General features: G+C 43.2%; 1 protein-coding gene and 1 long non-coding RNA gene across 6 annotated transcripts; one reads left to right on the top strand and one right to left on the bottom strand.

Moving 5' to 3' along the window:
* Positions 1 to 1,665: 1,665 nt before the first annotated feature.
* LOC141114225 (uncharacterized) lies at positions 1,666 to 3,913 on the top strand. Its single transcript, XR_012236889.1, has 2 exons — positions 1,666 to 2,493; positions 3,193 to 3,913. It is a non-coding gene; the product is annotated as an uncharacterized lncRNA (long non-coding RNA).
* Positions 3,914 to 11,982: 8,069 nt separating this feature from the next.
* CBFA2T2 (CBFA2/RUNX1 partner transcriptional co-repressor 2) lies at positions 11,983 to 90,168 on the bottom strand. Of its 5 annotated transcripts, none has more exons than XM_073606344.1 (11): positions 90,016 to 90,168; positions 42,419 to 42,562; positions 32,003 to 32,244; positions 30,751 to 30,840; positions 30,485 to 30,666; positions 28,474 to 28,733; positions 27,224 to 27,321; positions 23,673 to 23,865; positions 23,336 to 23,404; positions 20,010 to 20,197; positions 11,983 to 12,828 (listed from the first exon to the last, which is right to left on the bottom strand). In XM_073606344.1, exons 1-11 carry the CDS (start codon positions 90,041 to 90,043, stop codon positions 12,553 to 12,555), a joined length of 1,770 nt encoding a protein of 589 aa, XP_073462445.1. In that variant the 5' UTR covers positions 90,044 to 90,168; the 3' UTR covers positions 11,983 to 12,552. The 5 variants fall into 5 exon arrangements, with proteins under 5 accessions (XP_073462445.1, XP_073462444.1, XP_073462446.1 ...); XM_073606343.1 differs by having other exon boundaries at positions 20,010 to 20,200; positions 90,016 to 90,165; XM_073606345.1 differs by lacking the exon at positions 90,016 to 90,168 and adding an exon at positions 54,127 to 54,341 and having other exon boundaries at positions 20,010 to 20,200.
* Between the last annotated feature and the right edge of the window lie 41,614 nt (positions 90,169 to 131,782).

Here is a 131,782-nt window from a genome sequence, read left to right as displayed (position 1 = left end):
AAAGAAAGAAAGAAAGAAAGAAAGATGGAAGGAAAGAAAGAAGGAAAGAAAGAAAGACAGATGGAAGGAAAGAAAGAAGGAGAGATGGAAGGAAAGAAAGAAAGAAAGAAAGAAAGAAATAAAGAAAGATGGACAGTTAAGAAAGAGAAAAAAAGAAAGAAAGAAAGAAAGAAAGAAAGAAAGAAAGAAAGAAAGAAAGAAAGAAAGAAAGAAAGAAAGAAAGAAAGAAAGATGGACAGGAAAGAAAGAGAAAGAAAAAAAAAGAAAGATGGACAGGAAAGAAAGAAAGAAAGAAAGACAGATGGACAGGAAAGAAAGAAAGAAAGAAAGAAAGAAAGAAAGAAAGAAAGAAAGAAAGAAAGAAAGAAAGAAAGAAAGAAAGAAAGAAAGAAAGACAGATGGAAGGAAAGAAAGAAAGAAAGAAAGACAGATGGAAGGAAATAAAGAGAAAGAAAGACAGATGGAAGGAAAGAAAGAAAGAAAGAAAGAAAGAAAGAAAGAAAGAAAGAAAGAAAGAAAGAAAGAAAGAAAGAAAGAAAGAAAGAAAGAAAGAAAGAAAGAAAGAAAGAAAGAAAGAAAAAGAAAGAAAGAAAGAAAGAAAGAAAGAAAGAAAGAAAGAAAGAAAGAAAGAAAGAAAGAGAAAAAAGAAAGATGGACAGGAAAGAAAGAAAGAAAGAAAGAAAGACAGATGGAAGGTCCTATTCTGGTAGGCTGTCACAAAGAGAGAAATAAAGGGGGATGGGTGGAGAAAGAAAGAAAGAAAGAAAGAAAGAAAGAAAGAAAGAAAGAAAGAAAGAAAGAAAGAAAGAAAGAAAGAAAGAAAGAAAAACAGATGGACAGGAAAGAAAGAGAAAGAGAAAGAAAGACAGATGGAAGGAAAGAAAGAAGGAAAGAAAGAAAGAAAGAAAGAAAGAAAGAAAGAAAGAAAGAAAGAAAGAAAGAAAGAAAGAAAGAAAGAAAGAAAGATGGAAGGAAGAAAGAAGGAAAGAAAGAAAGACAGATGGAAGGAAAGAAAGAAAGAAAGAAAGACAGATGGAAGGAAATAAAGAGAAAGAAAGACAGATGGAAGGAAAGAAAGAAAGAAAGAAAGAAAGAAAGAAAGAAAGAAAGAAAGAAAGAAAGAAAGAAAGAAAGAAAGAAAGAAAGAAAGAAAGAAAGAGAAAAAGAAAGATGGACAGGAAAGAAAGAAAGAAAGAAAGAAAGAAAGACAGATGGAAGGTCCTATTCTGGTAGGCTGTCACAAAGAGAGAAATAAAGGGGGATGGGTGGAGAAAGAAAGAAAGAAAGAAAGAAAGAAAGAAAGAAAGAAAGAAAGAAAGAAAGAAAGAAAGAAAGAAAGAAAGAAAGAAAGAAAAACAGATGGACAGGAAAGAAAGAGAAAGAGAAAGAGAAAGAAAGACAGATGGAAGGAAAGAAGAGAAGGAAAGAAAGAAAGAAAGAAAGAAAGAAAGAAGAAAGAAGAAGAAAGAAAGAAAGAAAGAAAGAAAGAAAGAAAGATGGACAGGAAAGAAAGAAAGAAAGAAAGACAGATGGACAGGAAAGAAAGAAAGAAAGAAAGAAAGAAAGAAAGAAAGAAAGAAAGAAAGAAAGAAAGAAAGAAAGACAGATGGACAGGAAAGAAAGACAGATGGACAGGAAAGAAAGAAAGAAAGAAAGAAAGAAAGAAAGAAAGAAAGACAGATGGAAGGAAAGAAAGAAAGAAAGAAAGAAAGAAAGAAGAAAGAAAGAAAGAAAGAAAGAAAAAGAAAGAAAGAAAGAAAGAAAGAAAGAAAGAAAGAAAGAAAGAAAGAAAGAAAGAAAGAAAGAAAGAAAGAGAAAAAAGAAAGATGGACAGGAAAGAAAGAAAGAAAGAAAGAAAGACAGATGGAAGGTCCTATTCTGGTAGGCTGTCACAAAGAGAGAAATAAAGGGGGATGGGCGGAGAAAGAAAGAAAGAAAGAAAGAAAGAAAGAAAGAAAGAAAGAAAGAAAGAAAGAAAGAAAGAAAGAAAGAAAGAAAGAAAGAAAGAAAGAAAGAAAGAAAGAAAAACAGATGGACAGGAAAGAAAGAGAAAGAGAAAGAGAGACAGATGGAAGGAAAGAAAGAAGGAAAGAAAGAAAGAAAGAAAGAAGAAAGAAAGAAAGAAAGAAAGAAAGAAAGAAAGAAAGAAAGAAAGAAAGAAAGAAAGAAAGAAAGAAAGAAAGAAAGAAAGAAAGATGGAAGGAAAGAAAGAAGGAAAGAAAGAAAGAGACAGATGGAAGGAAAGAAAGAAAGAAAGAAAGACAGATGGAAGGAAATAAAGAGAAAGAAAGACAGATGGAAGGAAAGAAAGAAAGAAAGAAAGAAAGAAAGAAAGAAAGAAAGAAAGAAAGAAAGAAAGAAAGAAAGAAAGAAAGAAAGAAAGAAAAAGAAAGAAGAAAGAAAGAAAGAAAGAGAAAAAAGAAAGATGGACAGGAAAGAAAGAAAGAAAGAAAGAAAGAAAGAAAGAAAGAAAGAAAGAAAGACAGATGGAAGGTCCTATTCTGGTAGGCTGTCACAAAGAGAGAAATAAAGGGGGATGGGTGGAGAAAGAAAGAAAGAAAGAAAGAAAGAAAGAAAGAAAGAAAGAAAGAAAGAAAGAAAGAAAGAAAGAAAGAAAGAAAGAAAGAAAGAAAGAAAGAAAGAAAGAAAAACAGATGGACAGGAAAGAAAGAGAAAGAGAAAGAAAGACAGATGGAAGGAAAGAAAGAAGGAAAGAAAGAAAGAAAGAAGAAGAAAGAAAGAAAGAAAGAAAGAAAGAAAGAAAGAAAGAAAGATGGAAGGAAAGAAAGAAGGAAAGAAAGAAAGACAGATGGAAGGAAAGAAAGAAGGAGAGATGGAAGGAAAGAAAGAAAGAAAGAAAGAAAGAAAGAAAGAAAGAAAGAAGGACAGTTAAGAAAGAGAAAGAAAAAAAAAAAAAGGAAAGATGGACAGGAAAGAAAGAGAAAGAAAGAAAGAAAGAAAGAAAGAAAGAAAGAAAGAAAGAAAGAAAGAAAGAAAGAAAGAAAGAAAGAAAGAAAGATGGACAGGAAAGAAAGAGAAAGAAAAAAAAAGAAAGATGGACAGGAAAGAAAGAAAGAAAGAAAGACAGATGGACAGGAAAGAAAGAAAGAAAGAAAGAAAGAAAGAAAGAAAGAAAGAAAGAAAGAAAGACAGATGGAAGGAAAGAAAGAAAGAAAGAAAGACAGATGGAAGGAAAGAAAGAGAAAGAAAGACAGATGGAAGGAAATAAAGAGAAAGAAAGACAGATGGAAGGAAAGAAAGAAAGAAAGAAGAAAGAAAGAAAGAAAGAAAGAAAGAAAAAGAAAGAAAGAAAGAAAGAAAGAAAGAAAGAAAGAAAGAAAGAAAGAAAGAAAGAAAGAAAGAAAGAAAGAGAAAAAAGAAAGATGGACAGGAAAGAAAGAAAGAAAGAAAGAAAGAAAGAAAGAAAGACAGATGGAAGGAAAGAAAGAGAAAGAAAGACAGATGGAAGGAAATAAAGAGAAAGAAAGACAGATGGAAGGAAAGAAAGAAGGAAAGAAAGAAAGAAAGAAAGAAAGAGAAAGAAAGAAAGAAAGAAAGAAAGAAAGAGAAAAAAGAAAGATGGACAGGAAAGAAAGAAAGAAAGAAAGAAAGAAAGAAAGAAAGAAAGAAAGAAAGAAAGAAAGAAAGAAAGAAAGAAAGATGGACAGGAAAGAAAGAGAAAGAAAGAGAAAGAGAGAGAGGGGGATGGAGGAAGAAGGAAGGAAAGAGAAAAAGAAAGAATGACAAAAAGAATGGAAATAAAGGAAAAAAGAAAGAAAGAGAGGGGGATGGAGAAAGAAAGAAAGAAAGAAAAAAGAAAGAAAGAAAAAGAAAGAAAGAAAGAAAGAAAAAGAAAGAAAGAAAGAAAGAAAGAAAGAAAGAAAGAAAGAAAGAAAGAAAGAAAGAAGGAGAGGGGGATGGGGAAAGAATGAAGGAAAGAAAAAGAAAGAGACAAAAAGAATGGAAAGAAAGAGAGGGGAATGGAGGAAGAAGGGAAGGAAGAACATCCCCTACATCAGTGTACTCACTGGGAGGCAGGAGGGACTGGATGGATGGATCAGACTCCCCTTTTCCTGGGCTCCAGCTTGAATCTTCCCGTCCACACATCCCCTTCTCTGAGGCAGAACAGAGAACACTGCCGAGGAGAGTGGGCGGGGCAGACACAGGAGGAGAGGGCGGGAGGAGGAGGAGCATAAGCTCTCTCTCCTCTTCTGTCTGGCTGTGCGGGCAGCAGGGGGAGGGGGGAGATCTGTCAGAGCTCTACTGAGCGGCTCTCCCTCCCTGTCTGTGATCCAGAGCTCCGATCACACATCTCACTCACAGCCTGTTATCTCTCCCTGTAGCAGAGCGAGGGGACTCGGGACGGAGATCTCTGCTGCTGAATGAGGTAAACTAGCCAGCTGTGCGAGGCCCCTATGACTGCGAGGCCTGAGGCCACCGCCTATTTCGCCTAATTAGAGAGCCGCCTCTGATAAAGGTAAAGAGAGAAAACTTTTGAAACAGCTTCAGTGTTTGCTGAATAACAAAGTGAAGCTATATTTACCATTGCATATTTTTTAAAAATAAAATAAGTATTCCGGTTTTAAAAATCAGCCTGCTCAGTTCAGGCACAGTAAGAGAAATTGCTCTCATAGGTAATGTTTATTCAGAACTTAAGCTCAACTCCAATGGGGAAAACATCTATGAATCTATACAAGTCTATTGGATTTGTTTTAATAAAGGCAGTAGATGAAAAGGACAAGAGCTCCATCTTGTGGTGTAAAATTATACTGAGGCTTGTCTTGTGAACCTTGAGATAAGAATGATGAGGCAGTGCAGTAATCAATGCTGGACTCACCCCCAGTAAGCTTCTCCATAACACACTTTTCTTTTGGTCTGTAAGTTCCATTTAGGAAAATAAGTTATTTATTATATAGTGCAGCCACTGCAGCAGAGAGACTCATAGATCTCGATAGAGCACAAGTGTGGTGACAGCTCTGCACTTGTAGTCCATTGATTCCTCCTCCAGCTGCAGGTCTGTACCCTCAACAGCTACATATAAAAGCTGTAAAGGGAGGGGTGGAGGAGCTAGGCCAGCACAGACAGTAATCAGACACTTCCATAAGAGGAGAGGGCTTTAATGTGCAAGAAGAGAGGGGGCTTTGTTAGGGAACAGATTCTTCTTAAAATAATCAAAATTTATGACAAGGTCAGAGGAGCATTTCAAGTTAACAGAAAATCATTTCAGCACATAGCAGGTAATTGATAGCCTCAGTTGTGCACGTTTCTCTATGAAATTGTGTAGAGGGGGGGTCTTTTCTCTCCACTCAGGTCTCAGATTACACTCAACTCCCTGCTCTATGCTGTGCAGTGTGTGATATCAGATCCCTGCCCTTTGCCTTCTGGAGTGGAGAAATAATTCTTTGATCTGTGTGTTTTAGAAGGCTGTAGAGGAGAGAGGGCAGCAGATAAACAGACACAACTTATTTAGGAGGATTAGTTTCATCTCTGTGTATCATCTGAGGTCAGTCACTTTAATTGGTATATAAGGGTTTACAACCACTATAATGCTGTTGACAGACTGCATCAAATATGTCATTGTTTTTACAGTGTCTATAGTTATACTTTAAAGAACACATTTTATTTTACATTTGGATGGCGTTTAGAAGCTTTAGAACCTCTGTACAATTTTTTCTCCTTTGTATCTCCCTGTCGAGGAGACCCCTCCTCAAAAGTGATTGGATATCTGACAATTTAAAGTTGTCACAACTTTAAACTGGTGCATGCTGGGTCGGTGACATCCTAAGAGGTTGTGCCACCAGGTGACATCACTAGGTGGCCCTGCCCCTTACCTATTTAAGAACTTTCAAACGGCAGAACAGGCAATCGGTGGTTAGGCTTCGTCATGGCTTTTTGTTCCCTTTTTTTTTTTTTAGGTGCGGCGTTGTGGCGGGCGTTGTGTTTGACAGTGGATCTACATTGGGGGACATTGCTTTTTTATTATTTTAATAAAGGAACTGCCTCCTGTCTTTATTTATTTTTGACACTTTTTTTGGCGAATGGGTAGGGGTACAATGTACCCCATACGCATTCACATAGGGGGGCTGGGATCTGGGGACCCCCTTGTTAAAGGGGGCTTCCAGATCCGGATAAGCCCCCTGCCCGCAGACCCCCCCAACCACCACCCAGGGTTTATGGGAAGAGGCCCTTGTCCCTAATAACATGGGGACAAGGTGCTTTGGGGTGGGGGGGCAGAGCCCTCCCCTTTTCTGTCCTGCCAGACTGCATGCTCGGATAAAGGCATGGTATGGATTGGGGGGACCCCCACACCGTTTTTTTCACTTTTCTCTATTGCCGGCAATTTTTTTTTCTTCATCCAGCTGTCAGCGGGGAAGTCTATTGACAGCTGATGACTAATCCGTTTGTTAAGGACACAACTTTCTGGGCTGGTACTTAACCGCTTGCCGACCGCCACATGCACATTTACGTTGGCAGAATGGCACAGCAGTGCAAATGGGCGTACCTGTACGTCCCTTTAAATTTGCCGCCGTGCTGGCGCGTACTCCATGATCGCACCCGCGGACTCGATGTCCACCGGTCTCCCAGCAATCGTGTCACAGAGCGGCAGAACGGGGAGATGCCTATGTAAACAAGGCATTTGCCTGTTCCGCCTTGTGACAGGACAGAGATCTACTGCTCCCTGTCATCGGGACTGTTGTGTGACTTGTAGCCCAGCCCCCCCCATAGTTAGAATCACTCCCTAGGAGGACACACTTAACGCCTTCATCGCCCCCCCCCCCCCCAGTTGTCAACTCCTTCATTGCCAGTGTCATTTACACAGTAAGCAGTGCATTTTTATAGCACTGATCGCTGCAAAAATGACAGTGGTCCCAAAATAGTGTCAAAAGTGTCTGATCTGTCCGCCATAATGTCGCAGTCACGATAAAAATCGCAGATCGCCACCATTACTAATAAAAAAAAATAATAATAAAAATGCCATAAAACTATCCCCTACTTTGCAGATGCTATAACTTTTGCACAAGCCAATCAATATAAACTTATTGCGATTTTTTTTTACCAAAAATTTGTAGAAGAATACATATCCGCCTAAACTGAGGAAAAAAATTGTTTTTTATATATTTTTAGGGGATATTTATTATAGCAAAAAGTAAAAAATATTGCTTTTTTTTTTTTCAAAATTGTGGCTCTTTTTTTGTTTATTGTGCAAAAAATAAAAATCGCAGAGGTGATCAAATACCACCAAAAGAAAGCTCTATTTGTGAGAAAAAAAGGACATCAATTTTGTTTGGGTACAACGTCGCATGTCCGCGCAATTGTCAGTTAAAGCAATGCAGTGCCGAATCGCAAAAAATGGCCTGGTCATTCAGCAGCCAAATCTTCCGGGGCTGAAGTGGTTAACAATCAGCTATTTACAAAGCTTTGCCCAATCACGGCTTAGAATGCACTCAGTAGCGTGCAGTGCATTGTGGGGTGTTTTGCAGGTAAACATCCCACCGAGCTTCCCGCAAATTCGTGTGTTCACCGAACGGGCGAAAAGCGTTGTTCGGGCCAAACGTTTGCTTGGCTCAAACTGTTCGCCCAACTCTATAGATAACAAGGCAAGTACTGTACTTGTTGGTTATAGTGCTGCCACATCCATCCATGCTGGATATCTGCCTGGCATTGATATCAGGGGGGTAAGGAGGACCAACGTCACCTTCCACATTTGTGACATAGGTGTGAAGCTGGGCACCCAGGGCACGTGCCCTGCTTCTCTTTAGTGTCCCGTGTTCCAATGCTGACAATGTTTCTCTGTTGCCAAACATATTGCTCCAAGTAGCCACATTTTTTCTATACAGGCATGAGGAGAGCAGTCTTAAGTCAGTCTGAAGCCACCCCTCTTCAGCATTGCCATCCCTGTTCTTACCTGTGGGATGTAGCAGCTAAAGGGACAGCCAGCCATGTCATCAAAAGAATAAACGATTGTGTGTAGTACATGTATACAGTGTGTATATGGGTATACAGTATGTGTGCATGGGTGGTACTGCTAGGAAATGCATAAGGGGTTGGTGGCGAAATGAAAATTTGAGGAAAGAAAAAAAGGAAAAAAGAAAACAAATGCAGCCACCACATCTAAGGGTCACTAAGCTGCAATATATTACATTTTTCTTTTTGTGTTTAAATGAATAAAGGGTCCGACCACCCAAAAGTGATATTTTAGTTACAGGTTGAACCTCGTGGGTGAGTCAGCCCCTCGCTTCTTATGTGCAAGATCTCCCTGACAGTTTCTGTCCACTTAGGAGTTTTGGGTGTTCCTGGGCTTCAAATATGGCAGTTAATTTATCTTTATTTACAATAATATACAATGGAAATATAAGGCAGAGTGAAATTAGCAGCCCATTTATTTAGATAAAGAATATATCCAAAGGTGACTTATTTTGATATGGCCAAGAGCCCAGCGTGTGTTGTATTTGACCGAGTTGAGAAGTAAGGTTTTGGGTAACTGGATTATTCACCATTGCATTCTTATGTTATCAAAGTTGAAGCTGGTTCATAAACCTTACTGGCTCTGGTTAGGCTTCCCTGAAAGGCCAGGAACTCCAAATTTGCCACCATGGGTAAAGCCCAAGAGTTGAGCAAGTAGAAACAGCACCACACCAATGGTAGTAGAGTCGAAAAATGATTGATTGATTTACCTTATATTGGAGCAGTAGCCTTAAAACTGCAGCTCGGTAGCTGGATTCAGCCATTTGCTTACCTTTATCTGCCCATTGGGGCACTTTATCTAACACTAACATCAATGATGGGACACCATTCCTCCCAATGACATCAATGATGGGGCACCATTCCTTCCACTGACATCAATGATGGGGCACCATTCATTCCACTGACATCAATGATGGGGCACCATTCATTCCACTGACATCAATGATGGGGCACCATTCCTCCAACTGACATCAGTGGTGGAGCACCATTCCTTCCACTGACATAAATGATGGGGCACTATTTCTTCCACTGATATCAAGGATGGGGCACCATTCCTCCAACTGACATCAGTGGTGGAGCACCATTCCTCCCACTGACATAAATGATGGGGCACTACTTCTTCCATTGATATCAAGGATGGGGCACAATTCCTCCCACTGACATTATTGATGGGGCATGATTCCTTCCATTGATATCAATGATGGGGCACCATCCCTCACACTGACACAAATGATGGGGCACTATTCCTCCCACTGGCATCAATGATGGGGTACCATTCCTCCTACTGGTACCAATGATGGGACACAATTCCTCCTACTGCCAACAATGATGGGGCATTATACCTCCCATTGACACCAGTAATGAGGCACCCTTCCTTCCACTGACATCAATGTCGGGGCACATTTTCTCCCACTGACATTAATGATGGGACACCATTCCTCCTACTGACATCAATGATGAGGCACCTTTCTTCCCACTGGCACCAATGATAGGGTACCATTCCTCCCACTGGTACCAATGATGGGGCACCATTCCTCCTACTGACAACAATGATGGGGTACTATACCTCCCACTGACACCAGTGATGGGGCACCATTTCTCCCACTGACATCAATGATGGGGCACCATTTCTCCCATTGACATCAAAATGATGATGCACTGTTACTCCCATTGACATTAATGATAGGACACCATTCCTCCCACTGACAACAATGATGGGACACTATTCCTCCCACTGACATCAATGATGGGACACCATTCCTCCCACTGACATCAATGATGGGACACCATTCCTCCCACTGACATCAATGATGGGACACCATTCCTCCCACTGACGTCAATGATGAGGCACCTTTCCTCCCATTGAAGTCAATGATGGGGCACCATTCCTCCCACTGGCAAAACAGAAAGATAGTTCATGCTGATAAAAGCTAAACAGACTGATTTAAGCAGCTAGCATTCAGTATTGATATAGAAACTGATCATCCACTGATCATCATAAGTAATACATTTACTGCAGGATTCCCACAGTATTAGCACAAATAGTATAAGAACAGGTTATTCAAACTTATAAAAGTCCAAGCTCATGTAGCTTATCTAGTGAAGACCAAGTGTAACACCCATGTGCTTCAATGAAATGCAGCAGTGATCTTCATGTGCAAACCCATCACGGACAATTAAAAGGCTTACCAGAACAAAAACATCACACGCAGAGGTATATTGCACTCAGCATACATCAGCCTGTGGCTGTATTATATCACTTTTCCTTTCCTTCTACCAGAGAGGACACAAATGGAGGAATAGCATTTGATGTGTGAATCTCTTAAACACCAGTAGATCTTGGCTGCAATACTCCTGATCCTCTCATCCCAATCCGTATCAGGAATCCCACTGATGCCAACAATGGGGCACTATTCCTCCAAATAAACCAACAATGAGGCACATTATTCCTATCACCAAACCAATGATGGGACACTATTCCTCCCACTGATGTTTGGGGCTATTTCTTCTTTCACTGGCCACAGTCTAAGCCTGCTAAAGCCTGAAGGACAGTAAACTGCCCCTTTGTTTAGAAATTTTGGAGAGCAACATTGGGTAAAACAGCCAACATGTTTCCTGGAAACCAACACTCTCCCCTTCTTCAGGGCTTTGAAACTGTATGAATTGGGATTTTTGGACTTCAGGGTTCAGCAACAGGAGATGTTGAGACACAGGCGTCCACCCTGGTTAAGCTCAATGGCTAGAGATCAAGTACACCTGATCAGGTGTAAATGTGACCTTGATCTATGGCCATGACTCAAGGTCCCAAAGCAAAATAAGCATCTATCCTAGCCTACTGTCTGCATGCCATCTTTTATGTCAGAAGACTTCTTGTAAACCTCTTAGGGCTTGTTCATGCCTGCAGCTATTATTGACGGCCCTCGGGAAAGCAATCCGTTGTGGATCACTCTTCAGAGTGCGTTTGGCAGACGGTGAGGAGGCGATATGTCGCCTCCTCGCCACCTGTTTTAACCGTAAAAATGTTGACCCATTGTGTCACTGCCCTAGGTAATGTCCATATGTGATGCTGCCCCTCCTTGATTGAAAGAACTGAAATCCTGAAACTGAATGAAAGGGGTGGACCAGGGACAGCCAGGCAGAGAAGAAAGGTCAAGATCAGCCTTTCTCAACCTTTTTACCCCAGAGGTAAACCATTTTTACCCCAGAGGAACCCTGTAAATAATTTTCAGGTCTCATGGAACCTCTTCTAAAGCCAATTTATTGGGGGTCAGTGGGAAAAATGCCCCTTACCTTAGTGGCTAGTGGGAAGAAAGCCCCCCTTAAAGTGGTGGTCCAAATGCCACCCTTGCAGATAGCTAAAAAGATAATTTAGTGTCATGCCACTGACTCGTCAAGTGGTGTTGGCCCTGGAACTATGCAGGGAGGCCAACTATAAAATGGGAGGCCAATCAGCCACAGCTCAAGGAACCCTTAGCAACCTCTTGAGCAACTCTGGTTGAGAATGGCTGGTCTAGATGATGCTTGATGTCCCCTAGCTAGGAAATGAGGCTCTATCTGACTTGCTGCACCTTCTAATGCAAACCGTGAGAAGCTCACAGTATGAAGTGAAATCAAACTAAGGATTTTCAGTACAGGAATGGAGTCTGTACAACTGTGCAAGACTGAAGGGAAAGCTAGAGTCCAGATTTAAGCCCTGGTTCTATATCAAGGCTTTGCCCACTCTTAAGCCCTTGCCCAATGAGACCACCTTAACCAGTTACAGAGGAACTGTCACTGGAGAGAATCGGGAAGGTGTGTAGCTTAGAAGGTGGGGTAATCGAGCTCTTATTAAAAAGAAGGAGTTTTTTTGGTTACTGAATGTGATACCAGGAACTTTTTAAAGTTTCAAATTTTACTAAATTTCAAATGGTGTTCACTTGCTCTCACTAGCTTCCTTTTTGATCAGCTATACTGTATGTAATGTTTCAGATTCTGTATAGTCAGCAATATTTGAAAGAATACCTTGTTTTAAAAGTCTTTTTGTCTCTTTGCTTTTAATAGTACACATTTAAAAAGTTAACTACAAAGGTAAGCATATACAACAACAAGGGAAGACTTTCAGAAATAAAAAATAAAAACATGCAATTTTTCGTAATGCTATATACTGCCATTTTGGTATAGCTGTTTTTAGAGTAAAATAATTTAAATATACAATAGTCTTTATATCCTAAGCTGGAAGCAGTGGAAGAATCAGGCCAATGATGACAAAAGGGCAATCTGCACAAGCAGAGAAATTATCCTACTGGTTGCTCTCTGCCAGAGAATGACAAAATTAGCGACGTTCAACAATTTTCACTATGCTTTGTGCCTCTTTAGTGTGTTCACAGTCCAGGGTGCTGTACAGGGTCCTACAAGTTAAATATTTTGGTCCATTAGGTCTCCTTTAAAAATAAAAGTGTGTTTGAAATTTATAGATAGCTTAAATGGGTTCAATGGAAAGGTTTGACTTTTGTAATGTGACCAGTTTTTTCCTTTTTTTTTTCATCCAAATCTACAAATGGCAGGTAAAAAATGGTAGATGGGACATTTGGGATGGAAGTTCAGTATTCACAAGCTGTCCACAGCGGTCACAGATGCAGGAGTGGAAGAACGAGAGGTGGCGCTGGATGAGCGTTCAACAGCTGGGCTAAGCAATATAGGGTCGGCGGGTTTCGGCAGTAGGGAGCGGACTGAGGTTAGGGCCTTGGCTGGGCCATGAAGGGTTTGTCCGCAGATCCGATGATGCTTCTCCCAGTCTTTGTGTTGACAAAATGATCCACAGTATCGAGCGATATTGCATCCGCTGCAAGTCTCGCTTGCTTTACGGCCACAGTTCCAACAAGTCTGCAGAGATAAATAGTGAGGTCTTGTAAGAGATTCAGTTAGATGCAGAATGCTACAGGTACAAAGGCATTCATTCATCTTCATGTACCATCTAATGCTTCTTGGTGCAACAGTCCATGCATGTATATTGTTTAAAGTACAACTACACTTTTGAAAAAAAAAACCTCTCTCTAGCTCCCTAAGCTGATCCAACCTGGAACAACCCCACCCCAGTATATAAGTACCCCAGCGGCAGCCTTCTGAGGTGTTTACATCCTCCATTCAGAAATCTAATCTGATGCTGCCTGTGCTTGCAGCAGTAATATCCTGTAGGGTTGAATGGAGTCATTCTATTGGCATCTCCTCTGTGGGAGTATAGCTCCATTCATGAGAAAGAGAGAAAAAGAGAAAGAAAGAGAGAGAGAGAGCGAGAGAGAGGCGCCACTCGGAGTGCAGTATGTCAGTAACAATTCAATGTTTAATAAAAGTAAGATCAACTCACATTTTGGTGAGATATAATGTGCATGGCATAAGTAGCTTGGGCTCCTGTAGTCCAGCTGGCCAGTGGTGGTGGTCAGCAGTTCCCTGTGGCTCCGAACCACTGGAGCTGCCGGGAACTGCTGACCACCATCGCTGCCCAGCTGGACTACAGGAGCCCAAGCTACTTATGCCATGCACATTATATCTCACCAAATGGTGAGTTGATCTTACTTTTATTAAACATTGAATCTTAACTTACATGCTGCACTCAGAGTGGCGCTGCTCCTCTCTCTCACCCATACCCACAGAGTCACTTCTGCTGTCTACAGCTGGCTGTCCACACTGATACAGACCAGAACCCTTAAATGCTGGTCTGGTCTCTGCAGTGAATGAACTTTGGATAGTATTTTAAATAAATAAAATAGTGGCGCTATAAATGACATGAATCATTTAGATTATAGTGAATCACATAAACTGTAGTGATAGCTGGTGATACAAAGTACAACAATAATATTTAGTGCTATTGCTATACCAAAAAGATATCCGTGATATTCCTAGTACCTCTACCTTTCCTTTGGTGACCAAAAGAATATAACAAATAATAAATCTAAAATGAATATCAATATGCAATTCGTGCAATATTAAAAGTAAACTAATGAAACAAAGTCTATACAGGATGATGTGCATCAAAAAGGTGAATCTAAGACAACAATCTTACTGTGCCGTAAAATTTTCCTCCACCACACTGGTTGAGATTGAGATCCACGCTCATGGAGCCGCACTCACCAGAAAATATTGCCTTGCACTCTCATGCTCGGTGTGTAGGCAATATTGAAGCCCCCCAGGGGGCTGCTCAGGATAAGTGGAGTTGAAAAGAAAAAATGCCTCCAATAGTGTGATAACGTTTAAGAGCATTTATTGAAATACACAAACAAGGTCTTCTACTATTGTACTCATTCTAATTCCCCGTACACACGGTCGGATTTTCCGACGGAAAATGTGTGATAGACCTTGTTGTTGGAAATTCCGACCATGTGTAGGCTCCATCACACATTTTCCATCGGATTTTCCGACACACAAAGTTTGAGAGCAGGCTATAAAATTTTCCGACACCAAAATCCGTTGTCGGAATTTCCGATCGTGTGTACACAAATCCGACGCACAAAGTGCCACACATGCTCAGAATAAATAAAGAGATGTAAGCTATTGGCTATTGCCCCGTTTATAGTCCTGACGTACGTGTTTTACGTCACCGCGTTCAGAATGATCGGATTTTCCGACAACTTTGTGTGACCGTGTGTATGCAAGACAAGTTTGAGCCAACATCCGTCGGAAAAAAATCCTAGGATTTTGTTGTCGGAATGTCCAATCAATGTCCGACCGCGTGTACGGGGCATAAAAGAGTAAAAACGGCATAAAAAGTGAACTCCTTGTGACTGATAATGGCAATGTACTATGGTCACGGCGGACCCGGGATGCAGCATTCGAATCTCACCCCTCCCCTCGTTGGGTCCTCAGCACTACGAAGTAGTCACAGCCGACCAGTGCAGAGCGCGATACGTCACACGTTACGAACAGATGCTGGGTTGCCGTACAGCCACGCCACCAACATATTTCGTCACATCGACTTCTTCAATGTGACGAAACATGTCAGAGGCGTGGCTGTATGGCAATCCAGCATCTGTTCGTAACGTGTGACGCATCGCGCTCTGCACTGGTCGGCTGTGACTACTTCGAAGTGCTGAGGACCCAACGAGGGGAGGGGTGAGATTCGAATGCTGCATCCCGGGTCCGCCGTGACCATAGTACATTGCCATTAGCAGTCACAAGGGGTTCACTTTTTATGCCGTTTTTACTCTTTTAGAATGTGAGTACAATAGTAGAAGACCTTGTTTGTGTATTTCAATAAATGCTCTTAAACGTTATCACACTATTGGAGGCATTATTTCTTTTCATGGTGACATACCTTTTCCTGATGATTGCTGCTAATTAAAGAGCCCCATCTGCTGTGGACGCAACTCCATTTATCCTGAGCAGCCCCCTGGCGGGCTTCAATATTGCCTACACGCCGAGCATGAGAGTGCAAGGCAATATTTTCTGGTGAGTGCGGCTCCATAAGAGTGGATCACAATCACAACCGGTGTGGTGGAGGAAAATTTTTACGGCACAGGAAGATTGTTGTCTTAGATTCACCTTTTTGATGCACATCATCCTGTATGGACTTTGTTTCATCAGTTTACTTTTAATATTGCACGAATTGCATATTGATATTCATTTTAGATTTATTATTTGTTATATTCTTTTGGTCACCAAAGGAAAGGTAGAGGTACTAGGAATATCACGGATATCTTTTTGGTATAGCAATAGCACTAAATATTATTGTTGTACTTTGTATCACCAGCTATCACTACAGTTTATGTGATTCACTATAATCTAAATGATTCATGCCATTTATAGCGCCACTATTTTATTTATTTAAAATACTATCTCATGTTATCTTTTTTAAGTTGGCAGCTACAGTTATTGTTTGGCTTGCAGTGCACTAGAGTGCAGTGGTGGTTTATCAAGTTTTCTTTTGCGCGACACTTGATCACCGTTTTTTCAACAGTGAATGAACTTTGCCTACTGGCACACCTGGAACTTGGAACTATTTCCATATCGCACTAGCTACGTTTCTAGCGCTCCATCTTTTTTAATTTTATTAGCTCCATTTGTGTCTTTTCAAAGTTACTGACCAGGCAAAGCCAGAGGAGATTTTGGCATGGGGAATATAAACACTATGGTTGGCTGCCACTACCCCTGCCACTGAGAAGTACAGTGGGAAAAATAATTATTTGATCCCCTGCATAGTTTGCCCACTTACAAAAAAATGAACGGTCTATAACTTTTATCATATGTGCATTTTAAATGATAGAGACAGAATATTAACCAAAAATCCATGATACAAATGTTGACTATAATAAATTGAGTTGCAGTTCAGTGAGTAAAATAAGTATTTGATCCCCAAGCAAAACATGAACTAGCACTTGGTGGAGAAACCCTTTTTGGCAAGCACAGAGGTAAGATGTTTCTTGTATTTGGTTACCAGGTTTTCACACATCTCAGGAGGGATTTTGGTCCACTCTTCTCTACAGATCTTCTCTAAATCATTAAGGGTTCTTGGCTGTCGTTTGGCAATTTGAAGTTTCAGCTCCCTCCATATATTTTCTATCATATGTGCATTTTAAATGATAGAGACTGAATATTAACCAAAAATTCATGATACAAATGTTGAATGTAATAAATTGAGTTGCAGTTCAGTGAGTAAAATAAGTATTTGATCCCCAAGCAAAACATGACTTAGTACTTGGTGGAGAAACTCTTGTTGGCAAGCACAGAGGAAAGACGTTTCTTGTAGTTAGTGACTAGATTTACGCACATTCTTTACAGATCTTCTCTAAATCCTTATGGTTTCTTGGCTGTCGCTTGGCAATTGGGAGTTTCAGCTCCCTCCATACATTTTCTATAGGATTAAGGTCTAGAGACTGGCTAGGCCACTCCATGACCTTAATGTGCTTCTTCTTGAGCCACTTCTTTGTTGCCTTGGGGGTATGTTTTGGGTCATTGTCATGCTGAAAGACCCATCCATGACCCATCTTCAGTGTTCTGGCTGAAGGAAGAAGGCTCTCATTCAATATTTTACAATACATGGCACTGTCGATTGGCCCCTCAATGCAGCACTGAGTCGGCCTGTACCTTTAGCAGAGAAAGGGCCCCAAAGCATAATGTTTCCACCCCCATGCTTGACTGTAGGGATGTGTTCTTAGGGTCATAGTCAGCATTTTTATTCCTCCAAACACAGCGAGTCCCCCTCCTCAAGAAAGCACATGTACACTCATGCCAATGAACGTCTTAATGATTCAGAGAAGTATTGGGAGAAAGAGCTGTGAACAGATGAGACCAAAATTGAGCTATTTGACATTAACTCGACTCGCCGTGTTTGAAGGAAGAAAAATGCTGATTATGACCCTAAGAACACAGTCAAGCACGGAGGTGGAAACATTATGTTTTGGGTCTGTTTCTCTGCTAAAGGTATAGGCCGACTTTGCCGCATTGAAGGGCCAATGGACGGGGCCATGTATTGTAAAATCTTGGATGAGAACCTTCTTCCCTCAGTCAGAACACTGAAGATGGTTCGTGGATGGGTCTTCCAGCATGACAATGACCCAAAACATGCTGCTAAGTCAACAAAGGAGTGGCTCAAGAAGAAGCACATTAAGGTCATGGAGTGGTCTAGTCAGTCACCAGACCTAAATCCTATAGAACATTTATGGAAGGAGCTGAAGCTTCGAGTTGCCAAGAGACAACCAAGAAACCTTAAGGATTTAGAGAAGATCTGTAAAGAATAGCGGACCAAAATCCCTCCTGAGATGTGTGCAAACCTGGTAACCAACTAAAAGAAACATCTTACCTGTTGTGCTTGCCAACAAGGGTTTCTCCACCAAGTACTAAGTCATGTTTTGCTTGGGGATCAAATACTTATTTTACTCACTGAACTGCAACTTAATTTATTGCATTTGTTTTATGTGTTTTTTTCTGGATTTTTGATTGATATTGTTTATCATTTAAAATACACCTGATATGATAATAATTATAGACCCTTTATTTTTTTGTAAGTGGGCAAACTTTTAAAATGTGCAGGGGATCAAATAATTAATTTTCCCACTGTAAGTATGCACCAGGGTGGAAGGGTTATAGCTTAGATTAACTTAGAGGGCTATACAACTGGGGTTGGATCAAAAGTTTAGCTGCTCTTTAAAGCCCAACTCCAGGGAAGGGAAACATTATCCTATGCAGTGTGGATGCTCAAGGGTTCATTGCTCATTTAAGTCTAGGTGACTTGTTAAGGAAGATTTGCTAACTTAATCCTCTGTGGGGCTAGACTGTTCTCCACAACGTCTTCTCTCTGATGCTCTAGCAGTCTAAGGTCCTGACATCATCAATACCTGTGTAGGGTCTATTGCCCTGCATTGGACGTAATGATGATGTAATGATGCCAAGGGACAGTCTACTGCCAGAGTATGGGGGGGCGGACGGTCAGGTAAGTGTTTATACTCTTCCCTAGTCTAAATTAGCATTTAACCCTGGGGAATTTTCACAATTCCTGAAGTTGGGCTTTAAGGAAAACCTGTAGAGAGTGAGGACAACAATGGCATGCAACATACATGTTCCCTTAGCACAGATTTTCTTTAAAGTACCCAATGCAGGGAAAAGCAACAAGTCCTCTTTAGAGTGGAACCTTAAAAAAAAAAAAGTCCTGCCAGATCACTTCAGGCAGGCCCCTTTTGCAGGTATAGCTATGTAAAACATTAAAAATAGGTGCCTATAATGTGTAAAATCCAGTAATACACCCTTTCACCCTGCTTTGTACATGCTCAGTTGCTCTCTATTTTTAGGCACTGCTGAGTTTGTAGAGGCCGACCTGCTGTCAGCTTTAACGCCAAATTTAACCCTCTTATCTTTTACAGCCAAGGAAGCAGCTTCTGTTTGATCTGCAACTGCCATGGTGCTGCACATGTGATCACTTATAACTCCAGCCATTTGATGGTTTGACAATTTGGTTGAGGACAAATGCAAATGTGACAGTTAGCAAACCTAGCATTCCAGGAATGGAATTGTTTTTTAAAACTGTTAAATGAATGGGTTTAGTTCCGCTTTATGATTTACTGCTGTTCAGGGGCTTCAGCAAAATGGCATTCCCCGGCAAGAAGAAACAGGAGCACTGCTGGAGGCAATTTACAGCAAACACTAATTTTGGTAGCATAATTATTAACGTGGAATGCATGTTCCTTGATAAAGAATGTTATTTCTTATCAAGTTGTTAAGGGTAAAGTTCCGCTTTAATGCAGGTCTCCCCAGCAGCACATTCATACCTACGCTCTACTTTTCTATTCAGCCACCAGGATTGAAAGGCTATGGACTCCTCATATGAAGAAAATGTAAGTATTTGCTGCTGGGGATAGGGGAAAAAAACAAACTTGTCGCTATGCCTTGAATAGGTAAAAGACAGTGTGCTATAAAAGTGAGTTTTTCGCCTTTTTTTATAATTATTATAGTAAAGCCTAAAATATAAGATAAAAACATTTTTCTTTTTTTTCAATCAGGTTAATGAACATGAAATTCATATTGCATGTTAAAATGCTATATTCTCATACCCAGCCATTGTGTGAAGCTTTGAAATCATTTTTACATGTTTTCCAGGCTTTTCTTGGCTCGTCTATTTAAAAAAAAAAAAAAAAAAAAAAAAAAAGGCCCAGTGTTTACACAGCACATTAGCTGAAGCTGTCTCACCTCCTCACCTCTCCCTTTCGAACCCTTCAGGCAGCTCGATGTAATGTATTAAACATGTGAGAGAGCCTGAAGGTAAACAGCTTTTTCTGGGCTCTCTATCTAGAAAACCCATAATGTGCTGGGAATCTGGAGTATTATCACTCTTTCCCTTTTGTATCTCCAAGACAGTAAGTAAGGAAATATTTCCCTGAACAGGACACACAGGGTTTTAACCATTGCCTAATCTTATCCAAAAACTAAATATTACAAAAAAATTGCTTTAGATATACTTTAAGATCTCTGGAAGAACTGTATACCAATACTATGATGCTAACAAACACATTACAGCAAGTTAATGGCTCACAAACATGTCAATGTGATAAAAGTGTAGAATAGGGCTGTTTGGCTCATACCTCAGTTGATTCCTCCTGCTCATTCACTACAAGGAATGCATCCTCAGTTGCTCTCCTCTTTGTATCTGCAATAGTCTGTTCCATCCTGGCCCTCTCGGATGCAATCATCTCAAATGCTTTCTGTTCGGCCTCGGATACGGCCTTCTGTACTTCGGACATGGCTTGCCTCTTCACCTCATTTACGGCCTCTTCTGGAAAAGATGAGCAGGGAGTTACAGAACATTGCAAATTACAATAAAGCTATGATGGATGATGGATATGTCAAAACATCTTACTACGGTATTCTCCCTTTGTAAGCTTTCAACATTTTATTTAATTGGTACAAAAGCAAATTACACATGGATTGGCAGGAGCTACACATTGCATATGTTCTTACTTTCAAGGGAATGTCCAAATTCTCAGAATGCCAAAAGGCTGGGGCTTACTTAAAAAAGTATGGGGATGGGGTAGATTGGTCATGTCCAAATAGAGGCCCACAACCAATTGCAGAATTTCTATTACTTCCATGTGGCCCTCAACCAATTTTCAGATATACTGTTACTACTTCCATGGGGCACACAACCAATTCCAGAATTACTGTTACGCCTTCCATGTGGTCCACAAACAATTCCAGAATATCAGTTACTTATTCCATGTGGCCCTCAACCAATTCCAGAATTTCTGTTACTACCTCAACATGGCCCGCAACCAATTCCAGAATTTCTGTTACTACTTCCATGTGGCCCTCAACCAATTTTTAGATATACTGTTACTACTTCCATGTGGCCCTCAACCAATTTTCAGATATACTGTTACTACTTCCATGTGGTCCTCAACCAATTCCAGAATTTCTGTTACTCCTTCCATGTGGTCTACAAACAATTCCAGAATATCTGTTACTCCTTCCATGTGGCCCTCAACCAATTCCAGAATTTCTGTTACTACCTCCACGTAGCCCTCAACCAATTCCAGAATTACTGTTACTCCTTCCATGTAGCCCTCAGCCAATTCCAGAATTTTTGTCACTACTTGTTACGCCTTTCTATAGTGGCCTAACATGCCCCATTTGAGTCACAGCTAGGAGTCCATATCAGCAAGGAGTGTGAGCTTTTGGATTACCGAGCTGGGATTCAGTGGAGGGAGGGTCAGAACGCTGCAGAGAGACCTCTGCTTACACACAGAAGCAGCCCTTAACTGCTGCCTAAAGTGGGGGCTCTGGACAATAACCATCCCTATCTCCCTAGCGTACACATCCCCATCACCCCACATGGCAGCGATTCCCCCTGCTGCCCAGCTCCCCACCCCCCCTTGTTCCACCCCGCAGCACTGCCAGCTTCCCTCCTCTCCTGCTGACTGCTGCTGCAGGTACACAAGGGGATGTTTCAGGATAAAGAGCGGGGGAAGGGACTGGTAATAATGTAATTTACTAGCGCCTTCCTTTTCTGAATGAACACAGTAAATGATCGGTACTGATCACTTGCTGTGTTCATTCATAATGGAAGCATAGTAAACCGTGTTTACGTTGCTTCAGTTTGTGAATGAACAGAAAGCTGCTCAGCACAGAGCACTTCCCATTCATACAGGCTGGGTTCACACTATGTGCAGCGCGAGGCACAGCAGGGATCCAGTGCACCGTTTCAGGTCCGAATGTTTGTCTGAATTCGGACCTGACATGGAGCCAAAGACGCACAGGACCCTGCTGCTGTGCATTCAGTGGCCGCCCTAGAGATGTGTGAACTGGCTCCATTGAGAGCCAGTCACACTCACCTGTCATGCAACTTGGATGCCAGGAAACTCAGCCTTACTGTCTAGTGCAGCTGAGGCTGCGAAGAAAAAAACTGGGGAATCCCTGTCCTCAGTCCCTTTCTTAAAAGTGAGACATCAGGGGTCTATTTAGACCCCTGATATTTCACCAAAGTTCCACAACTGGGCGCCTAAAAAAAAATTGTAAAAAAATTATGAGAAATAATATTGTACAAAATGATACAAATAAAAACATTGTACAAAATAATAGAAAATAAAATAATAAAAATAAAAAACTGCCATCTACCACTGTCCTACTGACACCATCCACTGTCCTACAGACTGACACCATCCACTGTCCTACAGACTGACACCATCCACTGTCCTACAGACTGACACCATCCACTGTCCTACAGACACCAACCTCTGCTCTGCTGACACTGTCCACTGCTCTACAGACTGACACTATCCACTGTCCTACTGACACCAACCTCTGCCCTACTGAAACCGTCCACTGCTCTACTGCCACCATCCACTGTTCTACTGCCTGACACTATCCACTGTCCTACTGACACTGTCCACTTCTCTACAGACTAACACTATCCACTGTCCTACTGACACCAACCTCTGCCCTACTGACACCATCTACTGCTCTACTGACACCGTCCACTGCTCTACAGACTGACACTATCCACTGTCCTACTGATACCAACCTTTGCCCTACTGACACCGTCCACTGCTCTACTGACTAACACTATCCACTGTCCTACTGACACCAACCTCTACCCTACTGCCACTGTCCACTGCTCTACTGCCACCGTCCACTGCTCTACAGACTGAAACTATCCACTGTCCTACTGACACCAACCTCTGCCCTACTGACACCGTCCACTGCTCTACAGACTAACACTATCCACTGTCCTACTGACACCAACCTCTGCCCTACTGACACGGTCTACTGCTCTACTGACACCGTCCACTGCTCTACTGACTAACACTATCCACTGTCCTACTGACACCAACCTCTGCCCTACTGACACCGTCCACTGCTCTACAGACTAACACTATCCACTGTCCTACTGACACCAACCTCTGCCCTACTGACACCGTCCACTGCTCTACAGACTAACACTATCCACTGTCCTACTGACACCAACCTCTGCCCTACTGACACCATCTACTGCTCTACTGACTAACACTATCCACTGTCCTACTGACACCAACCTCTGCCCTACTGACACCGTCCACTGCTCTACTGACTAACACTATCCACTGTCCTACTGACACCAACCTCTGCCCTACTGACACCGTCTACTGCTCTACTGACTAACACTATCCACTGCCCTACTGACACCAACCTCTGCTCTACTGACACTGTCCACTGCTCTACAGATTGACACTATCCACTGTCACCGTCCATACTTTAAAACACCCTAAAATGTTTGTTTACATTTATTTATAAGTGTGTGTGTGTATATATACATATATATTGTAACTGAATCTTCAGTTGAGTGTTCACTTACACCAAAACATACACACCCAATGTGAACAACCCAACCCACCCGTCACTCTCCCCCTAAATGATCACAGCTGAGAACATGTACCTGCTTTCCTCCAGATCTCATCAGTAACATAGCTTCCTCCTGTTCTGCTACTAAAGTCCCTCTGAAGATCTGAAAGTAGAAAATAAAATCTAAGTAAACTTAAAAATCCCAACACATAATAATGATATAAAAAAACATACTTCACAGATCAAGGCATCATAAAAATTTGGGGTCTGTTGATACTAAGTGGGGTCAGTGGCTCAAAAGCCTATTCAGAATATAGCAAATAAAATCTCTAAAGCAGCCATTCTCAATCTCTTTAATACAGATGAACCCTTGAAATAAGTTTCATGTCTCGGGGGAAACCAACTAGTGATGTAACCAGAGGCGTTCTCACCATTGGTACCAGATTCAGTACTGGTTGGACTGTGTTGCCTGCTTGAGTGCTCGCTTCCTTTCCGGAGTTCTGAGGATTCATTGTACCGTCTTTTCCAGTAATTCAGCTCCTCTCTGTCCACTTCTTGACACCTACGTAACACGGCCATAGAACGCCTTGTCTTTTCCACCATTTCCATTATACAGTTCAAGGCCTGTGGAAAAGAATAATGTAAGATGATGTGGTTTACGAACGAAAAGGAACTAGCCGACAATAAAATAGAAAATTTGGATTTTCAGGGCTTGCTCACACACTTTGAAAAGTGATCTGCAGTGGATTGCTTTTCAGAGGGTGGTTGGCAGGTGTCTGGGAGGCGATCTGTTGCCTTCTCGCCACCTGATTTAACCATGAAAAGCCACAACACCACTCTGCGAGCATTACCAAAGCTCCAAGAAGGTCCCATTCACTTAAAGTGGTTGTAAACCCTTACCTATACCCAGTGAAGTGACTGGCCTCAGGTGATACACAGATACATAGATGTGCGCACAGGGTGTGCCAGGTGTGCCTGGGCACACCCTAATCACCCTTTGTGGTGCAGATTCCCCCTGTTTAGACACCTGATATCTCACCAAAGCCCCCTCTTTTTTGGGAGGGGGGGGTGGCTCCTAACAAAAATGTAAAAAAATAATCAATAAAAAAGATGAAATTGTAAAAAAATAATAAGATATAAAAATAAAAACTACTGACCACATCCACTGCCCTACTGACACCATCAGTATATATTCACATGCACGCACACGCATATGTGTTTGAGCTTTGGAGTGCACACCCTAATGCAATAGGCTGTGCACACCTATGCACAGATATGAAACAAATCCTCCTCCATAAGTTGTGCCTGTGTAACTACAGCCATATTTCCCCTACATCCATTCAACATGCACAATTTACACATAATGTCTCAGCTCTGGAAAAAAGCAGGGGGTGAAGAGCTGTTACATTAAGTTACATTAGTGAGGAGAACTCTGAGAGCTGATTGGGGGGAAGGAACTCCCCCCCCCCTCCCTCTCCTCACACAGCTCACAGGAACAGAGCTGAAGCTGTCAATCAGCTGGAGCTCCCTCCCCTGTCACCTTCTTTTTCTTGGTGTCAGGAAAACTTGTCAGAAATGACTAACACTGTTAGCAGATGAATGAAGCAGCATACAAAAATGATACTTAGTGCTCTGGGTAGAGAAAAGTACACACCATAGAGGGATATGCTTTGTTCATATTTCATTTCTAAGGTTTACAACCATTTTAAATTAAATGCATTTGGTAACAGTACTGCCTGCCAAATATAACAGGAAGCATCATTTTTGTGTGTACAGCCCAGAGTAGCTGCATGTTCTTCTTTTTGTGGGGGATCATGGGGTGGTAAAATTGCAGCTCAATCACCTGTTTTTTTTACCACCCCCTGGACACCCATGTGAACGAGGCTTTAACCTGCCAAACTTTGTACAGTATCCTTTAAGAGGAGTATACCTGTTACAGTCTGATTATACAAGTTCCTTTAGATCTTACATCAACTATGTTGTACAAGTACTTTCCTAGATGGGTGCAAACTGAATAAATAGGTAAGATACAGTGGGTATAGAAAAGAATCCCCCCCCCCTTTTTTTTAATAATTACATTTTGTTGCTTTGCAGCCTGAAAAAGACAGACACAGTTTTTGTTTTATTTACTCAGTGCAACTTATAACACCCAAGTTAAAGATATAATACCAACATGTCATTAAAAAAAAAAATTAAAGAACAGAATTAGTGAATTGGAAAAAGGACCTCCCCTCCTAAAAATGACCCATAAACTCAATCAGGTGTAACTAATTACCTTCTCAGTGGCACACAAAGCTACTTTCAACTGTGATCAGCTGTGGTCATTTTGATTAGCTCAGCATGAAAAGAGCTTTCCTGGAACATTTCAGTCCCTGGCAGTGCAACTGAAGCAAACAATCAACTATGGGTGGTAAGGCACTGTCACCGGGATCTGTTGTAGACAGGCACAACTCTACAGTGAAGTCTATTATTAAGAAATGGAAGGTATTTGGTACAACACAGACCCTCCCTGGATCAGGACGTCACTCCAAACTGAATGAAAGAGCCAGGAGGAAACTGGTCAGAGAGGCTACCAAGAGGCCATCAGCAACTCTGAAGCAGTTGCAGGAATTTATGACAAAGAGTGGTCATTGTGTGCATGTGACAACAATATCACAAATTCTCCAAAATGTGGCTTGTAAAAATCTGCTGCCCTCTGCCAGAAAGTTATAAATAGGCAGAAGGTTTGCCTTCCAACATGACAATGACCCAAAGCACACAGCAAAAATTACCATACAGTGGTTGAAGGAGAAAAAAGGCGAATTCCCTTTTATGGCCTAGTCAGAGCCCAGACTTAAACCCCATTGAAAATCTGTGGAATGATTTATAGACTGCAGTCCACAAATGGTCACCATCAAATTCAACTGAACTTGAGCAGTTCTGCAAAGATGAGTGGGCAAATATTGCAAAGTCTAGATGTACAAAGTTAGTAGAGACAAATCCCAACAGACTAAAGGCTGTAATTAAAGCAAAAGGTGGTTCAACAAAATACTGACACAAGGGGGTGATCCTTTTTCCAACTCAGTGATTCTGTTTTTGATTTTTTTTTAACATGTTGGTGTTATATCTTTCACTTGGATGTTATAAGTTGCAATGAGTAAATACAGCTGGATAAAACAAAAACTGTGTCTGTCTTTATTTCAAGCTGCAAAGCAACAAAATGTAATTATTTTAAAGGGGGGTGATTCTTTTCAATACCCACTGTAAGTCCTCAAATGTGTATGGTCAGCTTCAGATTTACCTAGCTATATAGCTTTAGGGTCTACCTTAAAATTCCAAGCAGGCCACTGCACTATATAGTCATTGGTAAATCTACAGGATATTGTACTATACTTGTCAGCTTTAAGGATAATAAAAGTGCATCCCAGACACTCTAGCCAAAGCTACCGGTATGTATGTTTTTTTTCCAGAATAAAACAAACCACTGGATGGCGCCAGACAAGTGTATGGAAAAGCAAGATAAAGGTTTTGTCCAATTGCCCAATATTATCCTAAACTGAGCTCAACAATGATAAAAAAAGAATAATCCATGACCATAAATCTGTGAAAAAAGTCCATATGGACTGGTGCTGCTAGAACATGTACCAAAGAGCCCTGGAAATGTAAACACCAAAAAAGGTCCTCAATGCACATAGCTCTGTGAGACAATTAACAATAAATTTGGATGTATGGTGCAAGTCTCTGGTAATGCAAAAGCAACCAGCTGGACTAAGGTAATGTAGGTGCAATAATCCAATATTTTTTTTTTTCCAGAAGTACTTCAAATCGGGAAACAAACACATTACAGCCACTAGATAGAGCTGATGATGTATGAACTATATGTATTAGAGAAAATATGTAAATTTTTGTTCTCAATGTGCCTGATATTTGTCACTTTTACGCAGTGAATGTTTTATACAAACATCAACACAAGTGTCATCTGATAATGAAAAGACAGTCTTACGTGGTCTAGATGCTTCCACTCATCTGCCCATTCTCTCTCAGTTAGCCTGTGATCCACCAACTCTTCTTGGTAGCCATTGGTCACATTGCCGTTAATCCCTGAAGCCAAACATATAGCGCTATATTATAATTAATCTGTGCCAATCACACCAAACCCAACAACATACCAGAAAATGCAATATGCTTCCTAATCCTTTCCTTTTAACTCCTTAAAGTGGGGTTCCACCCAAAAAAAACAAAAATACCTGAAAAATTCTAAAAAAAAAAATAAAAAAACATTTGGATATTTTTTTTTTTCTTTACTTACCTCTAAATGCCTGTTGCTAGGTGGTCCCTCGTAGTCTGCCTCTTCCTTTGCCTGGGCTGGTGATATCACTTCCCCCTCGGCACAGGAAGGGCTCCGCTCTGCTCCCTCCCTCCTGTCAATCATCTGGGACCCATTACAGGTCCCAGGTGATTGAGCGGCCAATCACGGCACGCGGCGCCGCTCGCACATGCGCAGCGGGTGCCAGGCTGTGAAGCCACAGCCCGGCGCCCACAGTTGAAATGCCGGCGCTGAGGAGCGGAGGGGGGGACGGGCGGGGCTTCGATCCCCCGCATCGCTGGACCCAGGGACAGGTAAGTGTCCAATTAAAAGTCATCAGCTGCAGTATTTGTAGCTGCTTACTTTTAATTTTTTTTTTTTAATGGACCTCCTGGGTGGAACTCCTCTTTAAAATGAAGCTTCAGCTCATTTTTTTTTAAATTTGGCCAGAGCAAAAAGATTAAAACTTTCAGACACTTTTTATTTCCGCCTGTAACCCCATTGAGGAGATTTCCTGTCCTTGTAACACCCATATAACAAATTAGGATGACAGTTGTCAAATGGACTGAAAGGAAGAGCAATAAAAATGTTGTTAAATGTCCAACCTCTACTCCACTAAAACCTAAAAAGGAGGAGTGCTGTAATGTTAATTATATTTACTCAATTTTGTATATATAGGGATGCTTCCCAATTTTTGGGCAAGAAGCTAGGTGAGAACATTGTCTCATTCCGCCTCTAGAGGGTGCTATAAGTCAAGATTTCTCACTCTGCTCTACTGATGGAATGACACACAGGACTCACATAGAGCCCACCGTGTTGTTGGCATCACCCAGAATGTCTGTTTTCCTACAGCACGATATCAAATGGTGCTTGATTGGTTGCTTTGGCCACAATACACTTTATGTTCCTCTACTTTGTATAGATCAGCTGACATGGCCTTTACTTACCGCCCACCGGATGATGGCGCTCTCTAACTTCTCTGTGTTCACTCATCTTGCACAGTGGATCTCTGTACATCTGTGGTCCTGGGATGTCATCCAATGAGTAGTGTTGTAGAGGAGGTGGGGTGGGGTGATACTGGTTAGAAGAATTCAGGATAGGCAAGGACAGGGCCGGGCTGTGACGAGGAGCTGGGCTAATAGTGCACACCCTTTTCACGGGTGGTTCAGGAGGTAGAGGCTCCCTTTCAAACACGTTATCTTCTCTTCTGCAAACAACACAGAACATTTCAGTAAGATATTTATATTTTGACATGGAGGAACCCTTGAAACCACTTTCTGTTCTCATGGAACCCCTGCTAATAATGACCATATCTACAGCTCACAGTACATTAGCATGATAGTCAGTGGGAAGAAAGCCCTCTTACAGATAGCTAAAAAGAGTATTGGTATCAGCGGGTACTTATCTAGGAGGCAGAAGCTGCTCATTTCGCAAGGAGCCCCTAGCAACATCTGGAGGAACCCTAGGGTTCTGCAAAACCCTGGTTGAGAAAGGCAGAGGTAGAGGGAAAGTGGGCAGCAAATCACAACTTTAAGGTGGAGTTGATGTTGAAACCACCATGACAATGTGCTCCTGCCAGAATGGGGGTTCTCCAGGCACACATAAGAGAATTTTACCAATAAGAACATTTCTGGCAGGCACACTGTATCGGCTCTTGCTGTGTAATGTTAGCCATGACATGTCAACTTTTAAACACTTTTTGCTTACCCATGGGTTGGATTTGGTGAATGTCTCTATGTGGATGTCACCAGCTCTCCAACATTGCTCAAGCATGGTCTTTAAAATGCAGATGCAATGGGCTCTGCTGGCATCCACATATGGCCCGATTTGTGATTTATGGTACAATCCATTATCAATATTACTGCAGCTACCCACTAGTACATAAAGCTTGTTATGGGTGATTGGCTCTTACACAGACCTTAGCTTGTTACCTTCCATAAGGATTGTCTTAAACCTGTGCCGTTTCAGGCATGGAGTTAAAAAGATTGTAGAACCCTACACACTCATCTTCATCATCATCCTTCATCTGCTTAATGACTACTTCAACTTTATACATTGATACCTTAGGTGTAGGGATACTCCCAATACATAAATGATGGTAAATTGCAGTTGCTTCTGCCTCCGAGGGGGGCAGCTCAATGACTGTTCTCAAGGAAATTATTTGGACTGCAATTGTACAATGCAATTGTACAATGCTGTCACATTGTATGCCTAAAATCTACACTAAAAAAATATTGAAAATAAAAAGATTGTAAGATGAAGAGCTGCTAAAGATACTCAACAGATCGATTGGCATTACCAGAGAGCTGCTCAAAAAATCTTCTTTATTGAAAACTCCACAGGAGTACAGCCTTACACACAGAGAAAGTTGATGTGTTTAAGCCCTGGTAGGCTTTAATCAGATACTTTCAGTACTAAGCAAGTATCTGCAACAGCATCTTGCCTTACAACCAGTCCCTCCTGGTACATTTCTAATAAGGGCTTGTCGCTCCTCGAACCCCTGGCTGCAAGTTACTTAATAATGGCTCTAACAGAGAGCCTATACAGAGAAATTTGGAGACAGTCATTACTACCCTCTCCTAAACCTGCTAGTTGGTTGGCTGTCACACTGATCTAATGTCTTCAGTACTTTCTTGGCTATGGATTGACAACTATGCAGCCAAGAAATTCTGACTTTGTTTCCTCCAGAACTTTGACTTAGAAAATATGAAAGACAAAGATAGCCAGCGACTAGCATTATCAAAAAATGCTCAGCAATGAAAACTTCCATATTTATCTAACTGCAGGTTTCCTATATTTCTTTTTTGGAGGTCCTCTTTAAAGGGATGCTATGTAAAACGAACTTGATATAAATACCTTATATCGGTATACTGTATGTTAATTTGTAAAATTCATAACTCTATGTATAGTTTTTTATTTTTTAATGTATATGAAAATGGCCATCTTCTTGCGCTTTACCTTTCCGGGCTGTATCTTTTCCCATTGCCATTGACCTCCATGAGCAGCTCAGAGGAATCAGATGGGGATGATGTGTTGGTGTTGAGTAGCAGGTGTTCATGTTGTGCCAAGTACTGAGATGGAGTCTGTTTGGCCACGCGGGCACAGTGCAGTAATTCCCTCTGGAGGAGCGGCAAGTTGGCCTAGAGATAAAACCAAAAATGGCATTAATTAAACCCAAGAGTTACCACAAAGCAACCAGCTCAGGATGTGGTTGAAACACCCACCTTGAGGAATGGGATGACAAAGGGTCGGAGAGGAAAATTGGTGGCTTCCTGGAGCTTGCAATGAAATTCTTCTATGGTTATAGTTGAGTTCTGGGTTATGGAAAGAAGAAATAATTATCAGTCAAGAGAATTTTTAACAGGAGAGGCCGAGGGGGTGTTTGTTAAAATTACACTGGGCTTATCTTTTTTCTATTTTAAAATTCCAGTCAAAAGTTCAAGGTATGGATAGAGTTGGAAAGGGTGGTGACCAATATCACCAGGACAGGAGATGAGGGAAAATCCAAAAATTAGAAGTTTTTATTGACAAAGAAGAGGGGACAACAGCTCCTAGCTATTCCTTACTCTTTACAACACAATCCAACAGATAGTGTCAACAGTTTGCACAGTACTTTATATTCTAAGGAAAGACAGTACAGTTACAATACAACTTAAGACAAGAGGATTAGAAGGCCCTGCTCATGGGAGCTTACAATCTAAAAGAGAAGGGCAGGTGACAAAAATTGAAGATGAGTCGATGAAGAATGTAAAAGTTCAGTTGAAGAGATGAGTTTTCAGGAATCTCTTAAAGGCAGATAAAATAGGAGATAGCCAGACAGATTGGGTTAGAGAGTTCTAGAGGATAGGATAGGTAAAATCCTAAAAGGAGGCTCTAGAGAAGTCCTGGAGGTGACTGAGGGAACCAGTGAAAAGAGAGCTTCAGTCTTGGGAGAAGTGAGTAGTATGGTTTGGTTGATATTTTGAGACAGTCGGTGATGTACATTGGGGCAAAGTCGTTGATGGCTTTGTATTTTGTTGAATTTTGTTGTTGAATTTGTTGCACAATATGTAGGCAGTAGAGGAATTGGCAGAGATGAGTGGGGGACACTGTGCAGTTGGTAAGTTGGTTGAGTCTTGCAGCAGCATTCATGATAGACTGAAGGGGGATATCATGTGTAGAGGTAGGAGGAGAGAGTTGGACTAGTCAAGCCAAAATAAGATTGTTATGAAGGGGCATGCTTTGGATGGAAATGTTAAGGAGGCAAAGGTAACAAGATTTTGACAGTGTTTTTATGTGGGTTGAAAGAAGGGGTCAGAGTCCAGAATTACACCTAGCACCCTGGCCTGAGGGTAGGGATAGCTATTTGTGCTAACGGTAGTGATGCTGCCCTCACAGCCTCTATAAAATAACTTCCCATGGTATTTTGCACTATGTATTCTGTATTTCCCCAACCATGCCTCTGAGATTTCATGCCTTGCTTTCAAGCACACTTACCACCAGAGCAAGGACAAGGGTCCGGACCTTCTCTCCAATCTCAGGGGAGATATCATTGCCAAACTGCTGCAGAGTGGTGAGGAACCTCTTGAGTTTGCTGAGCTGTCTCACCCCACAGGTGGCCGGCAGCTGCTGATTGGCCAGAGAAGATGAAGACGAGGAAGAAGGGCCATTGCTGGAACGCTGCGGAGGGGACGGAGCTCCGTTCAGTAAAGAAGGAGAATGATTCATGCCATTCGAAACTGAGGAATAATGAGAGAGATACTGATTAGTTTTGTGCGCAGAGTATTCATCAAATTAGCAGGGCAGAAAAAGCTGACAAAAAGATGGATTGAAGATATCACAAGTAAGAATAAATTAGCATTGGACTGTGGCAGTTGCATCCAGTGTAGTTCAAATTCTGATTCAGATGTCCATTAAGAAATAGCACTCATTTCCAGGATTTCTAACTAGAGTTGGAACTATAGAGGTTGCAGAGGATGCAGCAACGTTGGAGCCGAGTTAAGAGGGCTCATGTACTAGAACTGCTTTACCAGCTACAAAGTACATCCTTCCATAGTACATCCATAGTTAAAATGGTTTTCTGACACTTTATGAAAATTATTACATTTGTAAACCGTTTTTACATATTTTTCACTATTATAACATTTTTGTTTTATAAATATAAAATTTAAAACACCCATGCAATAGGATTCACAGGTCATGGGTTTTTAAAGAGATAGCCCAGCAGAAGCTGATTACTTTCTGTCTCTCTTTTTCTCAGTGTAAAACAAGCACAGAGATGGAGAGGGAAGGGAAGAGGAGTCATTCATTTGTGTGTGTTAGGGCTCATGCACACAGCCAATTAGAATCATATACTGCCCAGATCAGTGTATTGAGGTGGGTACAGCCAGGTGTTCCTGGTTCAGCAGCTGATAGGAAGCCTGTACAAATGAATGACAGGCTGACACTATTCAGGGCTCTCCACAGCTGTTAGGGATAGATGTGCATCCCTAGATGCAGATAAGTTTGCTTCCCGGAGCACCCATCCATTCCTAATGGCCCATGTACGAATAGTTGTAGGCCAATTAGGATTATATACTGCCCAGATCAGCATATTTCTGAGGCGGGTACGGTCAGGTGTTCCTGAATGGGATGCTGATAAGAAGGGTCCACAAACCGACAGGCTGACACTCTCCAGGGCTGTCCACAGCTGTTAGGGATGGATATGCACCCCTTGATGCAGACATTTTGCATCCAGGAGCATCCATCCATCCCTAACGGCCCATGTGCAAACAGCTGCGGGCAGTGCCAGCCTGTCATTAATTTCAACAGACTTCCTGCCTGCAGTTATTTAGAAACACCTGATTGTACCCACTGCAGAAGTTTGCTGACCTTAACAGTGTGCGGTTCCAACTGGCCATGTGCACAAGTCTATCTGACACTTGCCACCCTGCTGCAGGCAACAACTCAACAAAAGGTCACTACATAGGGCAGAGAAACTACTTTTCTCTAGTGTTACTCCCTTGCTGACTGGACCAGCATTGCATTGCTTCCTTGCTTTCAGAAATGCTGCAGAATTTCCCTAACCAGTAAAAGAATGATGCCTCAGGATTGGGAGTGACGGTGTGGAAATGAGTAGCTTTTCTTTCTTCTATACCATTCCTGTTGGTGGCAGGTTGTTACCAACGACAGGATCACCAGTAAATATTAGCTTGAGATACTGAGCTCTGTAAACATGTTGCTATTTTTCAGCATAGCAATGATAGTCTGCAAAATACATGGAAATGGGGCAAGAGCGCCATCTGTTGACTTGAATTGAAAATTTTATGCAAAGCATTACTATTGACAAGAATATGGAAGATTTTTTCTCTCCCTTGGGGGTGTGTTTGTGTGCCCATTCTCTCCGTGGGGCTCCATCCCCACAGCTCCCAGGACAGACTTTTTTGGCAGCCCTGGAGTTGTAGTACCGCACTTAGCAGTAACCGTTATGTAAGTACTCAAGGTGAATATTTTTTTTCCTTCTGCCCTTAGTTTTTTTTTGCCATGTAGGTAAAATATTAGATTATATTGGTACTTTTTGTTTTTTGCAGATATGCTATGCATCTGCTCCTGAAGAAGTGGAATCTATCTACGAAACGCATTGAAATTATTGGATGCTACCATGTCTTTAATATATAGTTCAACTTCTATCCTGACCTATTTTATTTTATTTTATTATTGATCATTATGTTTCAGTACCATTGGCTTACACTTACTGCAATGGGTTCCTTATGTGATCTATGTGTGTATATATATATGAATTGCTCCTATGTCATTGTCATCATCAATACTGAGTCATGCACTAACTGCAATGTGTCATGTTATGTTATTTATGAAAACATGCAAAACATTTTTTGTTCTTACCATTAGCCCCCATTCACATTGGAGCAACTTGTAAAGTCGCATCCTATTGCTGGAAATGGCATTGTTCTAATCGGTGCAACACCGACTTTGCCGTGCTGCACCAGTTTGAAAAAGTAGCACATGCACTACTTTTGGCAATTTTGGATGCGACTTGAATAGACATCTGTGCATTAAGCTGCACAGATGTCTTCAAAGTCGCACTTGAAGTCGCACTGAGATGCGGCTTTGAAATAATGCATCGTAAGATTTCAGTCAATGTGAACTGGGCTTAGAAATAAAACAGAAAAAATTATAAAACATTATACAGTTCCTTTAAAAATGTATAATGCCATACCACTAACTGCCCAAAGGTGTCACCAAAAGCCTCATCACAGACACTGCTAATCACACCATCCCAGAAATATTTACAATATCTGAAATTAATGTTGTTTACTTACTATACAATTGGAAGTGCCCTGTTGCCATTAATTAAAGCCAATTTAAAAGACATAGTCCACCTTTTGTAAAAATTTAATAAATGACCCACATCAATATCTATTAAACTTTTGCACTGATGCCTGCAGACCAGTGCATCATGGATGCAACTCAAAGGGGTTGATTTACTAAAGGCAAAAAGACTGTACACTTTGCAAAGTGCCGTTGTACTATAGGTGCAGTTGCTCCAGAGCTTAGTAAATGAGCAGAAGCTCTGCTGACTTCCATCATCCAATCATGTACAAGCAAAAATACAATTTTTTTTTTTTAATTTTCCTTGCACGTGATTGGGTACTTACCTCATTTACTAAGCTCTGGAGCAACTGCACTTGCAGAGGGCAACTGCACTTTGCAAAGTGCACAGTCTATTTGCCTTTAGTAAATCAACCCTATAGGCACTTGCATTATTCACATCTCAGCCCCAAGTCCATATGGATCTCCGGTTATAGAGACAGAGGAAGTTAACAGTGAACAACAAGGACACACTTGTGCTGGCGCAATTTTTGAATCCCTCTGCCGAGGTGAATGGATGGCCTGGTTGTGCAGGAGAAGCTACTCTAAGTTCAAACAATAAGACCTAGGGAGAAGAACCTTGCAAAGTAAGTGGGGGGGGCGGGGGTTTAGAGTGGGGGGAGGGCGGTTTGGGGAATGCAATTAAAAAGAAAAAATTTCCCATGCTGTATGTCTGTCGTCAATGACGTTGTCTAGTGACCCGCTGAAAGAATAAGCACGCCCCACTTTACACGATACTCGGGAACACAGAGTTCATTCCCAGATCCTGTTTTCTGCTCCTTGAGGAAATCTGGTTACTTCCAAGCATCTCATTTCCTGACCCATGGCAAATGGCCATCCCCATTTGAACTCACAAACCCAGAAGGCCCGTTTCGACTGGACCACTGGAGGGCCCTTCAAATCAACCACTTCCTCAAGTCAGTACCATTGTTATGGCTTTTGGCTGGTTATCACGCTGTTATGGCCCATGGCTGGTTGCCATGCTGTTATGGCTTATGACTGGTTGCCACACTGTTATGGCTTATGACTGGTTGCCACGCTGTTATGGCTTATGACTGGTTGCCACGCTGTTATGGCTTATGACTGGTTACCACGCTGTTAAGGCTTATGACTGGTTGCCATGCTGTTATGGCTTACAACTGGTTGTCACGCTGTTATGGCCCACGGCTGGTTGCCATGCTGTTATGGCTTATGGCTAGTTGTCATGCTGTTATGGCTCGCGGCTGGTTGCCATGCTGTTATGGCTTATGGCTGGTTGTCATGCTGTTATGGCCCATGGCTGGTTGCCATGCTGTTGTTATGGCTTATGTCTGGTTGTCACTCTGTTATGGTCCACGGCTGGTTGCCATGCTGTTATGGCTTATGGCTGGTTGTCACGCTGTTATGGCCCACGGCTGGTTGCCATGCTGTTATGGCTCATGACTGGTTGCCATGCTGTTATGGCTTGTGACTGGTTGCCACATTGTTATGACCTACGGCTGGTTGCCATGCTGTTATGGCTTATGACTGGTTGCTACAAAGCATGCATCTTCTGTGTGGTTTGCCATACGTTTGGAAACACACAGATGTGAATGGAGCCTCATTGTTCTTATGTAAAAGCATCAATTTCACTTTCAGGCCCCATTCACACCTAGAGTAGTGGAAGCACATGTTTTTTTGGCTCATTTTTCCAGTGACACTTATAGGGCAGCCTGTTAACTTCAACGGGCTGCTCTACATTTGGCAAAGTAGCTCATGGGACATTTTTGCATGTTTTTAACTGCATTTGTCACCTGTGTGCTTGCTTCTGTGTTTGGTGTGACGTTAACAATTAACCACTTGCCGACCGCCTACTGCAGATGTGCTGCGGCAGGTCGGCTCTATTGTCGTAAACGACGTACCTGTATGTCGTTTCCTGCAATAGACACTGGGGAGCACGCGCGCACTGCCGGTGGAGCGATCAAGCACTGATTGGACATAGGGGACACCAATCAGTTGGTCCGGCAGACCCGATGTCCACCAGCCATCTACGATCATTCCCTGGAGAGGCAGAACAGTGATCTGCCTATGTAAACAAGGCAGATCGCTGTTCTGACAGGGAAAAAGATGGAGATCTTATGTTCCTGCTAAGCATGAACAACGATCTGTCTTCACCCAGCCAATCTGCCCACAGTTAGCAAGCACCCCCTAGGGACACACTTAACCCTTTGGTCAGCCCAGTACAGTAACAGTGCATTCTTTTAGCACTGATCACTGTAATAATGTCACTGGTCCTCAAAAAAGTGTCAAAAATGTCAGTTAGGTGTCCGATTTGTCTGTCGAAATGTCACAGTCCCGCTAAAAATCGCTGATCACCGCCATTACTAGTAAAACAATACAAAATAAAAATTACATAAACATATCCCATGCTTGTAGACGCGATAACTTTTGTGCAAACCAATCAATATAAGCTTATTGGGATTTATTTTACCAAAAATATGTAACTGAATACATTTTGGCCTAAATTTATGAAGAAATTAAATTTATTAATTTTTTTTTATTAGATATGTATTATAGCAAAAATTAAAAATTTTAGGTGTATGTGGCCATGCACTATAGAATCTGATTGTACAATCTCTGTACAATCTCCTATAGATTTACCAAAACTATATAATAGGAGGACACACCATCAATCCAATCACTCTGTATCCAATCAAGCAGGCTCTTGCACTACATCATGGGTTTCCTGTGGGCAGCATGTGGCCCCAGGGAGTTTAGCATGCAGCCGGAGCCTGGGGTGCTGTAAAAACTTAGTTGATGGGTGAGGGTGTGCTAATGAGGTCAGCTGGTAAACTCCTTCCTGTGACTTACTGGCTAATCTGTCTATGTCTGTATACCAGGGAGTTTGTGAAGCCTTCTGAAAAATATAGCCATGGCTGAGGTAAGGTCTTGTTTTCAAACTCAAAGAAAGCTTATATTTTTGTGCAACTGAAGTACATCAATGGTATATTAGTACATAGGGGAGCTGGATTTAAAAAAAAAAAGTGAAGCCTTTAAGTAACTGACCCCGAACAAGTAAGCTGGATCAGCACCCAGTACAAGGTTTCAGATCTATACCTTCTGCCTTCTTGGCCAAAAAGACCCAGAAGGTACTGGAATCTGGGGCTCAATATAACAGCCATGCAACTATTATTTTTGGAAAGATTTCAGCAGTAGCAGCCCACATATTCCCTTCATCACAGGTTTCCTATAAAAAAAAAAAATCTCTGGTGTTGCTGGGTTTAAAAAAAGCACCAACCAGGCTAGTAAAATTAGGAAGTTTATTATTTTAAAATGTCTCCATTCATGAGTCATGATACAGTAAGGTTAACATTGAATCATCCACAGAACGCAAACATAAAGCCAAATAAAACAGTGTGTAATCGGGGTGTTTTAACAATCATGGAGTAGGTGTTCGATGTCTCCTAAAAGCCAAGAACGGTCCACACAAACACGATTTTTAGGCTTTGGGTGGAGCCCAGCAAATTAAATGAACCATCTACTAGTTTCAGCTACCGAGGACACGTGTGGGGAACTTCTAGTCTTTGCCTTTACTATGCAGACATTATTTATGGAAGGGTCATATACCTCGGGTATATTCATCAAGGAGCAACAACGATAATACAGCCGCAGAGTAAAGCTGCCCATAGATGGTTCATTTTTTGTTTTGTCAGCCAGCAATTTCTCCTTCCACATAGATAAAGTGAATGTAGCAATCCCCCCATTGGGACATTGTATTCTGATAGCAGGACTCACCATTGTCAGAATACACTGATCAGCAGCTGAAGCCAACTGGGAGGACTACAAATGTACCCAGCACATCTCAACTCACAAAACATCCCCTTATAGCTTTGCAACATGTAGCAAGGTCCCGGGGGCCCTAGAGGCCTAATGGTGACCTCAAGGGTTAGGGAGAGCAGACATCCTTCCTTGTAGAGTGGGTTACCAGGCATGGTGGGTGTGATGCAAGAAGAAATGATGGGCGCCAGTCACTTTTTAAATGCGAACAAGAGCTTTAATGTCTCTTAACAGAACTGTGGGAGAGAGGGTTAGGGCCAGGACACCCTTGAGTAGATGCAATGCTAATTGGCAGACTCCGAAACTTCTATAGGCAGACAGCTATACAGTGGAAGGCCTCCAGCCGGATAACACTTCTGTATAGGTAGGACCACTCTCTCCTATGGCAACTAATCCTGCAACAGTCACTAAAGGTAGTTGTACATAACTCTTGATAACACAGAACAGTCCTTTACTTATCTCACAGTATCCCACTGTAGATCTTCATTAACTGAGCTCCCAGTCTCTCACTAGACTTCCAGATCCCAGTCGTCACTGGATCCCGAGCTTTTCCACAGCTATCCTGCTGTATACTCAAGCGTCACCTCCGCTATCCTGCTGGGTCCCTGGCTTGGCACTTGCTGATGCTTTCCCACTTCTTCACCGTCCCCGGCTGGTAAGAATACTGCTCAGGTACTTGCTTCAGCTTACTCACAGTAGTCTCTGGTAACAAGGTGGATGGTCCCTTAGTAGTGACAGTTTCCCCTCTACCTCCGACCACAACTGGTTCCCCGTCTGGCTGAACTCACACAACTCGGTTGGACTCAAATCCTGCAGTCCCAACCATACGTTGCTTCTCCTGCTCCTGGATTAGCCTCAGGCAGCCTAGCAGCCAGGTGTCCCCGGGATAGGCCTCAGGCTTCCAGCCTAGTAGCCCGGGGCGACATAACACACGTCCACCCAGACAGCCGTCCAGGTGGCACAGAACCCCGATCACCTGACTTCACCCAAATAAATAGGTTCTCCCAGTAGGCCAAGGGACTAAAAGAAACCCCCGCCAATTGGCTGAGACACCCCATCTATTCATGATCTGACCTTGCTAAGCCCCTGTTAATCTAATGTCACCAGCTACACTGCCACCTAGTGACAGAAGAGAAAAGGTGCAGCAATTCCAGAATTTAGGGAGGAATCAGTGGATCTTCTATCAATCAGCCAGGACAGCTACTACCTGGCAAACAAAATTTGTTAGCAACCCTGTCTAAACACCAGGGTGCTACAAACGGTTTTGGCAGAACTTAGCCTTTACAAGGGAAGGCATGGATCATTTTTTTAATTATTTTTCTTTACATTTACAAGTCCTTAAAATGGTAATAAACCCAAAAGCGAACATTTAATATATTGCAGCTTACCAATTCTTAAATGTAATGACTTCATTCTTTTCCTTTTTAGGCTTTCGTTCTTCTGTTTTCACCTGGTGATCTGGCCAGTAAGTCTGTTGTTTTTCAAAAGAACAAGCTATCCTGCAGATGTGTATTAGTTTACATGGATGAGACAAACCATTTAACACTGGCAGGGATGCTTACAATGATCACCTTTTATTTATTCATGTAAAACCTTTCATTCTGAAAAGGAAAAAAAAACTGTTTGCTGTAACTGCTTATAAAGTGTGAGCTGGAGTTTGGCTTCAATTTGTTAGTGTAGTTAAATCTGCTAGTAGATCTAACACTCCCCTCCCCCCAGATTGACAATTCTGCTTTCCAAAGGTGCCCCCTGTGCTCCTTTATTTAGAGTGGGGGCACTTTAATACAGAAAGTGTGTTACTGGCCAGATCACTAGGTGAAAACGGAAGGAAAAATACCTAAAAAAAAATAATGAATGTAACCATCACATCTAATGATTGTAAGCTGCGATATATTACTTTTTTGGTTTTGGGTTTAATACCGCTTTAACCTCTTTCCACCACCACCCAGGGGCCCTTTAAGTGCATCTGAATGCTTGGACGTGGGCTGTCACAGTGGTCACATGATTGAGAGCTCCTGATCGTAAACAATAACCAGGAACTGCGCTGACAGCATGCGGGGCGGAGGCTGAGTGTTAAAGGAGAAGTCCAGCCTGAGCTTTTTAGGCTGGGCTTCTCCTCTGGGTCACAGGCGTGCAATTCGTTTTGCACTCCTGTGATCAGTTTTCAGTGGAGAGCGGTCTGAAGTCCGATCTCTGCTGATGTCGCTGCCATCAGTCAAGGCAGCTCGTCATCCCGACTTCCGAAGTCTGGATCTGCCAGCTGCCTTGACTGATGGCAGTCTCAGCAAGACGCTGAGACGCTGTGACGGCCACTACCCGCCCCCCCCACAGCTCATTGCTCCAATGAGCGCAGAGAAGGAGAGCATCTCCTCGGGGAGGAGTGAGAACCGAGCCATTGGCGGTGTTCGGTGGCTTGGTTCTCAGTGCAAAGACGCCGGGGGACAGCTGCACCATCGGTCTGATGCTGCATCTACCTAGGTAAGTATGATTAGCAGAAAAAAAAAAACATACTTTAAGGCCCACCCCTCCTCATGCATTTGACCATCAGGAACAATTTTTTTTTAACAAATAATCTTATGATACATGGTACTTAAATTGCACCCTGCAGTGCATGCTAGGCTTTTAGGTAAGAAAGCCCAGCACTGACTGCTAATTGTTTTACTGCCCCAGGTTGAGAATCCATCCCGGTCCATATGAACCAGTATGAACCCATCCAACGTCCTCCTGCCCTGCTGCTACAGCATGCTGTAAGCATTACAGTGGTAAGAAAAGAACTCGGAATGGGACCCTGATGTAAGGAGGACTCTGATGCGGGACCTGATGTTAGGGGAAACTCTGATAGAGACCCTGGTGTAGGAGGGGACCCCGATGATGGGGACCCTGATGTGAGGAAAAACTTGGATAGAGACCCTGATGGGGGCACTGAACCCTGACTTAGGGGGGGGGCTCTGTTGGAGACGCTGATGTAAGGGGGGAACTCTGATAGGGATTTTGATGTGGGGGGGGGTAAACTCTGATGGGAGACACTGATGTAGTGGGGCTCTGATGGGGAACCTGATAGAGACCCTGGTAGGGGACACTTATGTGGGGGGGCTTTGATGGGGACCCAGATGGAGGGTGAGGCTTTGATGGGGACCATGATGTGGGGGGGCTCTGATGGGGACCCTGATGTAGAGGGAAACTCTGATAGAGACCCTGATGTAGCAGGGGACCCTGCTGTAGGGGGATGAGGGGGCTCTGATGGGGAACCTGATATAAGGGGGAACTCTGATAGAGACCCTGGCAGGGAACCCTGATGTGGGGGGGAAACTCTGATAGAGACCCTGATGTAGCAGGGGACCCTGGTGTAGGGGGGGCTCTGATGTGGACCCTGATATAAGGGGGGGGTAACAATTCACTAATCATTTTTTTGGCCTCAAGTATTTATAAAATTTTCAATGTAGCCCCCATAATGAGAAGTTTTGAGACCCCGGGCTTAGAGGTTAGCATAGCTGATCTGTAACACTGGGGTCTTGGGTTCAATTCCTACATGAAGTGCTATCTTCATGGTGTTTGCATGTGATTCTCCCATGTGCTCCAGTTTGTTCCCACAGCCACTCAAACTGATCCGAGATGTGTAGATACCCAACTAAACTAGAGACTGTGAGGTCACTTTAGGACAGGGACGGAAGTGAATGGTGCAAAGTATTCTATTACAATATATACAGTAAATGCAGCAACAAAAAAGTACTCAAAGTACAATATACGTACGTGAGGAGGGTGGAAACGATACAGGCCTTGGGCCAGATGGATTCACTGGTGGCAGAGGTGCCATGGTGGGAGGGGAGGATCTAGAATGAATCTTCACTTCCATGGGGGACCCGGGCATTGCTGGCACCCTCTTGTCTCCAAGAACTACAAAGTGACAGAGAGGGTACAGTATGAATACAGAGACTGCTAGAAACACACACTCTATTAAAGGTGATGTTTATTCTACATTTTGCCTTTCCTGGTCCCCCGTATCATCAACATGATGAAATAATTAAATAAAAGTTTTCCATTGTGAGAAGCTCAAAGTGTGCGATGAAATCTCAGTAAGCTATTTCAAAGAAGCCTATACAACTGTACAAGACTGAAGGGAAGTCTGGAGTTCGACCTTAATGTTCTACATTTACTGTGCCAAAAAGACCAGCATATACCATTTCCTATTTTAAATGATGTACTGTAAACGAGTATACTATATTGATAACTCATTGTTATAGACATTAAATATATTTGCAGCTTGACCTGCCTATACGCAAGAAGATCAGGTCGCACAAGCCTTCTAAATCAGCTACAGACAACCAGATCTGAAACAGAGATTTGGCTATCCACAGCCATTGATTGATCTCATGTGACAGCCGTATTGTGTGGAGGACAGTTGAAGTTGTATGAGTACCAGATGGCTGCATCTTGTACCCAGACCTGGATGCCTGCATAGACAACATAGGTCATAGCCTCGGGTGGCAGGGCTGTTGGGGTGGCACTGAGCCACACACACATCATGTTGCTGAATGTCAGCACCGTCCAATATACTGTATATCAAAAGGTTATAGACTGTTATTCTGCTTGTCAGTGCTATCCTGATTGTTGCTACCCCTTTCCTTGCTTTTTTCCCACCAATCTCGGTCTGTACACCTAAAATTATACTGCTATAGAATACAGCATGGTCTGTCTACTCTTCCATTCTTGGTTTTAGGTGTACTGCCATGGAATGTAGCAAACAGTTTCCTTTACATCAATGGTCCCAACCTTGATGTCTCTTGTGTGGATATGACATTGGCTTTTGTTATGAAGTCGATCAATGGATCAACTTCAATACAACCAACCTACCGATAGATGGATCGAATCTTAGCTGGTCCCTGATGAACTAATGGAGATTCCATCCATTTTAGTATGATATGAAGTCCAATCACTGGGGTAAAAGGGTAAGAACGAGACAGTAGGCCTAATGGTAAGAAGTTTAAATACACCTCGTCTTCCACCTGTATCCAAGTGGTTATCTCTTGCCTCCAATATGGGGGCACTGCCAACACTGGCTGACTGCCAATAAATAAGGTCCTCCTTTTTGGGCCAAAAACTAGTCCGTCCATAAAGCTTTATCTTGTATTGTTATTTTCTGCTTTTCCAACACAGTCATCGGGAATATTGAATGCTTTCAAATGAGGATTGGGTTGACCTAGGTCAACCCAACCATATCAATGTCAAAGCACATTATTCAAAACTTTCTAATAGTTCTTCCAACTTTCTTGACCAGAAATTGGCTCTTCCATAGACACCATTATATTATGTATTCTTTTAGGTACTTTTCTAAACATTAGGGAACCAAACAGATTACATTTAATATAGAACTGCCAGAAACAGATTTTTTTTACTTGAAGAAAGCATACACAAACAAGTTCAACCAAAATGAAAAAAAAAAAAAATCAAAATCTGTGAAGGTTACGCCTATCGCAAGGCCACAAGTTGCAATAAAATTTCTATGTAGCCAATCAGAATCCATTTTGACATTTTGTCAAACTTTTTACATAGGCCGCAGTTAATAGGGTTTAGGGTCAAAGAGAAATATTCGGTACACAAACAAATATTGCCCCATGAATAAAGGACTTGAAATCTTGAACTAAAATTCCCTGACTGTGAGCTTTCCAGAATCCTCTCTGTGTTTTTTCCCTGAGCGCTGTGGTAAAACCACTTTCCATCTGTTTCCCGTTTCTGCCAAGCTGAGGTTTTCCTCTGATATTAACCTCTGCAGTGCCAAAATGAATAACATGCCCAGGATCAATGCATCCAGAGTGTTATAAAAAGCTGCAATTTGCAGATATACACTCACTGGACACAAAAAAAGCTGCATATAAAGATTCTTTATGCAACAGGACCTAAAAGTCAGAAGTTTCTAGAATACTATATATAGGTATACTTAAGGCACTATTAAAACCTAGCCTTAAGAGGAACTCCTCCCCCCATGTGTTTTTTTTCTCCCTCTTACCTTTTTCGCTGGTGTTATACAGTTCACATTTTCATTCAGTCCAGCGTCGTCCTGCTATGCTCTAACACACACTGGGTCCCAAGTCACCATTTTTGTTTCTAATGTCATTGGGAGCTGGCTGTCTCTTTCTGGCTCAAGCAGTCATCCCCATGATGATGGGCAACCAGGTCTATCCTCAGATAGTTGCTGTATGGGACCTCAAGCATCACGGGGTATGTGACATGCATCCTGAGAGCGGAGGAGACATCATTCTCACCTAAGTGCAAATGGTGGCGGGTAGGAGGGCTGGATTGAAAATAAGAAATAGAGCACTAAACCCCCAAAAATTGGGGTCATTTTTGATGGGGGGGGGGTTCAATGATACCTAGTGCATCTAGTGAGTGAATTTGAGATGGGGAAGTTTGTTTTCAGTGTGAAGTTTCGTTTTAGGGTAACTATATGTCCCCCAACCCTCCTCAGTTGTCCTCTTTTTGGTTTAATGTATAGACATTTATAAATAAATGTCCTATTTAACTTTCAGAAGTGTTATATTGCACAAAACATTCATTGTTTTCAAATACTAGAATGAAGAAAAAAGTACCAGCAGATGTAGTGAATTATTTTTTTGATTTTGATACTAAGGCTGGCCATACATGTTCAATTTTTTTGTATAATTTTCCTTTACATTTGCCTTAAACTATATAGTGCAAGAGCCTGCATAACTGGATACATTTAAAAGTTGTTTAGTATGGTAGACGCCTCAAAGGTCAGCAGGTAAGGAAAGGAAACGGGGTAGAGTTATCACATCACTTCAGCTGCCTACAGAACAATTTCATGGTTTTAAAAGAAGACAACCTCTGTTTATAATTTTCTAATTTCTATACATAGTCTACATTTGCCCAGGTTTGTGACAGGTTCACTTTAAATCTACGTCTGAAAATATCTTCAAAAGGTTAGATATTATGAAGAGGTATTAAACAATGGGAATCAGTGACAGTTTTCATCTATGAAGCAAAGATACTAATATCCATCCTCCAGTCTGGAGTTACCCATCACCTCATGAAATGGTCTCAGTGACTATCCAAGTTGCCCCACCTACAGACTTCTTTTTTCAGTTATTAACCTACTAGCAACATGAGCTTCTGGTTCTTGTGGGCAACAAACATTGCTGTAGTCATAACATTATATAGCATTTACTACCATTCTTGAAATGTATTAAACAAGGGGAATCTGTGACAGTTTGCAACTATGGAGAGAGTTCAACTTTATTCATTCTCCACTCTGGTTGGCTCTCCAATGACTCATCATCTCACACATGTAATAGTCTTAATGACTATCCATGTTGCCCAACTTACAGCCTACTTTTTTTCAATTATGTACCTACTAGCAACATTAGTAGTTGTAGGCAACAAACACTGCAGTAGACACAACGTTATACAGTATTTACTACCATCTTTGAAATCATATAGAGATAATGAAATGCGAAGCAGGAGCATAATGGGTAAATTAGGACGTCATCCATGCCACACCTGCCACATACTAATGAAATTATTCTTTAGTCCCAGGTCTCCAATTCTGAAGGCTAAACACCACACCATATGCCAGGCCCTGCGGGTGATAATATGTGCTGTAGAAGCAGTACTGGTAAAGGAATTAAAGAGTTAAGCCATGCAGTTGAACAATGGCCAGAGTGTCCAGCTCAGAGGCTTCCTTGGGAAAATCCCACTATTTCAATTTGCATTCCACTCTTCTCCAGAATAGAACAAAAGATTTATCAACCAAGGCTTAAGAGGAAGATCATAAAAACAAATCTTTGAATAGTTGGGACCAAATTACTACAAGATTGTGGTCCAGTTCTTAAATCCTTCTCTTTACTGGTTAGTAAATGGTAAGACACTAAAATAAAACTTGTTCATTACCAGTTAAGGACATACAGAAAATAAGTGGGCTCAACCGTCACGCCCTATATCGACTCTTATGCCCCGTACACACGGTCGGATTTTCTGTTGGAAAATGTGTGATAGGACCTTGTTATCGGAAATTCCCACCGTGTGTAGGCTCTATCACACATTTTCCATCGGAATTTCCGACACACAAAGTTTGAGAGCTTGCTATAAAATTTTCCGACAACAAAATCTGTTGTCGGAAATTCCGATCGTGTGTACACAAATCCGATGGACAAAGTGCCACACATGCTCAGAATAAATTAGGAGACAAAAGCTATTGGCTACTGCCCCGTTTATAGTCCCGACGTACGTGTTTTAAGTCACCGCGTTCAGAACGATCGGATTTTTCCGACAACTTTGTGTGACTGTGTGTATGCAAGACAAGTTTGAGCCAACATCCGTCGGAAAAAATCCATGGATTTTGTTGTTGGAATGTCCGATCAATGTCCGACCGTGTGTACAGGGCATTAGAATGCTGGTGCCATGGCAAGGCTCCTGTTAACCCACAAACTAAAGTCCAACATACAAGAAGCGGGAACTTCACTGCGGATCCTTATTTGCCTTTATTATTTTAAAAGGACAATAAATCCATATATGTTCAATGTGCTAATGCGTTTTGGCCATTAAGGCCTTAATCATAGCTCATAATTTGTTTTAATGGCAGAAACCTGTTAGCACCTTGGCCATGTATGCACTTATAAGTCTTCCAAAATAATAAGCTTTTGATATGGCTCTGCAGCGGAGTAATGGCTTTTTGTATGTTGCATCACCAATTAAGCCTGTCAAGCCTGTCATGCTATCTAAACTACTATACCCATCTTTGTGGTCCTTCTGAGTGTCCCGGGACCCCCAGAACCTGATGTGCCCAATATGGAATGAACACCCTATTAATGTATAAATATCTTCAGGATGAAACCCCCTGTCCAGTAGCGCTAAAGACAACATGAGGAATTCCAAATTTCATGGAGCCGCTGTCTCTAAGCCCTGGTTTGCTAATAAAAAAAAAATTGCAACACTGAGCTGGTTTTTGCAATCAGAAGATCAAGGACTGGACTGTTACCATTAGTAACTGGAACTCTTAAGGTAAGTACAGAGATTTAGGGTTCATTGTTACATTTCAAATTGCTTGGGTTAAGGTTAAAGTGTGGCAAAAACCTTTTTTTTTTCTTTACTTTTTGTGCAGGAGCTGTCAATAAAGTTTGCGGGAAGGGCGGTCAGAATTTCCTTCACTTCCTGTCCAGATGAACGTTCTCACTAGGATGGGAAGTGGGAGAAAAATGTAAAAAGTCACAGATAGCAAAAGAAACTGAGGTTCCAACCCCTCCTTACTCTACTCAAAGTGTTTTTATTAAGCTCTGGATAGTGTGTTGAGGGGTTAAAACTGTCAGGTTTTTTTTATTGATGTCTTAGGCTGGTTATCCACGGGTTGAATCTTGGCCTGTTCGGCAGGAACCGGCCTGAGATTCAAACCGTTAATGGGCAGGCTGAATGTGTCAAGTTGATCGATCAACTTGGGTACAACCCGCCTGCCGGATTCTCTTATGATTATCGCTAGCGATTGCAATAGCCGCTAGCGATAATAACTGTCTTCTCCCAGTGGGGATGGCTTCAGCTGCCCTCCCGGACAATGGCCCGGCAGGTAGGATTCCCCCATCAACACTGATCAACACTGTCTGTGTTGATGGGGGAATCGAGCAAATTTCTTTTCTGCAACCCGTGGTTATAGGAAAAAAATTCTCTCTGAGCAAAATCCCAAATGTTGCCACCAAAACGGGAATAGATTGGAAATCCTCTAATTTGGACATTTGTTCACCGTGACAACTGTGTAAGAGGGGAGTTCTCTCACATTGGAAAGATATTCTCTTGCTTCCTGTTGAGTCTACAGGACAGGTGGTGAAGGATAATTCTAATGAGGCTTATTTTAAACCCCATTACCCCCATTTTTTTCAAAGTAAAAAGAACGTCTTTGCTTTAGATATATAGCACTTTAAAGCACAGGTTGATGTCATGGAAGAAAGATTCAATAGAGAAGTATAGGAATCTATTTTTTTAATCATAATTACCTTGCTGGATGCAGCATATTTCCGAAGCTGCATCTGTCCCCTGCTGGCTCCAACACTTAGAACCTAGCGATCAAACACCACTGATCGCTCGGTTCTCAGAGCACCCTGAGCAAAGAGCTGGTGACTGTCAGTCATGGGCTTTCCCTCACTGGAGTGCCGGGCTGTGGAGAGGGCGAGAGTGGCCAACTCAGGCACTTAGCGGCTTGCTGAGAGGCTGAGATGGGTGCCAGTCCAGGCATGTAGGCAGATCCCGACCATATGGTCGCGGTCTTGCCTGAGCCTGGGCTGGCTCTGTGACGCAGCAGATCCACAGGAGAAGTACAGCCAAACGAGATTTGGCTGTACTTCTCCTTTAAGGGTCAAGATTAGGGTTAGGGATAAGAAATATGTAAGAAGGGGCTAAAGTGACATTTGAATCTGCCCAAGCTCTGTGGTTGGCACTAAAACATAATGTACCGTATTTTGCATGCAAGAGCCACATTCTCAAGCACTGACAGATGCAAATCCCTTGATAAATGAGAGGTTGCAGAAATCATACAAACTTAAATGTACTATTTTTTTAATTTGCAACTTCTTAAGTTGCACATAGTACTTAATCTGCTCAGTACCTCTTACAAATAAAACCCGTCTTCGCCCCTTTAAAAATACATAGTTATCTCCACAGTTTCTATGGTGCACATCGTAATTTCACAATTAAATATGTTTTCTAACAAAGTGCAAAATTTACAAAGCCGGCAAGGACACTTGTTTTTATAAACGATTGGTAAAGTTTTTTCTATAGACATACAATGGAACTTGTAGAGTTTGTGACCCTACATAAAAGAAGTTTGCAAGGATAAATGACCTCCTCAGAGCCAACTTATGTGTGAAGTGTAATCATGCACAGTTTTGTTGGGTGAAGGACTAATTGAAACACAAAAAAAAAAAGAAGTCCAACCCTCCCTCCTCCTCATATGTCTGTTATACACAGGAGTCAAGGACAACAGCTGATGCTGTGACAGTCACCTGCAACCATAGGGGAGGTCAAAATGCAATGCTAATTTCCTTAAGAGACAATGGAAACAGATGAGCGTTGGTGACTGGGATTAGGAGTAGCACAGGCTGCACCTGGTGTTAGTAGCGAGGGGGAGGCACAGCGCACATCTGTTACTAGACAATAGCAAAGTGCTTTTCCACCTCCTCCTCACTCTTTCTGCACATGGGTTTATCTTGGGCTCAGCTGATCCAGAAATGCAACAAGTTGGAGTGAATTTTTATTTTTTTTCCTGGACACTAGTGGCGCACCAAGCACCCTTTGGGGAAAAAAAACATTAATTACACAGAGTGCCAAGTAGTTAACCTTTCACATTTAATCACCAGCTATACAGTATAATTCAACTGCACAACAAGAATATATGAATATAATATATTATAACATATAATGATCAATCTTCATACAAAAGAATTGTTTTAGGTATTAATAAAAATTAAGATATTTAACAAAAATATATGATACCCATCTCATAATCTTTTAAATCGGAACCCAAATGATCTATACTCAGACAAAAAAAGGTTAAAAAGCACATAGAAGAAGAAAAATAAATGGGGCAGACTCCTTTGTCTTTTTTCTGCCATCACTCTTCTATATTTCCTAAATGTATTCACTCTCGGACCCCCACGGATTTTTTTGTCAAAGTGAAAAAGCATTATCGTTGACCAAATTGGCCCACACATTCGCCAAGTCAAGTTGCAGTAGACGCTGTACATGGTTTGATGGGGAATCTGGGAGTCTAATGCCGCGTACACACGATCGGAATTTCGGCCAGCGATGAGAATTTCTCGCCGGAAAATGCGACCCTGTGGATGCTCCATCGGTCTTTTGCTGGCCGAATTCCAGCCAGCAAAAGATTGATAGCATGCTCTTAATTTTTCGGTCGGGAAAAGTTCCTATCCGAAAATGCGATCGTCTGTGGCAATTCCGACACGCAAAATCCCTACACATGCTCGGAAACAATTCGACGCATGCTCGGAAGCATTGAACTTCATTTTCTCGGCACGTCGTAGTGTTGTATGTCATCGCATTCTTGACGGTTGTAATTTCAGCGAACTTTTGCGTGACCACGTGTATGCAAGGCAAACTTGAGCAGAATCCCGTCGGAAAAGCCATCATATCTTTTTCCGACGAGAAAAACGATCGTGTGTACGGGGCATTACAGTGTTTTGTAGTACTGTGAATGTTACAACTGCTGTCGCTGGTACATTTTGGACATTCAACTCTTTCAAATGGGAAATTAATTGATCAATGATTCTCCACTGAGTCCTAAGGAAGACTTGCCACGTTTCTGCTCCCCCTACGTCCTGCACACTCAACCATACAGCCGATGCACTGCACTGCCACCCTATCATGTCACCCTTTTTTTTGAGAATTGGGTGAATACTACCGCTTTAAGCGTGCTTTCGATGCTGCTTTTCTCCTGCAAGGTATGAACCAGGTCTTAGTAATGAGCCCCTTTCCTTACCCATGTAAAAACGCTACAAACATATAACGTAAAAAAAAAAATCCTGGCTTCCAGCCTCTTTGCCTTAGTGCCAGTGAAGTCACTCATTCCAGTGGGATCCTGGGAAAGCTAAAAATCCCAAATCTCATGAGAATGCACCTCTAATGTTTTTTATTTTTAATTATTCATAATATTTGAGTAGTGTTTTTAATTGGTGGTGGGGGCCTACTAAATAGCGCCAGCTCAATTTTGATGAGAAATCCCACTTAGGACACCTTGATAAATAGGATTTACTGTCCAATCTAAGTTTAGCTCATAGCTTATAATGCATCAGTGTGTTTATTAAAAACCAAACATACATTATACACTATGACGACAACTCTAAAGAATATGAAGATTTAACAGTACCATTTCCCATGACCTGAAAAGTTTCAATTTATTATTGACTTCATTATTTACCATAAGATGTGGCAGGCCAAGTTTATGTTGGCTTCTAGGTCCTTGCTCTCCCCGGAACTAATGCTAACTGCAAAAGAATGTTTTATGCAATCATAACTGACACCAGTCACAGCCAAGCAAAAATGTAGATATCACCATTTTCCTTTTTTGTTAATGGACAGAAAGGGTGGATCAAAATGTCACTGCTAAAATTAATTTATGCTCATTTGTCCATCATTTTTTGGCTAAAAAAATAATGTCCTAATTTCAACAAACTCCGCTAAGTTTACATAGTATCATTAGCAAGAGGCTAGAGTAGGGTTTCTCCACCAGGGTTCCTCCAGAGCAGCCTTTTTCAACCTTTTCAACACAGAGGAACCCTTAAAATAACTTTCAGGTCTCATGGAATCCCTGCTAAAAATGACTATATCTACAACTCATGATACATTAGTGTTAGGCCTAACATGATGGTCAGCTCCTTACATTTGTGGTCATTGGGAAGAATTACCCCATTACAGATAGCTAAAAAGATCAATGTGTCAGTGGAAGAAATTTCTCATTGCTCAAGGAAGCTCTAGCAACCTTTGGAGGAACCCTAGTGTTCAATGGAACCCTGGTTAAGAAACCCTGCTCCAGAGTTTGCTAGGGGTTCCTTGAGCAATGAGCGATTTCTGCTTCTCAGATAAGTTCCCACTGACACCATTGATCTTTTTAGCTATCTGTAAGGAGGTAATATTCTTCCCAATGACTACAAGCATAAGGAGTATTCTTCCCACTTACTATCACACTAATGTATCATGAGTTTTAGATATTGTTTATAGCAGGGGTTCCCTGAGATTGGAACGTTATTTCAAGGGTTCCTCTGTGTTCAAAAGGTTGAGAAAGGGTGAGCTAGAGCAGTGGTCTCCAAACTGCAGCCCACAGGATGGATGTGGCCCTTTGCTTGCCTTTATTCAGCCCTTGAGGCACCATTCCATCCACTGACACCAATGGTGGGGCACCATTCCTCCCACTGACACCACTGATGGGGCATAATTCCTCCCACTGACACCAGTGATGGGGCACCATTTCTCACGCAGACACGAATGACAGGGCTCTATTCCTACCATGGGTACCAACCAAAGGACACAATTTCTCCCACTACTAAAACCAATGATGGGGCAGTGTTTAATCCCACTAACATCAAGGTGTTTTCTATATCCACTGGCCACAGTCTGGCCCCCCCTAAAACCCCCTAAAACCTGAATGACAGTTAACTGGCCCTTTACTTAGAAAGTTTGGCGACCCCTGAGATACAGTATCACTTACGTATTCTTATTAGCAAAAAGCTTGACTGTAATTTAAGTACCATCATTCGCAAGAAGCTTTTGCTACCTTAATAATAATGTGTGGCTTTGTTTTGTACATATTCTTATTAAAAGGATAATGCCACCCAAAAACTCCCTTAATTTGGGTCAGGTCCTTGGAAACAACTGCTGGCTGTCGTTGACTGTCTACTGAATTCTATGATAATTTGTCTATACAAAAAAAAAAAAAAAAAAAAAGACTAGACAGAATGATAGGTGGCAACAGAGTACAAGCTACACAAGCATACAAAAAAATACATATATATGTACGTATATAAATTTTAAGATAGATAGATATTTTAATACATTATATATATATATATATATATATATATATATATATATATATATATATAGATGAAAGACATGTGTTTGTCAGAAAATGTGCAGCCCCTTGGCTTGTAAACCTTTATATGCATGAAGATTTGAAGTAAAAGAATTTTAACTGAAACTGAGATTGCTTCTCCAATATTTTGAGATTGTATGTGTATATGTGTATATATATATATATATATATATATATATATTTATATATTTATACACACATACACACACATACATATACACACACATACAGTACATACACATAGTTTATTTATTATTGGTACTTGGATAGTGCTGTAAATTTACGCAATGCTTTACATATATATTATACATTCACCTCATTATACATAGATACAAACCTACGCAGAATGTAATAAATGCGTTTACAAATACGTATACAAATATATGAATATTACATATTAATATATAAATGTATACCTTAAAATACACATGTATTTAGCATGCAAGGGTTCATACGTCTCATTCTAGTATAGCATTGCATATGTAATAACCACTATACACATTAAGGTTTAGAAGTTAATGTTAGGGGTCACGTATAAAAAGAATAGAGCCGCCAGTTTCTCCATGGCCCAGCACTAGCCCATTTTACTCCCCTGTACCATCCTCTTAACATTCCTGACAGTTATTTCCAATAGCAGGCAAGGCAGATGACAAGGCATGCAATAACAAAGTGTATGTATATATATATATATATATATATATATATATATATATATATATATATATATATATATTTTTTTTTTTTTTTTACTAATTATGGTTATCCTAATAACCCATTTTAAGAAGTCTGCAGTGGGGACAGGGGTGTTGATCCATTCAAGGACACAAGAGGGGAGTGCGCTGAAATGCAAGCCACTTACCGTCTGGGATCTGCCAGCTTGGAATTTTAAATAGGATTTTTTTTTTCTTGGGCTGAATGGAGTGGGATAGCCCTCCGCCCCTGCGTGTGTTTAACACATCTGTGATGCCTCAGTGTGTTGGAAGAAGCAGGACTGTGCTGGCGCAGATGGACTGCAGATGTGTTGTCAAACTGAATTATCCCCCCCACCCCTTCCTCTCCTCCTGGAGGAGAGACACCCCCTCCTCCTGACTATAGCTGCCTGGCGCTCTCCTACTCTCCAGCTCTGTTACTAGGGCTTCCTGCATGTCTATGTCACTAGATATACACCTACTGCTGGCTCAGAGCCAATAGAACTGGAAGTCCTTAATGTACCCAGGGCTTGTGCATGGCTGGGTGCACCAGCGGGGACGTCGCCGAGCCAAGAGGGATGCACAGAGGGGTGGGAGAGAGAAGGCCGCAAGACTGCCTTTCCTTGTACAGCTTGGAAAATATTGATTTGTCTGAAGCGATAAAGATATCCATACACGGGGAGAAATTTTAGACCTTATGTGACAATAAGGCGGACGCATGACTGTTCTTTTAAAGGGACTTTGTCATTAAGTAGTACACCTATGTGAGAAGGGGCCCTGATAGACATTGGGGTTGATTTACTAAAACTGGAGAGTGCAAAATCTAGTGCAGTTCTCCATAGAAACCAATCAGCTTCCATTTTTTTTTGACAAAGTCAAAAGTGTTAATAAACCCACGACAGTAAAAATCAGTGTGTACATGCAGTAAAGCATGCTTGTTATACTAATTGTGGAACCTAAGGGGTTAATTCCCTGTATTGTGTAAAAAGGCTGTTTGAGCCTGTCTACCCTGATCCTCCGCTGTCTCCAACCCATCTCCTGATAGAACAGAGCCTTGGAGGCAAGCTGCACATGCTCAGTTTGGTGTGTATTGCAAGAGTGTTTTTTTTTTTTTTTTTCTAGGGAGGGTGCATGTGATCAGCACAGGGGCAATCAGTACTGTCCAGACAGAGGGTCGGGGGGTCTGCAGCCTCATAGGACAATCAGGGGAGAATGAAAACTCCTCCTACAAGCTTTAACCAGACACTGATAGAAGTCACAAGACTGCTATACACTGCTGATGAGAAAAGGTATCTAGCAGTTTATATTTATTAAAACTTTTGCATTTCCATGTTCTGTGCACTATGGGAGATCAGATAAAAGTTAATACAGGGACCTGGGTTTATTAACACTTTAATTGAACAAGCTGAAGTTAGAAGCTGATTGGCTACCATGGATAGCTGAACCAGATTTTGCACTCTAGTTCAAGTAAATCAACCCCTTTGTCCAATTCACAAAACACATACTAGTTCCAGGACAGTGGATAGGGTCAGCTCCATTATCTTGGATTGGTATTTGACAGCAGCATAGTGTTGCACTGTGTTAGCCGTCGACATTAGCCAATAAATGGTATCGCCGTAAACTCAAATTTCTACTTTTGGGTTTGCATTTGAAACATGAAATGATATTGCTGTTTCCCTTGAATTTATAAAGGAAACCTAAAGCAAACCTATATATTTTTAATTGAGATATATACTGAAAAGGTTACCTTCAGCAAAAACTACATGACCAAACAATCAGGAGATAGACCGATAATGACAAAGCTTCAAAGCTGGGGTCCCCACAGCAATTTCTGTAGGTTGATAACTCCATCCATCAAATAAACAGGTCAACAGAGAGGAACAGGCTAGAGCTAGACCAAGCTTGACTTTGTATGAAAAGTCAAAATTTGCATATAACTTTAAAGCGGTAAAGACTCATATTCAATGTAAAATAATGCCCCCCCCCCTTCAGGTCTGAGTCATAATGACCTAGCATCTACTGCATATTAGTACATTATGACAGATTTACCTACAAACAGAGCCCTCCAGGGCTGCACTGTCATGGCGCCCCGGCGCTTCACCTGGTCTTCCTCCCGAGTTCGGAATCTTTGGCCGCTTGAATGGCCGGGCAGTGGTGACGCACAGGAGTCACATCGCCGTGGCACGCAGAGTGGGCTGTAAATGTGGTCTGAGCTGAGCAGGTAGGGCTCAGATCACATTACCCGCTGACAGGCAGAGGGGAGATTTATGACAGAAGAGACCTCTAGGGTCTCTTCTGTTATAAAAGCCCTGCCTATCAGCAGATTGTGTTTTTCGCAAGTTTACTACTACTTTAACTGTCTATAATTGGATCTGCTGGTCATAATATTTTTTATTTTTCTCTGAAGGTAACTTGTGTTTGAGCACTTTTTAGTCATATGCTTAGCTTGAATTGCGCAGGTATATATCAGGTTTAGCCTAGGTTCACATTGCTGCGGATTTGAAACCGTAACAATTTCAAGCTGGCAATGCATTCCGACTTCCGGGGCGATTTCACAGACATCTGTGCGGGTTCCTGCACAGATGTCTATACAAATTGCCTCCCGAAGTTGCCAAAAGTAGTACAGAAACTACTTTTGGGAATCCGCAAAATTGGCGCCACACCGACTTGGACGGTGCCATTGCCGGCAATAGCCGCCGATTTGGCATGCGATTTGATAGGTCAAATCATACCAATGTGAACCTAGGCTCACACTACTGGGAGAATGTTGGCCAACTACCTACACACCCCAAGGTTCTTCACTGTTCTACACATGCAGGTTAAAAATGTTGGAACAGGAAGGAGTCATCCCCAAACTATTCCCACAAAGTTGGGAGCATGAAATTGTCCAACATGTCTTGGTATGCTGACGCCTTAAGTGCTCCCTTCACTGAAACGAAAGGGCCAAGCCCAACACCTGAAAAACAACCCCATACCATAATCCCCCCTCCAACAAAATTATTTGGACCAGTGCACAAAGCAAGGGGGCGTGGCCTGGTTGGAGTCCAGGCTGAGGTTGCCACTTTCACACCAATCCTAGGGACCACGTGGATGTGCGGTTACAGGGACCCTCCCTTTTGTCTTAAGGTGCAGCAGGAGCTTTGACAAGCTCCATCCTGCCAGCACTCCCAGTGGCGAATGCTTGAGCATTTGAAACACCCCGTTTAGAGAGCCTGAGCGGCACAAGAAGTTGTAACAGGTCGATTGAGACCTGAAGATGTCAGCAACTGGGCGGGGAGATCCGGGACGACGCATCACTGGATCCAAGGTGAGTATAGCTCTGCTTTAAGCTGCCTTTACACCAGTAGAATTTCGCTCACAAAATTTTTCAGTAGATTTGTTTGATTTCCTAATAGTTAATCAAATGGGGTCAAATGGGCGATCGATGGATAAGGAGATAAAATGTTTCTAGAACTAACAAAATTCTAACTGTAAATATGGTTTTCGTTAAGGAACTTTTTGTAATGTGCATCACACAGCATCACATGGCACTGGCATGGGTATTCATTTGGAATTTGTCAAGTCCAAAATGGTTCTATTGAATGCTCTAGCAAATGATTTTTCAGGCTGCTCTCATTAAACAACACACCCTGGAAAGGGAACCCTGGGTAGAAACCAAACTTTAAAAAAGGAATAGGAGCGCCACACCAATGATTGTAGAATCCAAGCTGTTTTTAATTATTTCATATTAAATTTGTTTTGGGGATTCAGGCATTCCCTCTTCATCAGGGCTTGAGAGCTGTGCAGGCTTGAAATGATAGGACTCAGTGGAAAATGTCAGGAGTTATGGTGTTTATTGCATTCAATCAGAACAGTAACTCAATTGCTAGTGGCATAGCTATTTTCTTATGATCATTGGAGCGGCAATCCTACAACTTATCACCTTCGTAGAAACTCTCATGGAATAAATAAAAACAACTTCTGCAGGAACCTAGAAGTACCTACACATAACTGCATTCTCATGCAGAACCTTGCTGTTACCTGGTACTGCCAAATGTCAGGCCGATCTGACAGGCATCAGTAGGAGGGGCAGGCATAGCTCTAACTTCCTAGATCAGCCTTTCTCAACCAGGGTTCCATTGAATCCTAGGGTGTCTCTACAGCAGTGGTTGTCAACTTATAAACCTCAAATGCAGCTCCTGACATCACCAAAGGGCTGCATATAATGTTCAATATATGTAATGCTTGAGAGGACAGTCAGAAACTGTAGACCTAACAGAGTAAATGAGGGTCAGAGAGTGTGACCATGCTACATATTTGATGGGGTATATGCTGCAGAAGACAATATGAAACTGGGAACATGTTACTAGTTGAAATCATTGCTACCCTAATCAATGTTCCCACTACAAACTGCTGAGGTCCGAGGGCCATACATCACATACCAAAAGGCCCTGGGCTGCAGGTTGGACATCAGGTCCCTACAGGCAGCTAATGGTTCCTTCAGCAATTAGCAATTTCTATGCTCAGATAAGTAACCACTGAAACAATAATCTTTTTAGCTGTAAATGTGGAATTCTTCCAAAACTAAACACCAATGTACTGGATATTATTCCCACTGACCACGTAGAACGTAGGTGGAACTTCTCCACTTGCCACCAGTATAAGAGGACACTCCATCTTACTGAAAGGGCAAAAAGTGTCTTCTCCACTGACCACCAGTGTCAGATGGGTCTTCTCCAGTCATCACCAACGTGGGGGGCACTTATCCGCTTGCCACAAGTATAAGAGGACACTTTATCTCATTGTAAGGGTAAAGACTGTCTTCTCCACTGACCACTAGTGTAAGATGGGTCTTCTCCATGGACCACCAAAATGAGGGCACGCTAGTAATTTCACTGTCTGCTTTCCTTTTGTAAGCATTATTATTATCATCATCACTTTAAATAATTTTGTTGTGTAGAGCACCCAAGGGTATCAAGTGCTGTAAGCATTCCACATTCCTTATACTTTAATTTATTCTTATATATCAACCTACTGTTCTTGCTAATGCCGCATGGGCTATAGAAATGGTAATTATTAGCAGGAGTTGCCTGAAACCTGAAGTTGTTTTCAAGGGTTCTTCCATGTTAAAAAAGGTAAGAAAGGCTGTCCTAGGTGAATTAGTATTTACATAAAAGAGCACCCCAAGTCTCAAAATCCTGACATGATATGGAATACATCTGCAAAATTACGAATAATTTGGAAGGTATAACGTTATCTGTGTATTTAGCGGTTTGCCTGAAGTTTAGCTTTAAATACTGCACCACAAGGTATACTTTACTTGAAATATGTCTGAAATGTAAAGTAAAGAAGGCTTTCGCCCAACAAGCTAGCAGGCCACAGTGGTGAACATGTAGGCAGAGCTGTCATCCATTTCTAGTAACCTCCTAGCGATCCGTAGACCATGGCACACGCGGCAATGTGGTCTGCGCCAATATTAAGCTCACAAGGAAATTATGATGTCACCGAGCCACGAGCAACAAAGTGATCCCATATGACTTCCTCCTACTTGCCATCTCCATCTGGAATCTGATGTTTAACCCCCTCTAATCCCTCTCCCAAGCTAGGCTGGACTTGTCCCAAGAAATACATTCTGGCAAGGTAATTTGACCGAGAATTATTCTCCTGTGACTAGCGATACACTTTTTACAGTCTGCAGAAAGCTTTCAATTGTGCTGAATGCACAGCTGCAGTCATGTCACCTCTATGTATGTTGGATCCGAATAGAACCAAGCAGTCTGCAGTTATGTCACTAGCATAACAAACCTAGGAAAGTTATGTAATGAAACAAAGAAGTTTAGTATGACAGGTGCTGCCCTGTGTTATGTTTTCACTGTTTAAAACGTATTTAAACCCAAAATAAAAAATGTAGTATATTGCACTTACCAGTGCATAGATGTGATGGCTGCCTTAGTTTTTTTAGGCTTTTTTCCTTATTTTCACCTAGTGATCCTGCCAGTAACACACTCCATTTCTTAGGGTGGCTACAAACATTCCTTTACTGCATCTATGGAGTAGCAGCACAATCACCCTTCTGTGGAGAAGATTATGTTAGATTGACTAGTACAGGCTCCAAACTTTTCAGTACAAGAGCCACATTGTATTGTAGCTCCCTTGTCTTAAACTGGGGCTACTATGTCAATTAAATTTTTGGCTGGGCTGTAGTTAGCTCAGACTGATTGTATAGTTTTTCACCTGGTTTTTGGTTTCAAGCTTAAGTTGGCTTGAGATTTTCTCACTGTCGCCAGTAGATGTCACTGGTATCACTAGTCATAGTATGAGATTTCACAAACAAAACTAAGTTATGAAAATTTATATTTTCTTCAGTCAATCCAGTAGGAGAGTTATTCCACTGGTACATGCTGGGGGAAGATATAAATATTTGGAATAGGCCATGTGCTCACTCTCTTCCCCTGGGCTGAGGCCTGGGAAGGTGATGCTGTGACGGAGCTCTGCTGTTAGGCCCCATAGCCTGGTTTGGGGCCTAACGTGTGAAGCTGTCCTGCCGGGTCTGGAGGAAGCTGTGCCCAGGAGGAGACCCCTTACTGGAGAGAGCCAGGAAGAAGGCTGGTCTCTCAAAAGGGCCTGGTTTCTCACTTGGAGGATACACTGAAATTTGGGAACGTGCTGACAGTGTTGCCAGGTTGGCTTAAAGGTTCTGACACTGTGAAGCTGGACTTTGACCTGGCGAGTGATCCGCTACGGTATCTGGGACCCCTAACCCTCACCTCTTAACCATTCTGCAATAAAACTTTAACCTCCTTTTGTACAGTGGCCAGGTGGGCCTTTCCTCGTTCTGAGTAGATGTTCAGGAATGTCCTCAGAACGAGTGCCCCCGAGGCTGCGCTGCAGCGCGATCCTGTGATGGCTGTGACAAATATGACTGGTGCCCAATATCCTTTCTCGGACCCATATTTTGCCCATGGACTCAATCCTGAGGTGAAATTCTAGCGGCCCCTGGCCTCTTGAGGTGCTATGCTGCCTTTGGGGTGTCAGAAGGGTGTTACAGTATATTTTCCAAATTTTCGTGGGGCCAAGAACCTCAACATTATAAATGAACGTTTGAAATTTAAATAGATAAGTTTTACTTGGGAGTTTTTTGTAATCAGCATGATATGATTCAGAATAGAGAAGAGCTTCAGTAAAACAAAGCAAAGATATTGCAAATAAACTTAATAAACTTGAACCCATCAGTGTCCCTCCTTATATCAAAGTCCCCACCAAAGTTCCCCTCTTACATCAGAGTCCCTATCAAAGTGCCCTCTTACTTCAGAGGGCCGGATAAAATGTTGCAGTGGGCCAAATTTGGCCCTTGGGCTGCAGTTTGGAGTCCCCTGGGCTAGTAGAATTGGATGGACTCTACATAAGTGACTAACAAATGAAAGCTGAGCTCCAGTTAACACTTTTTAAGCTGCATATCTCTACCTTCACCTACCTTCGACCTGAACTCAAAAAAGTGAAGATTTGCTATGTTATAGGGAACGTCTAATTTTTTCTTCACTTCCCATAACCAAAAGAGGAAGTAAAAGGAAATCCCTCCAAAGTGAGGGACTCCTTGGTTGTCACTAGAACTAGTGTCCACAACCCAAAATTTGGGATTTTCTTTCACTCAGAGATAATGGTAAACAGGACAAATAGAGAGGGTGAATCTCTCTAACGGGGGCCACAGATGGCAATAAAAACTGACAGGTGTTCTAATCCCTCTCCACCAGGGCTTTTTTTCTCAGATAATAGGTGCAGGAACACCCCCTTCTGAGTCACTTCTTGTCTTCGCCACCTACCCACCCCCGGGCACTGATCCTTGGTTCCACCTCCTACCCACCTCCCAGTAGCACCCCTTTTAGAGAATACAGAGCCAAATATCTTTTTGTGGTGCTAAGTAATTTGTATGGCATTTGTTAATGATAACAAAAAAAGTAGTAAAATAGATGCCCTGCAGGAAAAGATCCCCCCCCCCCCCAAGCAACAATAGATTTGCTAAGAAACAATAGACCCCCCCAGCAACAATGGACCCCGACAACAAAATACCACCCCAGCAGCAACAAAAGATCTGCAAGCAGCCAGCATCAATAGACACTCCAGCAGCTAGCAACAACAGACCCCTCAATCAACAGTAGATCTTGCCACCTTTTCTTCAAGCCAAACCCAAACAATTTAACGGGCCTGGGTCACCTTTGGGTGCCCCAAGGAGAGTAGTAATTTGATACGCATAGCGTGCCTCAGTGAATGGTGGGTGTGGCCAGATTACTCTTCCTGACATCATCACCCAGAACTCCAGTGATGCCAAAGTTGCCACCAGATGTCTGCTGCAGCTCTTGGACGGCAACAGATTTGTGTGTGACTATCAAAGTTCTTGGGGAGCCACAGCCTGCTCTGAATTCAATAATGTGTCCGGGTTTCGGTCCGCCTGAAACCTGGACACATGATTCACAAACCGAACTGTCCGGGTGAATCTCGTACAGGTGGCAACCCTAGATCCACCACCAGCAACTATAGACCTCTCAAGCAACAATAGACCAGCCACCCCCCTCTTAGCAGGGAGCATTTAGGCTCTATTCACACCTAGGCGATTTGAATCGCGGGCGGAAACGCCACGATTCTGCCCATAGTCCCAAATCACTGCAAAACGTGGCGTGCATTTGCGATGCCATCACTTCTTAATGGCACTCCAATCACGCTGCGATTGTCATGTGATAAACGTGCTGCAATTGTGGCAAATCACAACGGACCTTCTTTCAAGCAACAGCGTTGCGTGTTGCGATTCGCCGCGATTGCAACATGATTTATCAAGTGACAATCACGGCAAAATCATGCCATTAAAAAGTAATGGCATTGCAAACCTGTCCAGCGTTTTGCTGTGATTTGGAATCGTGGGCAGAATCGCGGCTATTCTGGCCTCGATTCAAATTGCCTAGGTGTGAATGAAGCCTAACAGACTCTCCAGCACACCTCAGCTCCCCTTGCCATTACATACATTCAATGCTGGAGGTACATGAACTGCGTTCCCCCACATTCCTGCTGAAAAAAAAGCCCCGCTCTCCACTCTATTCAGCACGTGCCGAAAATGTGACACTTCCATCGGTTGTGCTCTCAACCAAACTGTCAAACCATCCAATGGCTGGTGTCATAACTGATCACATTTGCAGCATCATGGCAGTTGTAGATTAAACAGAGGCAAAGATGGCAGCTTCCTTGGCTGAAAAAAAAAGGGGGGTTTACTTACACTTTAAGTTAGTTATATCTTAAGAAATTGAAAGAGTCGGGCAGGAAAAAGTTGGCTGCAGCCAATCAGCTACAGTCATTGTACGGGTATTCTGAACATTTTAGTGTGGATGGGGGAATCTATGGGTTTCTCTCATTCAGCCCAGCGGGTATGGCCCACGTTTGTTTTCCTCTCGTACAATGTCACCATTGTGTTATAGGATATCACTTTGCTATTCTTGACTCTAAACACATGGAGTTTTGGTCTACAGCAGCTTGATAAGTCTGATCTCCCACGACTGAGCGCAGAATCTACCACCCGTAATTGTTGGGCCTGCAGGAGGGAGCAGAGAGTGAGGTCTGCCTGCATTCCACAAGTCCGGCCTATGGCTCCAGGAAGTCTGATGGGGCCTGAGCTGCTTGGAGCTATTCATTTCACAAGGAAGTGAGACACCCACCACCTCTATTACACAGCATGTCATTACAGCATAGCCTGGAGGGCCGAGGAGGGGGAGGGGGGTCCTCCAACATGTGGACTGGACTTTGTATCAGCATGGACTCATTGGTTTCTTCTAAACTTCATAAAGTGCCTTTCCATGTGTGTAAACAAAGATGTCATTCCACCAGAGAAAAATAACTGCCTCAAATTGAGCTTAGGAATGTTTTGCTGCGTGCAGAAGCGATCCATAATTAATAAGCGGTACGATATTACAAATAAGAAGTGCTCTATGCTCTTCATCGCTAAAAGGGAGAGCGGTAGCGGCTGGGATGGCTGATAAATATCAGGGGATTGATCAGTTAAGGGGGTGATGAAAAAGGCGGTGCAGGAGAGACACATGTTCTGGATTATCTGAGGACAATTTGATAGAGGACAGTAGAATCTCAAATGTCCCTCCTCCGATCGTGCTACAGATGGCCACACGCCAGAAAAAATGTATATATATATATATATATACACACACACACATAAAAAAATTAAAGGAACACTTTGAAAACACATCAGATCTCAATGGGGAAAAATATCATGTTGGATATCTACCGTATTTATCGGCGTATAACACGCACTTTTTTCCCCTTAAAATCAGGGGAAAATCGCGGGTGCGTGTTATACGCCGATCCCCTGCGATCCTGACCTGTCAGAATTAAAAAATCGCTGACCGCGATTTGAAAATGGCGCCGCCGGCGCCGAAATACACAGTGCCGGTCCTCGGCTCTTCTCGGCGGCTTTCGGTTTCACTCGAGCGCCGCCCGAACCTAGCCGAGTATACTCGGCTAGTTTCGGATAGCTCCGCTCACCGTCCGAGTGGAACCGAAAGTAAACGAGAGCCGCCGAGAAGAGCCGAGGACCGGCTCTGTGTATTTCGGCGCCGCCGGCGCCATTTTCAAATCGCGGTCGGCAATTTTGAAGCTCACAGGCTTCAGCAAGGCTGGACTGGGGCAAGGCTGGACTGGGGCAAGGTTGGACTGGACACTGGGGAAGGCTGCACTGACATGGCTGCACTAGCAAGGCTGCACTGACATGGCTGCACTGACATGGCTGCACTAGCAAGGCTGCACTGACATGGCTGCACTGACATGGCTGCACTAGCAAGGCTGCACTGACATGGCTGCACTGGCAAGGCTGCACTGGCAAGGCTGCACTGACATGGCTGCACTGGCAAGGCTGCACTGGCAAGGCTGCACTGACATGGCTGCACTGGCAAGGCTGCACTGACATGGCTGCACTGACATGGCTGCACTGGGCAAGGCTGGACTGGGGCAAGGCTGCACTGAGAAGGCTGCAATGATGGGCATTTAAATGTAAGTTTTTTTCCCTTCAACTTCCCTCCTAAAAGTTTTTTTTCCTTAAAATTCCCTCCTAAATTGTTATACGCCGGTGCGTGTTATACGCCGATAAATACGGTATACAGATATGGACTGGGCATCGTGGTAGGAACGAAAAGATGCCACATCGTTTGATTGTCATTTAAATTATCAACCTACAGAGGGCTGAATTCAAAGACACCCGAAAATCAAAGTGAAAAAATGATGCCGTAGGCTAGTCCATTTTGCTAAAATTTCATTGCAGCGACTCAGTACTCAGTAGTTTGTATGGCCCCCACATGCTTGTATGCATGCCTGACAATGTCAGGGCATGCTCCTAATGAGATGATGGATGGTACCCTGGGATATTTCCTCCCAGATCTAGACCAGGGCAACACTGAGCTCCTGAACAGACTGAGGTGCAACCTGGCGGCGTTGGATGGACCGAAACATAATGTCCCAGAGGTGTTCTATTGGCTTTAGGTCAGAAGAGCATGAAGGCTATTCAATGGTATAAATTCCTTCATCCTCCAGGAACTTGCTGCATACTCTTGCCACCTGAAGCCAGGCATTGTTGTGCACCAGGAGGAACACAGGACCCACTGCACCAGGACAATGGGTCCAAGGATTTCATCCTGATACCTAATGGCAGTCAGGGTGCCATTGTCTAGCCTGTAGAGGTCGGTGCGTCCCTCCATGGATATGCCTCCCCAAACCATCACTGACCGACCACCAAACCGGTCATGCTAAACAATGTTACAGGTACCATAACGTTCTCCACAGCTTCTCCAGACTCTTTCAAGTCTGTCACATATCCTCAGGGTGAACCTGCTCTCATCTGTGAAAATCACAGGGCGCCAGGCAGACCTGCCAATTCTGGTGTTCAATGGCAAATGCCAATCAAGCTCCACGGTGCTGGGCAGTGAGCACAGGGCCCACCAGAGGACATTCAGCCCTCATGAAGTCTGTTTCTGATTGTTTGGTCAGAGACATTCACACCAGTGGCCTGCTGGAGGTAATTTTGTAGGGCTCTGGCAGTGCTCATCCTGTTCCTCCTTGCACAAAGGAGCCGATACCGGTCCTGCTGATGGGTTAAGGACCTTCTACGGCCCTGTCCAGCTCTCCTAGAGTAACTGCCTGTCTCCTGGAATCTCCTCCATGCTCTTGAGACTATGCTTGGAGACACAGCAAACCTTCTGGCAATGGCACGCATTAATGTGCCATCCTGGAGGAGTTGGACTGCCTGTGCAACCTCTATAGGGTCCAGGTATCGCCTCATGCTAGTAGTGACTCAAGTAGTGACACTGACCCTAGCCGAATGCAAAACTAGTGAAAAAGAGTCAGAAAAGATGAGTATGGAAAAAAATGTCAGTGGCCTCCATCTGTAAAACCATTCCTGTTTTGGAGGTTGTCTCATTGTTGCCCATCTAGTGCACCTGTTTTCATTTCATTAACACCAAAGCAGCTGAAGGCCCAAAAATATACAAAAAATGCTCAGGTGTGAATGCAGGTGTTTGCTCAGTACACTATATCATAAGCAAATTCCATGATTTTTTCTTTCATAAAATAACTATTCTGCCTTTCACTTTTCAGGGTTACATTGTTTTTTTTGTGTGCATTGTGTATCATAAACAATGGGTTTGGGTTTTTACATCATAAAATGCTATTTTCACCTTTTTTTCCCTCCTCTTTAGCCACTTCCTGTGTATACTGTATGTATATACTTGCTCCAAGTTTGGTTGTAGTTCATTGTGTTTGACTGGCTTCCTGATGGTGACAATGATGGACCATACCTGAATGTTGGCATAACCACTTGTGATCTCAATTAGTGGTGCATGTGACGGGGTGACAACAAAGAAGGCTGGAGGTAATCAGAACCACCTTTAAACTATATATATATATATATATATATATATATATATATATATATATATATATATATATATATATATATATATATATATATATACACACATACATACATATATCTATATATAGATTTTTTTTGCATTTCAATGATTCTGAACTTCTCCAACCATTTTTAACCACTTCCTGTCTATATACACTTGTTCCAACTTTGGTTGTCCCTCATTGCTTTGGACTGGCTTCCTGATGGTGACAGTAATGGACCACGCCTGAAGGCTGGCATTACCACGTTAATTTCAGCCAGCGGTGCATGTGATGGGGTGACATCAAAGAAGGCTGGAGGAGAGCATAACTGCCTTTTTTTGTTTTGTTTTTTGCATTTCAATGGTTCTGATCTTCAACCATTTTTAGCCACTTTCTGTCTATATACACTTGCTCCAACATTGGTTGTACTTAATTGCTTTGGACTGGCTTCCTAATGGTGACAGTAATGAACCATGCCTGTGGGTTGGCACAACCACTTGTGATCTCAATCAGGGGAAATGTGATGGGGCAACAACAGAGAAGGCTAGAGGAGATCAGAATCACTGAGGTGCCAGCAAAAAAATTAAATTAAATAAAAATCAGAAACAATATCTTTCAGATTTACCACTTGTAGCCAGCAGGTCTTGTACCTGATACTGCTGATCACAGTTTCTGCTGAGTCATTTATTACTCTATTGTGAATAGTCTGAGCAATTGAAAAGGAACCCTTAAAAAAAATAAACGTATTCAGTTGCACGGAGTAAAAACACTATATCTACAGTTTACTCTTTTTAAGCCATCAAGTCTTAATTATGAAAGAAAAGGTTGTTCGGAATCTGTAAGTGGAGGACGTGGTGCTTTTAAATCTGTAGAATAAAACAAAAAGGCGTCCTTTTGTTTGAACCATTTACATGGAGAGAAGATCATTACAAGTGTTATGCATTCATACCACCTCAATCAAGTGATCCTGGAGTGCTTTTTATTACAAAGTAGCTTGTCTAGCAATTATAGAGGTTATACTGTATCACTTTTTAAAGTGGAACCATACATGGCTGACATGATAGCCCTCCCACATAGCTGCTCTATAGGGAAATGTTACAATGCAGTAGGAGAGATTTGGAGGATTACATTTTGGCTGTCAGATTAAGTTTTTCCCCAAATTAAAGGGTTAGTTCACCTTTATCTAAAAAATGTCTATACAGATAAGGGACACCTGTAGATAAAAACAAACTGGGCAGCTTTTAATAAAGTTGGATAATGCCCTTGCTATAGGTATAGGACAATTACAGTGCCTTGAAAAACTATTCATACCCCTTGAAATTTTTTCCACATTTTGTCATGTTAAAACCAAAAACGTAAATGTATATTATTGGGATTTTATGTGAAAGACCAACACAAAGTGGCACATAATTGTGGAGTGGAAGGAAAATGATAAATGGTTTTCAATTTTTTTTACAAATAAATATCTGAAAAGTGTGGCATGCATTTGTATTCAGCCCCCTTTACTCTAACTAAAATCTAGTAGAACCAGTTGCCTTCAGAAGTCACCTAATTAGCAAATAGAGTCCACCTGTGTGTAATTTAATCTCAGTACAAATACAGCTGTTCTGTGAAACCCTCAGAGGTTTGTTAGAGAACCTTAGTGAACAAACAGCATTCTGAAGGCCAAGGAGCATACCAGACAGGTCAGAGATAAAGTTGTGGAGAAGTTTAAAGCAGGGTTAGCTTATGAAAAAAATATCCCAAGCTTTTAACATCTCACAGAGCACTGTCCAATCCATCATCCAAAAATGGAAAGAGTATGGCACAACTTCAAACCTACCAAGACATGGCCGTCCACCTAAACTGACAGGCCGGGCAAGGAGAACATTAATCAGAGAAGCAGCCAAGAGGCCCATGGTAACTCTGGAGGAGCTGCAAAGATCCACAGCTCAGGAGGAGAATCTGTCCACAGGACAACTATTAGTTGTGCACACCACAAATCTGGCCTTTATGGAGGAGTGGCAAGAAGAAAGCCATTGTTGAAAGAAAGACATAAGTCCCATTTTCAGTCTGCGAGAAGCCATGTGAGAGACACAGCAAACATGTGGAAGAAGGTGCTCTGGTAAGATGAGACCAAAATTGAACTTCTTGGCCTAAAAGCAAAACGCTATGTGTGGCGAAAAATTAACACTGCACATCACCCTAAACACAACATCCCCACTGTGAAACATGGTGGTGGCAGCATTATGTTGTGGGAATGCTCTTCTTCAGCAGGGACAGGGAAGCTGGTCAGAGTTGATGGGAAGTTGGATGGAGCCAGATACAGGGCAATCTTAGAAGAAAACCTGTTAGAGTCTGTAAAAGACTTGAGACTGGAGTGGAGGTTCATCTTCCAACAGGACAACGACCCTAAACATACAGCCAGAGCTACAATGGAATGGTTTAGATCAAAGCATATTCATGTGTTAGAATGGTCCAGTCAAAGTCCAGATCTAAATCCAGATGAGAATCTGTGGCAAGACTTGAAAATTGCTGTTCACAGACGCTCTCCATCCAATCTGAAGAGCTTGAGCTATTTTGCAAAGAAGAATGGGCAAAAATGTCACTTTCTAAATGTGCAAATCTGGTAGAGACATCCCCTAAAAAACTTGCATCTGTAATTGCAGTGAAAGGTGGTTCTACAAAGTATTGACTCAGGGGGGCTGAATACAAATGCACGCCACACTTTTCAGATATTTATTTGTAAAAAATTTGCAAAACAATTTATCATTTTCCTTCCACTTCACAATTATGTGCCACGTTGTGTTGGTCTATCACATAAAATCACAATAAAACACAATTACGTTTTTGGTTGTAACATGACAAAATGTGGAAAATTTCAAGGGGCACAAATACTTTTTCAAGGCACTGTATGCATCTCACAAAGCCTGGCTGAAAAACTCCTAGAGATGACATCATGCCATCCTGCCCTGTTGCTAGGACGTTGCTAAGTCACTACTTGCCATTACTTACACTGCCCCATCATCACAGGAGCAAGCTCTTGAAACCCAACACATGTGTGGTCCACTATCTCCTCCTTCGCAGCATTGCTGAGCTCAGAGCTACTGTGATGCGGGGAAAAGAGCACATGCGTGGGGGTTTGATTCGGCTGGGAGTAGCTTAGTAATGTCCTAGCAACAAGGCAGGACAGAATGATGTCATCTCTAGTAGTGATTCAGACAGGCTTTAGGAAGTACATAAATAGCCTACATTTATAACAGGGGCATTATAGGATATTGGTCAAGCTGCACAGTTTGCTTTTATCTATAGTCACCCCTTACCTGTATAGACAGTTTTTTGTTAAAGGTGAACTAAAGCCTATTTTCGGGAAAAATCAAATGCAACCTGGCTGAAGCAGAGCTTTAAACATTGACAACATATCTGTGAAAATCCAAAAATGTTTGGTGGTATCTAGGCTCCAGCTTTAATGAAACAGTTAAAGAGATAGAACACTCCAGTCAAAACTGAAAATCAGATCTTGATGGAGCATCACCGACCTGCTTGGGACTTCAGTTTTTCCATCCAGGCTTTACTGTAGCGCTCCAGTCCAACCCACTCCCTTTTTTCTCTCTTTGCTGATCTGAGAACCCCTGTTGAAGAATTTGCAAAGGCCCCCTGCAGGATCCTTAAGAGTTCTTTCAGACGGGCAGCCAAGGGGCAGTAAAATCAAGCAGCTAAACCACGGTTTTACCACCCTTCCAGCCGAATTGCATCAAAACAGCCAAACAAGGCTGTGCACTTCACAACTGTGATGCTTTGCTTCATGGTCATGGAATTTTTAACTCAGGCTGCAGAGATGGACAGGCAGTACCACCAGAATCCCCCAATTATATTAGGATCCCCTCCCCTTATATCATTGTCCCCATCAGAGTTCCCCCTTACATCAGGGTCCCCATCACAGTCCCTCCTTCCAATAAGGTCCCCATTAGAGTCCCCTCCTTACATCAGGGTTCACATTACAGTCTCCTCTTTTATCAGCGTCCCCCTTGCCACTTTAAGGTTTACAGAGTTGCTGTACCAGCAGGGCAGGAGCTTGGAGGCAGAGCAGGTCTGGAAAGAGGAAGGTCTGTCTTTCTCTGAATACAGGGGCAAGCACGTCATTGGTTACAAGATGCCAGGGGGTGGAAACATGGAGACCAAAGGCAGTCCCTGCTGAGCTAAATCCTCAGCCTGAACACATTGAGAATACACCACTGACCCTAGCTGTGGGCCAGGTTAAATCTTGAATGAAGCCAGATGTGGCTTGCGGCCGTAGTCTGGAGACCTCTGGGTCTTAAACTCATTAAAGCTACAGTGAATATAAAAAATCTACACACCCCTGTTAAAATGTCAGGTTTTTGTGATGTAAAAAAAATGAGACAAAGATAAATAATTTCAAAACCTTTTCCACCTTTAATGTGACCTATAAACTGTACAACTCATTGGAACAACAATCTGAAATATTTTAGGGGGGGAATTAAAATTAAAAAAACTAAAATAATGTGGTTGCATAAGTGTGCACACCCTCTTAATAACTGGGGATGTAGCTGTGTTCAGAATTAAGAAATCACATTCAAACTTATGTTAAATAGGAGTCAGTACACACCCGCCATCATTTAAAGCGCCCAAATAAAGCTCAGCTGTTCTAGTAGGTCTTTCCTGACATTTTCTTAGTCGCACAGCTACAGCAAAAGCCATAGTCTGACTTGGAGGTGACTTCCATTAAAGTCTATGGGCACAAGTCGGATAGAAGTCGCCTTGAAGTAGTACAGGAACCTTTTCTAAAGTCGTAGCGACTTCAGTAATGCTAATTAAGACAGCCCTCGTTGACCAACATGGGATTTCACATGTCATGGGACTTGGGGTCTCACAAGTCGGATCCCAAGTCGCGGCAGTGTGACCCTAAGGCTCCTTTCACACGGGTGGCCCGCACGGCGGACTCCGATTTGTTTAGCGGGGGATCGCTCCGCTGATCCCCGCTGAGCATGCGGATGACAGATCCATCTCCGCTCACTGTGCTGAGATGAACCTGTCAGAGCCCCACTGTCCTCAATGGGGAGATCGGATGAAAACAGATTACCTGTCCGTTTTCATCCGATTCCATCCGATCCGATCCACCAGATGGATGGAAAATAGGGTCACCATCCATCTAGATTTGGCGGACAGGATCGGATAACGGCGGGCATCAGCAGACATGTCACCGCTGACATCCGCCACTCCATAGGGGAGACTGGAGCGTCTGATCTGGTCCCGCCTGAAAAACTGACAGGCGGACCTGATTGGACCGCCCGTGTGAAAGGATCCTGCGTGTTATGCCCCGTACACACGGTCGGATTTTCCGATGGAAAATGTCCGATCGGAGCGTGTTGTCGGAAATTCCAACCGTGTGTGGGCTCCATCGGACATTTTCCATTGGATTTTCCGACACACAAAGTTTGAGAGCAGGATATAAAATTTTCCGACAACAAAATCCGTTGTCGGAAATTCCGATCGTGTGTACACAAATCCGACAGAAAAAGTGCCACCCATGCTCAGAATAAATAAAGAGATGAAAGCTATTGGCTACTGCCCCGTTTATAGTCCCGACGTACGTGTTTTACGTCACCGCGTTTAGAACGATCAGATTTTCCGACAACTTTGTGTGACCGTGTGTATACAAGACAAGTTTGAGCCAACATCCGTCGGAAAAAATCCTAGGATTTTGTTGTCGGAATGTCCGATCAATGTCCGACCGTGTGTACGGGGCATTAGAAGATTTATTTTGGAGATGGTTTATGGGGAGGATGGAGGGAGTATTATATTTTCTGTCCGGGGTTCTACTTTAACCTTTAACAGTACATTACTGTGTGACTGGGCCTTTAAAGATGTCTATAAAAAAAAAAAAAAAAAAAAAAAAAAAAAAAAAAACTAAAACCTTCACCGCTATAGGACCAACTCAAGAAACACTGATGTAAGGTATAACTATACAAATACACAAATATTCTGGTAGTAAAGACGGAATCCCCTTGGGGAAAATGTTGCTCTTGAAAAGCAATTGAGAAATATAACACCGCATTTATACGTTTTACCCAGCGACTGTCATTGAGAAATGAAAAAGTAAATAAGCCAAATTCATTCGTCTGAACAGAATTGTTTGCAGCTGATCTGTGAGCGTGGAGCGCTCCCTTTGTGTGCTCAAACCACATTACTAAGCCAGCTAATAGGCAGCTTGCTGCAAAGGACTCTGGGAGGGGTCATTAGCCACACAAAAGGCCCCTTCGTTGCAAGAAGGAAATGTTTTGTCACCCAGCTGAGTGGGCTGTTAACATATAAATACTGGGCTGGCTTTCCCTTAGAAAAGTGCATCTGGCTAAAATAAAATTTCTTTCTTCTCTCTGTTAAACTATAAACACAACTGTTCCTCCAAAAGAGAAAGGAGGGGTGGACGACAAAGAAAAGGAACGGAGATGCAGATAGAGATATGGAGCGATTTTGCATCCCCATGGCAAGGGCTGGATAAACGAACAGCAGCATATCTTTCTATAGATCTTTATGAACCCCCCCTCCTGTATAGCCTGTGGTCATGCGGAGTCTCATGCACCTGGTGGGAAAAGCAGAGGGAAGCCCAGGTGTAAGAGTGTGAGGACACACCTGCTGGTTCCCAGCACACACCTGGCTGTTCACACACACCCAGAGGCCGCGTACAATGAAGCCGCTGTGAAATTGAATGACAAGCTGTCAGCAGGTTCTTTTCACAGTAAAATTACATACATCTATTGCATACAAAAAAACCAAATGGTAAACTGCAAAAGGAAAATTAAGTTCATGGACCATGTCACACTAGCAACACTGATATTGGTGGCAAATCGCCAGACTTGGGATGATCACCAGCCATGGGATCACTGAAGAGACTTTACACTCATTGGGATAATCTTCAACTACAGATTGCTAAAGAGAGCTTACATCTGTAGAGATGAGCGCCAGGTACAGGATCACTAAAGAGACTGGACAACTGTAGGGATAATCAGTAGCCATAAAAAACTCTAGAGAGACTCGAAACCTGTAGGGATGTTCATCAGCCACAGGATCGCTAAAGAGACTTGACTTCCATAGCGATGATCGCCAGTCATGGGATCTCTAAAGACTTGACACCTGTAGGGACAATCTTCAACCATGGGATCGCTAAAAAAAAAAAAAAAAAAAACAACACCCCTTGGGGATGATTGCCAACCATGGGTTTACTAAAGAGACTTGACTCCCATTGTAATGGTCATTTTCCACAGGGTTGCTAAAGATACTTGACACCCATAGCGATGATCGCCAGTCATGGGATCTCTAAAGACTTGACACCTGTAGGGACAATCTTCAACCATGGGATCGCTAAAAAAAAAAAGAAAACAACACCCTTGGGGACGATTGCCAACCATGGGTTTACTAAAGAGACTTGACATCCAAAAGGATGATTGCCAGCCACAGGATCACTAAAGAGACTTGACAGCTGTAGCAATGATTGTTAGCCATGGGATCTCTGAAGAGGCTTGACCTCTGTTGGGATGATCACCAGCAATAGGATCGCTGAAGAAACATTACACTCATAAGGTAGGGTTGCCACCTCATCCCATTAAACCCAAACACATATGAATTACACAAGTTCTGAGGCTAATTTAATGAAGATAAGGCACCAAGTGAGTTTAATTACCACCTTAATCAGCCACAAAACCTGTGTAATTAATATGTGTTCGGTTTTAAAGGGAGGTGGCAACCCTATCATAGTGATAATCTTCAACTACAGATCGCTAAAGAGAGTTTTCACCTGTAGGGATGATCATCAGGCACAGGATCACTAAAGAGACTGGACAACCGTAGGGATGATCAGTAGCCACAAAAGTGCTCGAGAGACTCGAAACCTGTAGGGATGTTCGTCATCCACAGGATTGCTAAACAGACTTGACTCCCATAGGAATGATCATTTTCCACAGGGCCGCTAAAGATACTTGACACCCATAGCGACGATCGCCAATCATAGGATCTCTAAAGACTTGAAACCTGTAGGGACAATCTTCAACCATGGGATCACTTAAGAAACCCAACATCCTTAGGGATGAATGCCAACCATGGGATCACTAGAGACTTGACATCCATAGGGGATGATTGCTAGCCACAGGATCACTAAAGAGACTTGACACCTGTAGCGATGATTGTTAGCCATGGGATCACTAAAGAGACTTGACACCTGTTGGGATGATCATCAGCCATGGGATCGCTAAAGAGACTTGACACCACCTGTAGGGATGAATGCCAGCCATAGGATTGCTAAAAAGACCTAACATTGGTAGGGATGATTTCCAGCCCGGGATTCAACACCCATAGTGATGACAGTTAGCCACAAGAGCACTAAAAAAAACAAAAACAAAAAAAAAAAAACGACAACCATAGTGATGATCGTTAACCATGGGATTGCTAAGGAGACTTGATACCTCTAGGCATGATCACCAGCCATGGGATCACTAAAGAGAATTAACACTCATAGGGATGAATGCTAGCTATGGGATTGCTAAATAGACTTGACACCAGTAGAAGGAATGACCTCCAGCCATGGGATCGCTAAAGAGACTAGAAATCCGTAGGGATGATGGCCAGTCACAGCATCCCCAAAGAAAACCGACACCCATAGGGATGATTGCCAGCCATTGGATTGCTAAAGAGACTAGAAATCCGTAGGGATGATGGCCAGTCACAGCACCCCTAAAGAAAACCGACACCCATAGGGATGATTGCCAGCCATTGGATTGCTAAACAGATTCAACACCCATAGTGATGATAGTTAGCCACAGGATCCCTAAAGAGACTTGACATCTGTAGGGATAATCACCAGCCTATGGACCATGTCAAACTGATTGGAGGGGAGGGGCAGGTATTTAAATGAACCTGTAGCTTTGCTATTTAATTATACAGTTGACAACATGATATAGATAAGGGAGGAGTGATCAAGCTTTGTAGAGGTGGTCATTATTGGTGAAGAGCCTGGGGCGGCACAGTGGTGTAGTGGGTAGCACTTTCGCCTAGCAGTAAGGGTCACTGGTTCAAATCCCAACCACGACACTACCTGCCTGGAGTTTGCATGTTCTCCCTGTGCCTGCGTGGGTTTCCTCCGGGTACTCCGGTTTCCTCCCACACTCCAAAGACATGCTGGTAAGTTAATTGGATCCTGTCTAAATTGTCCCTAGTATGTATGAATGTGAGTTAGGGACCTTAGATTGTAAGCTCCTTGAGGGTAGGGACTGATGTGAATGTACAATGTATATGTAAAGCGCTGCGTAAATTGACGGCGCTATAGAAGTACCTGAAATAAATAAATAAAAAAAAAATAAGAGCCAGCCCCATTCAAACACCACTTCCCTGTTTAAATCTTGGAGTAGCCACCGACTGCTAGTACAAAGTAAGCTAGGGAGTATGCAAAGCATATCTTTAATAATAAAACATAATTAACTATATAAATCATTTTTTAATGGCTCCGCCTCCTAAAACACGGATGCATTTATGAACTGATCAACCTTAACACCTTCCCTACCCACTCCCTGTGTATAAAATATGACAAAAATGTAGATATACTGCAGATGTTATTTTATGTCAATCAGTCCTACTCTGTCCCTTGTCTTTCATTTCAGCATTTAGTGTGTGAACTCCCACCCTGACCCTGTTTTGGAATTCCATCTGGTGTCCAGAGGATGATGGCAATTTAAATGGTTTGACATAACAGCTTAAAAAAAAAACTACGTCTTGAATGCCTGCTGTACAGGGAATAATCTTTTATTCCCTGTACAGCAGAACCTAGACTGTAAGAGGGAGGAGCAGCAACACCAGCCAATCAGACTCTACTTCACTGAAAAGTGCTGTCAAATCTAGAGCTGGCCATAGATGATTTGAAACTTGGCTGGTTCGGCAGGGACCGGCCAAAATTCGGACCATGTATGGGCAGGCTGATTGTACTTAAGATGATCTATCGATCAACTTGGGTACAACCAGCCTGTTTGGGTTTTTCATGAGATTATAGCCACAATAGCTCAGCGCGAGGGATTCCCCCATCAACACTGTGGTTGCAGGAAAGAAAATTGGACCATCTATGACACTGAAAGTTTCCTGAGAGAAGGAGAGAGCAGAGTGACAAACTCATCAGTTTGCTGAAGTTCTTTCATTGTCCAATTAACAGCACTGGGGGCGGGTCAGTGACCAAGCTGTGCTGTGAAGAAGAGAAAGGTCATCGGCTTCACTCTGAAGTAGGGTTCTTACATTTACACTATATTGTCAAAAGTATTGGGACGCCTGCCTTTACATACACTTTAATGGCCTCCCAGTCTTAGTCCGTAGGGTTCAATATTGAGTTGGCCCACCCTTTGCAGCTATAACAGCTTCAACTCTTCTGGAAAATCTGTCCACAAGGTTTAGGAGTGTGTCTATGGGAATGTTAGACCATGCTTCCAGAAGCGTTTTTGTGAGGTCAGGCACTGATGTTGGATGAGAAGGCCTGGCTTGCAGTCTCTCACTGCACACCAGCAAGGTCCATAAAGACATGGATGAGCGAGTTTGGGGTGCTCTATTGGATGAGATCTGGTGACTGTGGAGGCCATTGGAGTACAGGGACCTCATTGTCCAGTGGTGAGATGATTTGATCTTTGTGACATGGTGCATTATCCTGCTGGAAGGAGCCATCAGAAGATAAGTACACTGTAGTCATAAAGGGATGGACATGGTCAGCAACAATACTCAGGTAGGCCGTGGCATTTAAACCAAGCTCAGTTGGTACTAAGGAGCCCAAAGTGTGTCAAGAAAATATCCCCCACACCATTACACCACCACCATTGTTGATACAAGGCAGGATGAATCCATGCTTTCATTTGATTTACACCAAATTCTGACCCTTCCATCTGAATGTCACAGCTGAAATCAAGACTCATCAGACCAGACAACATTTTTCCAATCTTCTATTGTCCAATTTTGGTGAGTGTGTGTGTGAATTGTAGCCTCAGTTTCCTGTTCTTAGCTGACAGGAGTGGCACCCGGTGTGGTCTTCTGCTGCTGTAGCCCATCTGCTTCAAGGTTCGATGTGTTGTGTGTTCAGAGATGGTATTCTGCATACCTTGGATATAACGAGTGGTTATTTGTGTTACTGTTGCCTTTCTATCATCTCAAACCAGTCTGCCCATTCTCCTCTGACATCAACAAGGCATTTTTGACCACACAACTGCCGCTCGCTGGATATTTTCTCTTTTTCGGACCATTCTCTGTAAATCCTAGAGATGGTTGTGCGTGAAGATCCCAGTAGATCAGCAATTTTTGAAATACTCAGACCAGCCCGTCTGGCACCAACAACCATGTCACATTCAAAGTCGCTTAAATCCCCTTCCTTCCCCATTCTGATGCTCAGTTTGACCTTCAGCAAGATGTCTTCACCACGTTTAGATGCCTAAATGCATTGAGTTGCTGCCATGTGATTGGCTGATTAGCAATTTGTGTTACCAAGCAATTGAACAGGTGTACCTAACAAAGTGGCCGGACTCGGTGAGTGTATATATGATTTTATATATCATTTCTGGCTATTGAGGAATTTCGAGGCATTTTGATCCTATATATTGCGATTTTTTGCCTTTTCCATCAGATCCTCTTCAAAACAGATCTCGCTATCAGTTTGTAGAAAAAAAAAATACGACGTGACTTGGACAGCGGTCTTTTCATCTGAGGAATGGATGAATTTGGATATTTATATAAAGAATTCCCTTGAAGATCTGGAGCCCGGGGTGTAGTTTGGAAGCTAGACAGTCTGGCTCCGAAGACATATCCCTAAAAACGAGTTGATATTTTTTACCTGCTCACACACATGCGTCGCACATGTGGACGGCGATAACGACAAACACATGTCGGGAAACTTGCAAACCCGTAACACGTTTCTCGTTTAAAAAAAAAAAAAAAAAAAAATTCTTCAAGGAAAATCTATTTATACACGGGTCGGTTTTTGTCTGTTTAAAAAAGAAGGAAAAAAAAAAACCTCTAATCAATGGAGTCTCGGCCTGTAATCTATAGCAGCTGTTCAGGAGACGGGCTGACTCTGTGAAAGCTCACACACCATAACTTAGACATTTCTTCTGCGGGGCCTGGAAATGTCCACGGAGAAATAGGAATTTACTTTGGCTCGGCGCAGTATTCCAGTCTCTGGGCTACTCATCAGATTTATTGGACCATGGTGAACGATATAGAAACTCAACATGTCATTCGACAAATAGATTTCATGGATGGAGTGTGAACAAGCTGCGTAATGCTATTGCACGTCTCCCAAATGTCCACATTTTTTTTTTTTTTTTTAAGGGATGGCCCCTATTTTTGGGCCCCCCAAATCGGACGAAGCTGGCCGGAAGCGTGTGTGATGTTCACCAAAGCTAGGTGGGTGGAGTTTATGTGGCGGGTTATAATAGATCAGGATGGGGGGGCTGACTCTAGGGGCAACCACAGGAAGGCCAACAGTAAATTTCAGCTTTGCAAAACATATTTTGAGACCTTGGTCAACACACGATCGGATTGTTGGCCAACAAAACCGTGGACTTTTGTCCGAAGAGCGTTGGGCCAAACTTGTCTTGGGCCAACGCTTTCATTGGTCAACAATGAAAGTCTTGGTCTTCTCCTTTGTAAAGCCGAACTTCAGGCGAAACCGCTAAATACACAGATGAAAACACGGCACGTTGGCCAACAATCATGAACGTAGTGACGTACTACATGGTTTTTCAGCTCTTTAGCACCACCCTTTGGGCTCCTTCCGCTAATTTCATGTTAGTAGAAGTTTGGGGAGTGTTGATTTGCGCTTTTCTTTTCACGCTTTTCGTTTCGCGTTTTTCATTTTGTGCTTTTCAGTTTGTTTCTGAACAGCCGTTCGTCAACCAGACATGTTGCAGAATCGGAGGAGCTAACGTGTTATTTATTATTGGCCTTGGAATTATTGCTTTGACGACATTATTTTTTTGGTTGAATAATGATTTGATTTGGTATATTTTCTATATTTTTGGATGCAAAGAATGCACTTTTTGGTTAAGTTCTATTGGCAGATAGCATGTCTAATTTTATTTGTTTTCTTTTTTTAATGCACAATAAAAAAAAATGTGGAGAATAATACTTGGCTATGTGTTTTACTTCAAATGACAGTTTGGGAGTAGGCAGTTACATTTAAAAAAATACAATGTAAAATTGACAAGGGACACCTACATAGTTGTATCTCTGATCTTAAAAACTACGGGATAATGGTGTTGTGGTAACTTGTCCCCAAAAAAAAAAAAAAAAAAAAAAAAAAAGCATAATATTATTCTTGATATCACTAGAGAAAAAAAGCCTTTGAAAATTTGTTTGCAATAACTCCATCAGTATCACCAGCAAAGCAGCTTCATTATTATCCCATTAAAGAAGAAGAGAATTGTGCGCTGCATTTGGAGATTTCATCATTTACCACGTCACAAATGTTAATTCTCCATTACGAACGCTAGTTTACAAGACCGACCTCTTCCGGCTCGTCCTTGCTTCCGAGCATGCGTGTTTGTACTTTGGACTTTTGTCTGACAGACTTGTGTACACACGATCTGAAAATCTGACAACACACATTTTTTGGCGGAAAATCTGAAAACCTGCTAGCCAACATTTGTCCGCAGAAAGTCCGACAACAATTGTCCGACAATTGTCACGCCCGGATTTTCTGCCAACAGCCTCTCATCACACATTTCCCGTTGGAAAATCTGATCGTGTGTACGAGGCATAACAGTAAATTTCAGCTTCGCAAAACATATTTTGAGACCTTGGTCAACAATGAAAGTCTTGGTGTTCTCCTTTGTAAAGCCGAACTCCAGGCAAAACCGCTAAATACACAGATGAAATACATTCTACCTGCCAAAGGATTTGCATTGTGTCCATCCTGTTCTGAGATTAAAGCCACGTAGACACATTCAGATTGTTGGCCAACAAAGCGTCAGACTTTTGTCTGAAGGAGCGTGTGTCTGGATTTTGTCTTGCATACTAACAACACACAATTGTCGGCCAACAAACACGAACGTAGTCATGTACTACGTGGAATTTCAGCTCTTGAGCGCCACCCTTTGGGCACCTTTCGCTAATGTCGTGTTTAGTGAGCATTGATTGCAAGCAGGTCCCCCTCATCCTTCCATTGGACACCATGACCAGGGCCATCTTTAATGTTGATTGGACCCTGGGCAAAATTTTTCTTGGGGCCCCCCCATGCAATTTTGCTCTCCACCTACTCTGAGACATACAATAAATATCAGCTAGACTTAAAATCAGTTTACTGTATCAGATCAGGCAGTAATTGTGATTGGTTGCCAGAGGTTAAAACATATCATTACCACTTACTGACTGGTTGCTAGAGGTTACAGCACACATTACGGCTCACTGATTATTTGCTAGAGGTTACAGCACATGATTTCTTCTTGTTGATTGGTTGCTAGAGATTACTGTACAGTAATACTGCTCACTGCTTGGTTGCTAGAGGTTACAGCACATCATTTCTTCACTTCCTTTATTTACATATGAATGCAGCTGGCCTCAGATATTTGCATATGAATGCTCCCGTTATTTACATATGCATGACAGTTATTTACACGTAAACACAGGGTCTGCAGGTGAGTCATCTGTATACAATAGGGCAGAACTGGGCAGCATTAGTACCAGCACTTCACACTGAGATATAAGGACACAGCACAGGACTAAAACTTCAAGGGACAAGGGAATTTAAACTGGTATAGTTGGCAAGTATGAGGCAGCTGCTTTGGGCCCCACAACAATTAAAGGGCCCAGGGCAGCTGCCCTTTTTGCCCTGCCTTAAAGACGGCCCTGACCATGACCCATTCATTTCTAGGTGGAGCTGTATTCCTGGTGGACCCCGGCAGTCCTGCAAAGTGAGACTCTCCTCATAATGGGGCTGTAGCGGACCTGGTGAGGACGCTTTTTGAAGGGCCTCACAGTGACCATCGCTGAAGAAGGGACAGAGGTAGGTACTGGACTAGGTGGGCTGTACTCAAGGGATAGGTACAGGACATGAACATCTCCCTTTTTAGACCACACTACCACAGGAAAGAGTTACATCTCCAATTTAGTCTCTTAGACTCCTTTCACACGGGTCGCAAAACTAGGCGGCTGATCTGTGTGTTTACACTTCGTTCCCACCTATGTTTTTTAGTGATTTTTGCATTTTGCAGAAAACGCACTACAGCATTTTGAGCCGGTGCGTTTCCTTGGAAAGGGTCAGGGACTTTTTTTCCCACAGCAGATTGCATTTTGCATGTAATAGGTGTTGAGTTACTAAAGGCAAATAGACTGTGCACTTTGCAAAGTGCAGTTTCACTCTGAAAGTGTAGTTGCTCCAGAGCTTAGTAAATGAGGTAAGGCTTCACTTTGCAATCACATGCAAGGAAAAAAAACAGCAGCATTTTTGCTTCCACATGATTGGATGATGGAAGTCAGCAGAGCTTCTGCTCATTTACTAAGCTCTGCAGCAACTGCACTTTGCTAAGTGCACAGTCTATTTGCCTTTAGTAAATAAACCTCAAAGTGACTTCAGCCCGGGCTCACACACAGGAGAGGTGTGGGAAACCGCAAACGATTTGGACAGGAAATCGCACCGCAGTCCTGTTCAAATTGCATGCAATTCTTTGCTGTACAACTTGAGCCCATTCATTTTGTATGGGCTCAAATCACACACAAAGATATTGATATTGAGCAATATATTGAGTATCGGTACTCAGACTCACCGATAAAAAAACGGTAGCGGTGGAACCCTAATTAGGTGCCATTCATTGTTAATACACACCAAATCTATCTCACAAGCACGTGCGTTTGCAGTCACTACAAGGCACTATACCACAATTTGGTGCAGCTGCAATTTAAAAGTCGCACCTCATGTACTTTGTGCGCCTTCCCGTGCATTGGGCAGCACATTAAAATGAATGGGCTGTCAAAAATGGAATGCGAAAAAAAACACATGCGTGAACATGCATGTTTTGGCGTGAACTAGCTCTAAATGCGTGTGCGGCAATGGAAAGGTCTGAATAGGTCCTGAGAGTTTGGAAATGCAACAGTTTACAATCTAAAAAAAAAAAACTGCCTATAATCTGAGATTATGCAAGTTTAATAATTACTTATTGATTACTTTTATCTTAATAATTCAGATCTGTCAAGTGCATTAGGTGATACTGTATACGTGTATGGGGGGGGGGCTATTAAAATTGTATGACAACGAATATACACTCACCGGCCACTTTATTAGGTACACCTGTTCAACCGCTTAACACAAATTGCTAATCAGCCAATCACATGGCAGCAACTCAGTGCATTTAGGCATCTAGACGTGGTGAAGACAACTTGCTGACGTTCGAACCGAGCATCAGAATGGAGAAGAAAGCAGATTTAAAGCAGAGTTCCAGTGTAAATACTGCAGCTGCTGACTTTTAAAATAAGGACACCTACCTGTCCAGGGTGCCCGCGATGTCCTCACCCAAAGCTGACCCGTCCCCTCGGCTCCCGGGTGCAGGCGCCGCCATCTTCAGTATGGGAATCAGGAAGTGAAGCCTTGCGGCTTCACAGCCTGGTTCCCCACTGCGCATGCGCGATTAGCCAGAGGATGTCAGAGGAGAATGGGCAGACTGGTTTGAGAAAGGCAACAGTAACTCCAATAACCACTCGTTACAACCACGGTAAGCAGAATACCATCTCCGAACGCACAACACATCGAACCTTGAAGCAGATGGGCTACAGCAGAAGACAACACCGGGTGCCACTCCTGTCAGCTAAGAACAGAAAACTGAGGCTACAATTCACACAGGCTCACCAAAATTGGACAATAGAAGATAAACATTGCCTGGTCTGATGAGTCTCGATTTCAGTTGCGACATTCAGATATAAGGGTCAGAATTTGGCATAAACATGAAAGTATAGATCCATCCTGCCTTGTATCAATGGTTCAGGCTGCTGGTGGTGTAATGGTGTGGGGTATATTTCTTGGCACACTTTGGGTTCCTTAGTACCAATTGAGCATCATTTAAACGCCACGACCTACCTGAGTATTGTTGGTGACCATGTCCATCCCTTTATGACTACAGTGTACTCATCTTCTGATGGCTCCTTCCAGCAGGATAATACACCATGTCACAAAGCTCAAATCATCTCACCACTGGTTTCTTGAACATGACAATGAGGTCACTGTACTTCAATGGCCTTCACAGTCACCAGATCTCATCCAATAGAGGACCTTTGGGATGTGGTGGAATGGGAGATTCGCATCACGAATGTGCAGCCGCTAAATCTGCAGCAACTGTGTGATGCTATCATATCAATATGGACCAAAATCTCTGAGGAATGTTTCCAACACCTTGTAGAATCTATGTCATGAAGAATTAAGGCAGTTCTGAAGGCAAAAGGGGGTCCAACCCGGTACTAGCAAGGTGTACCTAATAAAGTGGCCAATAAGTGTATATAGTTAATGTGCCTTTTTGATTGCGTTTTAAAAGCATATTACCGCACTCGGTAAATCAAAACTAAAGCCAATGGGGGGAAATTCTGAACAGTTCTGACCTAATAGACCCGATGGTCCCATGTCACCAAAGCATACAAGAGTCTTTGATCAGAGACATTACCGCATTGTAGTAGATCATGAACCCCATCGTAGCGAAGGACCAAAAAAGGATACAGACCGTGCTGAACTATATACACAGCGTAACACTATATATTGAAATAAACATCACACCATGCGGAGACATAATATTTACAGAACGTGGTGTAGACCAGTGCTATCTATATATATACACAGGCTAAGAGCCGCAGGATTACCACCCACCACCAACATCTTCCACTTACAGGACCCCGATCACCGTACACAGAAATATGTAGGAAGGCACAAGCAGTGCAAGAAGCCATTAACCACAAGCTAGCAAAGTTCACGTAGAGTGTGCAGAGCAATGAAACACGATCATTGATTATTCAATCCATCTAAAGCTGGCCATACACTGTACAATCTGATTCCACAATCACCCCGAGAACTGAGTGCTTAGCGAACGTTCTTCACTCAGTTCTCAGTGTTAGAGGCAGCGGGGGGGACAGATGTGATATCGGATCGATGTTGCATCCACCTAGGTGAGTATGTAAGTTTATTTCTCTTTTAAGTGTTTTCTTGCTGGATTCCCAAAGAGCAACAACACTCAAGACGAAGAATCACATTGTTCTCAATGGGCTTGTTCACACTTGAGTTGTGGCCCTCTGCGTGAAGCTCGAGAAAATACATGGGCTACTTTAGGGCAGAATCGCACATTTTTGTCCCTATTGATTTTAATGGGAGCTCCTAAACAATGTGTGTTTAAGCGTTTTTTTTTTAGGTGCTGCCATTTAGCCCCCCGGTCACACCTCTGTGACTTGTCATGCATCTTGACAGGTCCAAATCGCATGACAAGTCGCACCTTATTGCCGGCAATGGAACTGTTCTAATTGGTGCCACAACGATTTTGTGGGGCTTTTTGTTTTTTTTTTGTCCATTTAGCCCCTGGTCAATGCGGTGCGTCTTGCCGTGCGATTTGACAGTTTCTAATTTCATGATAAGTCGCACCCTATTGTCGGTAACGGAACTGTTTGAATTGGTGCGACGCTGATTTTGCGGTGCCGCACCAATTAGAAAAAGTTCCTGTACTATTTTTTTTACTATTATTTTTTATTTATTTCAGGTGCGACTTGCATGGACATCTGTGCATGAAGATGCACAGATGTCAGCCAAGTTTCACCTGAAGTTGCACTGACATGTGGCTTTGAAATTATGCAATTTCAAGTGAAAGTGTTACTAAACCCAGGACCCTGCATTCACTTTATCTGGTCTCCTACAGTACACAGAACATGGAAATGCAATTATTTTAGTAAATGTAAACTGCTAAATACCTTTTGTTATCAGCAGTATATATCAGTCTTGTGACTTATCAGTACTTGGTTAACGCTTGTAGGAGGAGTTTTCACACTACACTGGCTACCCTACCAGGATGCAGAACCCCTGACCCTCTGTCTGGACAGTGCTGATTGGCCCTGTGCTGATCACATGCACTCTCCCAAGAACAAAAATAACTCTGTAGCAATACACACCAAACTGAGCATGTGCAGCTTGTCAACAAGGCTCTCTACCATCAGAACATGGATTGGGGACAGTGGAAGAAGGGGAGGATCAGAGAAGACAGGATCACACCGCTTTTTTACACAATACAGAGGATTATCCCCTTAGATTCCACAGTGAGTATAACAAGCATGCTTTACTGATTTTACTGTTGTGGGTTTAGTAACACTTTAAAGTGCACAATTTCAAAGTCAGATTTGGTGTGACCGATGTGTAATGGGAGCTCCTAAACAATGCATGTTTAAGCTTTTTTTTTTTTTTTTTTTTTTTTTTTTTTTTTAGGTGCTTCCATTTAAGTCCATGGGTCCAAAATGTGCAATTCTGCTCTTTAGAGGCTCCATTTTCACACTTAGTGTTTTGGGATTCTGCCTGAGATCCCAAAACGCACTACAATCGCAAAACGCATTTCTATTTTTAATGGCACCTAAAAGCTCCTGCTCCTTTTTGGGCGACAAGCTTCACGCGATGCGATTTGCCATGATTGCCACGCGATAAATCTTGGCAAAACCACACCGAGTTCTAGGAGCCATTGAAAATTATGGCAGACGAACCTGCATTTTGCGATTGTAGTTCATTTGGAGATTGCGGGCAGAATGGCAGCGATTCTGTCCGCGATCCCAAAACGCCAAAAGTCGATGGAGCCTTACAAGTCATGTGCAGAATCATGTGATTCTGGAGCAGTTTTTTTTTTTTTGCGCACTTTTTCAGGCTTGAGCGTTTTTATTTTAGCCAATGGAAAGCTGGTTGCTTAAAGAAGGAAATAGTTGTTTGCACGTCAGCAAAAAAACCCCCAAAAAACACACATTTATCAGGCTAAGCGTTATTGGGGTGCACTGTGGCAGGTTAGACAGGAGAGAGCCCAATGGGGTATGGATGGTGGGGGTGATACCAACCCTAGTGACGCCACTGGACTGTACAATTAGACTGTGTGTGGTCAGCTTAGGTTTTATCTTCTCATACTCCTTTGCATCAACGATGGGGCAAAGTTCTTCCAGGTGGAAACCAACAATGGGGCCCAATTACACCAATGATGGGGCACAAGGCCTCTCAATGACACCAAAAATGGAGCAGAATTCTTCCCACTGACACCAATGAGGGGAGGAATTGAGCCCCACCATTGGTGTTATTGGGAGAAATTGTACCACATCATTGGTGTTATTTGGAGGAATTGTGCTCCATTGTTGGTGCCATTGGGAGGAATTGAGCCCCATCATTGGTGGTATTGGGAGGAATGGCACCAACAGAGGAGCACAATTCCTCCCAATGACACCAATGATGTGGTACAATTTCTCCCACTGACACCAGTGATTGGGGATTGTTTACTCCCACTGATGCTGGGACATTTTATACTCCAAATGGCCAAAGCCCAGCCCCCCCCCCCCCTAAAAGTATGAATGACAGTAAACTGGCCCTTTATTTAGAAAGTTTGGAGACCCCTGATCTAGAACACTCGGGTTACATGGCACCCTGGATGAGAAAGGCTGCTTCATATACTTCTGTTTCATGCTTATTAGATGATCTAGAAAAGCCTTTCCAAAACTTTTACAAAGCCTTTAAATAATTTCCACATCTAGGGGAACCCCTGTTAAAACCAGGGGTGGTCAGTGGGAAGAATGTCCCCTCAGAGTGGCCAAACTTAGAAACAGCTAAAACATTTATTGGAATTGAGCTGCTGAGTCTTGTCCCCAAAACTATACAGGCACCCTCAAATGAGAAGTCAAGCAACCACTAGCAACCTCTAGAGGGTACCACGAAATCCTGGCTGTGAAAGACTGCTCTGCAGACTTCTGTTTCACGCTTATGATCTAGACCAGACTTTCCCAACCTTTCTACCCCAGGATATCGCTTTAAATAACTTTGAGATCTAGGGTGACCCCTTCTAAAACCAGTTCTTTGCTGGCCAGTCAGAAAAATGCCACCCCTTCCAGTAGTGGTCAGACTGCACCTTAAAAACAGCCTAATGTCGCGTACACACGAGCGGACTTTATGGCAGACTTTGCCCGGCGGACGGGATTTCGTCGGACAATTTGATCGTGTGTGGGCTCCAGCGGACTTTGTTTTCTCAAAAGTTGGACGGACTTAGATTTGAAACATGTTTCAAATCTATCCGACGGACTCGAGTCCGGTCGAAAAGTCCGCTCGTCTGTATGCTAGTTCGACGGACAAAAAGCCCCGCTAGGGCAGCTATTGGCTACTGGCTATGAACTTCATTGTTTTAGTCCGGTCGTACGTCATCACGTACGAATTCGACGGACTTCGGTTGATCGTGTGTAGGCAAGTCCGTTCATTCAGAAAGTCCGTCGTAAAGTCCATCGAAAAGTCCGCCGGGCAAAGTCTGCCGTAAAGTCAGCTCGTGTGTACGCGGCATAAGAGATTATTGGTGTTGTATTGCTGACTCTTTCAAGTGGCATTAGCTCCAGAACTATGTAGGAACTCTAAAATTGAAAGTCCAGCAAGAACAGCTCAAAGAACACCTATTAACATCTGGAAGAACACTTGGGTTCCACAGAATCCTGGTTCACAAGGACTGCTGGTATATACTTCTGTTTCATGCTTATTAGAGGGCCCAGATCTGCCTTTCCCAACCTTTTATTTTACTCAAAGAGACTTGTGAAATCTTTTTCAGGTCTAGGGGAACTCCTGCAAACACCATTTCTTTGGTGACCAGAAGAATGCCCGCTTTACAACAGTGATCAGAATGCCACCTTAGAAACAGCTACAAATGGCATTGACCCCAGAACTATGCAGGCACCCTCAAGTAAAAATCAAGCAACCACAGCTCAATCATCCCCTAGCAGCCTCTGGAGGAACCCCCAGGATCCACAGAACCCTGGTTGAGAAAGGCTGATTTAGAAATATCAACTTAAAGGGCTAACATGACATTTATAAATCTTTTTCAGATCTAGGGGAACTCCTGCAAAAATACAATTCTTTGAAAGCACCCCTTACAACATTGATCAGAAAGCCCCCTTAGAAACAGCTACAAAGAATACTGTTGTGTTGCTGGCTCTCTCAAGTGCCAATGATCCCATAACTATGCAGACAGGCACCCTCAACTGAAAATCAAGCAACTACAGCTCAAGAATTCTGTAGCAATCTCTGGAGCCTGGTTGAGAAAGGCTTATTCAGAAATATTTACCTAAAGGGCTAACATGACATTTATAAATCTTTTTCAGATCTAGGGGAACTTCTACAAAAATACAATTCTTTGAAAGCCCCCTTAGAAACAGCTACAAAAGGTTATTAGAGTTGTGTCGCTGGCTCTTTCGAGTGGTGTTGACCCCATAACTATGCAGGCATCCTCAAGCAACTACAGCTCAAAAATCCTGTAGAAATAAAGTTGCCACCTCATCCCTTTAAACCCGAACACATTAATTAGACAGGTTCTGTGGGTAATTAAGGTGGTAATTAAACTCACTTGGTGCCTTACCTGCAATATATTTGCCTTACAACCTGTGTAATTCAGATGTGTTCAGGTTTAAAGGGATGAGGTGGCACCCCTAAGTAGAAACCTCTGGAGGAACCCCTAGGTTCCACCGAACCCTGGTTTAGAAAGGCCGATTTAGACGCATCAACTTAAAGGGCTAACACGACATTCATAAATATTCGGTATACAAGAATAAGAAAGGAATTACATTTTCAGTTCAGAGAAACAAGGACATTCCTAAAAAGGAGCATTTTCTGGGACAAACTTTCAAAACCCAGGACCGTCCCGGATACAATTTTCAGCGATGCATGGATAGAACTAAACTCAATCATTTTTTAGTGCGCTATAACTTTCCTTCAGCGTTTTGCTTGCCCTTGATGTGCAACAAGCAGTTACAACATACACAAAATGCAAAACATCAACACAGTCTGTAAAGCAAGGGATCAGTGCAGGGAGCTTGCTATGCTTCTGCCGCCCCTTCCAACAACATGGAAGAAGAAGGCAAGCCTGCCCTCCCACAGCTGCCAACAAGTGATAATAGGAATCAGTACTTACACTGAAATGATCCAGGGATCCCAACCATCTTATATATCCTGTGTGTGATGCAATGTAACAGATCTTCTCTCTGACCCTCCTGCTTTCTGTGCTAGGGTTGGAGGAGTCTGTGGGACTGGAGAAGGTAAAGGGAGAGACAAGGAGAAGTGGGGAGGGCTCTGCATGCATGCAGACTACAGGAGTGAACCCCTCCCCCCCTTCTGAATGACTCTTCCCCTCTTATCTGGATCACTTTCTCCTCCATAGAAAAGTGTAGCAATGCAGCAGTCGCTACTTAACTAAATACATTTAAATAAAAGGTAAAATATATAAAACATAATATAAATATTTCTGTGTAAGGCCATGCACCATATATTGTAACATAAGTTGTTTATTAAACAGCAAACACTTGTATAAAAAATATTTATAAATGAGAAATATCTAGCCTAAGGGCTCCTTGACACATTCACTTTGTTGGGCATTGGTGTGCCACGAAAAAAATAGGGTCTTTGAGCAGCACAGCGCGTTTTGACGCACTATTATGCATCATGACGCACTGTTTATTTGACGAATAAGTTGAAGTTTAAAGCGGAGTTCCACCCAAAAATGGAACTTCCGCTTTAAGTGTAGGTGACCCCCTGACATGCCACATTTGGCATGTCATTTTTTGGGGGGAGAAGCGGGTACCCTGTTTTTACGGGCACCCAGCTCCCACTTCCTCCCTGGTGCCGTGGCGGCGGAAGGAAGATCACCTCTCCCCCCTCCCTCCCTGCAATCTTCTGGGACACGTCACAGGTCCCAGAAGATTGCTTGCGCATGCACAGTGCGCGCACAGCCGGGCGCCCACAGTAACAATGTCGGCGCCACGGAGAGGAGCGGGGCTTCGTAACGCCCGCATTGCTGGACCGTGGGACAGGTGAGAGTCTGATTATTTAAAGGCAGCAGCTACACTTTTTGTAGCTGCTGACTTTTAAATGGGTGGAACTCCGCTTTAAGGAAAGGGGGGAAAAAGCAAGCACTGCAATGCATTACGACAATGCATTGCAACATGTGTGCACTGCGCATATCAGCACTCGTGGGTTGTGCATGTGACCGAGCAGAACTAGCATCAGCTATATATTTCATGCTCATTCATGAGGGCCACGAGTCGTTATCATTCGGAATCATTAAAAAATAGGACGTGTTGGATTTTTGCACAGCGCAACATGTTCCATCATGCTATAATGCAATGTGCCACAATGCACACAGAGTTAAATAAAGTTTTTTGTTTTTTTAAAAAAACAATTTTGCACTCCAATGTACTGTGACAATGCATCGCTCATGCACAGTGCACACCAATACTTGCGCGTTAAGTATGCAAATGCATAGGGTTCACTGAAGAGCAGGTTAAAGTTTAAAGGGGGAAAAAGCAAGCACTTTAATGCATTGCAACAGCGTATTGCAGCATATCAGCACTTGAGCGTTATACATGTGAACAAGCGGACCTAGCGTCACATACACTATATTGTCAAAAGTATTGGGACTCCTGCCTTTACACACATGAACTTTAATGTCATCCCAGTCTTATGCCCCGTACACACGGTCGGACATTCCGACAACAAAATCCATGGATTTTTTTCGGACGGATGTTGGCTCAAACTTGTCTTGCATACACACGGTCACACAAAGTTGTCGGAAAATCTGATCGTTCTGAACGCGGTAACGTAAAACACGTACGTTGGGACTATAAATGGGGCAGTAGCCAATAGCTTTCATCTCCTAATTTATTTTGAGCATGTGTGGCACTTCGTGCATCGGATTTGTGTACACACGATCGGAATTTCCGACAACGGATTTTATAGCAAGCTCTCAAACTTTGTGTGTCGGAAATTCCTATGGAAAATGTGTGATGGAGCCTACACACGGTCAGAATTTCTGACAACAAGGTCCTATCATACATTTTCCATTGGAAAATCCTATCATGTGTACAGGGCATAAGTCCTTAGGGTTCAATATTGAGTTGGCCCACCCTTTGCAGCTATAACAGCTTCAACTCTTCTGGGAAGGCTGACCACAAGGTTTAGGAATGTGTCTATGGGAAAGTTTGGCTATTCTTCCAGAAGCACATTTGTGAGGTCAGGCTCTGATGTTGGACGAGAAGGCCTGGCTTGCAGTCTCTGCTCTAATTCATCCCAAAGGTGTTCTATCAGGTTAAGGTCAAGACTCTATGCAGGCCAGTCAAGTTCCTCCACCCCAAATTCATTCATCCATGTCTTTATGGGCCTTGCTTTGTGCACTGGTGCAACTGACCCAACCTTGACACTACCTGCCTGGAGTTTGCATGTTCTCCCTGTACCTGCGTGGGTTTCCTCCGAGTACTCCGGTTTCCTCCCACACTCCAAAGACATGCTGGCAGGTTAATTGGATCCTGTCTAAATTGTCCCCAGTATGTATGAATGTGAGTTAGGGACCTTAGATTGTAAGCTCCTTGAGGGTAGGGACTGATGCGAATGTACAATGTATATGTAAAGCGCTGCGTAAATTGACAGCACTGTATAAGTACCTGAAATAAATAAAATAAAATAAAAAACTGACAGCTCCAGTCGGAGGCGCTGTACTAACATCCCCCCGCTAAGCTGTTGTGTTCTGACAGGGTGATCGCCCCCCCGCCAGAACACTCTGCTCAGCGCTGCCATTGGCTGAAAGCTCTGACCTGGAGTCAGTGGACTCCTGGTTTTCTAGCATGAACGTCCGGCAGAAAACGGCCGGCTTCTGTCAGACAGACCGACACACACACATGGGCAGAATGTCAGACGTTTTTTTTTTTTTTTTTTTAACCAGCCGCTGTCTCCCATCATTCTGCCTGTGTGTATGGGGCTTTAGACTGGGATACCATTAAAATTCATATGCGTGTAAAAGCAGGTGTCCCAATACTTTTGACAATATAGTGTATATTTCCTGCTTGTCCATGAGTGCCACGAGTCAAAGTAATATTTAAAAAATGAAAAAATAGGACATCATAAATTTTTGTGCAGTACAGCGACACTCTATAATGCATCAATTATAGATTATATTACAATGCTGCATTTTAAATGAAATGTAAGGTAAATAAAGTAAAAAAAAGCACTGTGATGCAATGTAACAGTGTAACAATGCATTGCTGTGCGAATGCACACCAACACTCACCATAGCATGTCCGCTGGTGTGATCGAGCCCTAAAGCGGATCTAAGATCATATCTATGTCATTCTTGTTCATGAGTGCCACAAATCAATGTAATCATTAAAAAATATGACAGGTTGGATTTTTGCATAGTACAGCTCTTTCTGGTGCGCTATACTGCATCACAATGTACTGCCACGCATAAAGTTAAATGAAATGTAAGTAAAATAAAGTTCAAGAAAAAAAAATCAAGCACTGGAATGCACTGTAATGTTAAAATGCACAGCATAAGTACATAGCACAGCATAGGATGCATTAAGGTGAAAAAACACAAGGGTTTACAACCCCTTTAACTCTGATGTAAGGGGCACCGTAACATGCTCTGATGTCAGGGGGCACTGTGTCATGCTCTGATGTGATGTCAGGGGGCACTGTGCCATGCTCCGATGTAAGGGGCACTGTGCCATGCTATGATGTCGGGGCACTACTGTGCCATGCGATGATCTCGGGGGGGGGGGGGGGGGGCACTGTGTCAGGTTCTGATGTAAGGGGCACTGTACCATGCTGTGATGTAAGGGGCACTGTGCCATGCTCTGATGTAAGGGACACTGCATCATGCTCTGATGTCAGGGGGCACTGTGTCATGCTCTGAAGTAAGGGGGCACTGTGTCATGCTCTGATGTCAGAGGGCAGTACTATGCCATGCTCTGATGTAAGGGGCACTGTGTCATGCACCGATGTAAGGGGCACTGTGCCGTGCTCTGATGTAGGGGCACTACTGTGCCATGCTCTGATGTAAGAGCCCTGTGTCATGCTCTGATGTCAGGGCACTACTGTGCCATGCTCTGATGTAAGGGGTCACTGTGCCATGGTCTGATGTCAGGGGGCACTACCGTGCCATTCTCTGATGTTCGAGCACTACTGTGCCATGCTCCGGTGTCAGGGGGAACTGTACCATGCCCTGATGTCAGGGGGTACTACTGTGCCATGCTCTGATGTCGGGGCACTACTGTGCCATGCGCTGATGTCAGGGGGGCACTGTACCATGCTCTGATGTAAGGGACACTGTGTTATGCCCTGATGTCAGGGGGGCACTGTGCCATGCTCTGATGTCAGGGGACACTGTGCCATGCTCTAAAATAAGTGGGACTGTGCCATGCTCTGATGTAAGGTGCACTGTGTCATGCTCTGATGTTGGGGCACTACAGTACCATGCTATGATGTCGGGGGTACTGCGCCATGCTATGATGTTGGGGGCACTGTGCCATGCTATGATGTTGGGGGGCACTGTTCCATGCTATGATGTTGGGGCACTACTGTGCTATACTATGATGTCGGGGCACTACTGTGCCATGCCCTGAGGTCAGGGGGGCACTGTGTCATGCTCTGATGTCAGGGGGGCACGGTGTCATGCTCTGATGTAAGGGACACTGCGTCATGCTCTGATGTCAGGGGGGCACTGTGTCATGCTCTGATGTAAGGGGCACTACTGTGCCATGCTCTGATGTAAGGGGAATGCTGTGCCATGCTCTGATGTAAGGGGCACTGTGTCATGCTCTGATGTCCGGGGAATACTGTGCCATGCTCTGATGTAAGGGGCACTGTGTCATGCGTTGATGTAAGGGGGCACTCTGCCCCTCTGCAGGCAATCTGGTACTAACTGACACTGGCTGGCAGGGTCACGAACTGACACTGATGTCACTAGTGACAATAATACAGTGATAATACTGTACACTGTACTAATGCCACTGGCTGGGAAAGGGTTAACATCGAGGGGTTAACTGTGTGTCTACCAATGTGAAAAAGTGTGCTGCTTTTACTTACTAGTCTGGCTGTTTTTCCCTCTGCTTTTCAGGGAGAAGAAAGGGCCAGATCACTATTCCTATGTACACTTCTGTGTGTTTGTGTGAAATATATATATATATATACACACACGTGTGTTTGAGCTTCTGTTTGGGGTGCGCACCCTAATGCAATAGGCTGTGCACACCCATGAGAGAGAGAGACACACAATGTAAATGGAGCAGCTTCTCTGTGAGTATTGCAACCCTTATCAATTCCCTTCAAAGGAATGGAGGGGGAGGGGCAAAGCTGTTATCTTGACTAGGGTCCCATTCTTTCTTCATCTGTATTTGCCTGGAAGTCCTGAATCGTGAGCTGCCCTGATATGCAAGTTTTCATTAGCTCCCATTGTTGAAAGACAAGCTTCCTCGTTGGCCTCTGTGCCTTACTATTGGCTCATCACTTTGATGGTCAACACAACATCATGAGCTAATAGTAAAGCTGCCCACAGAAGGTGCGATTTTCTTTCCTGCAACCACATATTGCAGGAAACAAAATCACTTGATTCCCCCACCAACACAGTCAGTGCTGATGGGGGAATCCCTCCTGTGGAGCCATTGTGTTCTCCCAGCGGGGGGAACCATTCAGGCAGGAGAACACAGTGATTCTTGCTAGCAGCTATAGCTGTTGGCAATAATCACATGAAAAATCCGACAGGCTGGTTGTACCCAAGTTGCTTGATTGATCAACTTGGGTGCAATCAGTCTGCCCAGGGCCGGCCCTACCATGGGTCCCAGTGGGTCAATTGGACCCAGGCAGCACTTTGAGAGGGGCAGCAAATTGAACCACGACTGCCTTTCCTTCTCTTCTATTTACCCAGCAAACTGACAACCAAGATTTTTTTTCCAGCAGTTTTATGTGTCATGACAACTGCCCCTGGGCCGCTCCACCTGCCCCTTTACTACCCTAGTCTGCCCCTATACTGCCCTAGCCTGTCTATATACTACCCCAGCCTGCCCCTCTACTGCCCTAGTCTGTCCATATACTACCCTAGCCTCTCTATATACCTCCCTAGCCTCTTTATATACTACCCTAGCTTGCCCCTATACTGCCCTAGCCCACCCTTTGGAATTGAACATAATGGTATGTCATATAATATAATTTTGCATATAGACAAGGTGCTGTTGCATGAAAATCTGACTTCCTGCTAAATTAAATTTTAGTTTTAATTATCATGATATAAAATAATGGATGTGGGGGCCTTTTGGTGGGCGTGATTATTTTTTTTTTTTTTGGGGGGGTGGGCAGCATTTCATTCTTGGACCCAGGCAGCACAATGTCTTGGGCCAGCCCTGAGTCTGCCCATACATGGTTCGAATCTGAGCCGGTCCGTGCTGAACCTGCCAAGGTTCGAACATCTATGGCTGGCTTTAAGACCATAAGGTAGAGAAGGTTCCTGTCCAAAAGACCTGGTCCAGTGGTCCAGTGGAGTGCATTAGAAAAACTTAACAGCTGTGCAGGCTCCTGAAGTTGTCAGATTGATTGGCAGATTTTGGGGATTCCTAAATGCTGTAGTGATAAACTAGGCTAGCAAGTAGGCACCTAAATTGTCAGCTTTATGGACCTAGGACCTAACAACCTAAATGAAGCCACAGGTTCCTTCAAATCCCGAATTGGCAAGGAGATTTAAAACCCAAAAACAAAGTTTGAGATATTGTAGCTCACCATTTCATTAGATGATCATTGACCTATTATGACCATCTGGTCATATTCGGGTAATGAGGTTACAAGCATCCCCAACACTTTTTTTACATACAGCATCCCGAAGCTGATTGGCCCGGCACTGACAGCTTCCTTTCGGGACTCAAGCCCAATCCCAAGCTCACCGCTACTGGAGATGAACATTGCAGATATGTTTAGAATTGAGTATGTGTGATGACCCCGTGTTCCTCCATAGGTTCAATAAAGAAGTGAGTGTAGCCCCTCAAGACTGCAAGTTTGTTATTTACAGGAACACTGGGGAAGCTGGAACTCACTGCAGTAGTTGGTCCTACTAGTGACGGGACCTGTGGGTTCAACTCAGGTTTGTTGTAAGTGGTTGCCCCACTGGATACTGACCACAAATCATTTCTGGAGTTCAGCTTTACAGAATATGTAAAGCCAACTTTTCTTATTTGTGTGAAATTTGTGTAAAATCCCTGGTGTTCCTATCAGTCCCTTTTCTTTCCTATTAAAAAAATTGACCACACTAGGCATGAGAGCCCAGCGTGGACAGTTCTCTAGCTGTGCTTGGAACTCAGCCTGCTCTCCTCCAAGGAGAAGACCAGTGTGCTGGTCTCCTCTTTTTTTTTTAAAACTATTTTACATATTTTTTCTTTAAGCAGAGCTTAGTGGACTTCTTTTTAAAACCCTGTGGAGCCCAGACGGCTATGATACTCTTTTAGAAGCCTCTACATTAGCTTTGAATTCAGGGGAATTACCACCCAGCTTTGCTGTCTTACTTTTACATGACAAAGTGTCCTTTTCGTGGCCATTGATCTCTCTCAGTGATCACTAAATTACATGAAAGAAAGGAATCTAGCTTGTACTACAATAAAATGGGGCCTCCTTGACTTGACATCACTCTGAATGGATGTAAGGACTAATGAGGTTCATTGTCCGGCTCACTGGTGACAGGTGCAGTGGCTAATCATTAGACATTAAAGAGACATACACTTTTTTTTTCTCTTCCTTCATATACTGTTAGAATAAATTTCTGACCTTAAGTGGATGTAAACCCTTACTCTGATATAATGATCTGCTGAGTATGGGTAGTACTGAACTGGGGTTCTATTGGGCACCTTTAAAACAAATAAAAAATCAACACACACAGGGCGACTGGAGCTGGTCCTTCTGGGTGTTGAACTATCTCACCCGGGGTTTCAAACCTGTTGGCAGTTGCTGACTACATCCGCATGGCTCTGGGGTGTTTGGCTCCCATGCCCCAACTCACAAGTCCCCTTCCATCCTGGCATTGATATGAGCACTAACTCCACCCATGGCGTCACTAGAGGTAGTGACCATGCAAAGCTTGGGGTGCTGCTCCAAAACCACCATGACTAAGCTGTGTGAATGGGGCGAAACGCGCCATTGTTCTATCGATTTGTGCCCTCCGTCGAAAAGTACCCACACATGCGCAAAACGGAAGGGCACTGCAGCTGATTTGCCGATCAGCTGGAGTGACGTCAGAAATGGTCTCTCCCATCGAAAAAAGGCTCCTACGATATGCGCTATGGTGATGTCACTCCAGCTGATCGGGGAAATCGGCTGGAGTGCCGTTCCGTTCTGCGCATGTGCGGGCACGTTTTGACAAAGGGCACAAATCGACAGAACACTGGCTCCCTCCAGGCTGGGCTCCCCAACGCGTTTCACCCCATCCACAAAGCTTAGTCATGGAGGTTTTAGAGCAGCACCCCAAGCTTTGCATGGTCACTACCTCTAGTGATGCCATGGGTAGAGTTAGTGCTCTTAACAATGCCAGGATTGAAGGGGACTTGTGAGTTGGGGCATGGGAGCCAAACACCCCAGATCCATGTGGTTGTAGTCTGCAACTGCCAACAGGTTTGAAACCCCGGGTGAGGTAGTTCAACACCCAGAAGTGTAATGGCCAAGTGTAATGGCCCTGTGGTTGTAGCTGTTGTATCGCAGTATGATTTTTTTTTTACTAGAGGAAATTTTTCTTTAAAAGGGGCCCAACACTTACTGACATAATTCCCTCTACCACACTATATTGGGGACAGAGCCACCAAGTGGCAGACAAGCTAACTGTATCTGCCAACAGGGTGACCTCTGATGTGGAGGGGGGCTACTGATGTGAAGTTAATTTCATCAAGGAGGTTGTGTTCATTGCCACAGGCTCAGATTTCCCATTGATGGTAAGTAACATTTACCCAGTGCCTCGAGATTTTGCGTTTTATTTTAACGGCTGATGTGAGTAAAAAAAGAGTTTGAGAAATGTTACCCTAGACAAAAATGAGCATTTTAATCCTTGCAGTTTTTTTTTTTGTAAATTAACCTTTTTTTTCCATTCCGAAGTTCATTTCCAAGTGTAACACATAGCTGGTGAATGTTTTCTGTGCAGAGTAAATCACCATTCCAAGTCAGTGTTGTGTTTGCACTGGGGACATGTCCTTTGCTGCCTGTCACTTTGTGTGCTCATCAAGTATCTGGTGTCACTGGGGCAGGTGGCAGGCTGAGGGCCTGTTGACTGTTTGTAGAGAAGGAGCGTGTGCCTTTTATTGGACAAACAGCTGATTTACATGGCGGGTCATTGGATCATTCTCACCCCTATGGGCTTCTGTCCATATGGCATTGTCAGCTTAGCATTTACATAGGAAAGTACATTCTCTACTCTCTGTTATTTAATTAGTAGATGATGTCATGTAGGATGTAAGATATATTGGGGGTCATTTACTAATACTGAAGAGTGCAAAATCTGGTCCAACTCTGCATAGAAACTAGAGGTGCACCAAATGGAAGTTTTGGTGCCGAAACCGAACTGCAGGATACACTTGGCCGAAAACTGAAACCAAAAATCACAGTTTTTAAAAAATATATATATATATTTATACATAATTGTATTATATTCGACTTTTTAATTAATATCATGTATTTAAATTAATATGAATTAATTATTGGCACCTTTAGCGCAAGAAAAGCTCAAGAAAAATGCATCCCTTTAAATTCTATGTATGTCTTCTCACTGGTCTGTTGTGCTTCAATTGTGGTGTTAAAAATCTTGCTTGCGGCATTTTTGGTCAGTTAAAAAAAACACCAAAAACGCACTTCCCCATTGAAATGTATTGAAAACGCAGCAAGAACGCATCAATACCGCACCCATGTTACCTTTTTGATGTGTTTTTTGAGTCACATGACCTATGAAAAACACACCATAAGCATGGGAAAAATGTGGTAATATCGTGGCAATAACGCTGTAAAATCGCAGCAAAATCACAGCCAAGCCATTAGCGGCACCTTTTTCTCTTTTTGGCAAAATGCCGATAACACCATTTTCAAATAAATGGTGAAATATAATACAATCAAAATCAGAATAAAGCTCACCAAATAATGTTGCCATTCACTTTCGTGTCTGGCCAATCTTGTGTTTTGGCGGTGGAAACCAATCAACTTCCAGGTTTTAGCCCTTGTTCACATTGAATGCGGCTTTGTAATCGTGCTTCATCCTAAATCCCACTATTTCAAAGTCGCATTTCAGTGCGACTTTGGGTGCAACTTGAAAGACTGCAGCTTCATGCACAGATGTCTATTGAAGTCGCACCCGAGGTCGCCAAAAGTAGTGCAGGAACGATTTTTGCAAATCGGCGTGGCGCCGCAAGGTCGGCGTCACACCAATTGAAAGGGTGCAATTTGCGACAATAGGCTGCGACTTGTCATGCAATTTCACCTGTCAAATCGCATGACAAATCGCTCCTTTGTGAATGGGGGCTTATTGCCAAAGCTTAATTGAACAAGCTAAAGTTAAAAGCTGATTGGCTACCATGCACAGCTGCACCAAATTCCGAGTGCTCCAGTTTTAGTAAATCAACCCCATTGCGTATATGCTTTTTGCATTTTAAACTGGTTATAAACCCTTCCATATACCCAGTGAAGCAACTGGCCTCAGGTGATACACAGAGATGAAACAAATCCTCCTACATAAGGTGTACCTGTTTATCTGCAGTTTTCTCTACTCTATATTCATTCGAAATTCAGAATTTGTCAAGCTTGTCTGGGCAGTCAGAAAAAAGGGGACGGAGAGACTAAAGGGCCGTACACACGATCGGACTTTTTGACAACAAACATGCAAATTAGCTGTTTTGGAGCAACATCCAACCGTGTGTACGATCCATCGGACAAACTTTTTCTGTTTCCATCGGACTTTTGTTGGCTGTGCGAACGGACAAACTTTCCCGCAACAAAAGTCTGATGGAGCAAAGTCCGATCGTGTGTACACAAAAGCATCGGACTTTTGTACAAACTACAGTACGAGGCCCGCGAGAATGTTTCCAGCGTGATCCGATCGCGCTGGTTCTCGGCGACAGTGTACTGTACATCTCGCGCTGGCTGCAATAGGAAAAACACATTTTCCTACTGCGGCGAGCGCGAGAGGGAATTCCCCTCTGGGGGAATACCAGGCCCTTCGGTCTGGCATGGATTTCAAGGGGAACCCCCTACGCCAAAAAAAAACGGCGTGGGGGTCCCCCCAAATCCATACCAGACCCTTATCTGAGCACGCAGCCCGGCCAGTCAGGAAAGGGGGTGGGGACGAGCGAGCGCCCCCCCTCCTGAGCCGTACCAGACCACATGCCCTCAACATGGGGGGTGGGTGCTTTGGAGGATGGGGGCGCCCTGCGGCCCCCCACCCCAAAGCACCTTGTCCCCATGCTTGATGAGGACAAGGGCCTCTTCCCGACAACACTGGTTGTTGGTTGTCAGGGTCTGCGGGCGAGGGGCTTATCGGAATCCGGGAGCCCCCTTTAATAAGGGGCCCCCAGATCCCGGCCTCCCACCCTTTGTACATCATACCCCTACCCATTCACCTAGGGAAAAAAGTGTCAATAATAAAAAAAACTACACAGGTTTTAAAATCAATTTATTAGGCAGCTCCGGGGTCTTCTTCCGACTTCGGGGGTCTTCTTCCGACTCCGGGGGTCTCTCCGGCGTCTTCTCCCGGTGTCCGGATCTTCTGCCGGCTCCAGCGCTATCTTCTCCCGCTCTTTTGCTAGCGGTGGCCAGGACCTCTGGATCATCTTCTTCCCTCTTCTCTTCTTCCAATGTTGACACGACGCTCTCTCCAGCTGGAATGGTCTCTGAGCGCTCCGCGATGGACTTATATAGACGGTGACCCCGCCCCCCTATGAGGTCAGAGTCTCGGGGCATGCTGGGACTGTGATCTCATAAGGGGTCCTGGTCATGTCATCCTATGACCACGCCCCCTTATGACCTCACAGTCCCAGCATGCCCCGGGACTGTGATGTCATAGGGGGGCGGGGTCACCGCCTATATAAGTCATAGCAGAGCGCACAGACAACATTACAGCCGGAGAGAGCGTCGTGTCAACATCTCTGGAAGAGAAGAGGGATGAAGACGATCCAAATGTTCAGACTCCTCCGCTGGCAAAAGAGCGGCAAAAGAGCAGAAGATAGCGGAGGAGCCCGGCAGAAGGAAGAAGGCACCGGAGAAGAACTAAAGAGCGTGTAGATGACACCGGAGAGACGGAGAAGACGCCGGAGAGACCTCCGAAGTCGGAAGAAGACCCCTGAAGTCAGAAGAAGACCCCCGAAGTTGGAAAAAGACCCCGGAGCTGCCTAATAAATTAATTTTAAAACCTGTGTAGTGTGTTTTATTTATTGACATTTTTTCCCTAGGTGAATGGGTAGAGGTACGCTGTACCCCATACTCATTCACATAGGGTGGGGGGCTGGGATCTGGGGGCCCCCTTATTAAAGGGGGCTCCCGGATTCCGATAAGCCCCTCGCCCGCAGACCCCGACAACCAACGCCCCCCCTTCCCCAAAGCACCCACCCCTCATGTTGAGGGCATACAGCCTGGTACAGCTCAGGAGGGGGGGCGCTCGCTCGTCCCCACCCCCTTTCCTGACCGGCCGGGCTGCGTGCTCGGATAAAGGTCTGGTATGGATTTGGGGGGGACCCCCACGCCGTTTTTTTCAGTATAGGGGGTTCCCCTTAATATCCATACCAGACCTAAGGGCCTGGTATGCCCCTGGAGGGGAACCCATGCCGTTTTTTTATTTAAAATTTGGCGCGGTGTTCCCCCTCAGGATTCATACCAAACACAGTGCCTGGCATTGGCGGGGATCCAACTAGGATCTCCACACCAGTGTGAACCCGGCTCGCAACGTGTCAATCTCGCCAATAAAAGTGGCGAGATTCACACAATATCGGACAACAATACAGAAGTTGACCAAAGGGTGGTGGTAAAGAGCTGAAAAACCACGTGATACGGTGAAAGTTGGCTGGAAAAGTCCTGTCGTCTGTATGCAAGACAAACTTTTGGGCAACGCCCGTTGTACAAAAATCCAAGGGAAAGTTTGTACAAGGTCCTATCGTGTGTATGGGGCTTTAGTTAAACTCTGCAGAGCTCAGTGAGGGCAGCTCTGGGAGCAGATTGGAGGCTGTTCCTGCGTGCTTCACACAGCACGCAGGAACAGAACTGAGGCTGTCAATCTGCTGGAGCTCCCTCCCTTGTCACCTTATTTCTATTGGTGTCAGCAAAACTTGTCATGAGTGACTCATTCTGATAGCAAAGGAACATTGTCATGCCTCAGCGTGCATTACCTTTGTACATTACCATGCTTTATTGATGTGCATTTCCAATGCATTTTTACATTTAGAATTTGGAGTGGATTGACTTAGCAGCCATTCCCCAAGGCTTGTTAATACCTGTTTTAAGAGTATTTTTTAGAGTCACTTTAAAGCGGAGTTCCACCCAAAAATGGAACTTCCGCTTTAAGGGAGGTAAACCCCTGACATGCCACATTTGCCATGTCATTTTTTTTTTTTTTGGGGGGGGGGTACCCTCTTTTTAGAGGGTTCCAGCTCCCACTTCCTCCCGGTGCACCGCGGCACTTGAAGGGAGATCACCTCCCCCCTCCCTCTCGGCAATCATCTGGGACACGTCACAGGTCCCAGATGATTGCCCGGCAAGTTATGGCGCGCGGCGCTGCTCACGCATGCGCAGTGGGTGCCCGGCTGTGAAGCCACAGCCAGGCACCCACAGTTTCAATGCTGGCGCCGCAGAGAGGAGGGGGAGAAGAGCGGGGCTTCGTGTGCCCGCATCGCTGGACCCTGGGACAGGTAAGTGACCGATTATTAAAAGTCAGCAGCTGCAGTATTTGTAGCTGCTGACTTTTATTTTTATTTTTTGTAAAGCAGAACTCCGCTTTAACTATTTTTAACAATTAGAAACCAAAACAAAGTGGCAAAAGATGGAGATTGTAGAACAATACATCTATACCCCATGTATTGCTGCATACTGCTTTTATTCCTTACATATTCATCAAATATTAACTGAAGACAAGTAGAAATGTGAGCAGTGTTAAAGCTGAATAATTCACCATATGCTAAACATAATGCATAAAAGGAGACTGACAGACCACTCCGACCTTATAAATAGAAAAGAGGAACTCGCTGTACAATAGAGCCGAGGGGAGCTCTGCTTCTAACCTCACCATATGGCCTCCAGACCTCAGAACACATGGAAAGACAGAGAAAATAAGGATAGATAGATAGATAGATAGATAGATAGATAGATAGATAGATAGATAGATAGATAGATAGATAGATAGATAGATAGATAGATAGATAGATAGATAGATATAGACAGGTAGATAGAGAGATAGATATACAGATATAGATAAATAGACAGGTAGATAGAGAGATAGATATACAGACAGAGTTAAGCTGGCCATACATTATACAATTTTCTTGTTCAATTTTCTTTCGATTTACCTTCAACTATGTAGTACGAGGACTTGCATACAAATTGAAAATGTTTTGGGGTTGACCCCATATTATATGAATGTAAAGGATGCTGCACTAAAATTATATATATGTGAGTGAGATGTATATCGAGAACTCACGTAAAATAAACAATAAAATAAATGACATAAATATATGTGTATCAAAAATGTCTTTTAAACAGTGATGATGTGAATCTTGCATGGGCAATATCAATTTAGTAAAAAAAAGAGACGGTCCATACAGAAGGCAGATATCTGCTTAGTGTATCCAAGTGATGAAAGATAAAGTGCTCAGTCATATTATATAGTTTTGGTAAATCTAAAGGAAAATTGTACAAGAAAATTGTATAATGTATGGCCAGTAGGGATGAGCTTCGTGTTCGAGTCGAACCCATGTTCGACTCGAACATCGGCTGTTCGAACGTTCGCCGAATTGCGAACGATATGGGCCGTTCGCGCCAAATTCGTGTGGCGCGTCACGGCCCATAATTCACTGCGGCATCGCAGTGCATTGCTTGCTGATGATTGGCCAAGCATGCACTATGACCCGCATGCTTGGCCAATCACAGCGCCGCCTTAACAGAGAGCCATAATTGGCCAAAGCCAAGGAGGCTTTGGCCAATTATGGCTCAGGGGATTTAGTACACGCCCCACACTATATAAGGCCGCCTGCACGGCGGCCCTGTGCAGTGTGTTCCGGTGTGCTTAGAGAGAGAGAGAGACAGTGTCATTTCATTTGAGTTAGCTAGATTAGGCAGGACAGTCAGTCAGTTAGCTGCACTTAAAGTGTATTGTGTATATATATATGCATCCCAGGTGTTGCATATATATATATATATATATATATATATATATATATATATATACACTGTATTCAGTTTAGCTAGATCCGTTCCTGTTATCTTCTAGACTATTTACATTTAGTGCAGTGCGTCCTGCTCACAGTGTTCAGCTAGATCCGTTCCTGTTATATTCCTACTGACAGGCAGGCTTGTCTTGTTACAGTATTTTGAAGAAAATTACTGGTGTTCTTTTGATCCTATTAGTACCACAGTCAGGCAGCTAGACTATTTACAGTTAGTGCAGTGCGTCCTGCCCACAGTGTTCTGCTAAACCTACAAGTAAGTGGGGTGCGTCCTGCTCACAGTGTTCAGCTAAACCTACAAGTTAGTGGGGTGCGTCCACCTCACAGTGTTCAGCTAAACCTACAAGCTAGTGGGGTGCGTCCTGCTCACAGTGTTCAGCTAGATCCATTTCTGTTATCTTCTTACTGACAGGCAGGCTTGTCTTGTTACAGTAAATACAGCTACCTGAAGAAAATTGCTGGTGTTCTTTTGATCCTATTAGTACCACAGTCAGGCAGCTAGACTATTTACAGTTAGTGCAGTGCGTCCTGCTCACAGTGTTCTGCTAAACCTACAAGTTAGTGGGGTGCGTCCTGCTCACAGTGTTCAGCTAAACCTACAAGTTAGTGGGGTGCGTCCACCTCACAGTGTTCAGCTAAACCTACAAGCTAGTGGGGTGCGTCCTGCTCACAGTGTTCAGCTAGATCCGTTCCTGTTATCTTCTTACTGACAGGCAGGCTTGTCTTGTTACAGTATTTTAAAGAAAATTACTGATGTTCTTTTGATCCTATTAGTACCACAGTCAGACAGCTAGACTATTTACAGTTAGTGCAGTGCGTCCTGCTCACAGTGTTCTGCTAAACCTACAAGTTAGTGGGGTGCGTCCTGCTCACAGTGTTCAGCTAAACCTACAAGTTAGTGGGGTGCGTCCACCTCACAGTGTTCAGCTAAACCTACAAGCTAGTGGGGTGCGTCCTGCTCACAGTGTTCAGCTAGATCCGTTTCTGTTATCTTCTTACTGACAGTCAGGCTTGTCTTGTTACAGTAAATACAGCTACCTGAAGAAAATTGCTGGTGTTCTTTTGATCCTATTAGTACCACAGTCAGGCAGCTAGACTATTTACAGTTAGTGCAGTGCGTCCTGCTCACAGTGTTCTGCTAAACCTACAAGTTAGTGGGGTGCGTCCACCTCACAGTGTTCAGCTAAAGCTACCTGTAGAAGGTTGGTGGTGTTCTCATACTACAGGCAGGCAGTTGATTTTGCTAGCTGCAGTATCAGTACATATATATATATATATATATATATATATATATATATATATATCCCAGCTTAGTGCAGCTACAGGCCATTAGTATGTCTGGAAGGCCAAGAAGGAGAGGCAGACAGTCACAAGCCAATAAGAGAGGGCAAGCAGGCTCTGTGTCTAGTGCTGGTCGTGGAGACGGTGCATCCTCATCAGCACGTGGCCATGGGACACGCTTGGCCTTTTTTTCGGCAGCTGGCCATGTTGAGCCGCAACATGCGGAAGACTTGGTCGAGTGGATGACCAAGCCGTCCTCATCCTCCTCATCCTCTCTCACCCATGCCCAGGGTACTTTGTCTGGCAAAGCAGCGGCCTCTTCCCTCGGCTCAATGTCATCAGTGACTCCTTCCCTAGCCCCACCATGTCCTCCTGAGGAGTCCCTCGAACTGTTGGAACACAGTGTTGGGTACATGCTCCAGGAGGATGCCCAGCGTTTGGAAGGCTCTGATGATGATACTGAGCTCGATGAAGGCAGTAACACAAGCACGGACAGAGGGGGTGCCCAAGAAGGACAGCAATCTGGCAGTCATGCTCCCCCTGCTGCAGCATACTGCCAGGTTTGCTCCAGTGATGAGGAGGGAGGGGATGATGAGGTCACTGACTCAACGTGGGTGCCTGATAGGAGAGAGGAGGAGGAGGAGGAGGAGGAGGCGGCACATCACCAACGAGGCAGGATGCCCTCCAGGGGCCAGCCTAAGGGCAGCACATTGACTGCATCACACCCCAAAGCTCCACATGTGCAGGGCGCTGCAGTTTCTGCGCGTTATTCAAAAAGTTCTTTGGTGTGGGCCTTTTTTGAGACGAGTGCATCAGATCGCACCGCTGCTATTTGCAACATATGTCTCAAGCGTATCTCGCGTGGCCAAAACATCTCCCGCTTGGGTACCACATGCTTGACCAGACATATGTTGACCTGCCATGCAGTTCGTTGGCAAGCGTATCTAAAAGACCCACACCAAAGAACAAAGAGGACCTCTGCTTGCTCCTCATCAGCTGAGATTTCCAACCCCACTAGACCTTCAGTCCTCTCTGAGACCTGCACTGAGAGGAATGAAGGTGTAGAATTAGGTGTGTCACAGCCACGTACTTGTGGGCAATCTGATTTTGGTACACCGACGTCAGATTGTACCAGGCAAATTTCCCTGCCCCAGCTGCTGCACCGCCGAAAGAAGTTTGCTCCCAGCCATCCACATGCCCAACGGTTGAATGCTAGCTTGGCAAAATTGCTAGCACTTCAACTGCTGCCTTTTCAGTTGGTAGACTCTGCCCCCTTCCGTGAGTTTGTGGAATGTGCGGTTCCTCAGTGGCAGGTACCAAAACGCCACTTTTTCTCACGGAAGGCGATTCCGGCTCTCTACCAGCATGTGGAAGGCAATGTCCATGCCTCGCTGGACAGGGCGGTCAGCGGTAAGGTGCATATTACCGCTGACTCATGGTCCAGCAGGCATGGACAGGGACGTTACCTAAGTTTCACGGCGCATTGGGTGACTCTGCTGGCAGCTGGGAAGGATGCAGGACAAGGTGCAGTAGTGTTGGAGGTTGTTCCGCCACCACGCCTCCAAAATGCTAATGATTGTGACACACCTCTCTCCTCCACCCCCTCCTCTTCTTCTTCCTCCATGGCCTCTTCCTCGGAACCAGCGGTGCTCCGTAGTCGTTCAAGGGGCTACGCAAGTACGCAGGCCAAAAGATGCCATGCGGTGCTTGAGCTGGTGTGCTTGGGGGACAGGAGCCACACTGGGGCAGAGGTTCTGTCAGCTCTGCAGGGGCAGGTTCAGAGGTGGTTGAAGCCACGCCAACTTAAGGCAGGAATGGTGGTTTGCGACAATGGCACCAACCTCCTCTCTGCCCTCCGACAGGGACAAATGACCCATGTGCCCTGTTTGGCTCACGTCCTTAACTTGGTGGTGCAGTGGTTCTTGGGCAGGTACCCGGGCTTACAGGATGTCCTGAGGCAGGCCAGGAAAGTCTGTGTGCATTTCCGCCGGTCATATAATGCCAGTGCTCGGCTGACGGACCTCCAAAAGGAGTTTAACCTGCCCAAGAACCGCCTAATCTGTGACATGCCCACCAGGTGGAACTCAACGTTGGCCATGCTGCAGCGGCTGCACACGCAGCAGAGGGCCATCAATGAGTACCTGTGCGACTATGGCACCAGGACAGGGTCAGGGGAGCTTGGTTTTTTTCCCCACGCCAGTGGGCCATGATCAGGGATGCATGCACTGTCCTGTCACCATTTGAGGAGGCCACGAGGATGGTGAGCAGTGACAGTGCATGCATCAGTGACACTGTCCCCCTTGTCCACCTGTTGGAGCACACGCTGCGTGGAATAATGGACAGGGCACTTGAGGCAGAACAGAGGCAGGAAGAGGAGGACTTCCTTAGCTCTCAAGGCCCCCTTTATCCAGACAGTGTTCCTGCGTGCCCGCCGATCACACAGGAAGAGGACGAGGAGGAAGAGGAGGAGGAGGAGGAGGAGGAGGAAGATTGTGTCAGTATGGAGGTGGAGCCTGGCACTCAGCATCAGCAGCAGTCTTTAAGGGATCAGTCCCAAGAAACACATGGACTTGTACGTGGCTGGGAGGAGGTGGCTGCGGACCATGTCGTCCTTAGTGACCCAGAGGACTCCGGACCGAATGCCTCAGCAAACCTACGCTGCATGGCCTCCCTGATCCTGCAAAGCCTGCGTAAGGATCCTCGTATTCGTGGTATCAAGGAGAAGGACCAATACTGGCTGGCAACCCTCCTTGATCCACGTTACAAGGGTAAGGTTGCGGACCTTATCTTGCCATCGCAGAGGGAGCAGAGGATGAAACATCTTCGGGAGGCCTTGCAGAAAGGTCTGTGCAACGCGTTCCCAGAGACTGGGAGGTTACAAACTCCTGTTTCTGGACAACATGTTGCTAAGGCTTCGGTCAGTCAAAGAAGGAGCGGTGGAGAAGGTGGCCGTCTGACCGATGCGTTCAGACAATTTTTTGGTCCGCAGCCCCAAGGTATGATCGGTTCCAGCAACCATCGCCAGCGTCTGTTTTACATGGTGCAGGAATACCTAGGGGCAAGATCAGACTTGGACACCTTTCCCACCGAAAATCCTCTGGGTTACTGGGTCTTGAGGATGGATCACTGGCCAGAGCTTGCACAGTATGCAATTGAGCTACTGGCCTGTCCTGCATCCAGCGTTCTTTCGGAACGCACATTCAGTGCTGCTGGAGGCGTGGTAACCGATCACAGGGTGCGTCTGTCCACTGACTCGGTCGATCGACCGACCTTCATAAAAATGAATGAGTCTTGGATCACCACCAGCTACCAAGCACCTGATGCTGATGTAACCGAATAATTTTTTTTGAAATCTCAGATCCCTTCAAAGACTGCCTATGCTGATGCTGAGTGACTATCCCTGAGTAATTATCCTCTTCCTCCTCAATCATCACGCTGATAGCTTGTAAGAACATTTTTGGTTCTGGGTGCCACCACCAGTGCCTAAGGCACAATTTTTCAGCCCCTGTTTAACAGGGGCGTGTAATTACGATTTTTGATGTAATACTTTGCAGCAGGGCTCGTTCCTGCATTCCAACTAGAGTGTCTGTGAGGGGTTGCAGTGTTGTGGCACCAGCACCAGTGCCTAAGGCCCAATTTTTCAGCCCTTGTTTAACAGGGGCGTGTAATTACAATTTTTGATGCAATACTTTGCAGCAGGGCTCGTTCCTGCATTCCAACTAGAGTGTCTGTGAGGGGTTGCAATGTTGTGGCACCAGCACCAGTGCCTAAGGCCTAATTTTTCAGCTCCTGTTCAACAGGGGCATGTAATTACAATTCTTGATCTAATATTTCACAGCAGAGCCCTGTGAGGGCTTACAGTGTTGTGGCCACAGCAACACCTAAGGCCCAAATTTCTGCTGAGTATATAGGGCAGGACCCTACTTTCAAACAACTAACTTACAAACGACTCCTACTTGCAAACGGAAGGAGACAACAGGTAGTGAGAATAAATCTACCCCTAGGAAGGGAAATTCTCTCCTGTAAGAGTTAATATGGGAAAAACATTTCTCCTTTCCACTGATGCTTTCCAATCCATTGGGACAAAAAGTGAGGTGAAATCTTCTGAAGAGGAGGAAAGACAGCAAAACAAATGTCACAGGGGTGATAACCCTTCCCTATGTTTTCCAAAAAGCTTAAAAAAGATTTTTTGGCTGGAGCTAAACACGTTAAAAATGTACCCGTTCAAAATTACAAAGAGATTCTACTTAACAACAAACCTACAGCCTGTATACTGCTGTTCAGAGTATATAGGGCCTGGTGGCCCCACACCTTTCCTTATTTTAATTTGGGTGCGGGGTTCCCCTTAATATCCATACAAGACCCAAAGGGCCTGGTAATGGACTGGGGGGGTACCCATGCCGTTTGTCTCACTGATTTTCATCCATATTGCCATGACCCGACATTACATTAAACCCGCAAGCAGTTTTAAATGAGATTTTTTCCTTTAAAAATGACATTTGGTGCAGGGACTGTTCTAAACACGGGAAACACGCGTCACTTTACAGGCATACTATAGACACCCCTCAGGTACGATATTTAAAGGAATATTTCACTTTTTTTTTTTTTTACTTTAAGCATCATTAAAATCACTGCTCCCGAAAAAACGGCCGTTTTTAAAAGTTTTTTTTGCATTGATACATGTCCCCTGGGGTAGGACCCGGGTCCCCAAACCCTTTTTAGGACAATACCATGCAAATTAGCCTTTAAAATGAGCACTTTTGATTTCGAACGTTCGAGTCCCATAGACGTCAATGGGGTTCTAACGTTCGTGCGAACTTTCGGTCCGTTCGCAGGTTCTGGTGCGAACCGAACCGGGGGGTGTTCGGCTCATCCCTAATGGCCAGCCATAGAGAGGGAGATATATAGATAGATAGATAGATAGATAGATAGATAGATAGATAGATAGATAGATAGATAGATCATTTAAAAGGATATTGAATACAGGTATTATCACTTCCTGGATTGCACGTCGTTGCAAAGTGATTGTAGGGCACCCTCATTCACAGAATGGGTTACGTTTAGCGGGCAGTACTACTATTGAATATGGCAGCTGAGATATATTATGCATGTGTACGCCCCTGGCCACTGCCTTTGAAGCATAAGGGGGAGCAGTTGGGGGCAGTAAAATGGTGCCCCAATCTTGTGATCTTACCTCCTCCCAACCACCAGTGTTAATAAGGCCTTTATCGAGAAACGCATCAAGCAGGGACCCCACTCTTGTATTGTATCATATGAATCTGCATCCATTTGAATCGGCAGCTTTACCTGTGGGGAAACTATGTGGTGCTTTTACACCATGCGGTTTCATGCATCGGAGAACAACAGGACGATTTAGCTGAAGGCGCCTGTGGGTGCGGGCGATTTACACCCCTTCCTGCACCCGCAATAGTGTGAACCTAGCTAAAGAAGAGAAGGAAGGAAGGAAGATCGAGAAGGAAGGAGGGAGTAAGAAAGTTTAAGAAAGAAGACGAAAAGAAAAGAAAGAAAGAAAGAAAGAAAGAAAGAAAGAAAGAAAGAAAGAAAGAAAGAAAGAAAGAAAGAAAGAAAGAAAGAAAGAAAGAAAGAAAGAAAGATTGAAAAGGAAGGAGTAAGAAAGACCAAAAAGAAAGAAAGAAAGAAAAGAAAGAAAAGAAAGAAAGAAAGAGAAGGAAGGAAGGAGTAAGAAAGAAGATCAAGAAGGAAGGAAAGAGTAAGAAAGACCAGGAAGGAAGGAAAGAGTAGGAAAGATCGAGAAGGAAGGAAGGAGTAGGAAAGACCAGGAAGGAAGGAAGAAAGGGAAAGAAAGAATAAAGTCTGAGAAGGAAGGAAGGGAGGTTGAGAAGGAAGTAAAGAAGGAAGATCAAAAAGGAAGCAAGGAAGATGGAGAACGAAGTAAGGAGGGAGTAAGAAAGATCGAGAAGGAAGAAGTGAGTAAAAAAGACCGAGAAGGAAGGAAGAAGTAAGAAAGACCAAGAAGGAAGGGAGGAAGATCGAAAAGGAAGGAAGATCGAAAAGGAAGGAAGAAGAGTGTAAGAAGGATCAAGAAGGAGGGAAGGAAGGAGTAAGAAAGATCGAGAAGGAAGGAGTATGAAAGATCAAGAAGGAAGGAAGGAGTAACAAAGACCAAGATGGAAGGAAGGAGGGAAGAAGGATTGAGAAGGAAAGAAGGAGTAAGAAAGACCAGGAAGAAAGGAAGGCGTAAGAAAGAAAGAGAAGAAAGGAAGGAGTAAAAAAGACCAGGCAGGAAGGAAGGAAGAAAGGGAAGGAAACAGTAAGAAATATTGAGAAGGAAGGAAGGAAGGTTGAGAAGGAAGGAAGGATGGAGTAAGAAATATTGAGAAAGAAGGAAGGAAGGAAGATCAAAAAGGAAGGAAGATTGAGAATGAAGGAAGGAGGGAATAAGAGGGATCGAGAAGGAAGGAAGAAGTGAGTAAGAAAGATCGAGAAGGAAGGAAGATTGAGAAGGAAGGAAGGAGGGAGTAAGAAAGATTGAGAAGGGGACAGGAACAGGAAGGAATAAAGAAAGGTCGAGAAGGAAGGAAGGAGAAAGAAAAAAAAGAAAAGAAAAGGAAGCCAGATGTGTATTGAAGTGTGATGAGAGTTGCGATGGAGGGAAGTAGAAGTATGAATTGGGAATGGTATGAATAGAATGCTGTATCTCCCATGGTTTGTGCAGCATCAGTGCTCTTGCTCTCAGGGTTGATGTATTGCATGTGAATGCCTGTGAGCGATGGGAAACAGAAATCAATAGAGAACAATAAGCTGCCAAGCCACAAATCCAATTTCACTATTGATTTATCCCAAATTACCTTTTTCTGCACTCGCCAGTAGCTGCCTAATAAAAATAGAATTGGTGTTGGAGATAGGTCAGACTGCGAGGACAGGCAGAACAAGAGCCGCATACTGTCAGGAAGTGCAAAGTGCGATTACCTATAGCAACTAATCAACCATTAATCTGGCTTGAAACATATTTTCACTCAAATTATTATTATTATTTTTTTTTTACACTTAGAAAATCTGAAATATTGCATATAAAGGTATTGTTTTATTATATAAGGCTTACTGGTTGAACTCTAGGCTCATTTTGACATGTTTTTCAGTCCCTCCACCAACCCAAGGAGTCATGAGCGCACATGATCCAATGGGAATCCAATTTTGATTAGAAGGGGATTATAAGAAGAAAACACGCCGTTTACTGAGTGGATATTCAAATGTAGATATAAGAATTATTATTATTTTACAGGATTTATACAGCGCCAACAGTTTGCACAGCGCATTACAATGTAATGAAAGGCCGTACAGTTGAAATACAATACAATGCTCATGAAAGCTTACAATCTAAAGCTTGCCATAAACTAGCAGAGTTCCAAACATTCATACAAAAATTCTGATCAGTACATCCAATGCCTTGACACATCATTTGAAAGCAATTCTTTGCTTCCAACATTTGATTTTGAAAAGAGTGGACTTTCGCAAAGAAAAAACACATTCACTGTTTAAAATCTGTTACGTTTCAGAAAAATTTCCATCCTGCTTCATCAAATTTTCTCAGCGCTATAGTCAAAAACGAATGTAGATTTAAGCCCACCAAAGATTAGAAAATCAAATGTTCTGAAAACAAAAATCTCCCAATAAAATTCTATGTATGACCAGCTTTGGGCTGTAGCCACACCTGAGCATGCGAATTTACAGGCGATTACGGAACATTTTTCAGTGCACTTTTGCCAGTTTTTCAGACTTGGTCAGGTTTGAGCGTTTTTGTTTTAGCCAATGGAAAACTAATTACTAGTAGAGGAGATGGTTGTTTAGGCTCGAGAAATGCTCATTTTCAGGTATTTTCAGGTGCTTCCATTTAAGTCTCTGGGGCTAAGAACATGTCAGGGCTGGCCTCAGCCCTTCCTTCTCTGAGCTGGCCGCTCAGCTGTCGGCTAATTGCCAGCTCCCATCTCTCTCCACAGTTACCCAGCTGTTGTTGATTCTGCTCGTCAGTCCTGCCTACTTAAAGTCGTCCAGCTCACTTGATCTCTGCCTTCACCTTTGTCAACATCACAAAGACTTTCTCCTGCGTTCCTGTTGAAGACTTGCTCGGCTGACGTTCCTTCTGGCTCCTGATCCTGCTTGCTGTACTACTACGTTTATCTCTGGCTCTTTGACATTTGCTTGGCTGACTACCCGATCCGGTTACTGAACTCTGGCTTGTTTTGATTACGCTTACTCTGTTTACCTTATAATGATTATTATTATTATTATTAAACAAGTGTGATTTAACTATACTTCTGTCTCAAGCTGATTCATGGTTCCTGATAGTAGGCGAAGGCCATGAATTCAGAAGATACAGTCAATCCACTTGTTGGTAATGATTTTTCCAGATCCAGATTGGATGAGCAGGATCACCGCATGGATCAGTTTGCCATAGCATTACAAATGCTCCTGAGTCGCACGGCTCAACCGGAAACTCCAGCTGTGGCTGCTCCACTACAACCTGAGTTGCACGCCATCCCTGCTGCTGCGTCAGTCTCTGTGCAGGCACCCGCCGCGAGTATTACCTCTATAAGAGGTATGTCTGGTTCCGCTCCGCTTCCCCAGCCATTTGGGGGTGATCCAGTTCAATGCAGAGGGTTTCTCAACCAGGTTGAGATATACTTTGAGATGCTGCCCCAGGCGTTTCCCACGGACAGAAGCAAAGTTGGTTTTGTGATATCCTTGCTTTCTGAGAGAGCCTTGGCCTGGGCAAACCCTCTATGGGAGACGCAAAAACCTGTTGTCTTGAGTTACTCTGACTTTGTGGCCTCCTTTAAAAGGGTATTTGACGTTCCCGCACGCGCCACTTCTGCTGCCAAGTGCCTCATGTCCATCAAACAGAGTACGAGAACTGTTGCCGACTATGCCATTGCATTCCGTACTCTGGCAGCAGAGGTTGCTTGGAACAATGAGGCCCTCATGGCTGCTTTTTCTCATGGTCTCTCGGATTCCATCAAGGATGAGTTAGCAGTCCGAGATATACCCACTGAGCTGGAGAAGTTGATCACGTTTGCCATCCTCATTGACTCCAGACTCAGAGAAAGACTCTCTTTTAAGGAGCGCTTGCGGAAGCCTCCTGTACGTTTGCCTCCGAGCTTTGCAATCCCACCCGTGCCTCCCTTACCTCCCATGCCTCATGGTACCGAGTCTGTCAGTGAGGATGAACCCATGCACTTGGGCTTCACGCGTCTCTCTGCAGATGAGAGAGCCTTTAGGAGGAGGGAGAGATTGTGCCTTTATTGTGGCCAGGCAGGTCACTTTTTGAAGTCTTGTCCTACCCATCCAGGGAACGCCCGAACCTTGAGGTCCTGTCATGGACAGACCTTAGGTGGCGTTGTTTCGTCCCCAGTTATCCAGAAGGATAGGCCCCTCGTTTTGGTCACCCTTTCTTGGGCTGAGTCATCCATCGAGATGCAGGCTCTAATCAACTCTGGGGCTGCAAGCCTGTTCATTGATGCTGCCTTTGTATCACAGCACTCAATTCCGCTGCACCTGCGTGACACTCCACTTGCCATTGAGGCTCTTGACGGGAGTCCTCTACAGCCTGCCCATGTGATTCATAAGACGGTTCCGTTGTCCATGGCCGTAGGGGCCCTTCACCATGAGATAATCCAATTCCAAGTTATTTCCTCACCTAGGTTTCCGCTGGTTATTGGTTATCCTTGGTTACAGAGGCACAACCCCTCTTTTGATTGGCTCTGTGCTGAGGTTCTCTCCTGGTCACCACAATGTAGTGAAACATGCTTCCAGGAGGTAGCCAAGGTCCTGTGCACTTCTTCACTCTCCTCCCTGCCGGAGAAATACCGTGATTTTAGCGATGTCTTTGACAAAGGTCAAGCCGGTAGTTTGCCTCCACACCGGCCTTATGATTGCGCAATTGACCTTCAACCTGGTGCCATACTCCCTCGTGGCCGGGTTTACCCTTTGTCGGTCTTGGAGGATAAGGCCATGGATGAGTATGTTGCAGACTCACTTTCTCAAGGTTTCATCCGCAAATCCTTCTCTCCTGCTGGTGCTGGTTTCTTCTTTGTGAAGAAGAAGAGCAGCGAACTGAGACCTTGTATTGATTATAGGGGTCTCAATTGTTTCACGATTAAGAATTTCTACCCGATTCCGTTGATTACAGAGTTATTTGACTGCCTCAAGGGAACAACGGTTTTCACAAAGCTTGATTTTAGAGGGGCATACAATTTCTTGCGACGAGTGGAAAACTGCGTTTAATACTAGAACAGGCCATTATGAGTACCTCGTAATGCCTTTTGGCCTTTGTAACGCCCCGGTAGTTTTCCAGGTTTTTTTTAATGATGTCCTCCGAGATTTGTTGCAGTTATGTGTGGTGGTTTATCTTGATGATATCCTCATATTTTCCAAGTCCCTGGAGAGCCACCACACAGATGTCTGTCGTGTGCTTCTGAAACTAAGAGAAAACAATCTCTTTTGTAAACTGGAGAAGTGCGAGTTCCATCGTGAACAGGTTAAATTCCTGGGCTATGTCATTTCCACTGCTGGTTTTTCAATGGACCCAGAGAAACTTTCGGCAGTCCTACAGTGGCCCCGACCCATGGGTTTACAGCCTCTGCAGCGTTTCCTGGGCTTTGCCAACTATTACCAGAAGTTTATTCGTAACTTCTCATCTCTGGTCAAGCCCCTGACTGATATGACCAGAAAGGACGGTAACCCATAGAGTTGGTCTCCGGAGTCCATTAAGGCCTTTGAGAGTCTCAAGGCTGCCTTTGTTTCTGCTCCTGTGTTGGCACATCCTGATTCTACGTTGACTTTTATCCTAGAAGTTTATGCTTCTGAGACAGGAGTTGGCGCCCTTCTGTCTCACCGTCCTAACTCTGAGAGCGCTATGCATCCATGTGGCTACTTTTCCAAGAAATTGTCACCTGCAGAGTGCAATTACGAGATTGGTGACAGAGATCATTTTAGCCCTGAAAGAATGGAGACATCTCCTTGAAGGTACCACTGTGCCGGTTCTCATTCTTACTGACCATAAGAATCTCACATTCTTGTCTGAAGCCAAGCGCCTCTCTCCCAGAAGGGCGCAATGGCCTCTTTTCTTGTTGAGTTTTAATGACATTGTCTCATTCTTACTGGTACTAAGAATGTAAGGGCTGACGCCTTGTCACGATAATTTTCCTCCACTTCCAAGTTGGAGTCGGTTCCGGTTCCTGTGATTCCTCCTGATCGTATTCTGGCTACGGTTCGCACCAGTCTTACTTCTCCTTTGAGTGACAAAATTCTTGCTGCTCAGGTCCATGCTCCTCCTGAGAAACCTTGTGACTGCTGCTTTGTCCCAGAGAGTCTCCGTACTGCTGTGCTCCAGACTTACCATTCTCCCAAGGCAGCTGGCCACCCAGGGAAGAATCAACTCATTTGGGCCATTTCCCAACAATTCTGGTGGCCTAGTCTACGGGCTAATGTAACTGCCTTCATAGCTGCCTGTTCCATGTGTGCTCAGAGTAAGACTCCATGACACCTTCCTGTGGGCCTCCTACAACCCATACCCAGTGGAGAGAGGCCCTGGACCCACCTGTCTATGGATTTTATTGTGGAGGGAACGATCGGTGATCAGTCCTAGAGAGTTGCCAAATTATTGGAAATCCTCTGCAGTAATGGGTGATCCATCGTTCAGTCATTGCTGGCCTCTTGTTAAGCCCTACGTGGGTCAGTTATTGCATATAATTCTTGAACCTAGCATATACCTTGCTCTTCTCAAGCCACAGATGACCACCCTGACAGAAAGAGTGGCCAGCATAGAAAAACAACTAACAAGCAAAAAAAAAAGTAGAAAATCATTTTAGTAAATCATTATGTTGTTTTGCATTAAGTATTTAACAAAATAGTTTATTGCTTTGATTGATTATTCATAGTGTGGTATCATTAATAGTTAAGTAGATCATTAAGGTTTTATTTATTTATCACGTAAAACCTGTAGCGGCTGCATGTAACAATTGTCCTTATTTAATAGGGCAAAGAGCAGTATTTCAAAGTAACCAATCAGCACTCATGTTTTATCATTCTGACTGCTATGAATTGAAAAAGTGAAATCTGGTTGGATGTTCTGTTTTGCTTTGCTCTGTCTCACCTTGCATTTGTGGAACACTAAATTTTGAACACAAAAAATATTTTTTGTAAGCACAATGCTTGAACTATATTTTGTGAAAAACAAATTTTGTTAATACAAGCATTATCTGGTAAAGTATATTAATCAGTAATTATAGCTCAATACACCAAGTAGATTGTTATAGTGGAAGATAACTGCAGTTGGCATATGGCAGTATCATATAAGGTCTATTTTTAAGTTTTTTGCATTTAGTTTGTCCATAGACGAACAGACTGGTAAAGATCAGAAGCAAAAGATTTGCCCACCGTCATACCAATTGCTGGCATAATATTTAAACATGCAGTACCAACCTTCTCCGCCTCCCTGCTCTTCATGCTGCATGGGTGAAAGAAAAAGTATCATCACAACCAAAAAATCCCAGGGCACCAAGTAGATGTAACACTTGGACCTTTTCTGATCTGAGCTGTGCTTTGCTCGGAAAGCACCTCTTTATGTGTGGTTGTCAGCTCCACCCCAGGCTGAAGCCCAATTTGTGGATGTTCCTATGGGAGAGCTACAGACAGCACTGAAGGAACCTCCCCCTCACTCAGATTCTCACTTTGTGTACAATCTACATACAAATTCTCACTTTGTGTACATTCCATTGGGATGTGTGCCCATTCACAGCTGCACTAGTGCTGAGTTATCATTTACTAATGTAAGTATGAAGGAATGTTACTGCTATCTGCCAGATAGTTCACACAGCCCTGCTAGCGCTGACTGATCATTTACTATTGTAAGTGGGGGAATATTACTACCACCTGCCAGATACATCACACAGCCCAGCTAGCGCTGACTGATCATTTACTATTGTACGTAGGGATAAATGTTACTATTAACTGCCAGATAGATCACACAGCCTCACCAGCACTTAGTGATCATTTACAATTGAAAGTACAAGGGAATGTTATTACCAACTGCCATATACATCACACAGCCCCGCTACCACCAACTAATCATTCAGTGCTCGAGGGGCTGTGGGATCTATCTGTCAACTAGTAGTAAACATTCCCCTGCATTTACAAAGGATCAGTCAGTGGTGGCGGGGCTGTGGGTTTGATCTGCCACCAACTCTGACTGATCTTTGTAAGTGCATTTACTATTGCTATAATCTGTGCTGACTCCTCTATCTGGCAAATGAAGGTACTTGATTGCCTGATGACAGAGACCAGCGTTATCAATAAGCGCCTCAATTTATTAAAAATAAGGGATTACTCACAAATAAAAGATGAATACAAGCATGTAAATCAGAGAAGACCGCGGTAGTGGTGTGGTAGTGTCCTCACATCATCACCTTAGATGATAATGTGAGGACACTACCACGCCACTACCGCAGTCTTTTTAATAATTTGAGGATTGTTTTTATGGACGTCACTATGTGCCTCCTTGTTTTCTTATATGGCACATACTGCTTCCATTGATTGGTATTGGAGTCTGAAGCTGTTCCACTGTTGGCTATTAGAAATCTGCAGAGGATCCTAATATCCCCCAGAGCTTCCATTCTGCTTCCTATGTGAAAGCTGATGATGATGCTGCCTGCAGGAGTTATTGGATGTGGCATATACCCCATTGCTTGATTTTATTTGACCTCTGGTAAGAAGATATATTTGTCAGCATGGTGGTGTCTGTTTCATTACGCTTTGAAGTTGGTGTGAGGTGTTTCATACCTACGTCCATCTATACCCACCGTCTCCTTATTTATCTCCTACCTTTAGCACTACATTTGGACTTTATGTGTTTTTATATATATTGCAATTTATGCCAGCTGCTTGTATGTTATTAGCTGATCATCATCCTAGTGCGGATATTGCCCCTTGTTTTACAAAAGTACTAGGACGCCTGCCTTTACACGCACATGAACTTTAATGACATCCCAGTTTTGAGTTGGCCCACCCTTTGCAGCTATAACAGCTTCAACTCTTCTGGGAAGGCTGTCCACAAGGTTTAGGAGTGTGTCTATGGGAACTTTTGACCATTCTTCCAGACATGCATTTGTGAGGTAAGGCACTGATGTTGGAGAAGGCCTGGCTCGCAGTCTCCGCTCTAATTCATCCCAAAGGTGTTCTATCAGGTTGAGCTCAGGATTTTGTGAAGGCCAGTCAAGTTCCTCCACCCCAAACTCACTCATCCATGTCTTTATGGACTTTGCTTTGTGCACTGGTCCAAATCATTTGGTGAACACCTTTGGGATGAATTAGAGTGGAGACTGTGAGCCAGGCCTTCTCGTCCAACATCAGTGACTGACCTCACAAATGCGCTTCTGGAAGAATGGTCAAACGTCCCCATAGACACACTCCTAAACCTTGTGGCCAGAAGAGTTGAAGCTGTTATAGCTGTTATAGCTGCAAAGGGTGGGCCAACTCAATATTGAACTCTACGGACTAATGCCCCGTACACACGGTCGGATTTTCCGATGGAAAATGTCCGATCGGAGCGTGTTGTCGGAAATTCCGACTGTGTGTGGGCTCCATCGGACATTTTCCATCGGATTTTCCGACACACAAAGTTGGAGAGCAGGAGATAAAATTTTCCGACAACAAAATCCGTTGTCGGAAATTCCGATCGTGTGTACACAAATCCGACGGACAAAGTGCCACGCATGCTCAGAATAAATAAAGAGATGAAAGCTATTGGCCACTGCCCCGTTTATAGTCTCAACGTACGTGTTTTACGTCACCGCGTTCAGAACGATCGGATTTTCTGACAACTTTGTGTGACCGTGTGTATGCAAGACAAGTTTGAGCCAACATCCAACGGAAAAAATCCTAGGATTTTGTTGTCGGAATGTCCGAACAAAGTCCGACCGTGTGTACGGGGCATAAGACTGGAATGCTATTAAAGTTCAAGTGCGTGTAAAGGCAGGTGTCCCAATACTTTTGGTAATATAGTGTACTGTATGCATTTACTATTTTTTTTTTTCATTTGCTATATATCTTCAATTATTAATTATTTTTTCTGTACACTGTTAGATAATTGATTTAAAATACAATCATTGAACAATAAAAAAAATCCAAAAATAAACCTATGATTGCTTCCTTTTTTATTTCAACACAAAAAAAAAAAAAAAATGAATTAAAAGTGATCGGAAATGTGGGTGCTTGACGAGCCTCCAATGTTGGTCCGAAGTAAGACTCATCTGTTTGGCCTTTTCTTAGAATATGGCAGAACTTGTAGTACTACACGGGACTCTTCTTGGTTGACTACTTTGGTGCAGTTCCTCATACCTAGTTTTGGACTTTCCATGGGTTCTTGGCCGAACCACTCATGCTTCATTTATGTTATTGTTACCATTTTATTATATATTGACTGTGTTGACTGTTCCATTTTTTATCCGATTTTGCTACTTTATAATGTTTTTATTGTTACCTGGAATCTTAATAAAAAGATTTATACAGAAAGTCAAAGAAATAAAATAAAAAAAGTGACCGGAAACAGCCACGATTGTTTTTTGAATAACTAAATCAAAACAATAAGACCCCTTTCACTCTAATCAGTTTTTCTTCAGTTTTTGCTATACCAAAAGCGGAAGAAAATTGCAAGACCATTAAATTCTATTGAACTCTTCACACCAGTCAGTTGCAAGCCAGCTTTTTTTTTTTTTTTTTAAAGTACTGCATGCTACATTTTCAGTGCAGTAAAAAAAAAAATGCACCTTCCCATTGAAGTGAATAGAAATCGTATCAAATACGTGGCAAAAAAGTATCAAAAATACAACCGGCGGTTGCGTTTTTGAAGTCACATGTCCTTTATTCACAGGTGCAAAACGCACTGGAAACACATATGCAACTTTACCATGTTTTCGCAATGGAGCAGTGTGAAAGCAGCCTTAGAATGATCAATAAAAATTGCTAAGAATGTTGCTATCCTTATTGGACAGCAACATATGTGGCCACCTTAAAATCTACTATCCCATAACACGCTCTCATAGTGGTTACTCATTTTTGCTCTCAGGGGTGCTCTCTGTGTTGCCTGATTATTGAAAGTGATGTTCAAATCAATTTGCTCAGCTGCTTCTGCATGCTACCAGCACTGAAAGGGTACTTCTCCCCCCCAGGCCTCCACAGCTTGGACACAGATGACCATTGTAGGCCAGACTGGGAATGATGGAGGAACAGATGGTCGCAGCCCTGGCCATGTCCCGCCTGGGTCTTCTGTATAATAGGATTTTACCAGCAGCTGGCCCTGGGAGAGAGTAAGGGGGCACGTGGCAGGTAGTACAATGGGACAGGCAGCAGTGTGAACTATTGTCTCTATCTGCCATCTGACTGCTAAGCAGCCACAGGCTGGGGGAGATAGAGCCTTAGTTAGCCTGAAGCCATTCTGCATAGCTATTTAACATATTTCATTATTCAGTGACAGCTGGTTAGCAAACTTTTTTAAGCACCTTTGTACATAAAACACTGTGCAGAAATAACAAGGTGGTCATGTTAATAACTAATGGTAAGAGAAGGTTGACCACCATTCAAGCTTCCGAGGTCATTAAAATAGTCTGTATCAAGAATATTCAGGTTTTCCAAGAAGAAAGTATTTAAACTGGAGAAATTTACAAGTATCAAGGACCTAAAATCCATTTAGAGCAAAGCTTTAGTTAATATGGATCCCCCAAGCTCTTGCCATAATGTACAAAGATGGCATACTTTTACCCAAATACGAATCGAATACAGAAAGAAAAAATATGAACTTTGTAGGCACCTCAAGGATCACAAAGGTACAAAATATACAACTTTTATTAAGTACTACATAGAAAAACAGTTAAAACCAATGTAAACCTTAAAATTCAAGGTGATATTCCACCAGGGGTTCCACCATTTTTGGGTTAATGCTCTACATTCAGGGTTATCCTCTTCTTCTGGAGCACATAAAGATCAAAAAGTATTATATATATATGCAAACATGATGACATATGAGATTTACATTTATTCATATGTCATCATCAGTGGCAGCTGGTGGTATATTTTTTTTTGGTTGGGGGGCAATCTGTCCGCAGCCAGCCCCCACCCCCCCCCCCCCCACCCCCCCGGTGGTCGGTCAGGTCTCCTGCATCCCCCCTTATCGGTCAATCAGTCCCTGCACTTACCCCATCTAGGTCATGGGCTTCCTCTGGGCGGCTTGCTTGCCTCTGCATCTCATCCTTCTACGGTTTTGGCTTCCCCTGTGTCTCCTCCCTCGACCCCGGTGGCCAATAGGATCCGTTCTCCTCTTGGGCAATTGGGTCTCAGGACTCGCTTCCTGAGCCGGGATTGGCCGGGAGGAGAAGCAGGAAGACAATAGCGAATATTAATTCCCTATTGTCACACAAGCCCACCCTTTTTGAAGCCAATTAGAGCCTCAGGCTCTAATCATGTGCTCGTAAAAGAAAAACTCCCACTGGAATCCATGCGTCCTGCTTCCTGCCTGTATATTAGGGGCTGGGTGCATGGATTAGGGGGGCACCCCCCCTTCGCCCCGTATGGACGGGCCGCCGGTGGTCATGTTTACATTTAGATAAGGAATGCTTTTTGACCCTCACATGCTCCTAAAGAGGTGGGTAACCGCAAAACATGTAGAACATTAACACAAGGATGGTGGAACCCCCCGGTGGAATAGCACCTTGAGTGGTCAACACAAGGACTGATCTCACAATATCAAGGGGGGGAATTCTTCCTTTCACAATTTTGTGAAGCCATTTTATGGTTTATATTGGTTTTAACAGTTTTTTTAAATGTACTACCTAATAAAAAGTTGTATATTTTATACCCTTATTGTGATCTTTGAGGTGCCTACAAAGTCCATATTTTTTCATTTTGTATTCGATTGATACTTCAGCTATACGACGTAGCACCCATTATTAGTTGTATATTATTGGGTCTTTACAGTATCACCCAGTAGAGATCCACCCCAAATTTCTTTAACCCAAATACGCAGACTCAAGGCCAAATTTAACTTTAATTCACACATCAAAGCTTAGTAAAAATATGAGGCTCTTATGTGAGTTGGACTTTACTGCCTTGATTGCCCTCCTCCAGCAATGATATGTACGCGCTTCCCCATCCATGCATTGTTGCCACTACTGCCATCTTCTCCCAGTCTTCTTTCAGGTCCGTATTCTTTCTTCTCCTACATTGTCCGGCCACTGATGATGTAACTCCCATGCATGTGAATTACTTCATCTTGGCACTTCCGTCATCTTACAAGAACAACTTGTAGGTAGGTTGTCTACTGTATGCGTAGTTAGCACCCCGCTGGCCAGGTCAGGGGGAAGGGGTTAATGTTTTTGCCACCTCTTCCCCAGTAGGTTCGCAGGCTTTGGCTGGGGTCCAGCCTCCCTACAGTGTTCTTTAAAAAGGATGAGGTCCGGATCCTAGGGGGGGCTCCGGGAAAATCTTGGGGAAGAGCTTGGGGAACATGGATTTCTCTGTTAAAACACCGCCAAGCTTGGACTCTCCTCTAAGAAACTTCACCTGTGCAGATAACCTGAGGCAGCCACAGTCAGGATCAGTTAGGAACGGAATGTTATTACATGTTGTACATGTTACTAAGTTTTCAGTAAACATTGATTCAACTGCTCAGAGCCTGGTCTGAAGTTATTCAAAGGGGTGAGGTCTAGGCATAACTTGGGTCTGTATCCACCATAAGGGGTATGTGTAGCATCGCTACAGCAAAGGTTCATGAGTAACTACAAAGAGAAATAATAACCAGTCGTTGACGTGGTACCTGATAGGTGACAGGTTCTCCGGTAGCGAGGGGGTCAGTGCCCTGAATTCCTCCCTAGCTGTCCGTCTCCATTGATCTCCGGGAGTGGACTACCATTATGCAGATCTATTTTTTTGATTGAAAATGTATACTTTATTTTGCATTAAAATATACAAAAAACAAATACTTCAATGGGGTACATTCCACCCTGTACTGCGACGCAGCGCATAAGTACACTACATGACAATACAGTTTCAAGCATACAAGAGCATGTATGAGGTCCACGTTATGTGCCCGGCAGGACCCCGTTCTGTTACTGGGAGTGAGGTAGCAGAAGTACGCTGACTGGTGGAGTGGGCAGTGGCTCAGCCTGTCCCTCCGAATGCAACATAGAACGAGGAAGCTTCAGGAGAAACTCCATATCTCGGGCACACATGTGGCTCATCATGAAGTTAGGGGACCGCCGTTATATTTGACCTTTCATATGAACACAGCTCCTGCCTGTTTCCCAGGCTTGGTGAGCATGCCTTGGGGCAAAGTATTACCCCGTGCAAGGCTTAGTGACTCCGTTCAATGCCTGGTGTAGTCCAAAGAACCCACTCCAAGGGGAAACCTCTCATATGACCCTTGCTTGGAGCCCAACAAGAGAGGGAAACATAGAAAATGTGACAGAACATCAGTCTATCCCCTTACAAACTAGTGGATGCTTATCTCCCTATCAGGATCACAGAGATCAATAAAAAGCTGACAGACAAATCACAGAGATCAATAAAAAGCTGACAGACAAACCAAAAAAAACATTTTTGCTTTGGATACCTATTAAAACACAGATTATTTAAATTCTCCCTCTAGCCAAAACTTTTTTTTTATTGGACCCTTTATTAATTTATTTGGAGTTTATGTGCTCTGTCTTTCATGACCCTCTCTGCTGCCAATGCTTTTTATTGACTAAAAGAGCTGTAGAGGATTATGGGAAGAAGTACTGAATGCCGAGCATTAGTGAATTGTCCTAATAAGGAAGAACTATGTTTTGCAAAAAACACTGCAAAATGTGGCTGAAAAAGGCATCAAGCTCAGCCACATAGATGTGAACCTAGACTTGTTGGGTACTACTCTACTAAGGCAGTATAGTAACTCATTACTGGGGCAATAGCTTGATGGTGGTATGGGATCCCCCACCATAATCTTTATGCACCTCCTGCTCCACCCTGTGCCTTCCATTTCTGCCAAACCCCACTTCTCATTACTGTATCTCTGGGTATCCCCATTGGATCTCCATTGGATTCCATTTATACATTTACCTGTAGCGTGTGCTTTATCTAAATCTCAACCAGCACATGAACTTGTAAAGTACCTATACCAGTTTAGAAGAAAAATGGTTCACTCTGTACTGATTGGTAATCCACGATGAACCTCAGTTGTAGATTGCCCATTCTACCTTGATGGAAATAAACTAGTTGGTAGGACCCATGTCCCTCCTGGCCTTCTGGTTTTTGGACTGATGTATAGACCCCTATTAAAATGCTACACACGAAACCTTTCAGTGTAGCTCTAAATCAACTATTCCCAAGCCGGGTTCCTCCAGAGGTGTCCAGAAGTTCCTTGAGCTCTGGCTGATTGACTTTGCCTCCGATGGTGTTTGCATAGTTCTACGCTGACGCCACTAGGCCTCAGCGCCATGGCACCAATGATCTTTTTTAATCATCACATGAAGGTTGTATTCTCCCATTAACCACCAATGTAAGGGATGTTCTTCCAACTGATGCCAAATGAATTGATTTTAGTACGGGTTCCCTGAGACCAGAAAATTATTTTAAATGTCCCCTGGAGTAAAAAGGTTGGGAAAGACTGCTCTTAATGAGTACATTTGCTATTTTCAAAAGCTATTTTAAAGGAAAACGCAGTGAAGAAAAAGCACTGGTTAGCTTAAACTAGTGGTTCCCAACCTCAGTCCTTAGAGAATAAGTTACCCCAACATTTCATATTCCTGATATGTGCCCGCTGTACCATGTACTTGTATGAAAAAATATCCTGTTCTCTTTGTATTGCTTCCTTTATGTGAAATCCCTGGTATTCCTGTCAGTCCCCATACTTTCCTATTTCAAACTGACCACATTAAGCGGGAGAGCACACTCTGCATGGTCAGTTTTCTGGTTGTGCTGGAAGAACAGCCTGCCTGTCCTCCAATGATCAGAGATCCCCTGCACAGCCATGCACTGGGAAGATCAGTTTACTGCTGCTTCTATATCCCTTCCTCTCTAAGCCCCTTATGCAGCTGAAAACAGAGATTATGTGATCATTTATATAAACAAAAAAAAAAAAAAAACAATATATATATATATATATATATATATATATATATATATATATATATATATATATAAAATTCTAAATACCTTTTTTTTTTTTTTTTGCCTTACATTTCTACTTGAAACTGAATGGGTTATTTTACAAGGTGAGGGTTCACATATACTTTAAGTACCCCCAGCAGGTCATGTTTTCAGATTTCCTTTGTCTTGCACAGGTGTTTTAAATCAATGACAATGGCTTGGTATTTCTGACAGCTGTTCTAAGGGGAGTTCCTAAAACATGGCCTGTTGGGGGTACTTTGGGAATAAGGTTGGGGTTTTAGGCTCCATTCACATTTGGCATTTTGGGATCTCGGGCAGATTTGCTGCGATTCTGTCCATTATCTCAAATCATAGTGCAATCGCAAAACACATGTATACTGTAGATGCCATTCATTTTGAATGGCATTTGAACGCGGTGTGTTCTTGCGACGGTTTTCACGTGATAAGTCTTGTGGCAATAATCAATAAATCACCCACGCTGGATATAGTGTCAATTGGTGTTTGGCTTGTTGCTGCTGTTCATGACAAAGGTCAAAAATATGTCGAAAAATGTGTAACTGCAGTGCAGAACAAACCCAGATGCAATGAAACTAGTAAAGTGCAAGCGCTGTGCATAAATAAGGTTACAAATGTAAATAACCAAACAAATCTAAATTAATGGAAACATTTTTGAACAAGCATGTAGCCAGTGAAAGTTCAAGTTTCTGTGCAAAAAACATAAATAAAGTTCCAATCACAATGAATCTTCACAAGTGCTGCTGTGCTATTAGTTTCCCAAAGTGCTAAATTTCCACACAGGTGATTTGTGCCACACACACCTCCCTAAGTGGTTAGTCTCACCAGATCAAATGAACCCCTTAGCAGTACTGCATGTGGGTCAATCAGGCTTGGACTGGTGAGCAGGGTGATGAGACGCCAATTCCAAGAAACAGATCTTCCTTTGGTAGTTCAAACTCGGACATAAGGAGAGAGAGCCCACATAGTGTAGTATGTCTTGATTTATTCAATAAAAGTCTTGCTTACAATATTCCACAGTAAAAACCGAAGGGTGTAACATCAAAGAACAATCCACTTGCTCCAGGAACTCTTGCAACCTCGCCAGCGTTCCACCGCTCGTCGAACGTAATGTCACTGGGGTGCCGGAATCTATACTGACGCGTTTCGCCCCTCCCACAGGGCGTTATTGAAGACAAAGACTCCCGGTATCTCAGTTGAATAAATAGCCATGCGTAAACTCAACCCGCTCACATGACCATGACCTAATTTCCCTTTGGGTGTACTCAACCTCAAATACACCCAAAAATGGATTCTTAATATAAATCACAAACATGTTGACATCCTCATTAAAACGAAATACTTGTACAATCCTCTGACAGGTATTAATAAATACAAAATTAAAAATGCTAAAATAATTTAGATAAGGTGTTACTTAACAAAAGGTAAAAATATTGATATAAAAATTAAATAAATAAATAAATTGAAACAAAGAAAAAGAAAAAAAGAAAATACAAAGAAAAATAAAAATAATCAAGAAAAAAAATTAAAAAAATTATACAATACAATGAAATTAAAATAAATAGATGTAGAAAAGAAAATAGAAATAAAAAAAGTAAAAATAATATAAAAAAATAATAAATATTAAAATAAATAAAAATAATAATAAAGATAAACCTGAAATGAAAATTAAATAAAATACAACATAAAAAGGAAAAAATGAAAATAAAGATGAGCAAAACACCTGACCAGTCAACAATTGAATAAAAAAAATTAAGGTCTAGTTCTACATTTAACCCCTTGGCGTTTCTGGTATTTAACAAATAAATCCATTTGGTAGAGATCATTTTGGGAGATACCCTTAGTGAGGTTACCCCCCCCTAAAATGTGTATCCTATCAATCCCTCAGAACTTCAGTGATGTGGGGTCCCGATTGTGAACCAATCCATAATGCTTGGATAGGCTATGACTGACAAACCCCTTTTTTGATGTTATTAACCTGTTCACGTAGCCTAATACCAAGCTTTCTAGTGGTTCTCCCCACATACTGAAGCTTGCATGGACATTCAAGGAAATATGTCACACAATGTGACATGTGCTATCACACAAAATAAATTTGTCTATTTCAAATGTTGTTCCTTTACTACGTGGCTCAAAATGGGTGGTTTTCCTTTGTCCATTTCTAATTGTCCTGCAAGCTACACATCTCCCATGTGTGAAAAAACCCACCTGATCCAAAAAAGTGCCAACCCTCCGAAGAGGGTTGACCACATTCTTGGCAAGTTTGTTTCTCAGAGTAGGAGGCCTGGTGTAGATAAATTGGGGTTTACTGAGTAAGATTTTGGTTAATGATCCTTCAAAAGTAGTGGACAGTGAGGATGAGCCGAACACCCCCCCCCCCCCCCCCCGCTTCGGGTCACACCAGATCTTGCAAACAGGCAAAATTTGGACGAACACATGAACACCGTTAAAGTCTATGGGACACGAACATGAAAAATCAAATTAGTAGCCCCCCAAAGATGCTTTGGGGCTACTCCAAAGCACCCTCCCCATGTTGAGGGCATGTGGCCTGGTATGGTTCGCCCCCCTCTTTTCCTGTGGCCTGCCAGGTTGTGTGCTCAGATAAGGGTCTGGTATGGATTTTGGGGGGGACCCCTACTCCATTTTTAAAAAATTTTGGCACAGGGTACCCCTTAAAATCCATATCAGACCTGAGGGGTCGAACCCCTACGCCATTTTTAAAAAAATTTTGGCGCAGGGTCCCCCTTAATATCCATACCAGACCCGAAGGGCCTGGTATGGATTTTGGGGGGACCCCCACGCATTTTTTTTTTTATTTTTGGTTCAGGGTTCCCCTTAATATTCATACCAGACCCGATAATGGACTGTTAATGGACTGAGGGGGGGGGGAACTCATGCCATTTTTCTCAATTAATTTTATCTATATTGCTGAGACCCGACAATACATTACAGCCGCGATCAGTTTTAAATGACTTTTTTTCCTTTAGAAATGTCATTTTGCTGTGGTAACTATTCTAAACATGGCAAAACTGCGCCACTTTACAGGCATACTATAGACATCCCCCAGGCATGTTATTTAAAGGAATATTTCATTTTTATTGTTTCACTTTAAGCATTATTAAAATCACTGCTTCCAAAAAAAAGCAGTTTTTAAAACTTTTTTTTGCATTGATAGATGTCCCCTGGAGCAGGACTCAAGTCCCTAAACACTTTTTATACAATAACTTGCATAAAAGCCTTTAAAATGAGCACTTTTGGTTGTTCATGTTAGTGTCCCATAGACTTTAACGGGGTTTGGCGGCTTTCAAATTTGCCGCGAACACCGCATAATGTTTGTTCGCCAAACGTTCGAACAACCAAAGTTCGGCCTGAATTTATGCTCAGGCTGAATCGTTTGCCCATCCCTAGTGGCCAGTGCTTAGATGTTAGTCTCTCAACCTGTTTGTATTGTCTTGAAAAACCTGTCATAAAGTCCATGCCATAGTTATTGTTCCTTTTATTCCTTATCTTGCAACATTACATCTATTTAATTGTAAAACTTCTTCTTGTGTTTTAACTAGTTCTTTGGGCCTGTAACCCTTCTGAAATCTATCTATAATTACTTGTGTTTGGCTATTGTAGCCTGCTACAACATCACAATTCCTACAAATTCTCATTATCTGGCTCTTAGGTACCCCATTAAGCCATCTTCAGGTGGTGACAGCTTCCTTTCGGAATGTAACTATTCAGGTCAATCTCCTTGAAAAAAGTATGTGTATTTAATTTACCATTATTCTTAAAAATAACTAAATCCAAATAATTGACAGCCATTTTATCGTAAGTTTCTGAAAAGGAGATTCCTTAGGAGTTGTTACTTAATTCTTGTAGGAATTCCAGAAAAAGTTTATTGCGTTCCTGCCCACACAATGAGGATATCGTCGATATACCACTTGTATAACCTCAATTCTGGTCTGGAGTCCCCATATATGGCTTCATGTTCCCACTTGCTCATAAAAATATTTGCCACTGAGG

Source organism: Aquarana catesbeiana, linkage group LG12, assembly GCF_042186555.1.
Source record: "Aquarana catesbeiana isolate 2022-GZ linkage group LG12, ASM4218655v1, whole genome shotgun sequence".
In the NCBI taxonomy this organism is placed as follows: domain Eukaryota; kingdom Metazoa; phylum Chordata; class Amphibia; order Anura; family Ranidae; genus Aquarana; species Aquarana catesbeiana.
This window is presented reverse-complemented; position numbering and strand designations above follow the sequence as displayed.

Excerpts from the sequence above, each read along its gene's own strand:
- CBFA2T2 (XM_073606343.1), bottom strand. The coding sequence starts at position 90,043 with ATGGTTGGGATCCCTGGATCATTTCAGT. Across the intron at positions 30,667-30,750 it reads TTGTCATCCCATTCCTCAAG|GCCAACTTGCCGCTCCTCCA; the intron begins GTGGGTGTTTCA and ends TTTTATCTCTAG. Across the intron at positions 28,734-30,484 it reads AAAAGATACAGCCCGGAAAG|AAGAGAAGATAACGTGTTTG; the intron begins GTAAAGCGCAAG and ends TGTTGTTTGCAG.